This window comes from Nesoenas mayeri, assembly GCF_963082525.1.
Source record: "Nesoenas mayeri genome assembly, chromosome: 2".
NCBI lineage: Eukaryota > Metazoa > Chordata > Aves > Columbiformes > Columbidae > Nesoenas > Nesoenas mayeri.
The window spans coordinates 42,883,128-43,027,306 of NC_137543.1; the positions used below are offsets into that span (position 1 = coordinate 42,883,128).

Consider the following 144,179-nt stretch of genomic DNA (forward strand, 5'->3'; position numbering starts at 1 on the left):
TAGACCAACTCAGGAAGCAAGGACTTTGCTGAGATACTTAAAAAGAAGCAAAATGACATATTTTAACAGCATGGAATGGGCATGGGTTTAGTCTTCATGTGAGGATTGATATTTTAAAGAAAGAAAAAACAAGCACTTTTTATAGAAACAGCAAAATCACTGACAAATTGTTGTTAGGAAGCTTTAAATCCCAGCTGGTTCAAGGGTGCTGTTTGATTTCTTTGTTCTCCCCAAGTGACTAAACTGGAATGAACAAAACAAAACTTCCAGAAGCAAAATGAAAAATTTTTATTTTCTTGATGATCACTAAAAGAGATGTTATGTAAAATACCTTCAAAAGTTTTTGAAGATAATTATGTGTCTGGTGTTTGTGGGAGTGCTTTGTGCATTCAGTTGTTTTGAGGCTGATCCATCAGTGACTAACACAGAAAAGTGGAGGTGGGACGCTGTGCTGAGCGGTTTTCAGCAACATCAGAGCTAACAAAAGGAGAAGGAAACAACAACAACAAATCTTATCTCTGGGTGTTTTTGAGGGAAAAAAACCAAACTTTGTTCAAACCAAGTAATGTGATTTCTGCATTATTTGTTTCCTTCTCTTTTCTGTAGACTGCTTTCCTTAGAGTCATTTGGGTCATTGTTAACAGCAACTTTAGAGATGCTTTGAGATATGCAGGTTTACATCAGACTTTAAAAAGTGCATATGTGCATTTGCACATATGCATTTAGAGTTACAATAGGAGGGACTGAAGAGAAAGACACCAAAGATGCATAAGTCAATAAATCTTTAGATGTGTTAGGCAGTGTTATGCACAGCTCATATAATGACTCATTTTTAAATGAAAAGGAATGCTATAATGTCTCAGATCTATAAAGATATATTTAAGTGGTGGCATTGACTTTCTCATTGACGGGGAACACACACAGTGTTGTGTCTGAACATCTCCAGTAAATTAACATCCATATTGCTTAAAGTTGGCATCTGAGTGAAGCAGATAAGTAATAAATGTCCCTTACAGGCTTTATAAGGTTTGGAACTAAAACTGTATTCTGTCTTAAGGGGATTGTTGAAGCATTTTCAGTATTTTCATGGGAATGTCACGACTGTAACACCAGTTCAGTAATATGATTACAGACCCAGTGAGGCCATTCTTTGTGGCCGATAGTAAGACACTGACTATTGTGCACAGAAGCATATACTCCTTGGACTTCTTTGGTGACTTTCTCTTCAGTCCCTCCTATTGTAACTCTAAATATTTTTTCAGCATCTCCTATCCTATTCTGACATTTGTTAGGCTTTCTGCTTTGCTGCTATTTGTGACAGTGATGTCCAGCATGCAGGACATTTGTTTACTCTTCGAGAATTACTATTTCTGCTGTGAAATATAAATCTGCTGCTTTCAGTTCCATGCACCTGCTACTGACTCTCACCTTGGCTTCTTAGGCTTACCTATAATAGCTTTCCTTGTGTGTTTAAAGGCTCTGTGTATGTGGTACTATAACTACTCCAAATACAAAGATTTAATATTTTCAGTTGCTAATCTATACTGCCTTTGACAAATAACTTGATGTACGTGCTTAATTTTCTCTGTCTAAAATGCTTTAGTTTATAAGGTCTTTGCAAGAAAGAATCAAGATTCAGTCCTGAAACACTGCAAGCGCTTACGTGCATTGGATCTGTGCCAACATCAAATAATGAGCTTGCATAAAAGGCTTGGGCTCAGGCTAGGAAAAAGATAATGGACAAGGATCATTAAACAAGCCAGTAGTCACACAAAGGTAATTATCACAATAGTTTTGTTTTGCATTTCCATGGCTATATAAAGATAACTCTAGTACAATTTCAATTACACTGGAAAATAATTTCATTTTGAAGCTATATTTTAATTTCATTTCAATTTGTGAAAATTCAGAAGCATTTCCATTCAGTTTCCTTTTAAGCTGACTTGCCATTTCCCGTTTCTTGATGTTAACTCTCTCCTCCTACTCGCGGTGCTATCCCTACACTTGTTCATAGATCTAGAAGTACTTTATCAGATGGATTAAAACAGATGGGCTGGCTTTCTCTTCTTTTTTTTTTTCTCTTAGTCTCTAAAAAAGGGTAAATTTCTTGCACCTAGTGAATTGCCCATACTTTTGTATGGGAAAAAATAAAAATCTTTCATAATGCAATTTTTTATCCAATTAGTAATTTATGCCTGAAAATTTATGAACATTCAGAAGAAAGTTCATAGAATTAAATTGAAAAATCCTTAATTCAGTACAAGTTGGAGATTCCTCCACTGAACCGTAGAAAATAATTCAAATGAAAACAGTTTTTTTTTCAGAAACCCTTTATTTAAACTTCTAGCTTAAAGTATTGTCAGCACATTTCAGAAATTAAAATGAATACTTTCTCTTTACTATTTATTACTCTTAACAATATTGTTAAAAAGGTTGTTTGTACAAAACCACGTGAAACCTAACACTTTTGTTGCCATTAAATTCAGATTTGCGCCTATGTAAAGCTTCCTAGGAGGTCATTTCACTCTGTAGAGACAATAACAAATAACATCAATAACTTCTTCATCAAGCACTTTTCACACATTAGTGAAAAGCTAACCACACAGGTACAAGTTTTAAATAGCAGACCGTTTCATGGGAAGCACCATCTTCTAAACAGAAATTTGACTGATCATCTTCTCCAGCCAGCCCAGCCACCCCATGTGTTTTGTCCAGGGAAGATGTGGGCAGAGCTGTGGGGAGGCTGTTCACTGGGACAGGTTGCCTCTGACACCTGCTCTGTGTGAAAATACAGCTCAGGTTCTTGTGGAGCCTGAAAGAGCCACTACCTGAGGTAAGGTCTGCTTAAGAAAACCATTAAGTGAGCAAAATGAGGTTTTAGTAAAGAGGGTAAAGGTAAATGAAAATTGGTTTTGGACCAGCATGTTTGCAACAAGCAGCCAAGTATTGCAAACAAAAATGTAGAATGGGTGTTTGTAGCCAGAGAAACATTCCCTTGCACCCCGTAAGAAGTGATAACAGACAAAGCCTTTTGGGAAGGGTCCTGGCTACAAAAAAATGAACAAAACTAGTAACTACCTTAATTTTTGTGTTCTTTTTCCTTTTGGAGAAACTCACAAGGCCTCAGCTTTGCCTTAATGATGGGATTTGGTGGGATGACACTATGAATGAGACTAAGTTATAAATGAACCCTCTCATTAAATCTGTACCTACCCATCAAAAATGGAATAATGACTTTTGTTCATCCTTCCAGTTGCCAATGGTGTATTTAAGGTCCATTCTAAAATGTGCAGTTTTTTGATACAGGCAACAGGCACAATCTGTGACTGTTCTCTGAGGTTTCCAAGTGTGGGAGGGGTATTGAATGATGCATGAACACTTTCATGAATTCAGTTTTCACTGAGCTTTGTAAAATATGCCCATGTAAAACCTGTCCAAAACTCATAGCAGATCTTCTAATAAAACATGATACCATCAACATGTGCAATAATAAGATTTTGTAAGTAATAATGATTAAGAAGGCAAAAATGTTATGGGTTTTTTGTGTGTGTGTGTTTGTTGCTGTTGTTGTTTTTTGTGGGTTTTTTTGTTTGTTTGTTTTGTTTTTGTTTTGTTTTGGTTTTTTTTTTAGTTCATGTACACTTCCATGGTAAAAGCTTTTTTCCTTTCTGAATTTTATTCACGTCGAGTTGTGTGTCATCTTTCTAAATTCAAAATTAACCATCTTCTTTATTTTTTACTGACCATATTAGAAGCCAGTTTTCAGCCTCCAGATCCAGCAGATGTCAACATTTGAGCACTGGAGTAATCAGTTAACAAGTGGTTATTAATATTGTCACAAACACACGCAGGGAAATGAAATATAAATAATTTCTTAAAAATGAAAAATATATTTAAGAGGGAGATGTAAAGGTTCAACACACCTGTTGAATGTTAATGTTAATAAAATGTTAATAAAATTGCTAATCTGCTACTTGCTCAGAAAATGAAAATCAGAGCTGATTGTAGCAATTTTTATCCCCACAATTTTCAGTGACAGAAAAAAAATTACAGGGAAACAATGTCTACAACAATCCACATTTGGTTTAGTACATATAATTTATGTATCTGCCCACACCCCATTAAGCAGTATTGTATGAGGCGCCTCTGATTTCCTTGTTCCAACACACAGACATCCACCATTTAAGTTAATGGTTTTTATTGTGTTTTACAGAGATATTCCAGCTAAATTAGCTAAACCAGTAGGAACATTTTAATCAGAGCTTGCAGTGGATAGTCCCTTGCCAGTTTCAGGGGATTATGGCTTGCTGCATGCAGAGGGTGTCTTTGTTTAAACACATTTATGCATTGATGTATGGTCACCTCATGCCATGAACACAGACAGACTGGCTAAACTGTATTATTTGATCACAGCTCCAACAAACTTAAATTAATGTCAACATTACCTTTCTTGCTTTTGTGCAGTCTACAGAAGGAAATCACAACCAGAGTTTTTGGAAAACTATGCAGATTATCATCTTTTGGAGAATTATGGAGTGAGCATAGGTAAAACAAAGTTTGAAATCATGGCAACTTCTTGACTTCTTGCCTTGCTGTATTTTCTTCAGCAGAGAAGTGTAGCTTAGTTCTCAATGACTTTGACTTGTATATTATGAAACATTTGATGTTTATTTCATGGTAATGTTTAGGAATGTTACCTCAATAAAACATCTCATTTTAATGTTCACTTGTTCAGTAGGAGTGTTCTTGTGAGACTTATTATATTTTCCAATATCACTTCTCATTAAATATGAAGTAGAAAAGATACAACGGCATTTCTTAGTGTAAATAAAAATGACTGAAGTGAGCTTAGGTTGAAGTCCTAAGTCATTGACCAAATAGCACTTTATATCTAACAGTATGTGAGTCTGGTTTGGTCCTCTGGAAATGTTAGAGTTACTATTTGCTATGTATTCTTAGTCTTCAAAAACAGCACAGTCAATTGGAAACATGCATTAACTGTATTAAATGGGTCTAATTTTACACTAACAACAGAGAGAAAACATTTTTTTTACTTTCATGCATAATAGCTAAGATTCCATATCAAGAAGACAGAGACGGGCTCTTCATAGTGGAGCAGTGTGAGCATCAGAGACCAGGGGCACCATTTGAAACAGGAGAGGTTCTGACTGGATGTAGGGAAATCCTTTTTCCCCATGTTGACACTGTCAGTCACTTACGTGGATCTGGTAATGCACATCCTGTTCAGCTCCACCATGCTAAATAACAGCTCATACTCTTGGCTTTAGATATGTTTATAGACATATAATCAGGACAAATAAAAATTGCTGCAGTCCTTTGAAGAGTCTCAGATCTTCCTCAAGAGCACTTTGAAAATATTTCCTATTGCATCTCTTATTTTTTTTTAAATCTTGAACAGTGTTTGGATTATTTGTCCTTAAAAACCTTTTTCATCATTAATTATTTTTCTTGTGTTTTAAAGGACTTTTAATGACTTCCAGTAATTAAAACATGTCATTTTTTTCAGGTAAAATGAAACCTTTTATTCTGTACTGCACATTTTCATTAAAATGAATTGTGATAGAGTTGAAAAATAATTGACCAGACGAAAATAAAACACTAGCATAGAAGTGCCTTTATTTTGAACTCTTGTCTGAAAAAAATCAGTTCAGGCTGTTGATCATTACTGAGAAAAGGATTACTCCATTATTTTTAGTTACACCTTCTTAGTAAGAAAGCATTTCTGTTGGGTGAGATTAGGTGCTCTGGGCAAATAGGCAGTAAACTGCAGTCTGCCCAAGGATTATGAATAATGTCTTGCTCTTTCCCTGACCTGTCCCTTGATTTCTACATAAACTGAAAGCATCGAGGGCCAGAACCCAACTGTTTGTTCCTTGTGTGGGTTTGGGTGCCCAGCCCAGACTTGATCCATGATAGAGACTACTTGTCACTATAGGCAGCAAATAATCCTTAAAAAAGAAAAAAGAGCTCCTTTGGCAAATGGATCTGATGCCACGTACACAGAAGTCTTTCCTGACCTTGTAGCAGACCTGTATGCTGCAGGGCTAATAACAGCAAATTTTGCTGTATAGCTGGAGTGGAACAGGGCACACAGTCTTTAGTTTCAAAAGTTTAGGACTCTTCAGTCTGAAGCCCCAAGCTGCCCGCAATAGCTGATTCTTCTCTTCGTCAACACTGTCAAAGAGAAGTTGTCAAGGGCTGTCATCCAGCACACACTTAAAATTGCCCTTACTGGGTCTGGCTGGGATGAAGTTAATTTTTTTCATAGCAGCCCATGGTGGATTTGTGGCTAGAACACTGTTGAAAACACTCTCATATTTCAGCTGTTGCTGAGCAGTGCTTGCATGGCATTAAGGCGCTCTCTCCCGTTTTGCCCCTACAACGAGCAGGCTGCGGGTGAGCAAATATCTGGGAAGTGACACAGTCAGGACAGCTGACCCCAGCTGGTCAAAGCATAGCATACATCAAGATACTCATCAATAAAAACTGGGAAGAGGAAAAAGGGGGTGGGGATTTGGGACCATTGCTCAGATACTAGCTGGGCCTCTGTCTTCTTGAGGGAGTGACTGCCTTTGAATCCCTCCCTTCTCTTCCCTTCCCTTCCCTTCCCTTCCCTTCCCTTCCCTTCCCTTCCCTTCCCTTCCCTTCCCTTCCCTTCCCTTCCCTTCCCTTCCCTTCCCTTCCCTTCCCTTCCCTTCCCTTCCCTGTCTTCATCTCAACGCAGGAGTTCTCTCACTTTTTCTCTTCCTACTCTCTCCCCTAGGGAGAGGGGAGTGAGCAAGCAGGTGTGGGGGAGCATGGCTGCTGTTTGGGGTCAACCTATGACAATGTCCTTCTACATATTTTTTTAATAGTAAGGAGACATTGCCAAACTCCAGAATAGGTACCTTAAGTAGGGTTTTAAATGAAAAAGGAGTTAGTGTTTAAATGTCGAATAAAATTTCTGAGACAAGTTAAGGAATTTTGAATGTATGACTTCTGAGCTCTTATTAACTAACCAGATAAGAAAACAAGTATTACTGATCATGACAGAGTTAGGTTAAAATTGAATTAATTTTTAAGAAACAGATTCTGAAAGAAAATTACTTACAGCTAGTTACCATCATCTACTTTACAATGACTATATGGTTTTCTTTGACTTTGCCTTCTCTAACATAATGAATAGTTTCACATATGCTTTCTTTATTTCTATAATGCAAAAGAGAAGAAAATATTTTGTCCTACAAAACAAAACAAGACGTACTTCACACCTGATGCCCATGATGCCTGGGGACGGCATGAAGTAACTATCAATAAATAATATATGCTATCACAGTGTGATTTTTGAGGCATCTGTCCTAGGTATCATGAGGTGTTCCCTGTGAGATACACACTTTTATCTGAATTTGGTCTTTGGTACTGCTATAGGACTTGCACTCAGGTTTGTAGTACAAAAGGGAAACTGAAAACTGGATATTCTGTGGGCTAATGCGTGGTGGGAAATGTGTGAATAACATTTCTAGTCCTTTCCCTTACCATTGTACTCTTCTGTAAGAGGAACTGAGCCTTAACTTGATGCTTACCAGAAATGTTACTTAACAGAACTTATGCAAAACAAAATATTTAGTGCAGGTGTCTGCCATCTGGTACCACACAATTTCTATGAACATAGATAGCTATGAGGAAAACTAATGTATGTTGATTAATTTTTCATTTTCTAACATCGATCTCCAAACACCAGTTTTGGCACCTCAGATAAATAATAACAGTTGTTAGCCTGTCTGGGAGCACATTTGGCTTTGACAGGACTGTTGGATGCCAAAGTAGAGAATATGTTTTGTCCACAGCGCTATCTGGCTCTCTGCTTTGCTCTTTGCCAGATGCTAAAAGGGAAAATGCTGAAAATGTTGAATGATTTTTGGATCCAGTAAAATACGATGCTTCTTTTTTCTAGAATTTATAAACTAAGTAGTTTAAGAACAAAAAACACCTTAGTGATGCTTTAGGTAACTAAAACAGATGGAAGAGACTACATGCAAATGTTTCATTTATACATTTTGAAAGGCATTTAAAAACCACTAATATGTTGCACTATACTGGTCTTCTGAAAAGAAGAGAGTGAATTTCACTTTTCCACCATAGGATCTGCTAATTTATTCTCTTAATAGTCTCTTCTCTTCCTTCCTTGTTAATAGAAATGAAGTTTGATTTGAAAAATTTTCATGTGAAAAGTATCTCAATGGAATTTCTCTAAAGAAATGACATATATATTGCATTGTAGTGACTCAGATCTGCTCTAAATTTTACATTTTATCAATATTAATCAATATGTCCAGGTCAAATGCTCCTGTGTTTCATGAGATTTGTTGTTCATTCACACTTGTGGTTTCTCGAGAAATCAATATATCTCAGCTTGCTAAGTATCGAACACAGCTCTTTGGTGTACCACGGCCTTTCCCTCTGGTTGAGCTAGGGGAGGATTCGATGTGGAATTAAATTAATTAATTTTGGCATTTTCTGTGGAATGGGTTTTTCCTTTTTTTCAGTCACCTGCAAACCCAGTCACTGTCTTCTCTGCCTTTCTCCCTGGTCACATTCTGAGAGGGTAAATAGCTTTATCAGGTTGCATAGGTGGATTTCAAGTGGTGAAAAATACTAGTGGAGAAAATTAGCAGATTGGAAACACTGGAACTAGATTCCCAAGTATAAGAAGTGGAGCTGTGCATCCAGGAACTATCATGCCTAGCATGTTCCAGATGCCAAATTGTGCTCTGATCTCCACAAACAGTTACCAGCACGTTTCTTTCAATGAAAGAGTGAGCTGCTTCCAGCTCAGATCCTTGCTCCTGTCCTACTGTCTTATTTGTAAATTGTGATCAACTGCAAGGGAAAACTCATGGCTGAAAATTAAACCAGTAGTGAAAAAAAAGAGGCTCATTTTAACTCATTCCTGTCCCTTGTCTGTCACACAGCTTCACAAACAACTGTAGTGCTGCAAATGAAGAAATGACACTGGAGCAGTTGCTAATGTAGCTGTTCAAAAAAATGTAAGTATAAATGCCTGATTTTCTTTTGTAATAATGAGCTGAGTACAAGTGCTTGTGAGTCTGCTTTCCCTTTCTGAAATAATCCTTATGAGAGCTATGAACTATCAATTAATTTTAATGAAACACCAACTCTGAAATCTAAAGATGTTAAAGTTCATACTACGTATTGCTTCATCACTTATCACCCTAGCAGAAGCAGCCAGTTACTGTGATCCTCTCACAATTCTGCATTTCCACTCCAAACATTTGGAAATCAAATGCTCATAAAAAGCACAACAAAATTACCAAAACGTTATCAGGTCCCCATTCCCTCACTCTACTTTTTCCCATACTTCCTGTATGTAGCTTTTTGAACAACTGAAAATACAAAAATATAGTTATATAGCATATTTGGTGAAATGCATGTCAATGTTGGTTCATGATGGCTTCTCTCCCAAGCAAAGGTTATAGTTGAGTCCCATCTTAACTTCCTAGAAATAAGCACTAAACATATAAGTAATTTTTAATACCACGGTTTTATCTTGCTTTAAACCATAGTTTTCCTTTGTTTTAGTTTCCTCAGCTTTTCTGCAAGTTCTGTTTTTCCTGCTTTTTGATACGACTATTGAATTGTCTTGAAGACTGCATATTTCAAAATAGCAGCAAGCTCCTGGCACCAAGTAAAAGATGGGTAAAGAAGCTGAGATGGTTTCTTTCTGATGACACTAACATGCAGCTCTGAGGTCCTCTCAAGCCTGCGTAAAGCACTCACCAGACATATTCATCAGACGCTAAGAAAACATGTGAATGCCCTACTAATATCATGTAATATATCTTATTGTTATAAAGACGTATTTCTTCTTAAAATGTAAAACCTGTTACTCAAATAAATCCTTTATTACTTCCATTGTGAAAATTATAGTAGTTCCAATTGGAAATGGATAAGGTTCTCTTTTCAATAGTCTTTTCTAACTCAAAAAAGTCATTTAGCTGACTTTCCGCTGTAAAATTTAAATTCAGGTAAATGGTCCGTTTTATAACTTTTAAATCAAATGTATGCAGGAGTAGTACCAGAGATTTTTAATTGGTTTTGATTGAGCAATTAGTTTTGAGGGAAAGAGGTCTGGATCGCTTACACAAAAGTACGTAACCATAAATCTCCTCAGTGAGGATGTGCAGAAGTACCACATATGTGGTTTACACTCTAGCCATACTGCATTCAATAGCTCTCCTCTGCTTCTTCCACACTTGTCCCTCCTGCTGTCTGTGCTCCTTTCTTCAAGGTGTATGTTACTACAGTACATTCCCCTTATTTCTCAAAAATTCTCTCTCATTCAAAGCGGGGGGGGGGGGGATGTGTTTGTTTGCTTGTTTGTTGTTCTTGGTTGGTTGGTTGGTTGGTTTTGGTGGTTTTTGTTGTTTAAATAACAGGTTTGAAAATGCCTTTTCTGTGCACTTCTTTAATGCTGGAATTTGAAGGAATATAATTACATTTTCAGTTTGTTTAGTAATAATATCTTTAAATATATCCATTTAATAGGTTGGAACAAGAAGCTATCCAAATTATTTTAACTATTAATTAAAAAAACAGAGGAAGATTTTTTTAAAAAAATAATTTTCCCATTTTCTTTTTTTTTTCACTGTATCCAATCTATTTCCAAAAACTATATACATGGGAAGACAAATATATTTTTAGACAACTATTTCTCAGCTGTTTCTTATTTTGACATTTCTAAACCAATTTGAGCACGACTTTCAATATTAAGAAGTTATTTTTCCACTGACCTTTAACAGTGGCAGGGTGAGTATCTGGAAAGGAGGAAAAACATGTTTCTAAATGCATTTTCTACTCACAGATGAAAGATGAAAATAGTCAGTGGCCACAGTCACATTTCAACTTTTTCATTTCTTATGATGAGGCTGCTTTTGAACTCACAGGGTAGCTTTAGGTGCTTCTATGTAGGCAGCAATTTGGGAAGAGTTAGTTATGGGCTTTAAGGGGTCTATTTGCCTGATACTACCTTTATATGAGGGATTTCATTGGTTAGTTGCTTTAGCACCAAAACTAATGCTGTTCCTTCCTGATAATTTTAGGTGTTTCAGTGATTCAATTTTTTTTTTTCCATTTTTACACATTTTTCCTCATAGCTTACCAAGTCACGACTTTGATTCTAATCAGTGAATGTGCTCATTTCTCATACATGCACGTTACGTTTTTTGGTTTTCCATTACCATGTTCTCATCTCCTGCAGGAAAACAGCTTTTTCTTGCTGGCACTTTTCCAAGGTGCTGCTATTTGAAAGGCAGGTTACTCAGGTTAACAACCACTCGTTGTTGCTATACCAACCCAGCTGATGGTGTGGCATCATTGCTGAGCAGCTGGTTTGGTACAAGAAGAGGTTTTACAAGCTAAAACACAAGCAGCTGGCTCAGTTCAAATAGAAGTTTTCCAAGACAATCCATGGCTCCTGAAATTTGCATTAACACATTTGCTGAACTAGGAAGCAAGCAGTTAGAAATATGTTCAGCTGTAATTCTAAACCCATAGGTTTTCATTTTAATGGCACACTTTCTATCCTCATGAAATATAAGCTGTATTTGTGAAATCTATCTAACAGAATTCTATAAGTAAGCTCCCTACTTTCATTGACTTTCATGACCTGTCAAGACATCAAGATTAAAATTAGAGTATTTTAAACATAATTTGGAGAAAAGTCTGATTTGGTCTTGCAAAATTCTCTGTTGTTCCATCATCCAGAAAAATATTTGATAAAATGTCAGTACAAGAATGAGATAATATTTCTGAACCTCAATTAGAGCTTATTTGCTTAAACAAATACAATTTTTTATATTAGCTTATTTCTTAATGAAATATTGGGCTTTATTACTGGTATGTCATAAAGGATGTGCCGCTTTCAATAAAAGTCTTATTCTTTGATGCAATTCATGTCATATGTGCTTAGACATTTTTGTACTTAGGAGGTTTATTTTAGACCATTCAGAGTACTAGGTCTATAAACCCTTGTCATCACAGACACAAACATAACAACTACAGCTTTGCTCTGAGAACAGTGGAGGGCTGGAGATCAAGTCTCTTTCTTAATTTGTCTGTTTGCTACCAAGAAGAGTTATGGAGTTCACATAGTACTGAAAGAATATTGAATTTCAGATGGCAAATACTACAGAAGCAGCAAAGCAGCCATAAGATAACAGCCCATTTTGATATGCATCAGAAAGCAGATTATGAGGAAGCAGAAATATTAATATTATGCGAGCCTTCAAAAAGGGCAAGGTGGAGTGTGTAGGCAGGTCAGCCTAACCTCTTCTTCTAGGACCATTTTTGAGTAAATCTGTCTGGAAGTCCTTCCCTGGCATATGCCAGATGAGCAGATGGCCAGAAGCAGCCAGCAGAGCTTTATGAAGGCATATGGCCAACCTTCTTCCCCTCCATGAGGAACTAACTGGCTCCAGGAACAATGGGAAAACCAATTATTTTTACCTTGACTTTAGTCAGGTCTTCAATGCTATCTGCCACAGCATCCTTATAGACAAACTAGAAGGAGAGGGCTTGGACAGGTGTACGTTGAGGCCAGTAGAAAACTGACAGGACTTGCAGGCTCAAAGTGGAGTCTGCAGTTTGCAGCCTGATGGCGGCTAATGCCAAGCTCTGTTCTCAATAATCAATACTGGAGCAGATGGTGTTTAACATCTCCATTTCTGACCTGGATGATGGGATACATACAGTGCACCCTCAGCATGCTGGCAGGCAAGCACTGAACTGGAGGGAGTCATCACTCTATTGGCAGAAAGCGCTGAGATTCAGAGGGGCCTTGACATGCATGAGGAACAGGTTTCCTGGGAGAAATCTCAGGAAATTTAGCAAAGAGAAAGGGGAAGTCCAGCACCTGGGACAAAATAATATCATGCAAGAGTAAAGGCTGGGCCCTGACTGACAGGATCAGCCATACACAAAACAGCCTTAGATGCTGGTTAGATGAGTTGGCAGTGTGCTCCTGCAGTGACAATATGATTGCACGAACAAGAGTATATAAAGAAGTGATTACTCCTTTCAAGGCAGTATTTGTGAAGGTAAGTCTGACCTACTATGACCTCTTTTGTGTTCCCTTCCTCCCCAGTACAAAAGACAGATTGAGAAACTGGAGGAACTTCAGCAGAAAGATGGTTAGGGTGCTGTAGCATAACATAAAAGAGAAGGCTAAAGAAGGTGGCTTATTTCAGCCTGGAGACTAAACGTGAGGAAGCATAACTAGCCTTCAGCTACCTAAGCACAGGCTATAGCAGACGCTCACTGCAGCTTCTCTGTGAATTGTATAGGATGACAGGCAACAGCCATCAGCTTCATCAGGGGAAATTCTAACAGCTATAAGGAAAAACTAAATCAAAATGAGAGTGGTTAAGCACTAGAACATGTTGCCCTAAGATGTTGAGAAATCTCCATCCTTGCAGATATCCAAAAGTTGACTGGACACGGCTCTGGGCAACCGTATCTAACATTGAAGCTGGCCCTGCAAGTTAGTTTGGGGAGGTGGGTGTGGACTGGATGCCAAAAGTCTCTTCTAACTTAAATTATTATTGATTCTAAGCTCAAACCAAGCGGAGGGGATCTCTATTCTTTCCCAGGAAAATAATAAATAGGTATATTTAGTCACTCTGATAAGGTCAATGAAAGCAGTAAATGCCTTCTTATACCTACTGAAAATGGATTAAACATTGTCTTCAGCTAATCCAGCATCAGAGCTACCACAATCCAACTACTCTTTGCCACTTATTGTCCCTTGACACATTTTGGCAGTGGTGATTTATTAAATAAATGTTCCAATTGCAGGGCTGAAATTTGTTGTATTTAGTAATACTTTCCTGAAAATCTATATCATTCCTTTAGGCATGCCCTATTGGTGATAGGTGTACTATGCTTACAATTAGTCTGTAGAGTTGAAGGGTTTTGTGCATCCCCTACATCTTTAAAACTATGACACAGGCACTATTGTAATGTGTTATACTATGATCTCTGAGGTCTTTTCCAACCCAGTCGATTCTGTGATTCTGTGATCATTTATGGATATAGGTGCTCATGAGATGTAATCTTGATCTTACTGAAACAAGTGGTTAATCCCGACTTATTGTACCACACAGCACCACTAAAGTAGCACACAGACCAGTAGGTTTCAAGCTCGTCATCAGAAATTTAATGTGAAACAGATCATAAGAGAAAACTGAATTAAGTGATTTTAGACTTTCCTACTTATCAAGAGTATTCAGTTGAGTCATTGTGTTAGTTCAGTATTCTCATACATATGGAATGCATTATAGTTTTCTTTCCCCAGATATGCTAAAGACAACAATTTAACTGCCATGACTTCCTCTGTGGGAAAAGGAAAATACTGTAAAAATTTTGGAACTCATCAATTCCCTTGCTTTAACAGTCTCGAGAATGGGAGTAGGTAATGGGACCTCAGATAGCTCCAGTGTGTCCTCCTCAGAACCAGGTAAAATCACTACTGGAAGATTATACTAGAAATGGCTATTCTCTATTTTGAGATTATCAGTGTTCAAGGACCACAAAAATCTGTTTTGGTTTAATCATTTTTTATCTACATACTTATAAGGCCCAGGATATACAACACAGCCAGACTCTGTGCTACAGAAGGCACTGAAGTGATGGCCTTGGGCCAGTAATTATGAGAATGGTGGTCTGAAAAGAACGCTGAATTATTTCTACCATGAAAAATAAATAACGTCATGGTTATTAATCCACACATAGAAAATAAGCATGGATGGTCTTACAGTGACTGGATTTATCTCAAGATCAAGATGTTTGTTTTAGATAGTTTTTGGTCATTTAATGCATTTGTTTAGACTGAATGTCAAATTAGAACAAATTGTTAACTGTGACTCATGAAATGTCTGGAGTGTTTCCAGGTAATAGTTTATCATTTCAGTTTAAAACAAGTGGTACAACTTAAAGACACATAGCACATAACCCACTGCTAGAAATACTTGCAGCAATACAGAGAAAAATGTCTTCTGAATCTATCACTGTGTTCTTCTGTAATTACAGCGAAATGTTGAGTATTCTCTTTCCCATGAAACATTTTCACCTGTTAACCTCAGACTGTTCTTTCCTTCCATGGCCATCAGAATTACCTTCAACAAAATACCACAGTATCATCACACTCATAATAAAAAAATCTTTCCTCTCTCAATACAAAATGCTAATTCCATGGTAGGATTTTATTTGCTGAGGCCTGCATTTTTTCTTATGGGAAAAAAATCCATCTTGATATCCAAAATATAAGGTGGGTATGTATATATAATCATTGCTTATGAAATATACTGTATTTATCTGATATGTGTTTAAATCAATTGAATTTTTTAGACCTCTGAAAGACTGCTAACATTTTCTTTAGCAACTGGTTCATAGACAATACCGGTTATTTGATTTAGACCGTACATTCAAGGTTTAGATTATGCTGATTAAATCCAGCATTCATATCTTCATATGTTGTGTTACATCTATATTATTCGCATTATACTTTATCTACTATACAGATAAAACTCATTTTTAAGAATATGAGATAAGAGGCAGGCATTTCCTGGAATATTTTATTCAATAAAGGCTTATTTGAAAGGGCATGTCTTTAATGTATGGTTAGGAATAACTGATGCTGAATAAATTAGACAAATAAAGCTTCTGTGGGCATGCGCATGAGTCTCTCACTAGTTACAAACAGCCACACAAAGTTTGTATTCAACCCTGTGTAACTACACACTGTAATTTTAATTTCAAAGTAAAAATTTACTCCGGCATAAAAAAAACTGTCAATAGCTGCTAATCTTGTATTTCTTAATACTGTAACACATACAAAGAGTTTGTAGAAAGGAAAACATTTACATTTCTGACCATCTTGACACTAAAAATGTGTGTCCATGAGGCTCGTGCTCTCTTTATAGAAGAGTAGTTCAAGCAAGTTCTTGGCAGATTTGTCACCTTAGAATTGACTTCAAGTCTAGTGGTCTGAAGCTTGAAATATATGCGAAATTATAGTCTTGTTTCACACGCTTGCAGTAGTACTGCTTGGTCCAGATCCTGTATTAATTCTGACATACAAGCACACCAGCCTTTGACAGCAACAGGGGCAAAGACTGGTAAAATGAGAGAAACAAACCAGCAAGGTGTTTCTGCTCTATCTAAATGTTTACAATGCTATCATTGCAGAGTTAGCAAAGTTCAGGTTATAGCTTACATTGTATTAATTAGCAAGAAAAAACAACAGTTTAGGACAATTTCTTCAAAGTAGTTCTCAGTTTCAGTTCTCGTCTGTTACAATCGTGGCACATCACGAAGGTCTAATAGAAAAATATATGCAGCTAATACAAATAATATGAATAGTTAAAAACAAAACCAAGTATTTTGACTTTGCACAAAATTTGCTTTTTGAGATTCTATTTGGGTTAGAAACTTTCAGTTCCCTTTTCATGGAAATGGTGGAAGGAGAAGAGTCTGGAGAGAAACATCCACAATGATTTCTAACACTCAGAATGAATGATCAAATGATGCTTTCCCCAATCATTTATTCAATAGTAATGGCTGCACCATTTTTATAAATCAGTCTCTGAAAATCTCTCTGAAAATGCATGTTTGCAAAAAAAAAAAATGCCACCAGAGACATTGTCGCTGTATCACACATTAGAGGTCAGAAAGCTCTTGCTATTTAACCACAAAGCTGTAGAAATGAAAGGATGTATCTCTGTGGAATAACAGGTTTTCTGTTCTGTCATCAGAAGACTATTAATGCTTTAAAAGGTGTGGATAAAGCCCCGTTTTGAGCTTAGCATTATTTTATACATTATCTACAAAACATTTCATGTTCTGTATCTAATATGCTCCTACACCTACACAACCATTATGTCAGGAATGTCTTCATTTGAATCTTTAACAAATGACAACACAAACTAGCTGGATTATATTTTTTTTTCTCTGATAATTTTTCCTGGTCCAAAGCACAACTTTTGAACAGTTTTAGGTTTTTCTCTTTAAGTATATAAAACTGATGATGAAAAGCAATGTTTCGAGCAAAAGGCAATTAATCTGAAGCAAAAATCTCTGACACAAGTTATTCTCTACCCAGCCAGTGATTCTGGCTGTACGTAGCCCTGGAACAGAAGCTTTCAGCCTCAGCTACCCTTGCTGCCATGGGAGCAGGCTTAGATACTTCACTGTTACACATACCAGGAACAGGTTCATTCTACAGGCTGAGACCTTTCTCTAAATTGAGTCTTACACTGAAAAATGTTGTTTTATTCTAGAGTTCTAGGAAGGCAATTGGGGAAAGAGAATTGACAAGCAGCTTCATGAAAAGATTTGTTTACTATGGATACACAATAGCAAGAACTTTCTAAAGCAGTGTGGGGCAAGTGCACTTATTATTACTGTCCATATGTTTGGACTGATTTTTTCTCAGACTACCTACATGCTGCTTGCAGGTGCTGAGGTCCAGCTGCCAGTGTCACAGGGATGAACCTTCTCTTAAACAAGTGCCAGTCCTCTGAGTAAACTGTGTTGCCTTTTACAGCTTGGTGCAAGGTTATCTCTGAATACTACCAGACCTTTGTCACAGCCTGGGAGGGCTGCTCATAGACTTGCAAAATAGTGCATGGCTCCAGAAGGGTATCTCTGTGTTCCTTTAGTTTCTCTTCCTTTTCAGAGAGAGGAATATAGGAAAACACTGGTTTGGTTTAACAGATTTAATTTGGCCTTAAAGTTTCTTTGACAGAAAATAATCAGCACTGCCTTCAGTTTTCCTTCTAGCTGCCTTTATAAATCAGCATTTTTATCACTTGACTATTAGCCATATCTGAGTGTGAAAGTAATGAAGCAATTCACCCATCATTTTGGGATCATTTGCTGTGCTACAGCAGGAATTTCTTGTCAGACACTAAGAGTTCTTTGTAACTCATACTGCTCTTTAGCAGTCAGCATACTACTCCACTGTCCTGAAACAAATTAAATTACATGATACGTTAAAAAGGGTATATTCTCATTAACAGTTCCTTGATTCAGGCTCAGTGAAGAAATCTAAGGTAATTCTGCTGTTTGGCATTGGCTCTAGACCATGTTCTATAAAAATCTCAGTATTGTTGGAGTATATCTTGTGTGTAAATCTGTCACCTTTTCATGAGACAGGAAACAGTATTTCTAGTTTCCCCTTTACAGGCTAAATCCATCATCTGCCTCTCAGACAAAGTGTTCTGATATGGTACCTGGAAAAGCCTTTGTGACCAAACCTCTGGAGTATGTTCTCTTTTTCAGTGTCAACTGTATGTTTGTAATAAAGATGGTTAACTAAGACTGTGCTTTCTAAAGCATATCTCCAGTCACCAGAAGGTGCCATGATTTTTAAATTAAAGTTCTGGTAGGCCATCTCATCCTTTTAAAATGCAGTGTCCTATGACCCATTCCTATAGACATGTATAAATTTTTAATTTTTATTGCGAACAGCATATGTCTTTTATATCTGTCCTATTACTCTTTTTGTTTTCCTTTGAAAAACAAACATGTTGCTAGCTTGTTGGCTCTGCCATATTTTTAAATACCATGTGTCTCTATTTTGCTCCTTCCAGAGATGCTCATAAAAAAGTATACTTTTACTCATCTATTATTGCACTGGATTTACGGTTGATAGCAGGAATAGCAATAGCTTAAGGCAAGAATAATTCAGATGAATGCTTTCTCAGACTTCAGAGCTTTGCTGCATGTGAATTCACAGATAAAGTACCTGCTTTAAGACAGTTTTCGAAGTCCTTAATGATGAGACTGTCAGAGGCATGAAATTTTGTTTTCTTTACTTCCATTAACAATGGAACATCTCTTTTAGACCTGAAGATCTATAGATAATTCAAAAGCAGATCTTTTACCAGAGTATACTTTACGTTTATGTGATGCCATTAGGTCTGGCTGTGAGCTGGATGCAGGAAAAAATAAATTAGAAATTACTAGGTAGTACCTTACCAGGAACTGATGTAGACCTTCAGCATTTAAGATGCCAGATACTGGATCATTTCACAGAGATGGATGTCTAGTCATGAGTCAAAGCACAGACTCACTTTACTCAGAAACTGTGATTTTTCAGAAATACCCATAAGCAAAAATCTCTGGTCTTATGAAGATATTATGGTAATGAGGAATAAAAATAATGTTTATTTAATACAGGTACTTTTTTTTTTCTGTTACCAATCATCTCTTCTCTCAAGTCTAATATGAAATGAAAGTGGAGTATGGGTCCTGTTCTTCTAGTGCAGTGATCCCACTGTCACCCTGTTGTGCAAATTTGGCTTTTAGCTGTGTCAGAAAACCAGAAATCAAACTTTAAATTAACCACCACATAACTTTCTGAGAAAAGAAAGAACATTGGGGCAGTAACATTCTAAATACTAAAACCGAAAGAAAATTAAGCTGAACTAACAAATTCGATAATACTGCCTTGTACATACAAAACATGTAATTCCAGAAATAACATTAGTGGTGTAGCAATGATCATAACATGTAACAGTAACTGCATCTTTTTTTCTAATTATGTTCTACTTCAATATCCTGCTCACAGTTACTATCTTCCACTGTCATCTAGTGTTCAAAAAACTTTCTGCAAATGTTTGGTGATTACACAGAAGAATAAAATACTACTTTTTCCCAAGTTCATTTAAAAAGTTTCAATCAGAAAGTAATTCCTAAAGTCTGGATATTAAGGTTTTCTTCTGTCTGTGTAGTTATTCAGAATTGCAAAAGTCTGTGCAGCTGAACATGTAGGCCCAGCAAGGAAATACAAAATGTACGAGGAAGTACAGAGCCTTAAAAAACACCACCATTACAGAAGATGGTGGAAGGATCAGGGACTGTGGGTCTCAGTTGTGTCAGGGCTTTATGAGAATTGTGGACTAGAAGAAAGCACAGTCCAAATATCTTGGTACAACTGCAGGGAAGAAATAAATAAATGTATCTAGTGAAGAAGAACATTAGGACATTGCAAAAAAAGAACCCAAATAAACAAAACCAACTAAAACTCTAAATTGCCAAACCAAGTACGTGCATTAAATATATTTCATGCTTTCTCATAAATTTCCCCTCTTTCCTACCTAAAGTAATAAGAAAGCAAACACGACATGTTTGAGTCGTGCTCTCTAGGGCACTTGCAAGGTATTTTAGTGAGCACAGTGTTTCAGCTTGCATAGTGAAGAGCAGAGCCATTTCCATAGTTACTATGTTTAAGCTTTACTCTTCATAAACATCCATGTTTATAATTGTGAGTAGTAATAATTGCACTGTGTGACCCGCAGGCTGCGGGAGGTTCTCCTCCCCCTCTACTCTGCCCTGGTGAGGCCACATCTGGAGCACTGCGTCCAGTTATGGGCTCCCCAGTTCAAGAAGGACAAGGAATTACTGGAGGGAGTCCAGTGGTGGACTACAAAGATGATGAGGGGTCTGGAGCATCTTTCTTATGATGAGAGACTGACAGAGCTGGGTCTGTTCAGCCTGGAGAAGAGAAGGCTGAGAGGGCATCTCACCAATGTTTATAAATATGTCAAGGGTGGGTCTCAAGAGGATGGGACCAGACTCTTTTCAGTTGTGCGCAACGATAGGATGAGGGGCAGAGGGCACAGACTGAAGCACAGAAAGTTCCATCTGAATATGAGGAGAAACTTCTTTACTTCAAGGGTGACAGGAGCACTGGAACAGGCTGCCCAGAGAGGTTGTAGAGTCTCTTTCTCTGGAGACATTCAAACCCCACCTGTGCAATCTCCTCTAGGTGAACCTGCTTCAGCAGGTGGGTTGGACTAGGTGATCTCCAGAAGTCCCTTCCAGCCTCGACCATTCTGTGTGATTCTGTGTGAGCCATGGTGCCAGACTTTCAAAATTACAAGCTTAACAAAGGGCATTAATATCTGTTCTAGAAAACATACATTATCTGTTTACTCAGTAAATGTTATTCCAAGAGTAGAAGGCAATATTCCAAGGGTAGAAGCTAAATTACTCCAAATGACATAAGGGCAATTTATTAACATAAAACACATTAATAAGAGTGTGATTTTTAAAAAAAAATAAATAAAATAAAAGTTCCCTTTGCAAAAAAAAACTAACAAAACCCAATACTGTTTATGTAGGTTAATACGTAATTCAAATATAGAAACAATCTTAATTCCACCTTCTTATGACCTATGAAAGATACAAAGATTTTTAAAGAAACTTTCAATCTTTACAGCTTAGATTCATGCCACCTTAGACCAACAAAAATAAGGTCAAAACATCACAATTATTCTTTGAATAATAATAATTAAAGAACAGGTAAATTTGCATGGAATTAAAGCTTTAAAAAGAACAGATCTACTTGTCCTTACAACTTGGCAGCAATATTCTTACAAGTTCAACTCAAGGAATCTTGGTGTCCATACAATTTACAAGTAAAAAAATAATAAGACCTCACAATAACTTATTTTTAAAATATTTATTTGGCAGTTAGTCCAAATAAAATTGCTGTTCTTGATTAAGGTAGATATTGAACTTAAATGTGCAAAGGGAAGAAAGATTTCAACCTTTGCAACAGGACTTCTAATTTTTAAGCTTTCTTCCTGTATTTGCTACATACATAAATAACCAACCACATTTATGCATTTTTAGTGAGCAAAAGAAAAAATATAATGTGATTTTCTTTCAGTTGGCACCTTATGGTAGTAAATGGTGAGGTCTTGATTACAGAATTCTGGTTAGTGTTAGAATGAAACAAATAGAAGTTGCTTTTTAAGTGCCAGTACATCGACAGAGAGATCCATATGGCAAATGCAAACACATTTGGAAATCAATTAAATGTGTGCATTATTTATTATCCTGTCTACTACCCCACATAGTAACTAAAAAAATTTCAGTAGCTCAAGGCTCTGAAGGTATTTAAACTCATTTTCTGTAAAGTAAATAATCTGTTCTGTAAATTTGAACTAATTTCCTTGCATTAAAGTGTGCAACTTCGGAACTCAGTAGCAAATATCATACTAGAGCTGACTGTGCCACCTAAAATGTTGTTCTAAGAAAATAAAAATTTTGTTCCAACAATATTTTTTTGTTATGGTTATCTCTGATTTTTGAATACAGCAATTTTCAATTGGAATATAAACTTGGAACGCATTAAGTAGTTCCAACAACTTTATTCCTTCGTGAAATGAAGTATATGTATCTAGTAAAATACCTAAGTATCAATACTTGAACATTTGATATCATACTACATTGAACCTCTAAATTTCTACTTGCTCTTCGCTAGAGCATTAGAAATATTCAAGGATATGTCTTTCTGCATATAGTAAAAGACGTTCAGACAAATTTGCAATCAATTATTAGACAATAAAAGACACTGAACAAAGATAAACTTCCTGAAAACCCTCCTAACCTCACCAAGCATTCTACATACTATATTCTAAATAAAAATTCAGTAGAAATTACTTATATTTGCCTTTAATGAAAAATGGCAAAAGGCAAATTAATCCTTGCTAAATAAGATGATGGGAAAATAATTAAGAACCAAATAGAGAGTAAGAAATATCTCGTGTAGGACTGACATGCAGGTTTCCAGGCCACTGTGTTGTTTTTAACGTATACATTCACTTGTCTGTTCCGGGATTGTTGTCCTACTCTATTTCCTAATTTTTTTTTTCTAGAAAAATAATCCCAAATGAAGTGTGAAAACTTATGAAACCATATATAAAGAGTGGATCTGGATCCTGGATATGCTCCACACAGTCTATAATTAAAGAAGAAAAAAAAATACTCCTATCAGCAAACTCTTCGAACTCCAACACTTTCTTTCAGATTCAAAATATAAAGACTAGCAATGACCTCTAGTGTTGCGGTTTAAATACTGCAATATAATGCTGTGATCAGTAAACCACAGCATCCATGAAACAGCCAGGTAATGTTAGACTGTAGCATTCAACTATGTGGTGTAGCACAAAAGAAGCTCTTCTACTGAAGAGAAAACGCCTTGTCGAACTGAAGCTATCAGCAGCAGAAATACTCTTACATTTTTCCCTAGAAGCTAGTAAAAACTAGTGGAATACTGTTTGGATTGATAGTGTCCGTTTCCGATGATGAGGGGGAAACTTTCTGTACTTTTCTTTGTATTTGGTTCTAGAACAAGGATTATGTATCAGATGAGATGCCACTCCAGCTGGCTCATATGCCCAGGACACATATGACAGAGGGAGCAGGAGAAAGTGAATTAAATCCCCACAAAAAGAGCAAATGAGAGGCTGTCATCTTTCATACATATATTAACTCCTTAGGACTATTTGTAGAGAAAAGACAGAGCAGTGTTGCTTTCTAAGATGGCCTTTATGCAAGGATAAGGCTATTACTGTCCCCTACACATGCAAATGTCCCTGTTGCATATTGGCTTTATCAGCCATGACTATGAATAGAACAGGCCTAGATGCACAGATGTGGTTCAAAAAAGACAGTACTAGGACCTAAATCAATTGTCCATTTCAGCTTGATAGGAAATATTTCTCTTTGGTAACACCATAGAATTCTTGGCCTAACTCTTACAGCTCAGACCTTGCAATTATTTGAGAAGTGGGATTAATTTATTTCTACTAAGTATTAAAAAAAAGTCTACAGCTTCAGCGAAATATGAAAAATTGTCTTTAGGGACAAATTTCCACAGCATGATGGTTAAAAATATCACATGAAATAAGCTGTGAAACCCTTGTGTGGCTTACCTGACAATTCAGGAGTATTTGACAAACAGTCGAACTGAAATCACAAAATTATCTTCCTATTTTATTTCCAGGGCTTGCTTTGGCAATCCAGTACTGAAGAGTGTAACATTTCTGTGCCTAATTCCACTTTTGGATCTGGTTTGCTCTCACTTGCTCCTTACCTTTTTTTTTTTCCTAATATTTATTATATTAATATTTTTTTTCCTAATATATATTATTCCACTCCACTTTGAGGACCTGAAATTCCATACAGAGTGTTAGCATTGTGTGTCAATTCTAGGATTAGCTGTCTGCAGGAAAATCACAAAATACCCTGATTCATGCTAGAATGTACTTCGCAAAATATTAAGCAGCACAGTAACCTTAGGGGTGTGTGGAAAACAAAGGCTTTTTGAGACAGTAGTCTGGAGTATTTCTGAATTAGAGAAAATTGCAGGAAATGCTTTAATTTCTATATATCTCTGGAGAGCATAATGCAAATCAAGCCTAAGCAGGTTCAGATTTTAAGAAGCATTTGTGACAGATACGGGGTTTCTCCTCTTCTGCATCCTAAGGAAACTCCAAAGTTGAATTAGTGCTTAGAGAAATATTAAACAATATTCTTTATGACAGTTTCTCCAGCTCTGTCTTTCAGAAATAACTTCTTATAACTAAGTTGGAAAAAACAATTCCTCTTGCAGATAAATCTAGACTAACCAATTCTTCAACTGGGATTTGAGACTATTTAGTGACAACCAATCATTTTTGTCTCACATTCAGAACAGGTATATTTTGTTCACATTAGGGAACATATGCAAATTTGGCAATTTCCTTTGCCTGATTTTCCAGAGGTAAAGATAATGAGCAAATTCGACCTGCAAAGACAAGTATAAAATGGGGATGAAAACTGAGTATTCTTTCAAATGATTTAATAAACAGTCAAAAAGCCCCAACTGTGCAATCTAGAGAGAGCTACTTTTAAGAGCCTATCCAGATTCACTAGTTATATAAAAGACATAGCTGGAAATTAAGCAACAGCAGCAACAAAACTAATCACTATTACAGAACTGTCATGGTTTAAATCCAGCCAGCAGCTCAGCCCCACACAGCTGCTCGCTCATCACCGCCGACTAGTGGGATCAGGGAGAGAATAAGAGGGGTAAAAATGAGAAAACTCATTGGTTGAGATAAAGACAGTTTAATAGGTAAAGCGAAAACCATGCACACAAGCAAAGCAAAACAAAGGATTCATTCACTATTTCCCATGGGCAGGCGGGTGTTCAGCTGCGGCGATTAGAAACGATGCACACCAGGATGCAGACAGAGATTCACGCACAGACAGAGATCTTGTTCAGGAAGGAGCGCAGAGCCAGGCAGAGCAGAGAGCTGAGCCAGGATGAGGCCTTCTTTATTAGTCAGTGACAATTTATAGGATTTACAGGTACAGACCTGGACTAACATGTTACATAAGATGTTTCTCCAATAATTGTTATTAAAAACACACCACACTGATGTTATCTTTGTTTCAGTTACGTTCCCACTCATTCACAGACCAGGCCCAAGGACATTCACACATCATACGTATGGGGGCGGTTTTCCGACCCAAGATATCATTCTCACTGGCCTGGGCTATCACTTCTTACACTCATAAAAACCATACTTCTGTATAATCTGTCCAAGGCCCTTTAGCTGGAACTGTTGTTCCCACATTCAGCCATCTTCAGGAAAGCTGAGCTCCATCATGCATAACGGTTACTTGGAAAAGCAAACACCATCACTCTGAAAGTCTCTCCCTTCATTCTTCTTCTCCCACCTTTATACGTTGAGCATGATGTCATATGGTATGGAATATCCCTTTGGTCAGTTGCGATCAGCTGTCCCAGCTGTGTCCCCTCCCAGCTTCTTGTGCACCCCCAGACCACTCGCTGGCGGGGTGGGGTGAGATGCAGAAAAGGCCTTGACTCTGTGAAGGCACTGCGGAGCAATAACAAAAACATTTTCTGTATTATTGATTGTGTTTCCAGCACAAATCCAAAACATAATCTACTCTGAAGAAAATTAACTCTAATCCAGCCAAAACCAGCACAATAACACACTAGAGGAAAAGAGAAACAGATAGGAGCAATATGAACTGGAAGATATGAAACACTGAAAAGCTGAAGTCCATAGCCAGTCTAGGCAAGGGTCAGTTGCTCTTTTGTTCCCAAAGTCTTAGAACTAACACTGGGCCTATAACAAGGTGTTGAAAATTTTAATGACATGAAAATTAGCTACTGTTAACTAAGAAAGTTACCAGACACACCGATAATTTAAGTCCAGGTACCTTGGGGTTGTAAACCGTGGTCCATTAAAGTTATTATCAATACAAATCTTAAAATCAGGGAAACTTAAGAAGAGTGAAAGAGTACTAATGTTAGGGTAATGTTCAAAAAGGACAAATAGATGAAACTGCTTAATCTATAATTTGATGTGATGCCTATATCACACTTTTTCTTTACAAAGCTAACAGTTCAATTCTGTCAATACAGCTAAAAGGCTTAACACAGTTAATGTTGCTCAGAAAGGTTCTGTGAAAATGGATCCAAACCGGTAAATTTTAATTGACTGGGATTACATATTTGAAGAAACAAAACACATAGTGCTTACTGAAGTCAGTTCCTTCACTGTTAAAGCAGGGACAATATAAAACTGTATACAGAAACCTGATTTTGTACGTACAGTGTAAAAAAAATATAAAAAAGCAATACCCCAAATGAGTCTTCAAGGAAAGAATTCTCTTCCCATTTGGGGGTGGGAAGAGGAGGGGTGGGAAAGGAAGTATTACAGTTTTGATATATTTTTCTTTCTTTCCTGTGCCAAAATAATTATGCAGGTATTGATCTCTATTATCTCTAACTTGCTTATTTCAGTCAAAGAGAGTAATTTGTAATTAGCAGATATTTTTATGTCTTAGTTTCCATTTTGGTGTCCTTCATACATTGGAGTATAAATACAATGAATACAATCATTTTAGAAATGTGTTTTAGAAAGACATTTGTTTAAGAGCTTTAGATATTCTTAACTTCAAAATAGCCTGCCATAATCTCCGCCTCTCTAAACAATTCCCTGCCTATACTGATTTGAACAATCTATATATGCTTTTAAAATGTGTAGGGAACATAAATGATATGATTAAACCAGCAGTCATCTGAGTTGCTGTATGGGAAAGCTCAAGTGCAGAGCAAATTCCAAAGTTTTAAAGCCCTGAAAGAGGATTCTTCGAACACCCACGCCTGATCTCACCAATGAATATAAAATAGTTCCTAAGAATAGGTAATGAATGCAAGTGCATTCAGAATAGGCAGATTTATTTTTTTTTAACGATTTAAAACTTAGTTTAAATTAGAATACTCCTGCAGTATCTTTTAAAATAATGTAACTAGGTACTTAGGAAGGTTTGATAGGTGTAGTCTCTTCTGGAGATGCAAAGAATCAACAGTTTACTCAGTTCATAATTTCAGTTTGTTCTGTTAAATGAAGTCAATGACTAATTCTTTGAATTGAAGCTCCAGGAGCTCAAAAAAAATGATGGTTTTGTTTCTATTCCATTCAGAAATAAAAATGAAACAAAAAAGGCTGAATGCTATAAGTTACTAGAACAAAGGACAAAAAGTTAATTCAATGTGTTAATAGATGATATTTTCATTTAACAATTCATCTTCATGTAAGCACAAAGTGGGTTTTATATATTTGCTTTAAGGTTCTTGGTAGTTTATTTAAGCAATAAAATATAATAAATGAAAAGTTTCTGCATCTTAAATTTTCAGTTTGTGTTGATGTAGAGACTGGGGAGGAGAGGGAAATTATTTACATGGTTATTTAAAAAGGCAGTTAACAAAATGCAAAAAACCTCCAAATGTCTAAATTAGCAGCTTAGATTAAATATGATCATGCTTTTCTAGCCTTTAAAAATAGATTGCACATTAAAATCTAAATATAGGAGTGGATGTAGCCTAGAAGCATCTGAGTCTGTCTCACTGGAGTGCTTGATGAGGTACATGTCCAGGCTGGCTGCTGTGATGTTGGCTGGCTTGTGGCCTGGGGTTTCAGCTGTAGATGCCCCAAATCCCTGTTCCTGGCACAATACTGCCATTTGTATCTGACTTTCTGTACTGGCCCAGGGGTTATAATGAGAGACAAAGTTCACTGCTGGGGCTAAGGGAGGAGCTGAAGCCTCATAGGTATTCCTACACCCCTTGGTTTATAAATTCTGTCTTTGTGGTTACTGAACCAGAAGAGTGACCGATGTAAATCATGAACGGATCAGAGTATGTTATTTGTGAACAGAAAGACCATTAGATACTTAGAATGTTATTTTGCAAATGGGGACAGTATATCCTGTGCTACAACTGTAAAAAGAAAAATAAATCAGGTTGCTAGCAACATATGCCAAATTAATTCCTGGTATAACTTCTTCAACTGAAATATCTGCTTCTGTAATTAATTTTATTACTTGCAGGAATTAGACTTAACATTTAAAACTATGAAAGTATATGTGAACATGACTTCAGTGCTTTAATATTAAAAAGCAAAGCTGCTACACAGTAAAAAATGGGAACTTCATATATTCAGTAACGCTAGTACAATAGTACCTTTCTGTAAGTTCAGTATTACTGGTGTTCCATGTGGTCTTCAGTGTGTTTTGTTTGGCCTCATTGCATTCGGTATCATCTGTGTGTTGTGGAGAGGTGGTGGTGTGAGAAAGGTCAGCTGCTACATTACGCAAATGGGGTCTCTTTAATCAAAATGTGCTACAGGGGATTTTTGTAAGATTATTTAGGCTGCATGTTTTCTCTTGAGAGCCTCTGTTCTTAACTACTTCTGAGGGTATGTCCACTCTATTTTATTTGAGATTTAAATATCCTTTATATATTTCTGCTCGGGACGCAGAACTGATGTCATGACCTAGATGTTAAATTGAAGGTAACCATCCCCTTCCTTGCAAGGAGCTTGTGCAATAAGCAAGAAAAATCACTTATGAATTCAAAACCTGTGTAGTCAGAAGTACTGAAACATATTGGGAAGCCACACAATGTTCAAATCACTGGTTAGGAATGATCCATAAAGGCTCAGAGGGAGTGGTGTGCTTTCAAAAATGGCATCAGCTGCGCCTGAGTCATTGACCATTCAAAAACAAATTACTGAGAGCTTAGGTACCAGAGCTTAGGCTACATCAAAGGATAATCAAAGTTCTTGAAGTATCTCTCCCTAACGTGCAGGACATCTTGTGTTGTTGGAGAACGGTGTTTACTTTGTACGTTCCAGTTCAGAGCTGTAATACATACTTTGTGCTTTAAAAAATGTCAGTTTTTTAAAGTGATTAAATTCTTCAGTTGTAGGAAAACCTAAACTGAAAATGAACACTTGTTCAAGATCACAAGATACCACAAAGCCTCAATGGAGAAGGAAGGAACTTGGGTTTAAAACATCAGCAGGGAAGTGAGTGCAGCTGTTTCCAATATTACAAAAAAAAAAAAAAAGAAAAAAAAAAGAAAAAAAAAGAAAACAAAATGAAGTTGATGAAGACAGCAACTGTAGGGAAAGCAGAAGTACACAGGGAGAATTTATGGCAAGTAGAGCTAAAGAAAATAGGAAGATGTGGTTTTTCAAGTACATTTGGCACTAAATAAATACTGACAGTATTGGTCAGTACTGGCATAGCAGATTACAATCATATAGAAAGATTGATATGCTACTTTTCTGCTTGGTACTGAATCTTTCTGACCTGGTGTTACCAGCTTAAGAGGGCTGCTTGATGGAGAAGTAGTAGAGATTAACTATAGGAATAAACTCTTAAGAGCAGAACTCAAGAGGCTTAGTTTATTTGGTGCCTTGGAAAAAACTATGAGGTCTTAAGGAACCACATATGAACAGACTTCTCCAGAGAGAAACACATAACAACTGGCTGACAGTGAAACTGCTCAGTTGCTGTGATAGCGTGATGGTAATTAGCCACTGTAATTCTTGAAAATTTAGATTCATGTTGAATTTTTTTTTTTTTTTGTAAAACACATTGTAAATCAAACAGGAATTTTCACAGTCTTGTCTCATTTGTTTTTGGAAGAAAGCAGAGTGCTCAGACTAATTCCCACCTCCTAGTTTTCTTTTGGAATTGAATGAACTCAATAATTTGTTTTGGTTTTTGCTAAAACACTATCTCAAAAAAGCCTTCTTGACTTCAAGAAATCCACCATACCCACAGTCTACATTTGCTAATCAATCATGCTTCCTATTTTTTATAATTTTGTTTTACAATTGGAATTTTAATTATAAATTACATTTACAGTATGCAGTTAAATATACAAAATCTATTGATAGGTGCATATTTAAATTAAAAGAAGCAGAGTCATTGCAGTAAACTAAAAGTGGTCATGAATGCAACAGCTAAGGCAGAATGGACTACCATATTCAGGTGCTAGGTTGTATATAATTTGACAACAATTTGGGGAATGAATACTCCTAACGGATAAATAAATTTTGAGATTGGCTATAAGAAAGAGATAGTAATCTGCAATTGAAATAGGCTTACCTATTTATTTCTTATTGGGTTCTACATGTACAGTGTCTTAATTTTGCATATGAATCTACTTCCGGCAATGGTAACAGCCCTGGAAGTGCTAACAGGCTCTGTGACCTTTTCTGCCCCTCCAAAGAGGCCTGGCTGTCCCTTCTTAAGGCCAGGTCCGACATGGCACAGCCATGGGACCTGCTGGCAGCGCGCTGTGCAGTGGCTGTGTCCCCTTTGCTCAGGAGCTGCATCCAAACCTCAGCCCTTGGCCCTTTTTTGAGCTATGTTGCAGCTTTGACTCCACTGATCCTGCTGCACTGTGCTGGCTCTACCCTAGACCTGCCCTGTCACCATGGACTTGTCTGGCAGTCACTGAACTGGTGGCTGGACTGGGTTTTTGTCACCAGACTTCACTCTGAGACTGTGGGAGTGTGCCCCTTTTCCAAGACAATGGCCCCTGCAGCCTGTTCCTTTTGCTCCTTGACTACAGCTGCATAAACACGTAGTTTAAAAGAGACACATTCTTTGGTACACCAAATTTAGCACCCAAAATTAAAACCACATAGTGAAAAACTACTTAAACCTTGTCTGTTTTACAGAATGTGAACAAAATACACAGGTGAATCCTGAACAGTATGTGGAAAGAATAAGAACCTATATTTGGTACAGCACTTTGAAAATGTGAACAATTAACAGTAAATCTGATTTAATGCTTCTTTTTCATACATCCTGCAGCAAAAAAAAATCTTCATAAAATACTGCTTTTTCAGAATGGAAGTGCTAAATACAATGCTAAACTTTTGTTTTTGTTCAGATAGCTTCATGAAAAAAAACACCCTATAATTAGTTGCTTGGCATGAAGTGGCTCTGGAACACTTTGAGAGGAAGTAACATAATGAAACGTTACCAGAACAAGCCAGACCAACCTGCTCTGCTGGCAGCATTTTGCTTACTGCCCAGATCCTGCTTCAGTCCTGCCTGAGCTGCCTCTCAAATCAACAGTTTTCCCACACATGCTGTAAAAAAATCCTGGAGTCTCATTTCATGCAATTGCTGAGAGCTTGACTGGCAGATGTGCTTTGCCAGAAAACTACAAACCCTGTTGGCACTGCAGCTTCAGTGTTTGAATAGTTGCTGCTGCTTCTCTTGCTGATCTGTCAGCTCCTCAAACTGTAAGAGGTCACTCTCAGTAGTATCTCCTCAAGACAAGTTTAATGAGGCTCACTGGTCCTTCAGGATTACTAAACCTCAAAGATACTTTTTAACCTCTGCCTTACCTCTCTGTTTATAGCATGTACAGCACTTATTTTGTGAAGTTCTAGCTGGATGTCATTCCCTTCGCACTAAAGATTAGCCCTTCATCATCTTCAAAGAATTTGTGAAGGAGAAGACCATTTAGGAGATGCAAAAAGCAGAAGCAGAGATCTGTAGAAGTAAAACAACACTTAATTTTGACATAATCAGTGTTCTATGACACAAAGCTGCCTTGAATTGCTTTGTATTGTATTTCCTATTACATTACATCTGCTCATCATAGTACCCATGTCTTCTCAGCTCCATTCACTGTTGTAGTCTGAAGTGCCAAAGATGATGTCTTTCAAAATGTGGGCAGTTAGGACATGTTTCCCAACAAGGTGCAAAATTGGAGAGCTCTTGTCTATCAGGTGACACAAGGTGGGAACTGGGGGTAGTGAAGATGCAGTTGTATTTTCCAATAAATCATGTCTGTACATGCTGGGACTGTTCAACATTGTATTTAACATGACAGACAAGCAGAAAGCTCTTCAACCTGGCAGCAACAGCTACTAAGAGTATACTGTGCAAATCAGAAGCCTGATCCAGCTTGTGAGAAATAGCAGAGTTATAATCTGGTGAAAAATACAATTAGATGAAGGGCCATGTGTATGAAATTTTAGACAGGCTGAAGAGGAAACTTTAGGTGAAGGAAAGAAAATGCTTTATATAATGAGCCTAGCTATTTTACTAAATGCATGTGTCCTGTGGGCTAAAAAAGAGACGCTTGCGCTCTCTTTTGCACTCCTCTCTGATGTGATTGCTTCATATTCTGGTCAGAAGATCATGCTTTGAATTTCTCCTATTCTCTGACCTGCCACTTACAGCATATGTTATGGAAGAAGAGGTCATAGTGAGGCACCAGACAAGGTATGACCCAGCTGCCTGCCATCCTCACGGGATCTTTACTGGAAGATATCTGTAACTGCAACGTTGTGATCCCTATCTGTGGTTCTGAATGAAACATACTGCTTCCTCACACCCCTCCCCCATCAGCTCTTCCCTGTTTATGTGGTTATGTCCTCATCCCAAAGTTCCGCAGACAAAGCCTCTGAAGAAACCTATAATAAGAGAAAAATCTGAAAGAGACATGTGTGAGGCTCACTTTCGTTTTCTCGGGACAGGACGCAGAGGCCGGTTCTTACCCCACGGCTTACACTCTGCTTTGTGTCCCAACTTGTGAGCACTCACAGGATCCGCCCTTCACCACACAGGGAGGGAGCGAGAGGAGCCCGATCCGGATGGTGAGTACACCCGGCGCCTCCCTCCCCACCGGAGAAGGGATAAATTTAACGTTTGTTACACGCGGAGACGCGCTGCTGCCCGCCCCGTTACCCGTGTGGGGGTGAGGCCTGGTCAGCTTGCGGCCCCGAGCGGGGGCAGCCTCCGAGTGGGCATCCCGTAGGGCCGTTAACGGCCGCCGCTCGCGAACACCCCTCGCGCCGCGCTTCAACGGTCCCCGGGGTCTCCCGGGGTGAGCGCGAGGCCGCGACTTCGACCTCCCCCGGACACACGCATTACCGCCGCTTCCGCCCCGCGGTTCCTCCTCCGGGCCGCCCTCTCCCGGCATGCATTCGCGCCGGAAGCGACTGACGACAATAACAAACATCGGCGGCGGCTGCGCCAGGACTCCCCGGCCCTGCGCTCCCGGGCCCGCCCGCCGGCCCCGCACTGCCGCTCCTGGCCCACCGCCTCTCCGCGCCCGGGCGCGGTGACCGCTGAAGCGGTGCGCGCCCCTGAGAAGCCGCCGGGCCCGGCCGCGCGGGAAGGGGGGTGGCGCGTCGCTGCCGCCGCAGGATGCGCGGCGCTGCCGCGAGAGCCTCAGGTGAGTGCCGCCGGGTAAGGCGCGGGCTCCTCCCGCCACCCCGCGCCTCGTTTCGGTCCCTCCCAGCGGGAGGGAGGGCGGAGACCCCCGGCGGCGGGGCTCCGTTACTGAGAGAGTGGCCTTGGCCAGGAGTGGCGGTCCTAGCTCTGGCCGCAGAGCTGCACCTGTGAGGCGGGCGACAAAGAGCTGGGAGGCGGGGGCGGGAGGGGCCGGGGAGGACGGGGATCCCGTTGCTGGCTCCGGTCCCGGGCTGGCGGGGTGACCCTAGCGCAGCCGGCGAGAGGGGGCGGGGGCCGGCGGCTCCCGGCTGGCTGGGGGTGGCGGCGGGCGGGCCGGGGTGCGCCCTCCCTGCCCGGGCTCCACTGCCAGGGCGAGAGATTCGCGGTGAAGTTACTCCAAGGAATGACTCAGCCTGGCTGCGCCTCCGTGCCCGTGGTCGGGCGAGCGCCTTGTGTTTACAAACGTGTCCTGCCTTTCCCTCGGCTGTTTACTTATTTCTGCTCCCGAGGAAGCTTATGTCATGTGAGGAATTTTCCCGTCGGTTTCTCGTTGTTGTTTTCGTGTACGCTTTCAGGCTATTCTGTTGATCCGTGCTGGCGTTTCCTTCTCGGTGCCCCCCAAAGTTCTGGCTGACAGTGATCCATATTTCTAATGCTAGTATGAATGGTGGAAAAATTAACTGATCTTTTTAACACTCGTGTTTATAACTGAACTTCTAGAGATGAAAAAATCATGTCTGAGACTGCGATACTTGGAACAGCCCTAAAAATATTAGTTTAGTCCTCTTATAGCCATATGTTTTGTTTTGTTTTGTTTTTTTAATTGTGTCACTTGATTATTGTCTGAAGCAATTAAATGGTATGTTTTGTCCCTGAGCTTTTTCCCATGTTTTGCATCTAAAGCTTTCACCTTTATTTCTTTATTGGGAGAGAATGAGGAGTTCAAGTTGTTTTTTTTTCTGCCACTCACGTAACTTTGTGTTGGAAGTAGCTATTGGCTTTATGGAAGAACTTACAATTATGGAGTTGTTTGGTTGACTGCAGGATAAAATGTACTTCAGCGCTGCTGGAGAAATAATGAGGATGGAAAAGCATACTTCTTACAGTTTAAGTTCATACAGCTGGGAAGTACTGTGAGGAATGCTAGACACTATAAATACTTCATAACAATAAAGAAAACTCGTGCGCTATCATGGCATTTAATTTGTGAACTTTAAAAATGTTTAATATCTAGTACTTTGAGAAGTTTTTAGAAGATGAGGAAAGGGCTCCACTGTTATCTAGTGTTTTAATATAAAGTTTAGTGACAAGAAGCAAATATTATCAAGTAAGAAATTAGACGTTTAAACATCATTAAATTTTGTTTAAATGAAAGTGTGCAGAGGATATATTTGTACTTATTCTAAATGCTGTTTGTAACCCGGAATGGCTGTATTTTATTGTGTTGAGAGTAGTGAAGAAAACTTGCTGAAGAATGTGAGGTAAGGGACTTCAACTGTGATACTTACAGAGCTGGAAATACAAATGGAAACTTTTGAGATAATGGATTAGTATAAGATAGACGTAATTGTGCTTTGGAAGGATATTATTGTTGTCCACTTTGTACAAAGTAGTTGTACATATTTTAGATTAAAAAAAGTGCAAAAACCTATCTTATGCTGTATTGTGTTGATCTAGTCTTGTGCTCAACACAGATTTTGGTTAGGAGTCTCTGAGGTCATATTTGAGGGGCTGGCTCTCTCCCCATGTCATGTTACCATATTTATAATTAGAAGTGTGTGCAGCAGACTTGCACTCTGACTGGAGAAGAGGGCAAGGGGTATTTTGAGGGCTTCTGTAGTGTCTGTTTAAAACATTTTTGATCCTTGCATGTTGTCTGAACACAGCTAAGGTTAGTCTTGCAAAAATTAAGGTGAAAACTATTATACATTTCTTTGAATTTCAGTTAATCAGATTAAGCAGGGGGTGAGTGTATGTAGTGGGATAGGAGTAGCACATGACGATTTGTTTCTTTTGATAAGAGAGGGGCAGTTACAGCAGGATTGTTTGAAATAATTTTTTTATAGGTTATCCTGAGGAGTGAGTTGTTATCAATGTATTCTTAAGTCTTTATTTGGCTTTAAGCTAGCAGTTAGCTTCTGTGGAAGACTGGCTCAGAGTGGTGTGAAGCTCTCAAGACTTTCATTGCACAGGTTGGGTTCGTTCGCATATTGTGTAAAGTAAAGTAAGTCAAAATGAAAGACTAGCGTGCGTACCTGGCTGTCACTTGAGCTGCTTCAGAGTCACTTGGGAAGTGTCCAAGCAGTCATGTGCCTTCTTCTGCATATACATTTTGCTCAAGAAAGTTATGCCCCTGATTTTTGGTCCACAGCTCAGTGACATATGAGGAGTTTAGGAAGAATGGTAGAAAATAATTTTTTAATACCTTTCTGCTTTCAAGTACCCTATTAATAGTTAGCATTCTGATGCAAAGTTGATAATCAGTATTATTGGGTAGCAAACACTTGATTACAACATGCCAACTTACATAATAATATTGCATTATAGTGTAGTATCTAATTAAATGCACTGATACCAAGCAGGCAAAAAAAGTAGAATTAAAATGTAAATTACTAATATAATAGCTAGAATTACAATCTCTCTGTTTTGCAGCAGATTTGTCAGTAATGATTTCAGTGTACAAGTGGAAAGATCCTCACATGAGCTCTTTGTCGTAAAAGCCTACAGCATGATTAATGATGATAGAGAAATTGCAAACAATTATTTTTGTGAGGTAATTAGGATTCTGTGGTTACTGTGGGAGTCACTTGTCTATGAGTTAATTCATATTGCAGATCTACTTTTAATTTAGTTTTGATTTCAGTTGAAAGAGAAGTTGGAAGACATCATGGTCGTGTATCAGCCATTTCTGTTCCCATTTGTAAGCAGGGTTGGAAGTGGATATGCTTTGGTGATGTGTTTTCTAACAGGATTTGAGCATAATTATGTTGTTAATAACACATACGTAATATCTAAATCTAAATTCTTGTCACTTGTTGATAGAAATTTTGAAAGAAATTTATTAATACATAGTGTTCATTCAGGGACTTGGATGGAGGTGGCTACTGTTGGCTGGTCAGGAGAAGCACCTGGAGTGTCAGGGTAATTCTTCCTTGTCTTCTGCCCATCTCCAGGTGTGTATTTTGCTTTCATTGTTGAGGTTTGCAGTCCAGGGTTCCAGTAGGGTTCTTAACAGAAACTACCAGCTCAAGCCACAGCTAGCGTAGCTTTTTACGTGCATTCGAGATGTTGACAGTTTGTTTTGGGAACAGAATTTTGCAGCTGGGCCTGCTGTCTTTATCACATCAAGGTGAAATGATTACAGTGTGCTATATATAATTCTCTAGCAGTTTGTGCATCTAAAAAACTAGCTGTTGTCGAATGTAGTAGCCTACTTTCTATGTGAAATGACTTAAGTATTATATGAATTCCTCTCTGACCTCTATTGATTATGTGTTGATTGAAATTAAAGTGTAAAACTGCTTTGTTAATTGGTTGAGTTCTGAATGTCTGTGTCTGTCTGGTTGGGTAATGCCACAGGTCCAATAAGCAGACTGATATTTGAATATTTGAAAGTAGCTCTGCTTAAGGAATGTTCTAATGGGTCTCTGACTTCAGAATGTGCTTTTATGTTCTTGTTATGAAAGAGCTCATTTTTTCTTACCTCCTAAGACTTATGTTTGAAACAGTATTTTTGCTTTCTCAGGACAACAGGCAAGTTTTGGTGGTGGGCAGTGTTCAATAGTTCAAGTACCTGTTGTTTTTATCTGGAGGTATTAGGTGAAACTAATGCCTGTATGATAGAAGCACAATACATCAATCTTCATTATTATTCTTGAAGGTGTGTTTGAAAGGCCAGTATGCTGGTTTCAGTTTGAACAGATTGAAAGCAATGTATATTTTAGAGGTAGAAAGCAGCATTGAAGAACTAATTAAAGGAAAAGTTTTACTTTTACCATGGATTCAAAAATCAAACCACTCTTAACAGAATTCATATTATAGCTTTGCTAAGAATGGCATTTTGCTGAGATCTGATTTCTGTTAACATTTCAGGTAGTTGCTCCTAAATGCCCAAATTAGTGCTCAAGTTTTCTTTTGTTAAATGACTTATCTGCCACTTTTTTGTATGATTGAATAAGTTCATGCTGCATTCTGTAAAATATGCTCTTTTGTCTATTGTATACGTTGTAGATATGGCTGCAGTGATTTTTAATTTTTTTTTTTTTTTTCCTCTTTATCATTTGAATGGTGATGTTTTCCTGATACTGCAAGGACTCTAAGTGTCAGTGGTTTATCTCAAATTTTATTTTGGATTTATTGATGTCAGATAGCTGTGCTGATATGTCAAAATTGTGGATATTTGATCCTTATTTAGTATAATTGTGGCTAGGGTAGACAATTCATACTGACAAAATGATGCTTTTATTTATACAGTTTTCCTTCCATCCTCCAGAGTGTGTGTGTTTTCATTAAATACAGATGAAGCAGAGATTCTTATATAAGAATATATTGTGTAACTGGACTATCAGCTCTCTTCTAATGTATTATGCTTATGCTATAGTGCAAGTATTCTGCTAGTAAACTCAAGATGATTTCTCTATTGTAATTAAAAATATTCTTTACAAATACTTGTGTTGTCTACAGATTGAAAGACTTGATTCAAACCCAGTGAATGCTGCTTTAAACAAAAACAAAAAAAAAAGACTCAAAATTCTCAATTCTGCCTGAACAAAAAGAGGGGGTGTAATGTGTGAGCTTTCCTTTACTTATGTTGTGTATGAAAGACTTGGATATAAAATACTTATACATTTAAAAGTGAAGATGTAATATAAGAACAGTTTCACATGCATGTTATGGCTGCAAACAGTACAACCAGCGTTCAATAAGGTAGGAATTCAGTTGTGGTATCTCTATCTTGACCTTTGTATGTGGGTTTTTGTTGGTTGGTGGTGTGTGGTTTTTTTTGTTGTTGTTGTTTTGTGTGTTTGTGTGAGGTTGTGTAGTTATTAAGTTGGCAATATTTCATAAAGGAATTTATTAGTGCACTTTGTTAGGTGTTTTAAACTACCAAAGATTTGTCCCAGAGAGGTAAAAAAGGATAACTGAAAGTTACTAAACACCTTCTTGAGATAAGGTAAAATTTAATAGTCTTCAAACCCATCCTGCAGCTTTTCTGGTGTCTTAATATGTTGCTGTTATCTTCTTTCAGATTGATGCCTATAGAGATCTGAAGGTGGTTTGTAACTATGTAACATCCAAATAGAGTAGTGAGCTGATTCACCAAAAATCTGGACATTATTTTTGAATATGTATTCATAGGGAGGGTGGGGATGATGTTGATTCTGCCTGTCATTGATGGTCCTTTACTTGTCTGTTTTAGGTACCACTGGAAAAAAAAAAATTAGGAGGTTCATGGGTGACATGTGAATTATAAGGAACTTAAAAATGGAAAATTAGAGAAATTCCACTTTTGGTTCATGAAAGTTTAAATGTTAGATTTATAAACAACCATATGAATAAAATAAATTTGAAACCATTTTGGAAGTTGCTAATCATTTGTAGAGTTTACCGAGATGGTGGTGAATTTCCTTATTCCTGGAAAACTTTAATGTTATTCTGAAATATGATTGCTTATGAATAGAAATTAAGGAAGAACGTGTGGCTTTTATGTAGGCAATCAGACTAAATCGCAAGGATCTTCTCTTAACATTTCCTTACTGTCAATCTTTTATTTTCTATCTATAGTGTTTTCATTTCTGTGAAAAAAATGCCATTTAATCAGTCTAATTTTCTGTGCTTTCATCCTTTAAAGTAGATCTGGCCAAGTTACCTTGTACTATCCACATAAAAGCAAAAAAAAATCTCCAGACTTGTAGTATTATGATGGTGTATCTGGAGAAGGGAGGGCAGGAGAAGTGGCCTCATAGTCTATAGTCTGAGAAACTCTGTCCTCAATTACATCCATAGTAATTGCCCATTTTTGAGTTATTTTAGCCTATGCTTTAAGAGGATACTGGCATTTTTTTTTTAATAGGTTACTGTTTATAAGAAGTTATCTATTAATAACTGATGATGGCATGGGCAGTTAGGAATGTGAATGGTGCATTCTGGAAATCCTCACTTCTTGGATGATGGTGCTGACATTTGGTATCCCCTGTATTCCCCTTTCAAGCCTGAGTTGTCATGTAACGGTTTGTGGGGCTGTGTAGGGAACTGGATCACAGAACTAACTCGAGCTAGCAGTAACCTGTAACAGCAGATAAATCCAGTTTACTCCATAGAAGTATGGAAAGTTGCACCATTGAAAGTTGGTACAGGGAAAGGAGCAGAAGAACTCGCTGAGGAAAGGGATTCATAAGTCTGGTGCTTTTATTATAACCAGTGGTTGTGTGGTTGTGGTCTTGGTTAACCAGATAGTGAAAGAAACATTGGTGCCGATTTGTCTGAAATTGATGTAAAAAATAAAGGAATTTTTGTTGGCCATTTCTTGCAGAATTGTTTGCAAAAGCTGCAAGATTTTACATGCTAATTATTTTTAAAGAGTACAGGGAGAACCTTTCCACCAGTATGTAGTCAGTCAGTAACATGAATAAAAGTATGTGAAGCTCTGCATACCCAAGAGCATCATTCTTTGCAAAGCAGATGCATTAATCTCTATAACTGGAGGGAGACTTGTCTACAAATGCATTTGAGATGGCAAAATTATATGTTTAAAAAAAAAAGAGCTGACAAAACCTTCAGTTAACTTCGTCAAAGACCAAGTCACAGACAGCTGTGGAAAGACTGTTTCTGTTAATTACAAACAAAAAAATAGAGAGAAAGGGTACTGTGGGCTGTTTCCTTGCAATAAGAATATCAGAAAAGCTCAGTTTCTTGTACCTGTGACCTGAGGCACAGAGATGTCACTCTCATATGTAAGAGATGCGGGGTTTTGAAAAATGTGGTAGAGTGTGTTTTTGGTTCTCTTTGTTTGTTTACTGTTAGACAAGAAAAACTTTATCTGATCCATTATATGGATTGTGTTTTGACAGCTCCTCAAATTGGTGAAAAGAGCAGTGTAAATAGATGCTAACCCTCAGATCTGAAGTTTTGTAATTATATACATAAGGAATAATGACACAATGCCTAATAATGTGCTTGTTGCCTCATGAACATGTTTGAAACTCTTGCTTTCCTAGAATTCACAGTATAAGTTGTGTCTGAACTTGTAAAAAACTGCATCGTTTTGGGCCACACCAATTTCAAAGCTATTCTTCAATGCACAATGTTTTCTTACCTGCCCAGGTGCAGTTGCTTTTGATCTCTTGCTCCTCCACTGTTGATGTTGTTGAGGATCTGTGAAGGTGCTGCTGCACCTACTTTGCTGAATGAGGAGCTTCCATGTAATTCAGAGTCACAGGAACAATAATATAACTCTTAAGTTAGTATTGTGTAAAATTATTCATCTTAGAGAGGGAGAAAAGACAATCTCTCTTGTACTGTGAATTACTGTATACTGAGTTACTGAGTTTTGAAATTAGAAAGTAGGGGGCTTAGGCCTGTTTCCTGGTTGCTCTGCAGAACTGCATCTTTGTTCTTGTGTTGACTGGAAGAGACTTGCTTTACTGACCAGCAGCTGAATTTGAGAGCTGCTAACAACATGGTGACTGGTGGAGATGCTGTAATTAAGTAACCGCCTCTGTGCCTGGTGCACATCTCAACAGAGTATAAATAGAGCTCCAGATGGCACCTTGCAGATGTCAGGGATTGACAGACTTTCTTTAAGACTACAGAGTGGCTTGGGCATGAGGTTTATAGGCTTTGATATAAGGTGGTAATGGGAGATGGATCTCCACCTGAAATAACATGTATCTCGGTGATCAGATGTGGTCTTCTGGTTTAATATATTCTGGAGGAGTGGGGGATGAAGTTATTCTCTGCAAATGGGTCAGGAGGAGCCCTGCTATTTATTCATCACATAGTGTAGTTCAAGTGCCTTTTAAGGCATGTTTCCTTTCAACACTTGATTGTTCAGATGAGGGTATGCATTTACATTGTGTTTTAGAAATGAAGCCATTTCCGTTCTTGTGAAAACATTAGTAAAGAATATGTGCCTTCATAGTGAGGTCATTCTGTCTGCTCTTCTGGTGCTGGTAGTAGTCTTCTGTAAAATTAAGCTATTTCTGGTTGCAGTATTAAGGAAAGCTTCTTGAAGTCTGCTTTTAGAGATGGTCTTACAACTAGCATGAAGGTGTTTGTTTCCTTAACTTCAGCTTCAGTCTATTCCTTTTCCTTTGGTACTGAGAAATATGTGCTATAAAATTCTTTCTTTATGAGGGGAGGTGTTCAGGTTAGAGCAAGACAGTGTTTTTTGAGAAGGGCACCTGAAAAAGCAAGGGCAATAGGAGTAGAAGACAGGTTTGTAGACGAAAGTGAATTGCATTGTTAGGAACATTTTGTGCTAGTCTCATACCTTTGTCTGTTACAGAATTGCCAAAGTCAAAGTGAAATGGGAAATCCTGCTCTAAAATGAGAGGAAAGAAAGGGGAAATCACACGAGTTGCAGCATCTCAAAGGCAAACCTTAAGATTTGTTATATGGAGATGAAGCACAGCTTAATAAAATATTGATGTGCCCCAAAGTTGGCTCTCCATCTCTAGAGGTAGTAAAGGTATATTCTCATTGAGGGGAGATATTCTCCAGATAAGATATTTAGTGAATGAGGAATAGCACTAGAGTCTTTTAAGGATGTGATGGACTTTTCAGCCTTTGCCTCGGATGAATTGACCTTTTGATAGGCAGTAGTTCTGCAGTGATCTCTCCTGCGAGAAGCCTGACCTTTGTCATCAGGGGTGATGCTTAGGACTCATATTGGAGGCACTGTCTATTACTTGCACAGTAGCCTCAGCTGCTCTGCAGGAGAACCTTCCTTTATGGGCAGCACATGGATGATGTTCATACAGAGCTATGTGAGTGTCTAATAATTAGCAATGTGGAATTGCAGCTTTCTGAGTGAACAGTGAGAGTCTTGCCTTGCTTAAGTAGTTAAGCTATAGTCTACTTTCAGAGCTAAGTCCTTACCAGCCAGGAGGTAAACATGGTGGGTAGAATAGTTTCGTCCTCTTAGTCCTCTGTGACCTGGGAGATGAAGCATTGGTAAGTACAATACTTACTGTACGGATGAGAAGCAGTACTTCCCCAGGCACAAAAAGCAAGGTACCTTATACTGCTGGTGTGTTGTTCTTGTAGAATGTGGAAATTTAAACACTGGGCTTTGAAGAAAAGCCATGAGTTGGACATAACTCAGTTTAAATTCCAGGGGGATAAAGGAAAAATATATTAATTACTTGGTTTGCTTAAATTTGATTTGTAATCCAGTTTATAAAGCAAGCATGGGAAATGAGATATCACAAACATGTACACAAACTTAAATACCAGAATATTGCAGAGGAAACTTAACTTTAAAGTGGGGTTGATGATGCCCCTTTATATTAAACCAGCATAAATAAATGTTGATTTCTGTCTTTGTCTTACCTTGAATGCCATATTTCAGTGTTTGAGTTTGTGAAGTTGGAAAGAATTGTACCGTGAAGCAATGGAACAGTCAGAATTGGCTAACAGTGTGAGTTCTGCACTTAATGGCAGAAAAGGATGGTTAATATAGCCATAGGATTATTTGTGGAGTGCTGTGAAACTCATGACTCCTTGTACTATAGTTATAGAAGGATCTGTAAACAGACATCCATTTCCTTTTACGGATGTAACAGTGAGCATGTTCTGAACTAAGATACATTTCAAAACTTCTAAACAGCGTTCATTGAAAACATTGATCAACACGTACTTCGAAAGTACTCGATTGTGGAGGAGCTTATATTTTATAGGAAAATCTTGCAATACTTTCATGAAGTGAAGCAGATGCAGTACTTGCATTGAAATGTAAACACAATGTAGACTAGTGAAATAAATGTTATAACCAGCATAACATATTGATGGCTGGTTTTGGTGTTTTGCTAGCTAATGTAACAAAATGCACATCTTCTGAATTGGCTCTGGAAGCTTTTTCAACTTTGTGCTGTTTTTTTGTAATCTGATTATTTTTCTTATATTCTTGTGTACCATCTTCTGTCTGATCTGACAACTGCTACAGAAATTTCCTTTTCAAATTTTCAGTTATTTTTTTAAAACGTTGTTACTGATAATTAATAGCTATTCATCATACAAGCTTCCATCTCGTAATTGGAAGTATCTAGTTTACACGGTAGCATGGATTTAATGCTGCAAGTCACACAGTTCAAACAAGTAATCGGGGTAGATTAGTCATTTTGTTACAGTTTGTTTGATTGCGTAGTTAGCAACTCTGTCTCTGGTAGTTGTCAAATTTTGTATTTGTCCAGCCTCTATAAAATGAGTTAATCTCTGCAATGTGACACTAAAAAGCTTGGAACTTGTAACACTCTGTAACAGTGTAATGCTAAAAAAAAAGCCTAAAATTTTTTTAATGGCCTGTTGAGGTAATAAGAAGAATAAAATGTATGTGTTTAAGGATATATTCTATTGATGCTTGATGGTGCCTTTCACTCCAAGCTTATGTTAAAAAACTTGTCTTACTACTGAATCATAATATTCTTGAATACTGGGAACACACTTAAAGACTAATTTGTGATAAGTAGCTGACTTTCCTTGTGATAGTCTGCTGTAACCTCACTTTTGAAAGAGAAGAGACTTAGGCAACTGTGACTGCTTTTCATGCATCTCCCCCTTTAACTAGTCTTGGACTTTGTAGGCCAAACTCAGCCAGATCTTGTCTGGAGAGGCAAGACTAGAGAGAGCTCTCAAAATTCAGTTTCTTTCAGGGTTGTGTGAACAGGCAGCTGGGGAGAGGCAATCAGCACAGCTTCTGCTGAAGGGAGGGGGTGCAGCCTACCTTTACTGGGCACCAGTGAACCTGTTGGAGAGCTTGGTGCTCAAGGCATTTATTCTCTGAAACGTTCCTTCAGACACTGCCTCTGTTCCTGGAAGTGCTAACTCAGATTTGTGGCAGCCTCAGGAGTGGGTGAATTCTACTTCTGTTTTGTTTGTGTAGGGGTTTTTTTTTGGTTTGTTTGGTTGGTTTTTTTGGTGGTTATTGTTTGTTTGTTTTTGCTGTTTGAGGTTTTTTTTATTATTATTATAGAGTAACTTAATACATTTTTTTTCCTACCTGTGTGAGTGTACTTCTGTCCCTCAGGATTGTTTGTTTAAATGTTGGGTGGAAGAAAGGAAGAAACAATGCTTTTTTTATGACTACTTAATGGTTGCAATGGAATTAGAAGAATAGAGATTATAGTGTTGTGATCCTACTTTGTCACAGAAGTGTTTCAGTAGTTTCTTGTTATTCATATTAATGTGTATTACTCTGATCTGAAGTGAGTATTCATAACATTATTTTGCTCAAGTAGAACTACTGATAGCTAAATTGGAAGAGGACACTTCAGATACTCATTTTCTAATGGTAGTACTTAGACACATTGCTTTTTTTCCCTTTTATTGCTCCTTTGCTTTTGACAAGGTTGTGTGTGTGCATTTTGCATAGGAAGAAAAGAGGGAGTGGACAGGAGGGAGGAAGATAATAGCTCAAACAACAGCCTAACAAAGTGCTATCTGTTCCATGCATGTAAAATACATATAATAGTTGTGTAATTTTTTCCTTTTTTGTAAGATTTTCAAGTTTGGGATTAAGTAGTTTTTATTTACTGTTAGTAGCATCAGTTGTATAAAATGATTTACGCCCTCTAATGTTTTTCAGGCTTCAGCAAACCTATTTTTAGTAATGGATTATCACCCTTTATAGTGCCTGATCATCTCAGAAACCTTGCTAGGACATTAACGTGGTAGAAGTAATGTTTGTTTGTAGTTTGGAGTTTGATTGTGCACTTGTCTGAGCACCCTGAGCCCAGCTGCTCATCACCACCCTCCTTGCTAAGGGCTCCTTCTCCTTCAGCACTGCTGGTTAACCAGCAACAGTTCAAAATGAACTAAGGCAGCCTAAAAAGACCACCCTTGTGGATCTGGCTCATTTTGATTGTTGTAGCTTCCATTGTAGTTTAAATGGCAGTTCTGCAAGAGAAGGCCAGTGACAAGCAGCTGGGAATGCTAACATCTTCAGTTTATTTAAAAACAAAAATAATTTAAATAAATTGCGACAAACATTGTGAAAGTAGATGAATGGATTAACACAAAAGGTTACCTTGTTTCAGGCAAGGAAGGTGATGCTGATTTCTGATAGAATCTGCTGGATACAGCTGAAGGATGAAGCTGTTCGTTCAACAGCAGTATCATGTGTACATTTTTACACTGGATTTTCTTAGATTGCATTTTGTTATGACTTTCTGTATTTCTCTTAGCGTCACCATATCAGCATTTTGCACCAGGTCTGAAAAATTCTTTCATATAATGGAAATTAACACAGTTATTTTTAGTGAGCTAACTTTGCCTCCTTGTAAATACTGAAAAATATCATAAAGGGGTTTTTTTTTAACTTGACTTATGAGCAAGAATATTCAGGTGTGTAGCAGTTTTGAGCAGATTTGTAACCAGAGAGCATTGTTAATGAAATCAAACAAACAAAACACAAAAACCATAAACAAATACTACAACAACAACAAACTCCCACATAATTATTCTTTCTGGCATTGACATACACTGATTTCTGAGTTAGATGCACTGATGACCATAAAATCTTGACGTTTTAATAAAACCTGTAATTGCATTCTGTATCTTTTCTTTGCAGATCTTCTCTGGCTTTGAACAGCCATGCTACTTTGTTGCCAAAAATCAAGTAAAGCGAATGTGTGCATTAATTCTCCTTTTGCATTTGAAGAAGGTGGTAACTTTGTATAGTGCCTGAAGGTAATTCTTTCTTTGCTTCAAGTTAAAAAGTTTGAGACTGCTGATGCCTGTGTGGCAGATGCTGTCATAAGCATTTTGAGCTCAGTAATGTTTTTTTTCTTTCTGTGTTTTAAATAGTTTTAGTGTTAAGGTGTGGAAAGGAAAATGTTTTATTAAAATTTTACTTTATGTACATGAGGTTTCTGGACAGATTATCTCTTAAATATCACTTGATATTACAGAAAGTAGCATTTATGTGAAAACTAGATACTGTGTGAGCCTTTTACTTTGCTTAGGTGGAGGAGAGGTTTTTTTGGTGGGTGCTCACCTTAAGCATTGTATTATTTAACACATTTGTTTCTTATTCTACCTGGACCATGGTCCCAAATCTACCCTTTGTGAAAAGAAGTCTCTCTACATGTGAGACTGATTATTGTGAAACCTAGGCCAAAGAATTTAATAATAAATTATTGCTAGCTTGTTCTTGATGTTCAGCAGTGTTTGTCTAATAACTTTGTTTATAGAGTGTATTATTCTTTTTCCAATATAAATTGGAACTGGTGCCACTGAGTGCAGTAGAGTTCAAGTGTAAGAACAGCTACACTCAGTTTAGATCAAATTATTTAACTGGGGCTTTTTTGTTTGATGTGATTCTGTTTCTGAAGCCTTGTTGTGAACATGCATGTTCTGACTAGCTTATATACTATAAGCTTATGTACTATAATACTTGAAAAGTGTGTGGAAAGCTACTCTCTTGAAAGAAAGTTCTTTTGACTTTCTGGACTTATTCTGGTGAAACCTCTCCCCCTTCCTCATTTTAATGGTGTTTTTGTTATTTTTCTCTTCAGTTTTTCTGTTTGTAGGCAAGGAGATAAACGCAAATTTCATGTAGTTTTACAATAATATAATTGGCTGTGTAGACCTTGTGTGTATATCCTGTTCACATTTCAGGGAAAGTGGGACTACTTCCTGTGAAGTAACTTAATCCAAAGAGTTGTTTTTATAATGATATAAGAATATTGCTGAGTAGCTAAAACTTTTACAGCTTAACTTTTCTTAACTCCTTCTACATTTAAAAAAAAAAAATCAGGTCATGAGTGACTGCAGTGCTAGTTGTACTTCTGCAACAGCTTTGTTATTGTGGGGGAAATTATGAATAAACTTCCGAGCTCCTGTTGGGGAGAAGAGAAAAAGTCTCAGAACTTTTGATTTTTTGATTTATTTTTTTTTTTCCTGTTTCATTCATTGGAAAAATGTGCTTATAGTTGTTCACACAGATACTTGTAGGGCACAGGACTGAAAAAACATGCAATATGTTGAACTGCACTGCTCTTCTCAGTCACTCAATATTCACTATTAGTGATGAACAAAGTAGCTACAGATTTGGCTAGTGCTGAAAGTAGGAAAATATGTACATTTTGTATGTGTTCATAATGAATTAAAAGTTAAAAATTATCTTAGCTGTTTATTTTTATATTTTGCTAATACTTCCATATGTCCGAGTGAAAAAAATATAGACAGGGATAGTAGTGAGCCGATAGACTTTGTAGCAGTAAACTTAGCACATAGAACATGCTGCTGTTTGTTAAATTTAGAAAATATGTCTGGAAATAACTGTACCTGGGGCTTTAAAAATGCATTTCATAATTGAGAAAAGTCAGGTGTCCTCTGCAACTGAAAGTTGTCTCTTCCTCTCCCCCTGCCCTCCCCTCAAATTTTCCTCAGTGTATGTTTTCATGTGTTCTCCTAACCATCTGCCAATGCAGAGGCTTACCATGCCCATGTTTCTGGTCAGAGGAGCATCTATATGTTTAGTAACGGGTAAAGAACTGTGGAATATGAAAGCTGATGTGTTCACTGCTATATATCTACAAGTATTTTTTCAAAAGCATGTAAGTGTCTTTTTTGTAACTTGTATGTGAAACTAACATCTGAAATTTTTTTCAGTTTCTAAATGATTTTATCAGTGGAAGTTATAAACTTCAGAGACCTAAAGAAATCATCATGAAGCTATACGTATTTCTGGTCAACACTGGAACTACCCTTACCTTTGACACAGAACTTGCTGTACAAAAGTAAGAAAGTAAATTAATTGCCTATTGTTTGTTTTTAAAATAAATTTTTAAGAGTGTATGCATACTTTTTGCATGCTGAGTTCTGGAGAGCTGATACTTAGTTTTGTTTTGGTCAGTCCCTATAGTTATCTTCTAGGTTTTCATGTATTTGAGTTAATTTTGGGGGTTTTTTTTGATTAGTGTTTTCAATGCCTTGAAAAGGTACCTGTGTTTATTTGAAGTCCCATGAACGGATGGAGAGATTATTTACTTTCTGGGGCAGTGAGACAGGATGACCTGCTCTTAGCCAAGTCTGGTGTTTTGTTTGGTGCTTTTTGGAAAAACTGTCAGAATGACTTCTGATCTTATGTGACCTTTTATTGAATGACATTGCTGTTTAGAATTCCTATATAAACAGCTTTTTTACTGACTAGTATAACAGAAGAAATTCTGCGGACTGTTCTTTTACCTCTCAGTATATACTCATCCTGAAGAAAATGTTCAGTCTCTAATATTTTTGGATGCTGAAGAACTGGCATATAGATAGGGTTTTCTCTCATGTCCAGGATGATTCTGTCCTGTGTTGTAAGGCTCCAAAACATTTTACAGCATTTTATATGTAGCACATGAACTTCTGAACTCTGTACTGCCTGAGGTGTGAGCAGTTACAGAATCACAGTCAAGTCCCGACAGCTTTGCTGCTTGTATTTTTTTTCACTGCCCATTAAAAGCATCTTGCAAATGTAAAGATGCTTTCAGAGAGGTCTAGATATACTGGATGTATTGGATCCTTTTCCCTTGTTCTCATATAGGATTCTGATCTAATAAGTAAATCATTTATCATGATAGCCCGTATACCCTGGAACTTGCAAGAGCCAAGCTTACCTGCTGTATTTATATTCTGTCAGTGATGAATGAGTTGTGATTGTGCTTGAAACACTTCTGCCATGGATTTCATGCCCAAATCCATTATTTCCTTTTCTCTTGAATTCCTGTTTGTAATTTTCATGACTCAATAAGTGAATCTGGATTTTGAAACTTCTTTGGGGTGGAAGAGCCCTAGGACTATCTACATTGAGTGGTTTTGCATGCTCTTCTGCAAAGCCATTGATGCTCTGGGTGTTTTTGTACATGAAATAGCATTTCATCTCAGCCATTCTCAATCTACTGGGTCATTTGCAAATGTGTCACCACCCCTGTATGCTTTCAGTTACGTGAAGACATTCTGTTGCTAAATCATGGTGTGTGAGGCACCTAATAGTCTGGTATGGGTTGACTCTTTGTTCAGTTGAATAGTTCTTTGAGAAGACTCTTCAAGACTCTTCAATTGAAGAGTTTAACTACTTATTCGTGTATCTGTGTATGTAGACTTGCTCTATCTAGCAAGGCTAACTTTCTTGGGTTCTTTGCCTATGTCCATGTCTAATGCATGGACAGGCCAAGCTATTTTCCCAGAGACCATGGAGGTGATAGATGAGCACTTACTGTGACACAGCTAGTGAGTACAAGCTTGTGCTTGTGAGGTATTTGTAGTGAATTCACAATGTCATATTGAATCATGGTTATTTTAGATAACTGATCTTTATTTTTTAAATAACTAGTCTATATGTAGGCTATGCTTCCTACCATTTGTATCAAAACCATTGATACCTATATTAATTATTCACTTGATACTCTGAAGCTTTTTAATACCTTTGTACAGGTACTGCCTTAGTATGTTATAGTTTAGGTCAGTTACTGTATCATATTAGTAAATTCTTGCTTAGCTTGCTTTTTGCCTGTGTCTTCAAAATGAACCATAGAACTGTCTAAAATAGTCAATAATGTGACCTTGTCATCACCTAGAATTAAAGGTTAAGAGTGGTGAACAAAACCAGGGATGGTTTATTGATGTACTGTTTCTGCATTAGAAGTGTCTGTAATGTTTATATGAATTTATTGCATATACATGGATTGTTTAATTTCCTGTTATTGTTAAGTGCTATACTGCGCTTCACAGTTATGTTATGCATAAGAAAGTGTTAATATCCTTGCTGTTGTCTTCTAGGGTTTCAGTAAACCACCTGTTTGTTCATCAAGTATATATTCAAAGCGCATAATGTGACTTTTAAAGTTATTATCCTAAATGCATGATGTGACTTGATACAGAATTTCAGCATCCTATCAGATCTTCTTGGAAGAAGATTGCTGATAACTTAAAAGTAATGCAGAGGCTGTCATCTTTTAGCTGGTAGCTTAGTAGGTGGATATTCAGAGTGCAACACATCACAGCACTTACAAAACTTAAAAATATGTATTTATGCGGAATAAAAAGTAATATTTCTTTTAAAATATTCTACTTTGATATGGACAAGTCACCTGTCTGTATTACAGGAATATGTAAAATTAGACACACAAATATGCTGATAGTGTCATCTTCTCTTCCCATTTTTTTCCAGTGTGGCTGATCTGAAACATGCAATTCAAACAAAGTATAAGATTGCCATTCAGCACCAAGTACTGGTTGTCAATGGAGGAGAGTGTATGGCACCAGACAGAAGAGTGTGTAGTTACAGTGCTGGAACAGTAAGTGCATACTGCATTTTTCTTCTTAGCTGTCATGTTTAGGGGAAGAAAAACATGGTTTACTAAGGGATTTTAAAGTATTGTACCATTTGCTGAGTTTCTTAGCTTAGAAAAAATGCTGTTTATGTATTCAGCTTATAGATGTAGTTCTTAATGTGTTCTTAAGACATGTTACCCACGTGATGGAATAATTGGTGATTGAAGAATAAGTTGCCATAATGTTTGGCGTCATTTTCTTTTTGAATGTAGGACACCAACCCAATTTTTTTATTCAACAAAGAAATGATCTTGTGTGAACGTCCACCAGCTATCCCCAAAACCACGTTTTCAGCAGAGAATGAGATGGAATTGAAAGTAGAAGAATCTCTCATGATGCCTGCAGTGTTTCATACGGTAGCATCACGGACACAGCTTGCTGTGGTAAGTAAATTCTTACTGCACTGGTACACCAAAGGAAAATAACCTTTTAAATGTCACAGGGGAGGCTTGTTACAAATTATGAAATAGTTTGTTCAAAAGACAGTAAGAGTAGCATATTAGTGGTGCTGTATTTTTCAGAGCCTTTGTCTTGAAATTTTAAGGTAGGTATTGTAATCCGTTCGTTTCTTCAGCATGTTCAAAGCTTTTTTCAAAAGCATATTGTAATAGAGCTTTATGGATGCTTGCGTTTACAGCATTTGCAAGATAAAAGCAGTCTGTTTGCTTTGGACCCATGCCTTAATGCTCTGCCTTATTTTCAGTGTCTTCAGTCTGCATCAACCTGTAAACAGAAGAGTTTGTTACTTTGAAAATGTTAATCCCAGTAGAAAATTAGCAGTAGAATTTTTAAAAGCACCTTGCCAAGATTGTGTTTCATCTTATATGTCTAAACAACTGTTGAGGAATTAATAAAACTAAGCTTCCTTTTCCTAAAATTCAGGTCTTTTATTATTGAGTGCTGGCTTTTACTTACATAGAAAACGAACTTGTCAGATTACCAATTTGATTGCTTTTGTATTATTTTGATAGGAGAAACTAGTTTTCTGCAAAATGGTCAGTAAGATATCAAGTGTGCATTGCAGCAGGAGTGGCTGCATGTTCAAGAGAGTGACACAATGCCTTCAGTAGCTGGATTACTTTTCTTAATGTTAGGAAATACTGTCCTAATTTGCCTTTTCAAATTTTGTATTATAAATGCATTAAATATTTTTCATGTCTCTAAAGATTATTTAAATATCCAACAGCTAGGAGTGAGGAAATGGTTATGTATAGCACTTAAAACAAAATGAATAGTAATATATGTTTTAGCCTGTTGTCTTGGTAATAAGGTTTCTTGGTTTCAATGACAACTTGAATGTAGACCAAAAGTATATTTAGCACTTTAAGGGGATGCTTTTTTGTATAGCTGAATTCAGGCAAAAGTGCCAAGTCTTGCATATAATACAGGGTTGGATTTGTTTTTTCTCCTTGGCTTCCTGACCTGTCAGGACTGGGAAAGTTAGCCTAAATAATCTGACCTTGACATACTGTCTGATTTAAGGCCAGGATTGAGTCCAGCAGACTGTCTTCCTCTGTCTGCCACCTGTTGACAGTTCTGCTGACTTAGTAACAAGGACCTTGAGTAATTAGGGATCTGTGAATCATATGACCATCATACCGAGAAGAGTGGATATCAATGTGAATTCAGCTAGGAGTGGGAGGTTTTCATTTGTGCTCCTTGAAGACTGTGAGGATTCTGGCTTAGGCAGCTTGAAACTCAAAGTGCTTTAAAACCTTTTTTTTTTTTTTTTTTCTTGTGGAGTGTTAGGATTATCTTATAAAAGTCAGCAATACTGATATATGTTAAATGTTTAATGTTAATCTGGTATGAAAGTGAGGCTGTAGTAATTACTATGGTCTTTGTGCTGTATTTAGGGTAACAGAAATGAAAGGTGGTAGTACCCAGTCCCACATTTCGTATTGTTGATATTTTATCTCCTTTCTTCATCCTGTCTCTAATTTTGTGGTCTTGAAGATTCTTAATTTGGTTTGAAGATTCTTAATTTTGATTTTGGTCTGGTAAAGTTAGTATACTCTGATAGAACAGATGTAAGTCCTCTGGAGTAAACTTTTTATATTCCGGGAGTTTTATGAAAAATACTCCTACTTAGACTTGAAAAGAATTGTTAATGCTACCATCTCTTTCTCCTTGATTCTGAAGGATTTGTTAACATGCAGAGCAAACAAGTTTATTGCAATGTTTTTGCTTTTTAATTAATTATTTAGAACTTCACTAGCTCATTCTGGTTGGCAAGCCTTCTGTAAGGGAAGCCCATATTTCAGAAATAGTCTTCGAAGTCTGTGCGTAGAGTACAGCTTTTATTGGCCAACTGGAGCTATAATATTTAGCTAGGGACTGAAAAGTTTATCTAGACACAGAGATCCTGAACTGTTTTGCAAGAAGAAAATCTTTCAATACTTGATGGCACCTGTTAATGTTATTATGGGTTGGAGGGTGGAATTTGGTATTTAAAGGTCTTTAAATGTGGATCTAAGTAGAATAGAGTTTTTGTTTTTAGCCTGCAGATTTATCTTGAAAAAGATTATTCTCTGTTCCCCCGCTCTTCCTGTTCTTCCTTGCTTGTAAAAGGGCTACAATTATATAACTTAGAAAAAAAAAAAAAACACTTAAGTGAAAAACTTAGACATTTATTTAAAGGTTAAATAGGTAGTATTATTCTTAAATCTGGAACACCTCTATACCCACAGTTAATTTTACCCAAGACTGAGGTCTTTCAAAACCATCGGCTCTGTTAGGCATGTTAGTGATGCATTGGGTTCTTCTTTGGGAGGTCAGGGGAATGACAAAACCATCATGTATGGTGGAAGATGAGCAAATAGACTATCATGATTTTACATATACCAAGGTGTGGAAACTGTGTAAAGGAGTTAAGTATTAGTGTTGTACTAAAGCAGTTTTTTGTGATACCTGCTTGAAGCATATTGAGCAGTAATTCAGAAGAAACTGAGGGATGGCTGGGAATGTGGTTAGAACATTAATCTTCCTCAAGTTCCATCATGAGACTCTTGGCTGGAAGAGGGAGTATGGGATAATCCTTCTCAAAATTGATGAGGATCTGGGGGGACCTATAAAAGCTATGAACCTCTGTAGCTGTGAGATTGATGCATCCAAAGGCACACTGAGAGTACCTGGGAGAATAATGGAAGACTTCCTGCAAAATGGGCACTAGAAATCTACCTTATAATGAACCAAGATTTGTCTTTTTATTGATTTTAGTGAGATAGTAACCTGCTTTACCAGAAAAGCAGAGTGGTGGTACTTGATGGAGTGTTTTTGCCTATTGCAATTACTTGGCATAACTACATTTCATTAATTCATATTTACTACTAATATGTGATTAAAATGTTTTATGTTAGGAAAATGAAAGTTACAATCTACATCATTGTTCATGATAGAAAGTCTTACCTATTCTTGTCAGCAATAAGAAACAGTGATGTATAACTGTGTAGAAGTGGGGGAGAATATTTTGTAGCTACCAGCTTATATTTAATTTGACATCTGTTCTACCAAGAGGATATACAGTATGATTTTTAAATCAGACTTGGTATGAAATTGTAAACAGCATAGGAAGTAGTAAAAATTGCTTAGGAAATGGCTGCTAACCTGTCCAAGAGCTCTTTGTCATCTCTTGTACCTCATGCCCTAAGTCTGCTTTAGTAGTAAGCAAGCTCGTGGTGTTGAAGATTATGAATATTTCAGGGTGTGAAGACTTTTATTTCTATCTTATTTCTAACTCATTTTAAGCATGCCTGAAAACTGTTTAATTTAATCAAGTCTTTCAGCATCTGTGTCATGAACTGTATATTGCTTGGCAACTGTGCTGTAGAACTATATGAAAGGTGTTGTTCATTTGTTTGTTTTACCTTACCTTATTTTAAATCTTATTTGTACTGTGGGGAAAGGTGCAGAGAGAATTCTGGTTCACTTTTTTCTGACCCATACTTTGTATACACTGGTATATTGCTTTTTTTTTTTTTTCTTACAGTAACAAGTAGTTCTAGTTTCCTCTTTAACAAGTATTTTTATTAATCCATGCCTTTCCATCATTTTTTGCCTGTCTAAAGCTGACAGTTATCTATTTAAATTATACTTTTGCTTTCTGCGTTTTTTTGGTCATAATTTTCAGATATCTGTAGTTACTATTCAGATATGAATAAAAGTAATCTTTCAGTTCACAGTGGAGGCCTTGGCATCCTTATGGGCTTGTGTCCATATATGTATAGGGTATAGGTATATGTAAAAGCAGCCATAATTTTTTTTCCCAATTGAAACTATTTTTCTTAACTTACATGTAGCCTTGTTTAGATTTAATACCTACTAACCAAAAATCATTCCTGTGGGAAACTTACTACCTCTTGTTTGGCTTTCCACTGTACTGTACTGTGATTATCATATCAAGATCTCATTTTATTCTTTCTTTTTGCTTTCATGATATAACATCTATACAGATTTTAAGTTCCTGTTGATTCACCAAGATCTCATTAGGTAGAATTCACAGTGTAAAGATTCAGTAGCTTTAAAGAAGTTATGTCTGTTACATAAACTTTTTCCTTTACCAATTAAACGTGGCATGATATCTTTGTTTTACAAACTTCTTTCAATCAGATCTTTTCTGGTCAGTGTCTGCGGTATCTACTGTCTGGCTTTTAAATGTCAGTTAAAGCAACCTTCTAAGCCTATCTTCATTTTATGTCTCAGTGTCTCAGTTTCCCTTTGACTAAAAACTTCCCTTTGAGATGTCTGTACCTAAAGGGCTGTAGCGTGCCTTTTTACAAAGAGCCTGATTTCCCACCTCTCTTCCAGTTCAGCAGTTTTGGCCTTGAGCTGCAGTATGTGGACAATGAGGTGCACAATGTGTTTGTAAAAAGTTACGTACACACCAGCTTAGGAGGAGATAAGTTGTTCTCTACACAGTGCGTTGCACGATAAACTATGTTGTGTGAATCTTATCTAACCTTGAGGTCTTTTAACACTGTTGCTTAAAATGATTTCTGGTAGCTTAGCCTTTAGGAAAGGACTTTTTTTTCAGTTAGTGATCCAGCTGAAATTCCTGTGTTGTTTGTCCTAGAAGAAGGATATTGAAACTTGGCCATTTTGTTAGTGGATATATTTTATGTTTCAGGTGATGCTGTTGCTGTCATCATCAAACTGTCAATTCTGGTCAGTTTTTCTTTGAGAAATAGAAATGAGGATGAGAAACTATGTGGTCATTTCACTTGGTTGCCTAAAACTGTGGCTGTAGTCATCATACCTAGATCATTCTTGGTTTATTTCCAATCACTTCATAATACTTAAGCCAAGAAATACAGTCATTCTTCCTGAAAGCTGCTTGTATACTATTTAGAGAAATGCTCTTTCAGTTCTACTAGAAAGCTGTTTTGAAACCGTTTGGGAAAGAGTTACTTTAAAATTTTAATGTTCTTTTAGGTGTTGTAATGTCTGTAACAATTGTGTAGCTAAATTAATTTAGCTAAAAAGAATGAATAGCATTATTAGTCTAATAGACACAGTTCTGGCTCCTTCACAAAAGTCCAGACTTGTTTGTAACTGAGATTAATGATCAATCTCATATCTTTTAAAGTAGTGCAGCTGGATGGGTGTTAGGGTATAGGGTAAAAATGGAGTAGGTTTCAGTTTACTCTACAGCATACTGACAGATCTACCCTAAGGCATACTAAAAGATACAGCATTTGTTTTGGTTGGCCTTTGTAACCAGAACTGTTAGTTCAAGCCTTTAGAAAATTCACCAGGAGAAGATGATTTGTGTGGCTTGGAATCAAGCTAGTAGAAGTTACCACTTACCTTGCACCATGGTTTGCTTCCCTGGCTGTGGTGGTTTATGTCAGCTTCTCAGTATTTTCTTCTGTGGTGAACTCTGTCACTTGACTTCTCTAAGCTCACTTTTAATGTTGGAGTGAAGAGCCAGTGAAAACAGTACTGAAGAAAGTCATAAAGTTATGACTTGCAGAATAACTTGTTCTGAGTATGTAGTAAGTTGTGTACTGTGTGGAGAAATGTCTGAAGGATGCGGTCACCAAAAATGATGAATATTAAAGGAGAATGGAATAATGAGCTGTCTAATGAAAGGAGAGAAATTGCCGTGAAATATCCAAGTCTCTCTCACAGTGAAGTTAAGTGTTCCAATTACAGATTTTAAAAGATAAAATCTTGAAGTTGATTTATCTAGTTAGCTTTATTGATGTTTTAGTTGGAGCTATATACATTATAGATAATGGTCTTGGTTACTAATTTTGGTAAGCAAGATAACAGTAACCTTTTGTGGAAGTGCTAATCTGCTGTTATAGTGTATGGGCATGTGTAATTTCACTTTCAAGGATCTTTTTTTTTGGTTTGAGGTTGATTTTTAGGGTGACTGAAACCTATAAGGAGTCCTTTCTACAGGATTTCAGACACATGGCAATAGAGGACTTTGACTTGTTTCCTTTTACTACAGGGTTGTAGAGAATGGAAAGAACCCTGCATTTCCTGAGAACTTTTTGTTCTTTAGAGGTAAGTCCAAAGACCACTTAAGACAAACAGATCTTCCCATATTTTCTTAATTCACATGAGCAGAATTATGACAGTAGGATGCAAAGACAGTATCTTGAAATCAATGGCAGTTAATTTCTGTTTTAGATAAAACATACTTTGTTCCTTCTACTGATTTTGATTGAAACATCCTAAACAGAAGTAATTGTAATCAGATAAATCACCTAAATTATTATGATTGAAGGAAATAATTCAAATAAATGTTCTGTTAAAGCGCCCAGCCAAAGATAAAAATCTTTCTGTTGGGCCTGTGAATTTCTTGACAAATTAGGAAGTGAAGATGCCTTTATTTACAGCAAGTTGAGATTAGCCTGGATTTATTCTAGTTTTGTACTGGTAGTGGTGCTTCTTGAGGTCCACATTCCAGTGTTGTGGTAAAGCTGTCACTGTTGTAGGTATGTGGTTATAGCCAAGATGGACATAGCTTTACAAGCTATGTAACTGAAGTTAAATTTTTGCTCTGGGCGTCTGCCAGCTATCCTTGAGAGGACCTGTGAAAAATCAATGACAAAAGCAAGCCTGTTGTTAGGCAGGCTTCATTTTCTATGCTGGAGCTGGCAACTTTACTGAGAAGTGTTAAAAATGTTGTATTGCAGACCTTTATTTAGATGCCTCACATAATTCAGTTTTTACACTGTATTCATTTAGCAGAGAGCTGCTGAATTCTTTTCTGCATACAGACATACTGTTTGTCACAGAGGTGCACAAAACTAACCCAAGCGACAGATAAACTCAGACTTTATTTCGTGGTAACACCAAATCAAAACCACAGAAACCAGTGAGCAACAGGAACAATTGCAAAACCAGTCAGCACTCCAATAACATTTAGCACTCTCCGTGCAAGTCCAATGTGCCAGTCGGGGTTTTATTACTAATCTTGTTACTAGTCCTGCTGTGGCCAGTAGGACTAGGGAAGTGATTGTCCCCCTGTACTTGGTGCTGATGAGGCTGCATCTCAAATACTGTATTCAGTTTTGGGCCCCTCACTACAGGAAAGACTTTGAGGTGCTGGAGAGAGTTCAGAGAAAGGCAACAAAGCTGGTGAGGGGTCTGGAGCACAAGTCTGATGAGGAGCAGCTGAGGCAACTGGGGCTGTTCAGCCTGGAGAAAAGGAGGCTGAGAGGAGACTGTATCACTTTCTACAACTACCTGAAAGGAGGCTGTAGCATGGAGGGTGTTGGTCTCTTCTCTTGAGTAGCTAGTGATAAATGGAGAGGAAATGGTCTCAAGTTGCACCAGGGGAGGTTAAGATTAGATATTAGAAAACATTTCATCACAGTATGACAGTATGTTTGGGATTGGAAGGGACCTCAGAAGATCATCTAGTCCAATCCCCCTGCCAGAGGAGGAATGCCTAGATGAGGTCACACAGGAACATGTCCAGGTGGGTCTTGAATGTCTCCAGGGAAGGAGACTCCACAACCCCCCGGGCAGCATGTTCCAGTGCTCTGTCACCCTCACTGAGAAGAAATTTCTTCTCAAATTTAAGTGGAACCTCTTGTGTTCCAGCTTGATCCCATTACCCTTTGTCCTATCATTGTTTGCCACCTAGAAGGGCCTGGCTCCATCCTCATGGCACTCAGCTTTTATATACTTATAGACATTAATAAGGTCCCCCCCTTAGCTTCCTCTTCTCCAAGCTAAAGAGACCCAGCTCCCTCAGCCTTTCTTCATAAGGGAGGTGCTCCACTCCCTTAATCATCTTTGTTGCCCTGTGCTGGACTCTCTCCAGCAGTTCCCAGTCCCTTCATGGAAAGGTCTGTGAAGCATTTGAACAGGCTGCCTGGGGAAGTGGTGGAGTCATCTTCCATGGAGGTGTTAGAAAAACGTATAGATGAGGCTCTTGGGGACACAGTTTAGTGCTAAATTTAGGTTGTGGTTGGGCTTGATCTTAAGGTTCTCTTCCAACCAAAATGATTGTATGACTCTACTACATGGTGACTCACAAGAATGATGATCCAAAGCACGTGCACACACTCACAAAGGGAAAACTCTCTCAAGGACAGTCAGAAGATATAATTGCTTGCCCGAAGGGGCAAGAACTCACTCAAGGTTATATCCAGAAGTACTGGTCGCTCACCAAGGGCGAGTTTGAGGGCTATCAATCTCAGGAGGTTTCCTCAGATGGTGTCCCAGTCTGAGGGTAGAGATTTCAATCACAGTTCCTCTGCTTTCAGACCACTCAAAGAGGCTCTTTGGCAGGAGAACTATTTATAAACTGTTTGGATCTGAGCTGTGATAATATTTGGACATGGACCAGAAGCTTTTCTGGGCTGAGGTGCCCATTGACTGGGGACCCTGTCTGTTGAGTGGGGGGTCTTGCCTCCCTCGCTTTCCTGCTGGAGGGCTATGTGTGACTGTGGGCGCCATACCCTGGTGGGTGTGTGGAGGTCAGCACCCAGCCAAGGTGTGTATGTGACAGTTGCCATGCTGGGGTAAAAAAGGCACAAAAATAAAAGAACCAGTGGCTGCCATACTAGTTGCCCTGGTCTTTATCAGGACAGCTGGATCTGCCACATGAGTTATGTGAAATAGATCAGTCTTGATCCTTCTGTAGTGGCCTTAGGAAGTCTCCCCAGAATTGTTGTCTACGGACATGGTAGGAAGAACAAGCCAAATCACTTGAAGATGTGTTTCAGTAGTGAGGGAGTGATAAGATACAGCTGTATAGCTTTTAATTTCTGAACTACTTTTTAGCTACACAGATACTCCAAAGGAAGCAAAAAGCTTCACTACAGCATTTTCTTGCTGCACACCTTCCCCTTTTGAAAGCAGGGTTGTAGAACTGACTGAAACAGTGTTTTCTTTTTGACCCCACCTCTTCCATACAGCATTAAAAATAAAATAATGGTTTATCAGAGTGTTCTTGTTTGTAGTGAATGAGGCACGGACTAAGGTGCAAAGAGAGACATTGATTACAAATTCAGGCTTGCATTTATACTTGCTATGATGCTTGATCAAGCATTTGCTGATTTCCTAAGTTATTCATTACATAAGCAATATATCTTGTATTCCCACCAAAATTGCTGCATTTTTTGGTCTATCACAAGTTACCCCCCTGTCCTTGATGTATCAATCAGTATACAGGCCTTGCTTCTTGTATTTTTCCACCAATGCTTGTTTTCACACTGACTCTTGTAGTCTCTCAGAGGCCTGATGTCAGAACACTGCCACATCTCCTTCCTCTTTTTTTTAATAATTGCATAGCCATAGCAGCATGTAATTGCATAGCCATTACACGATTACAGCTTTTTTTCAATCATTCGTTGTACACGGGATAAGACACGTGGTATGAAATCAGAATAAGTAACAAAACTCAACATACAAACATTCTAAGCACTGGGTTAAAGAAACGCCATGTTTCACAATTTTCTATGGCACCCATAACTGTTACAGAATCATTACTTAATTTTCCCTGCATAGTGTTTAACACAGAATAATGAGCTCCCGTGTCAACTAAGAATTCTATTTCCCTGTTCAGGATCTGTATTAGTATATTTGAGCTGTCTCTTTAAGATGGTTTAAAAACTCAGTAGGAGATTCCTTATGATCCTGTTTAATCTCAAAAAGTTTTGGCATATTTATGACTTTAGGCATAGCATGTCTAATCCCATATAAAATCACTGTCGATAACGATTCAGGCTGTCCCTCGATATAAGGATATTAGGATCTCACTCTGGATCTGCCAAGGGACAGTTTTGATCTAATGTTCCCTGTATATTGCCTGCCAATACCTGTTCTTCGACAAACCTTTTACCAGTTTTCACAAACATCTCCCTCTCGATACTATCAAACAACATCTTTAACATCAGGTCAATTTCTTTCCAGTCTGGATTTTGAGTCTTTATCTTGAATCCCTTTTTCCTGCCACTAGACTAAAACCTCTGCTCTCTGACATATCCACTCTACCTTCTTGGCTATACTTTCTCTGTACCTTCTTTCATTCTCTGTATTTTCTCTGCTACACATTCTGAATCTGATTTGGCCAACATTTGTGGTATTGCACCACAGGGAGTGATTGACATGTATGTCTGTAGGGGACACATCAAACCCTAAACTATTTAGATACTGATGTGTTGTGAAATTTAGATAAAAGCAAATAGGTGCCCATAAGGTGGAACTCCTGTGCTTCAAGGAGCAATGCAGGAGAGTCATTGAACTTGTACAATTTATCACAATACCATGTAGCTTTTTCCCTGGCAGCCTGTTTCGAAGTATCCCAAAACCACCACCATGGCTGCATAACTCCTGGCTTGGTGCAATTTCTTCCAACAGTTCCATTATATAAGGTACTTAAACATCTTTCTGTTACTGACACTCCTGTTAAGCATGTACGAAAAGGATCTGTTGGTGTGGACAAAGAAACACAGAGCATAGTTGCACGGGTTAAGTTAGCTAAGGTAAGCCATACATTTTCTTACTGAATCAGTCCTCTGTTGACAGGCCACCTGAAGACTCCAATGAGGAGGCAACATAAGGTCCTACACATTTTGACACAATCCATTTCACTTGAGAACCTGCAGAGATACAAGCATAGCCCATCCCCAGGTTATTAGATCAACATGTCCTGACCATTCCTTAGACACAGAATCTTTTACCATCCTTAGAGGCCGTTGCTGTTCTGGTATGCTGGTGCTATGTTGCCATTCGTAGCTACTACACCCAGTATCACTACAGTTCAAAAAATTCCGAACGTAAGAACCTTGACATAAATGCTCCTGGGATGAGAAGCCAGGCTCTCCCCTCTTCTGTTTAGTTAGCATAGCTTCAAAGTCTCTATGCGCTCATTCTACTATAGCTTGCCCTGTTGGTGAGGTATTCCCGTAATATGGTAAATGCCCCATTCATTTAAAAAGAAGTGAGCTTTGCTGGAGCAGTAAGCTGAACCACTGTCTGTTTTTATGCATTGTGGAACTCCTAAAACAGCGAAACATGTTAACCAGTGTTTACAGACATCATGTGCTCCTTCAGCAGTGTGTGCGGTAGCAACGAGAAATCTGGAATGAGTGTCTACAGAAACATGTATCTATTTGAGTTCACCAAATTCCAAATAATGCATTACATCAGTTTGCCATATTTCATTAGCAGTAATACCTCGTGGATTAACATCCTCTTTGGATGGCATAGGTGTGAACTGTTGACAATCAGGGCAGGACATAAGAATGCTCCTGGCCTGATCCATTGTAATTTGAAATTGTTGTTTTAACAACCTTGCATCCTGGTGAAAGAATTCATGTGATAATTTAACTTGCTCAAAGGCTTTAGGCACAGTAAGTGGCAGAGCTAGTGCATCAGCTCTCCTATTGCCTTCTGCAAGAGGTCCTGAAAGGGCAGTGTGAGAACAGTTGTGCATTGCATAAAAATCATGACATCTATGATTTATTAGAAACCATGACATTCTCAATTCAGTCATGAAGAAGTTTATCCACTTCCTTGAGAAAAGAAGCTTCTAAGTGGTTAAGTATGCCTGCTGCATAATATGAATCAGTTACAACATTCAAAGGTTCACTACAGAACACCTCAAAAGCCATCCTAACAGCTGTTAGTTCAACAACTTGTATTGACACTTAATCTCTTTTTTTCTACCTTGTGTTCCCAGCACCAGGTTTCTGAGTTTAGCCGCGTAATTACAACTTTGTGAGTCACCGGAGGCATCAGTAAAAACAGTCTTGCTGTTTACTGGTCATTTCTGACAGCAGCATTTGCTGTATAATGGTAAATTACCAATTTCAGCCCAAAGTCTATGTTGAGGGTAAGGAACTAATATGTTCCCTCTGTCTATTGGCAATTCAATCTGGAAATTCTCATCTTCGGTTAATAAATGTATGTAAATTCTCTTTTGTTGTAGGAATAAATATACATTCTGGGTCTGTCCTGTCCATAGCATATAAACGTTCTCTGCCTTTATCAGTTTTGCATACATTTCATTAATTGTCTAAGCTGTTTTCATTGGTATGTGAGCGAGAAAAAGCCATTCCAACACTCTTACAGAATCACTTAATGATTTGTCGCATTGAAACAGTACTGCAAATGGTTGGAATTTACTAGCTATGAGTGCCAGCCAAACAGCATCACCATCCCTGTTTTTGTTCCATAGCATCATATACTCTCTGTTTTGCTCAACTCAGATACGCACTCTTGGTATTGTTTCTCCAGATTTTTTCAGATTTCTGAGAATATAAGAATTAATATTGATTGCTGTGCCGACCAACCACCCTATTAAAGCTGTTATCAAACGTGGATCTTTCAACCAGCTTGAAGAGTACTTTGCATAGTTGCTTAAACTTTGACCTTGCAAGTATCCATTGTAAAGACAGAACAGAAGTGCTAGCACAAGAGTGAAAAACGGTGTTGGTCTTCCTTGCCGGCTCAGAAGGGGAAATCCGAGTGCTCTGTGCGCGTTATGCGCAGAGCAGCCCAGCAGGGGACGGCCGGGCCAGGTGGCGGCGACCCGCTCCAGAGCAGGCGGCGAGCCCGAGCGGGACGGGGCGGTGGACAGGTTCCGCAACGCCCAGGCGAGGCGGGCGGGCAGCAGCCGAAACGCCGTGAGGAGCACCGGCCGTCGGGAGGGGATGGAGCGGAGCAGCCGGGCGGAGGCGGCGCCCAGCAGCCGACACTCCTCCGGTCCCGCCTCCCCCTCCTTTTTCCCTGGGAAGGGTTAATTGGCTCCCCTTTCGTATTAACCCTTGAACGACATTCACTCGCCTAGTGCCTGCCTTTTCCTCATTTTGGATAGTCTCTAGGAGGTACAGCCTTTGAAGTCTGGTATACATATTTTGTGCAGTCTTTCTTTACACGACCCAGGGCTCCACAACAAAAACATCTTGATTTCAGTTTTGTTCCCGATACTTGTAACCGTCCTGCTAAGGCAGTAGCTAGAGAACTGGTATAATGTTCAGTTGACCATATGTTTTGACATGCTCTCACCATGTCTGCTATAGTACACCTGTCTCTATTTCCCATATCCTGTAACACACACAGAGACAATCAGCATTAGTATTTTCAAAAGCCAATTGTTTTATTAACAACTCATGAGCTGAGTCATTATCAATTTGTTGCTCCAAAGCAGTTTGCAAGTAGTCTAAAAACTGCACATAAGGTTCTTGTGATCCTTGCAAGATTTTTGAAAAGGCCATATTGGCATCTCTCCCACCCTCCAGTAACTTCTGAACTACTTTCATTGCTAGTTTTACTACAACACCATATATGTCTCTTGGATGTGCAACTTGATTCTCTGGCAAAGTGTGGGCACCTTCCCCAGCTAAATGACTGCAATCAGTTCCTCTTTGCTGATATGCATTATCAACAGTCTCTATAGTACAGTTATTCCAAAAATCAGATAGCCTTGCAGTATATTGAGTAGTGGTTAAAATCGTTTTCAATGGAGAAAGCCAGTCATACAGAGTAAGTATGTAGGAGAAGCTTAACACTTCCAAAAAATTTATAACAAATGACAAAGTAACCCCATTTTCTTTGGCTAATGTCCGTAATTCCTTTACAACATCATAAGATACCTGTTGAAAGCCTGGAGTTTGCCATTTGCGATAGATCACAGGGCATGCCGTAACCACTTTCCAGTCTTCTGCTTTCAAAGCCTCTTCTCTCAATTTATGCCACATGGTTAAATTAGTGTGCATTTTTGGTTGCAAGGTATCATCTGGGGGAAATAAATCAAGCTCTCGCTCCAGGTCCATCAGGCCAGGATCAAGGAGCTTGTCGGCTGACTCCCACAAAACCGTCTTTCGTAAAAAGCATTTGCAGTAGCATACCAGTGGGGGCTTTGTTATCAGCCAGCCCTTTCTCTGCTACTGCATCCATGGGTAGTGCATTTTTGCCCGATACAGTTACATGATCCCCCTCCTTCCCTGGCAAGGGAGGAACAGAAGGTTCACAGGTAGTTGTGACCTGCAGAACTACTTCCGAGTTGCTTTTAAAGTAGTCATCATTTTTCCTCCAAGTAGATAGATCTTCACAAGCAGCATTATCTCCAGTCTCTACCTGTTCAAATAGTTCTTGTCCAACTGTGTGCCGTGCCTCCAGCTGAAATGTACCAGTTGTAGGAAAGTCTGGCACATGATTAGCAATCCATACTAATAAAGTCACTGATAGGACTCATGGTATGTCCTGATTTTACTTTCTTGATAAATGTTGAAGGACATCTAGGCTTTGTCTTTGTTCAAGGGATAACTTCCCACCCACGGTTCCCAATCACTCACCTTCTCTCGATGATGGATGCTACTTTCTTGGTTCCCGGTTCCGTTTCCCTGGCTCTGTTTCCTGGTCCTGGTTCGATTGGGCTTCGCTACCGGAACGACTGCTTCCTTTACAGCCGCATTGAAAGTCACTATTCCATTTGTAGCAAATGAGGCAAGGACTCGCTTTAAAGGTGCAAAGAGAGACATTTATTACAAATTCAGGCTTGCATTTATACTTGCTATGATGCTTGATCAAGCATTTGCTGATTTGCTAAGTTAGTCATTACATAAGCAACATATCTTGTGTTCCCACCAAAATTGCTGCATTTTTTGGTCTATCACAAGTTACTCCCCTGTCCTTGATGTATCAGTTAGTATACAGTCCTTGCTTTTTGTATTTTTCCACCAATGCTTGTTCTCACACTGTTGACTCTTGTAGTTTCTCACAAGCTCGACGTCAGAATACTGCCACGCTTGTTCCCTGTGTTATCTGCTTAGTATATTCTAAGACTAAAACAGTTCTGATAAGTGGACAAATAGTTACTCTATGTGGTTTGTTAGAATGGTATACTTGGTCTCCCCCTAAATTCAGAGTAATATTCCTTATTGTTTGAAAGTAATGAGCTTATTTCATGACATTTCCTAGGGAACCAGCATCAAAATCAGTAGTGGGTTCCTGCAGATACAGATTGTTTTCGGGTTTGCCCATGCAGACAGAATCCTACTGCTTGCTCCCCCACACTCAGAGATAATTTCTTTGGCACTTGGAATAAAGATGTAAAAATAACTTTGGGAGGATTTGTTGTAGTATCGTGTGTATGTGCCCTGAAACAGTCATGTCTCTAGTTGTACAATTTGACTTGTAGTTTGTTAGCTTGCAGGTGACTTTGAAAACATGTTATTTGAAAGAAACTTAGCTCTGGTTTCAGGCTAATGAATTTAGAGCTCAATGTTAGTTCAGTTTGAGCTCTAAATAGTTCAGAAAAAAAAACTTTTGTCTCGTTGTATTTGATTGCTTTCACAAGGGGATATTTTTTTCATGTCTCCCACATTTACAACAAGGAGCTTCAGCTCATCTGGCAATGAATACCTGGTTGAATGCTTAAGTGGTATTAGAATATTTTTATATCACGGTTTCTTTGGGCATGTCTTTGTTCTATGACAGATCCTGACACTTATTAGATTGCCCTTCTGTTACATGGTTTCTGAAAAATAAAGACATATGAATTTGCCACTCTAGGAGATACTTCTGTTTGCTCTCCCTTTTCTAGGAGTCAGACTGCTGGGACACAAGCTTCTAGTTTGGTTAAATTTGGGTAAATCGCTACGGGTTAGACTCCTATATACAGTGTGTCAGTGTTGGTCATCAGTAGCGTAACAAGCAAGATCAATTGTAATGATTTTTTTTTTCCTCACTAAATTTGGTAATTTGTGACTTCTGTTTTGTGTTTGAAAGTGTTTTGCTCAGGAAACAACCTTGTTAAAACTAAAATATTAAACCGACAAAACTTAGATTCTCAAGGGAGTATCCAGAATTATGTATTAGAAGCTCTATAGGACATCACAAATTTACAACTTCTTACTTCCATTGTGAACAGAGTACATAGATCTAGCTAAAAAAGCAAATGCTGACCACTAGTTAAGCGCATGACTCAGGGTGGAAAGTCTTGTCCTATGAAGCCTAGTGTATACATTTCTGTATTACACATTTGAGCTGTGCCATGCAAAGTGAGTTTGTCCGAAGGAAAACAGAACTAACAAAAGTCTCAAGCCAGGCCTTTTAAAGAAACTTTTTTGTTTGAAGTCCTGTCTTTATTTTCCCCAGTAAACTGTGATACTCACTTGAAGGAACTACATTCAAAGTCTTCATGATCAATTTTGGTTTTGAAGATGGCTTATAGTGTTTTAGTCTTTGAACTAATGTGTGGTTCTGCGTATGCCCTCACTTTTGGAATTGTTCCCAGTAATTTGGAAGAAGGTTGAATTTGAGAATAGTGTTAGTGAGTTGAAAGTAAAATACTTGTGTACATTCCCAGGACATGTATTAGAACACAATGAGGACATACCTTTTCAGCTTCATGTTTTTGGTGTCTTTTTTTAGTATACCTTAGAGTAAAACAGCCTGTTATTTTAGTTCTCAATATGATAATTGAGGAAACAGTAATTCTGCCTTTTTATGTGCTGTGGAATTTGCCTTGAAGTAACTTGTATACAAAGTTGTTCAAGTTGTCAATATCACATTAGTCAGCATGTGTGAACTAAAATTGTATGGTTGGACTAGAAATAGTCTGAAGAAAATGACTTGCAGGTTTTGGAACTATCTGGATACTGTCCCAGTTGTCTTACTGGTTGATTTTGACTTTAAGAAGTGAGAGCTCATGCATCAAATGACTCTTTTTTTTCAAACTTGAAATCCTTATTCTCATGTGCATAGAAAGTGACTAAAGCTCAGAAAACAACAAGATAAATAGTGTATTTACTACAGAGTGATAGAAACTTGTAATAGCTTTTGGTTTCCTTTGAGTTTCATGTGCAAGTATGCTTGTATATTCATTTTTCATCTGCCCATAGCTTAGATACCAGTGATTTGAAGGGCAGTGGAATTTTGTCATGCTGCTTGAGACAAAGCTTGGACCTTTAAAAAGAGGGGGGGTGTTTGTAACTTTCAGGTTTCGTCAGTGTTAATTGTGAAAAGTTCAGATAAAATGTTCTGCGCTTTTGTGGAAGATAAATATTGTTGGGCTCAAAGTTCTTCTTTATGTATGCATATGTGCTGCTGTATGTTCAGCAGCAAATAAGTTCTGAAATATACTAATGTGCTGGGTTTTTAACACTGCTTACTCGCTGTATTTGTTTAACTTTTCTCCATGCGTGGTTTTCTCACACATACTAGAGCAGAGGAAGGTTATGTGTTCAGTCCTAGTTCAACAGTATGCTCTACCTGCAAAAAGTACTACAATTTTGTTTCTTGGAGAGTAGATAGATATTAAAACCCAGCATTCGCATATGGTCAGGAGAATATTTTCCATGTAGTATGTTATTGATGTAGTATTGAGCTGAAGGATTTATTGTATGACTTCTGTTTTACTTCCTCATTTTGGTATTTGATTAGTAGGCACTTTGAGGGGGGGACAGTCTCTTTTTTCTTAAATTGGTAAACTTAAAATAGTTACTTTTCTACTAGTAGTTAAAACTTTGGAATTTAATAGGCATTGCTGTTAGTACGCTTTTAGTAAGATATGGTACTTGCCATGTGTAGGTCTCTGTTTTAACTCTGCCAAGTTGTGTTGTAATTCTCACCTATGGCAGTAAAATGCCTCTGTCATCCAGTTGTTTAACAGAAAATATTCCACACTGGTTTGCATATACCATGTCTCAGGGCATGTTTTAGAGCTTTGTGGACACTCTGCACTACTGCTCATCATGCTGCATCTGGTTTATTAATCAGTGGAAGACTTCAACTAATTATATGCACTGCTGTTTTCTTCATGCATTTCTTCTTGCATCTGATGCACCTGCGCTTCTGCTGCCAGTTCTTGCAATTCATTGTCTTGTTCTGAGCTTCTGCTTGGCTCACCAATTGTTTTCTCCTTAATGGACCTTGTTTGCCAGCTCCTTCTGTTGGATTAGTAGAAGCATTATTATTCATGTATGTGTGTACTGAATATTTTATATTAACAGCATTTAATTAATTTTATAAGGTTTATTTGGAGCTGCAACTTTCACCTGCCTGTTTTGAAGATACTTCTCAGAAAAACATCTACACACTTTTTTGTCATCTATTTTTTTTTTTTTAATTTAAAAATAAAGGAAGCTTTGTTATTTTTGGTTGAAGTTTTAAAGTGTACCATTTTTAAATGTCTGTATTAAACACATTTTGTATTAATATTTTCTAAATGTCTCACTTTACTGTGGTAATTATATAAAACATTAATAATCTGAAGTGATTTGCAATTTTTGTTGGATTTTTTCTTTCTTTTTTTTTTTTAGGAAATGTATGAGGTTGCCAAGAAACTTTGCTCCTTTTGTGAAGGTCTCGTACATGATGAACATCTTCAGCATCAAGGCTGGGCTGCCATAATGGCCAACTTGGAAGATTGCACCTACTCTTACCAAAAGCTGCTTTTCAAGTTTGAAAATGTATATTCAAGCTATTTGCAGTCCATAGATGAAATCAAGTTGAAACTTACACAGTAGGTTTGCCATTAACCTTCAGCCTGAGTCTCCAAAGTGACTATATTTTCAACTTATTTTTTTAGTGTTATATGTCTGGTCTTCTAATTAAGTGCGTTCATTCTTTTCTATACTAATAATTTTTTTAACTGACATTTTTTCCTTGTGTTCATCAGCAGACAGAAACCTGTATTTAATTATGTGGAAGATACGCTCATTAACGAACAGCTGTTTAAGAGCTGGAGTCCTTCCAAATGTGCACTAGAAATAGCTAGATAATAAATTTAGACAGTCAACATTTTTAAATACATATCTGTACTTCTGAACTAATTGCTTTTTAATATACTTGAGTGGATATTAATGATGATCTGTGTTGTAAGTATGAAGTCATAACACAAACTTTGGATACATATGTATGCCTTTGAGCGGGTGGGCATGAGCGTGTATGTATATGTGTGTGTGTACTTGTACCCTGCAAACTCTGGATGTTACTTCGAGGAAAATCTTTGACATCTTTCTGAACATGATAGTATTATGATATTTCTATGAGTGATTGCCTAATAGAATATAAGTGGATGTCAAATACATAAAGAAATAACGCATAAATATGTTTTACCTTAAAAAAAAAAAAAGTTTCACTTAATAGCTTTTATCAAATCTATAGAAACTGTTTGAACTCTGCTAATAAGCATTGGTATCCACACAGGTTGGAAACATAGAAGTCCCAGTTGTGTGTTCAAAAAAATTAAAAGAGGGGCATATCTCAGTTTATTCAACTGTTCTTTTTTCATTGCATTATAAACATACACTTACTCGGAAGTTTGGAAGAGTTCATATTTAGTAGTGGAAGAAAGCAAAAATGGTAACTTCTTTAGCTGTCCTTGCCTGATGTTGATACTGAACACAGTATTTTGAAAGGGTCATTACCAAATTAATTTTGAAATACGCTTCAATTCTAAAATAAATAGTACTTTATATTATGGGTGGTTTGTTTCTAAGTTTTTATATCACATAGGCTTCTAGATAATGCTGATTTTTTTCTTTTCACCCTTTTTGAAAAAGCTTGGGTTCTGCTGTTTCTGTCATGGCGAAGATACCACTGCTGGAGTGCCTAACGAGACATAGTTACAGAGAGTGCTTAGGAAGACTGGATTCTTCAGCTGAGCATGGAGGGGCAGAAAGCGAAGAAACTGAGGATGGGAAATCTGCTGAATTGGTGCTTTCTTCTGGTTTATCTAAAATGAACAGTAAATCAATGTTAGCCTCATTTTGCAAGTCAGTTGAACATTCAGCTTTGGAAGGCACGGATTCTGAAAATGTAAAAGATGATAAGGAGTCTGGTCAAATTGCTACTGTCCAGGACAATGAAACATCAGTAGAACTGAAAGATGATGATCAGCCTTCCTTCAATGTGTCTTTGTTGGACTGGATAAATGTTCAAGATAGACCTAATGATGTTGAATCGCTGGTCAGAAAATGTTTTGATTCTATGAGCAGGGTAAGTTAACAATTTTTTGAAAATCAAATTATATTGCATTGAATGTTGCTGGTTGTTTTGTTTGTTTTTTTTTCCGGATGCTGGTGCTTTTGCAATGGCTCAACTTTTTGTAGCTTGTTGTTTCTCACATAACTTTCTGAATGCAGGAGCTGAGGGGGTGGTGGGAGTGTGGGAAGTATTTTAAGAGTTCTTGAGTGTTCATAGAAATTAGGCATATAATGAAAGTAAAGATTTTCCTGGACCAAAGTTAATGTTCTTTGCTCAGAAAATACAGAAGCCTTTGTTAAAATACAGGACAAATTCATGTAGTTAATTGTGAAAAATTTACATACTTTATGTATGTCCATTCCTTATTAACTGATGCAGTTGTGCTCAAAAGAGCCCAACACGTCATTTCATATTTCTTCTGATAGTAGAATAAAACATTGCTCACTTTCTTTAATTTCCATATGATTATTTTAAGCAGTGAGCTTTATAACCTTTTAAAAAACTTTTGCCTAGAGATTTCCTTCTTTTGTTGCTTTCACTGTAGCTTGTATTTCTTGCATTGTTTAGCCTTGTTTGCTTATGTATAATTTTATACTATTAGAATTCAACATACCTTGAACAAAGGAAACAATTTCTCTTGTCTTTGACACTTTATTGCTTCCTTAACTGAGACAGTCTTCCTGTCCCATCTTATGTCTAAACACCATCTGTTGTAGGTAACTTTATCATGTGATCATTGATTTTCCAATTGTGTGTAAAGTAGTTGGAGCATTTGGCTTAATGTTAAGCACTGCTTAAGATTTTGAGCTAAATTGTAGTAGTTCAGGAAAGGCTAAGAGAGAGACTAGACTTTAAAAAAGTTTTTTTTAGCAAAAACAATATTCAGTTTTCTGTGTGAAAGACTTGTAATTGCTGAAGCCTGAAACAGTCCTCTCTCCTGTTTGTTCAGCAATGCTATAAGGTGCTTTCTCCTACTTTAAAATAACAGCAACAAAAACCAGTAGTTTGGTTGTAAGAGAATAAATTCACTTTGTACGTAATATTAACAGGCCACAAATATAATGTCTCTTTAAAGTCAATATTTTAAAAGACAGAAATTAAACAGTTCCTTCCAAATAATTTTTAGGGATACTAAAGATACAAAAATTGAAGGGTAACCACTTCAGTTAAAAACTCAGTGTATATTTTTTGGTCAGCCTGTAGTCTTATCTGATATATATATCACATGTTTTAGAGAGGCAATCTTGTAGGGCTTTTCTGTCCTTGGCTTACCTAAGGCTAGTCAGAAATCCTTTGTTTCAACTATCATAATTGTATTGTAAGTTGAGCTGATTTGTGTAGGGAAAAAAATGTGATTGCTCCTGCAAAAGTGAAGGTGTTTTTTTCTTGGCATAAGCAGAATTGGCAGGTAAAGGAAAACACTTTAGTCAGACTATTGTGGCCACTACCAGAATAACTATGATTGATCAATCTTGACCTGTTTTAGTTTACAAAATGCCCAAAGCTTTGAAATAATGTGACAGTTGCTGTTTTCTTTAGGAAAACATTACATTGTTTTGATAGCAGCACAGAAAAATAATTAAATGTTTGTTTACCATTGAATTAGAATTAGTTTCAAAACAGAATTGGCCTGTGGCTGAAAATACTAAATCAATATCTTGCAACGTAATTGTTTTTTTAATATTTACCTGAGATGACACTTTAACATAACAAACTAGAATTAAATGACACTAGTTTGTTGTGGGTTTTTTTTGTTGTTGTTGTTTGGGTTTTTTTTTTTGATGATTTTTCCTGCATTTTCCCGATGCTCTTTTCTTCTTTGAAATATGAACTATACAAATGGTTTGTGATTGTATTTCTTATTTGGATCTTTGAATTCAGGTAATATTTTCATGAAAGTGTAAAGCATTGTAGTATGAGCTTTATAACTTTGATACTGGTAGTATTGGCAGAACTGATGTGTTGCACAGAGTGCTGCTAGGTGTCTGGTTCTTCGAGTCTCTAGGTGTTTCTACAAAATGACACTTCTAATTGCAGAAACCTAGGCTGCAGCAAAAGCAGGGAGTAAGTAGGAGCTAACCAGATGTTTCTGTTAAGTGCTGTCATAGCTACTTAGGTAAAAGTCTCTTCTAGCCTTTAAAGACTCGGATAGCAATATTCTCTGTCAGTGAAAGTAGAGCTGAGTGCTACAATTGTAATTAGCTTAAAGATGGGATAAAAAGAATGGATGGAGGAAATACATTACAGGGTGGAAGTAGAGGATTATGCTCTTTTTTTGGTAATAAGAGATACATAATTGGTTTATGAAGATAAAAAAACAAAAAAACAAAAAACAGAACAGTCAAGAAACTGTTTGGGATGCTGCAGTGGAGTAATCCTGAATAGGATGGCAATGAAGATGATCCTGTAAAAACCCATCTGGTTTAATTCCAGAGGCTATTTTTATTATGGTTCTTGAAGATGGACAACTCACTTGGGAAAGACCAAGATTCAGAGGACCATTCGTAACATACTAAAAATTGACCTTTGCAATTTTCAGAAAACTTTGATGTATTTTGTCACACTAATAATAACATTATTTATTCTGAGAGTTCTGGGCTACCAGTTTTTAGTACTTACTTTTTTGTTTGTTTATTTTTTGTTTGTTTATTCTAGCTTTTTGTTTCAAGAGAAAGACCTGTTCTTCATAGTTGCTCCTTAATTTGTAATGTCTTTCCTCTTCAGATTCCTCTCTCTGTATCCCAAAAGGGTGTTTCCAGAATGGAAAAGTGTTGCGTATGAAAGCTTTTATACAGTTAAATAGCAGATTGAGGGGAAAATAGTACTTTTATTTGTGCTAATATTGATCAGTGTAAGTGGCTTCTTTTCTGAGGGTTAATTTGTACGCTCTGTGATGTGACATTAACCATGCATATTCATAAAAGAGACCTGTGTTGTGACCTCTAGTGTGACCTCACGGGATAATATCCTTTCCACTTGATTCTCATATAATAGATGGCATACAATAACAATTTTGAATAAATTTGCTTATGTTCTGCTAACATGTATTGACTCCAAAGTTATTTTCCTAACTAATCCAGGTTTAGACTAAACTGTCCTATATAAACTATTGCAATTACCTATGCTGATTTTAGAATTAAGGAAATAAAGACTGATTTATGTCACTGCTCTTATAGTGAAACTTGCAAGAGTCGCTGTTAATATCTGTGGATTTTGGTAGCCTCTTTGTGTTTAAAACACTTTTTTTCTGGATAATGGCCTGTGAAGTGTGATGAAATAATTTTTAAAATGTGTTTTTATCAAGAAAAACCTTAGCAAAAAGTATTACAAATGTATTATTTTTCCATAGCATGTTTTCCAGCTACTTAGAGCTGAGCTGCTTGAGTAAGGAATCAATTAAAACATTCATTTAGTGGAAAAAGGCTAATGAGTCTCGCAGCTTTTTCATACCACCCTCCCTGCTTCACCTTCCACTGAGTCACGTTCATTGCTTATTTTAATTGTAGCTCTATGAACTCTGTTCCACTGTACACTGTGACCATTAGCTTTAAACTGCTGCTTCCAACTCGACCCTGCCTTGTGCTCTCAACTAATGTCCTTTCCTCTTGTGAAGATCCCAATTTGTATGATGGTCTGGTTGGAATACTTCTAAGAAATTCATGCTGTTGTATTAAATCCATTAACTCAGAATTCTGAAAAAGGTGACAGATGTAGGCACACATTAGATTAAAAAAAAAAAAGGTTATAAAAACTCATGTAGTTAGCTCATGTCACTTTTCAGTGTGGCAACTGCTAATAAATTTTTTTGTTTTTTGATTTTTTTTTTATTTTTAGCTTGATCCAAGGATTATCCAACCTTTTCTGGCAGAATGTCGTCAAACTATTGCCAAACTAGATAATCAGAACATGAAGGCCATTAAAGGCCTTGAGGATAGGCTCTATGCATTGGACCAGATGATAGCAAGCTGCAGCAGACTGGTGAATGAACAAAAAGAACTTGCTCAGGTAATACCCATTTGTGTGTGTGCAACACTGGAAGATGGTAGACTTTTGATACATGTATGCTGTTAAAGATTAAAGCAAAGGTGCTATATTCACAGTAAATTGGTATTTCAATTTTGGTAGTTATACATCTTGTGGTCATGCTTTTAGCTCATAACTCCCACTACCACATTAATTTAAATACCTTTTTTTAAAACACCAAACTAGTTGAAAATGCAACAGTGGGTGGTAGACAGCACCAGAACTTAAGTATAGGGCTTATATTTATGTCACTTCACCTATACAGGAGAATAAATCAGTCTACAAAATAAAAATGTCTTACTTAAAATATCCTAAATTTAAAGCACTAGGAATGTGCAGAGGTGTAGTTCACTGCAACTTTGTCAACTGCATATTAAGCCATATTTTTTATAACTGAAGTATTTCTGTCAACATTCTCTTGGTAATAATTTAGAAAAATATATTTAATTCTAGTTCAGCCAATCAGAATTCTCATAAAAGCACCAGCGTAAAATTGCTAACTTCTGATATGATTCAGTATATGGTGGTGTTTCTGGTGTAGAATACATCTAGTTTATTTTTATTTTAGAAATCAGGTTTCTTCTGCAAGAGTGAGAATTGCTTAGAATATGATAAAATTTAAAAACTTTGAATATACCTCTTAAGGTGTTTCTTGTTGTGTAAAGATGTATCTTGTTAAATCTAGTGAATGGTTTACAAACAAGTTGTTCTTTATTAGTGTAAAATTTTGCAAATTAATGTAGAAACTGCTAATCAAAATAGGATCCAATGAAGATGTCTAACAGCTATAAACTTTGTGAAGTATTTTTAAAGCTTATTTGAAAATGGATGTTTTAAATGAGTATTCTTAGCTTAAGGAAAACACCTGGCTTAAATATTATCTTAGTATCTGCTTGTACACATTTCTGTCAAATCTGTCTGAATTCAACCTGGTTTATAGCTACATTTAAGGGCACACAACTTTTTGCCAATGGTAGACTGTCAGAGAGCCTGTAGTTTGCAGTTGCTCCTGTGCTGGAGACCAGGATGCCGTGAATTGATTCATCTTCGATAGTTCATCCAGTCTTTCATTAAATGGAAGACAGACATAGAAAAAAACCTCACTCATGGAAAGGGAAAATGATGCATGAAATTGGCATCATGCTGAGGTGGCGTGTCCTGAACGCTCTTTCGCACCCACTAATTTGTTGGTTTGTTCTTAATATGTTGTCTTCTTCTGACCTTCAACTAGTTAGTTTCAGAGTCAAATAAGTGCAGCCAGATGATTCATGAGCTTCTCCACTGTCTTTTTTCTTGGTAATGTTAATTAGCTCCCGTGCCAGTCCATGCAGTGAGCTTTTTGTGTTCTGAGGGGGCGTGTTGCTTTGTTTTCTGAGTTATGGCCCAGCTGCATTATATACTTCAGGAGTTAGAAAAAGTCTAAGGACCTTCAGGTTTGAGCTATGGAGAGTTTTTCTGTTATCCTTATAGTCCAGAAATAGAAAAAAAGCTAGAAAGTCAGAAATTCAGTTGAAGGTAGGGAAAAATAGATAAGCAGGTTAAATTTAATTTTCAATAGAAATACTGAGTCCTTGGTAACTGATCACTCAACCATATAGGGAAGAGGGAACGTGCTTAATGGTTGATCACCAAGCACGCAGTGATGAGAGTAGTGTGCCTGCATTGGACAGTGTTGTTCGAAGTTATTTGATTAAAGGCTCTTTGAAGTGTAAAATATATAGCTCCTATATTTTAAAAAAACATGTCAGTGCCATAGTAAAGCTTCTTTATTAAATACAGTTTCTGTGAAGTGCTTCAGTTAAATTTATACCTAAGATTGTCCTTTTATGCTTTGTTTGCAACTGAAAATATATTAAAATCTGTATGTAGTCATTATTTGATGTTCAGATTTTCACTTTTACATCAAAGCGAAGAAAGGCAAGGCATGAGTTTCTTATTTCTGCTTGCATAGTGGTATATCATTATTAGGAGTAAATGAACATTGCTTCCCTATCTTGGGGTGGTTAGAACCTCTTTTTGAGGAGGAGAGAACTGAGCTGGCTGTCACATAAGACCCAGGCTTCCTGTTGCGTCCTCTGGCTGATACATAAAGGTGGGTGCTACCAGTACTTCTGGCAGTGTTCTTTGGAAGTGGAGCCTCTCTTCAGATAATTTCAATGAGAAGTCTAGAAGTAAGTTTCTGCTGAAGTTTGGCCTTACATAGATGTTTATATATTGTATGCCAGTGCTAAATACAGGGGGATTTAGCATGATGGAAGAGCTGCTCTTGCAATCCCATACCTGGTTGCCCAATGCTGTGAGTAGTGGTTTTAGCTATGTTTTCCCTCTTTACTTGAAGGAAGAGTCCACCTCAAGGTTACCAATCCCACTTTTGAGTGAGATGTCTAAAAGAAAGTTGGAAAGATACTTTGCCACCTTGTTTAAACGCTGCTGTAAATTTTGAGTTTATACCTTTGAAGAATTTGCCGAGAGCTGTAACTTTCAAACAATTGATTATTTAGACCGTGGATTTCTCCACAACATAGAGAGATTTCCCTCTTTCCTTCCCCCCCCCCCCCACTTTTTTCTTTTGGTCAGTTTAATGTACTTTTTCTTCACTGGCCTTTTCCTAGTATACCAAGATTCTTCTTTCTGAGTTGTGCACTAGGGTAATTTTATTTGACATTGTATTTCAAAGATAGGTCCACAGATAGGAAATGTCAACAGGTACTCAAATTTATGGAATAGCCTTTCAGAACTCAGAGTAAAGCTGGGAGGGGTTTTCTAGCTCACTGCATGCAGTTTTGTGTAACTTCAGGCTCCATGCCATGTGATTAATTTAAAAAGCTTACTGAGCTCATATTTAAAAGCAATTATTCCTTGACCTCTCTATTCCTGTTGAAAAGTTGTATACAATCTGATCATCCTAATGTTTATAAACATGTGCTCATCTCAGATCTTAAAGTATTCTTGGCTAGTTCAGCTCTATATTCTGTCATGCCTATACTGCCTTTGATTTTGGTGCTTGGTAATTCCCTAACGATTACCACTGCATGTTTCTTCAATGTCTTTGTATTCCTTCACTAAACAACTTTGATGAGGCTGTCTTCTTTATCATCTCAGTAACAGTTCTTTCTGCCTTTTCTAGTTTCCATTTATTTGGGTTGGATAATACAGTTAAAAAGTTTACAGCCTTCTTTTGCTTCACAGAGGGTGCTCACTCATTCGGTACATAAGTTGCTTAGTTTTCAGTAAACGATTGACTGTTCGGTATTCTCTACCATCTTCAGTGTGCATCTTCTTCCTTTTCATTACACTTAATATATTTTTTCATACTTAGTTTGATTTCTGTGCTGTTCTCACTAGGATATAAATATTTGCAAATGTGTTTTGTAGCATCTTACAAGAAGCTTGCTTTACATTCAGTATCAAATCAGCAATGACAGTGGTTTCATTTTTCAGCAGTTTTGTATAACTCTCTATGTTTACTGTTCTCATCAACCTCAGCTTCAGAAAGAAACACTTAAAACTATTGTCTGATTTTTTTGAATTCTTTATTAAGAAAACAAAGGTTTAAATAAGTTTGTAGAACTGCAATCAGCCATCTAAGGCAGTCCGTCTTCCCTGTTTTGCCCCCACACTTCTAGGGGTTGCCTGTTACCATCCACAACAGATAATTCTTTGCTGTGCCCAACTCCTATGGGCAAATAAGATGTCTGGCTGCGATCTTTGCTCTCGAGGAGAATTAGTCTCATATATGAATTTCTTTATGCAAAAACTATACTGTTTAGCCCACAGTAGCCTTAAGAGCATGTGCTCTTAAGTTGATGTTAAGTCTTGCATATGCCAGAAGTTAACACGCTGGTTGGTTGCAGAAATTAGAATGATGGTTGATCTGCTCCACCATAGGAGCTACTTTTCTGCTGCATTAACTTCTGTGATCTTTCGCTGATGTTGGTTAGTTGTGTCAAGTTCTTATAAGGTTGTGTTGATAACTGTTTATAAGAGAAATATCAAATGAGATATATTTGGACCAGATTGTACAATGAAAAGAAAGCACCTCCTCTGTGTAGCTTTGTGTTGTACTCCTGAATGGTTACAGTAAATTTATTAAAATGCTTGCCTTCTTACAGAGCGGATGGATCATTTCCATGCTTTTTGATTGTCACGAAGCTTGCATAACAAGCGTGTCTCTTTTCCTCTAGGGATTTTTGGCTAATCAGAAGAGAGCTGAGAACTTGAAAGATCCTTCTGTGCTGCCTGATTTGTGTTTGAGTCATGCAAATCAGCTGATGATTATGTTAACTAATCACAGAAAACTGTTAGATATTAAACAGAAATGTACCACTGCCAAACAGGAGCTTGCAAATAATCTGCAAGTCAGACTGAAGTAAGTTACAACTTTTCAACTTTATATTGCTTCCACTTGCCTCAAGACTGTTTAAAGAATGTATGTCGTAAGAAAATCCACAAAGATTTTCTTAATGGGAGAGAAAATAAAAGTTAGATCAATTCAGTTTGTATGTGAAGTTATTTGTAAGTGAGAAACAAAATATTACTTTAAGATAAACTTTTATTAGAGTTTAAATGGTCTTCATATCAATAAAACAATATAAAAGAACCTATAATCCCCTCTCCTCTCATCAGCATCAGAAGCTGTCAGTATCTTATTTAAAATTTGACAGGCATTTATATTGATGTTTTCAGAGGGTTATAAACATAGGTGAAACACTCTTTGGTAGTTTGTGATGGCATCAAAGCAGAAAAATATGGCAGTAGTTCAATTGGCTTGTAGTTCATGAAAAATAATTACATCCAGTCACAGCCAGTAAAAATGGCAATTTTCCTGTAAGCATCATTACTGTATAACGTGGAAAGCAGTAAGTAGTCTTTATTGCTCACTGGGAAATAAAATTTTTCATATTACTGCACTTAATTATAAAGCTTTAGATAACTTGTCATGTCAGATACATAGGAAAAATTCAAGTTTAACAATTTCTAGAAGAAAAAACTTTCTTTATACTAGCAGCAAATAATTAGGCAATGTTGTGACCCTGTTAGGCTTGCACACTGGATAGCCACCAGTTTGTTTTTTTTTTCTTGAAGAGACTGTAGTTTGTATAGACAAGGCAAACACAAGCTGTAGGAAGAAGTAAAACAGAATCAATAGAGCACTAGCAACAAAGATTCTGTTGTGTTTGTAAAATAAATTACTGCTAGGTAAATCGAAATGTAAATAAATTGTTTGTCTTTACTTATGCGTCTGCTTTTAACCCAATGAAAATATGACTTTTTTTGCACCATTTTTCACTCTAACACGTATTTAGGGATAGTACATAGAATCTAGGTTGCCATAAATACCACTTTCATTTCCTATGTGCTAAAGTAGTTGTGTAGAGGACACTTAATTCATGAGTTATTAGAAGAAAAGACTTGCATCTCAAACAAAAAAAACCCACTGTATTTTGGGTCAAACCAAAGATTCTTCTAGCTTGTCTTCAGTAGTAGTTAGTATCAAATTACCATAGTGACATAATGGGAATCTAGTAATGAGAAAAGAACATAAACTTAATTAGATGTAAATATTCTTAGAGGAGAGTATTATGGTCTGATCTAGAAGCAACTCTTCTGTGTTTAATTGCTGACAGAGTATTTTTTCCATGTCCAACTTCTTTTTTAATCCACAAACTCCTGTTCTTTGTAAGTTCTGCCATTATGTTATGTGGAAAATGTAGCTCTTTGTGTTTTGACTGGCCATGTGTTGGCTTCACATAGTGCCCTCTTTTTAGTTCTTACTATTGATTACTATGAGAAAGTCCACAATGCATTTCTTGTATTTCTCTGTTAGTATATGTTCCCAGTTGCTTAATGTTGACTTGTTTGCGTTTGTTGTTTCACCTTCTGTCAATAAAAAATTTCGTTTTCTTTGTTACTTGCAGTATATACCTCCACCTTATGCCTTAATGTTTCCCCTCAAGCACACCAGTTGATCACCTTTTCAGTAGTTATCCTGTGATTTACTTATGTTGGTGGTTGTGTTTGAAATTAATGTATTGATTGTATCAATAAGATAATTTAAGATGTGGTTACAAAGTGTAAAAATTTGTGTATTACATGGGCTGTTATTTGTATGGCATGAGTAGCCGATGTGAACTTCTCAACAGTTTGTTCATCTTATTTCTCTGACAGTATCCCTACCCTTAATGTTTCCTGCTAATGCTTTTCTATAAGTATTTTAAAGATTTATAAACAAAAAGTACTGTTGAGAAGGTTACATTATCTTTCTTCCTAAAGTTATGTATGCTAAGAGCATTATTTGGGAAAAACAATACCTTAACTCAAATAATGGTAAGTGTTCATTTTTTAAGCACTGATGTGGATATCTTACTGTGAGAACTTAATAGGGAGCTACAAGGCGATTACAGAATTCAAAATTGCTTGATGCTTCCAGATAGCCTGTTGTTTTCCCATGTAAAATAATGTTGTTGTTCAGCTCATCCAGACATGTTGCTAATCTTAGTGAAATAGAAATGCAGAAAAGATGACTAAGTTGTTATCTTCTAAAGTGTAACCTACTTTTGTAGGTGGTGTTGTTTTGTAATGCTTCATGCTGACCAAGATGGAGAGAAACTACAAGCGCTGCTTCGTCTTGTAACAGAGCTCCTAGAAAGGGTCAAGGTTGTAGAGGCTCTCAGTACTGTTCCTCAAATGTACTGTCTAGCTGTTGTAGAGGTGGTGAGGAGAAAAATGTTCATAAAACACTACAGGGAGGTAAGTAAGTAAGTAAGATTTCAAAACCAAACCTTTGTGTCAGTGTATAAATTAACAGCTAACTACATATTTTCCCTTCCACAGTGGGCAGGTGCTTTAATAAAAGATGGGAAGCACCTGTATGAAGCTGAAAAGGCAAAAAGGGAATCTTTTGGTAAACTGTTCAGTAAGTACTTCTGTGAAATCAGAATTGTGGTTAAGTATGACTTCTTTGTAGTTTAAGTACTTTTATTATGTTGTAGTTCTAATAACTGTCCTTTTTTTAAATAAGAAATGCATGCAGTGTGCCAAATGTTCCTATTATGAACAAGTATTTTTCTATTAATCAAATTAGTGAACTGTTTCATATAGATTATCCAAAACACTGTGAAAGTTCTGATTAGTTTGATGCCTGTAAAATGTAAGATTTCTAATTATTGCATTTGAATGCAGTTTCTGTTTGAACATGCCCTGCGAGCTTTACTGTTCTTTTAAATAACACTTGTAAAGCCATTCCTAAATATTTGCATATTGCTGCAACTTCCTCTGTATTACTGCAGGAGGAAAAGAGAAAACAAAACAAAGCACCACCACCACCAAAAAACCCCAAAACAAACCATGAAGACTTGTGTCTAAATACCTCAAAGTTTTTAGTTTTTTTCTAAAAAAAACAAAAACAAACAAACAAACAAAAAAAAGAAACAAAACAAAACAAAAAAAAAAACCAAACACAAAAAACCCCAACGTTGCTGGTAAAATAAATCTGATTTTTTTTTTCATCTGCAAAGTCTGCAACTTTTATGTTCTGAATGAACTGCTAAAATAAGAAAATTGAGGAAAAGGTTATCAACATTTTGGAAAGGCTACAGTTAAAATTTGAAAAAGGAGTTGAGGCTTTTGCAGGGGTGACCATTAGGCGAAAAGAGGCTTCAGTGAAGTGAGAAGTTCTAATTTAATGGTGTGTGTTGTGTGGAGTTCTATGGTCGCTTGCAGTTTTTATGTGGTCAAGAAATGTCATATTTAGTAATGCTTTTAATTTTAGATCAGCTGTTAAACTGTAGTAGCTTAGTTGTTTTCTCTTGCAGCATTGTTTGTATGTTGCATTTCCTTCTTTTAAATAACCATTTTTTCTTTGCCCAGGGAAATCTTTTCTAAGGAATCGTTTGTTTAGAGGACTTGACTCCTGGCCTCCATCCTTTTGTGTATGTACTCAATTTATTTGGGAGGTTTTATTTCATTTTTATAAACAGTACTTTGTTAAATTAAAAACCTAAGCTTAATTCATGCAAGCTGTATGCCTGTCATATTACTCTGAAACAGATGAAGAAGCTGGGAGGCAGTGTTCCTTGATATTTCAAGTTACTATTATTATAATAATACTGGTTCGTAACTTGCAGTGTGGTGGGAAAGGAAATGTCACCTCGATATTCCTTTTTAACAAGGAGTCTGTAGTATCTAACAAAAAATTGCTATTAATGATCAGAAGAAAGAAGCCAGGAGGGATAATCTGACCATCTAATCCTCTCTTTTGAGTAGCAGAGTCATAAAATTCATTGTATGGTAAAAGCAAGTAAAAGGTTTTGTGTTTTTCTATAAACACTGCATGAGTGGAAAAGTATTTTTGTCTCTTGGTCTGATAACATGAAGGGGTGAAAAAGTTAGTTGTAGTCAAGCATTGCCTGTGAACTTTGATTTCGTACAGATTGCTTAATTCAGGTAAGATAACACCCCCTGATTCTAGCATTGCCATCTCTCTTGGCCTCATTTAACCTTTTCATCTTCTCCCCTGCAGCTTTTTTTGTCAAAGGATACTTGGAAAATAAGAATGCTACTCATTTCAGTGTGTTGAATACTGAACTGAACTAATACTTGACTGTATTAAATAAAGCTTTAGTGCTATCACTCATCCCTTAATTATTGAAACATATTCTTAATGTTTATGAAGCTTGGTAGTAGGGAGGAAGTTGAACTAGAGGATCGTTGTAGGTCCCTTCCAACTGAAATACTCTATTCTACTGCTGCACAAGGAACTATGGATAGAGTTAGTTACTATGAATATAAATTATTTTTCTTAGGACAGAGGGGCAAGGCATGGTTCCTTTAAAAAAACCCGAAATCTTCTGAGAGATCAATTTAACAGCAACTTTTCCATGTAATTAAACTCTTTTTAATCCTTCCTGAGTTAGCTTGATATTATTTACCTTAACGACAATGTGTAAATTAATTTCTTCTTAATACAGACAAGAAAACCTCGCAGATTTGACAGTGAGCTTCCAGATATCTCTTTAAGTGATTTGCAGTTCTTGCAGTCTTTTTGTCCTTCAGAAGTACAGCCACTACTCAGGTAAACCACCTTTTAAAAGTTTTGTATGTTATGAAAATAGCTTCACCCTGGACTCAACCCCTTCAGTCCCACCCACAGTTCATTTTTTCTAAGGAGCAGACAAGGATATTTTTTTGAACTGATATCATTCTTAAGGAATGGTCTTCACTGACTTAATGCTTCACATACTCGAATGCTTTGAGCACTTATATTCTATACTGAGATGTAAAGGATGTTGGATGTTCCTCTGAGCTGCCTCATAGCTAAAAGACGAAAAAATAAATATTGTTGTCAGTTTTAAACTGAAATAAACTCATAACTTTTTATCTTTTGTCAGATCAGAATTAAATTGTGGGTTTTTTTAATTTGCTCTTTGTTAAGTGGTATTCTGAAGGAAATAGAATAAATTTCTTCAGCCCAGCATGAGATCATAGACATCTCCTGTATTCAGTTATTGCTTTTTCTCTGACAGACCAATTCTACTAAAAAGTGTATTCTCTGAAGTGCATCTGCTGTCTATGGAAATCCATCATTTTGAGCAGAAGCTCTATTTCCATGTTTCTTATCTCCCAACAGTGAGGCAGACATGCAAATAAAGATAGGAAAGCTACTACTTTATCTCACAGGCAACTTGGCAGGATTAGTTTCTTATCTAAAACTTGGAGATGTCTTTCTGCAAAAGCTGACTATTAGAGTGAGATTTCAAACTCCTGTGTCTTAAACCTGTAGCAGATAGGGGAATAGCAGCCAAGATAATGGGCAAGACATAGGCAGTAGAAAGTTCTATGTAAAGTTCTGTCCAGGAGAAGATCTGTCCATCAGTATGACCACAATCAGATGATGCATGTATCCATCATCCTTCTCCTAGAAGAGATCTGCAGTTGGGGATTTACTGAAGTTCCATTTTTTTAGCCCCAAGACCATAGTCCCACAAAGCATGATAAGTTAAATCCAAAAGGAGGATGCTCTGCTGTCATCTGTCAGATTCACCAAGAGTGTCAGCCTAGATATTGGTTTACAGTGTAGGAGCTGAATTCACTGTGTTTTTCACCTATATTTTGTACTGGCATTCTTTTTGATTGACAATTTGTGACCATCCTTATGGTATTGCTGCTGGAATTAACAAAAAGAATAGTGAGCTTAGTCTGCTTGACATGATCCAGCTGATGTACCCTTTTAATTTCTTATTATGCCTTTAGGCTTGCTCCTCTGTGATTCTGCAGAAAAAAGGTGCCAACTATAGTATCACATTGTTGATGTCTGCCTGATTTTTGGGTGTGTGAGAATTTTACAGTCTTCCTGGGAATTTTGGACTGAGTTCAGGAAGAATTTTGCCTTACTATTGTTAGAATCACTAACAAAACTGGTTTATTTCCTCTGAATTGTAGTGACATAGCTTTCCACTTGATGGCAATAGAGGTGGGATTATGTCACATTCCTCCTGGTTTCTGAGCTCAGGATTACATTTGTTGGAAATATTTGTGATAGTGGTGGATTTGCAACTTGAGTGTGCAAAGCTGTCACACAACTTGGTAGACACTGAGTTTCAGAAGAAACTTCAGAGCAGTACTTCCTTTGGTATTTTCATTTAACATCTGAAGAGCAAGCAATAGGCAAATTGAGACCCAGCGCAAAGTCCTTTTCTGTCAACACTGAACCCCTGAGCTGTATAATTAAAATGATGCTTTATTTACTTACAGTGCTTCAGTCTTCTGATATATGTTTTAGCAATTATTGAAATCTTAATTCTGCAAAAATACACTAGGTACCACTTGCCCTATATAATGAATACAAAATGTAAAATATTTTATTTTATTGTACTGTTAGTGTAAATGAACTCCTGCTTCATGGTTTCAGTGAAGCTATTTCTGAACAAATTAGAAATTCTGGATATATGGACTCTCAAGAAAAAAAAAATCTATGTTTCTTTTCAGAGCTGTAGAAAACTTGCAAGTGAAACCTTATCTTGCAATACTTGCAAAAGTGATCATGGCACATTAATCAATATTTTAATTTAAGTTACCTATCATTACAATAAAATAGTAGAGAATTAATAGCTACTTCAAAGGAAGAGCTGGATTGGAGAGTATCCAACTGGAGGGAAGACTAGAGTCATTTGCAAACATAAGTGCTTCAATTACTGATCTAATCACTGTCAATTCTCTTATGTTACTGTGATTGGAACTCTAGGTACTACTGGTAAATATTTGCCTCAGAAGGGGAAAGACTGACTTATTACTTCCCCTTCATTGTGTTTATCATTATCTACTCCTTAAAAGCTCTCAAGTTCTTAATTTAAAACAGAAATATCAGGTGGTCTTTGAGGATTTTCCATGTAAATGGATGAAATGCAGAAAGTACAAACTTTATACAGAGGGAAGCTTAGTCTTGTTGGGATATACACATAATGATGTAACATATTTGAGTATCTAATTAACAATATGAAAAAAAAATAATCCTGTGCTGTTTTTAAGGGTCCCCATACTTTGTGACTTTGAACCTCTTCACCAGCATGTACGTGCTCTACATAACCTGGTAAAGGCAGCACAGAGTTTGGATGAAATGTCGCAAACCATTACAGACCTGCTGAATGAACAAAAGGTATTTTTGTTTTTCTTTACTAAGAAAACAGAATATTCTATTCAAAACAGTAGAATATTTTCATAATTGTTTTACCAACCACTTCAGAAAAGAAACTCTGTTTTTCCAGATGTAAAGATTAGTTGGTCTCATAACTGCATAATATTAGTTTCCTTTCGGATCCCATTCTAGTAAATACTCTGAGAATTTTGAGCTCTCAATGAGTAAAGTGAGTTGTATCTAGAGAAGAGTCAAAAGATATTGAATGTCTTCCAAACATTTAATAAATGCTTGTATTCCACATAAATTGTAGAAGTAGAATACTTCTGTTAATATTTCTGTTTTGTGCCATATTCTCAGGCTTCTGCGTGCAGAATGTGTGTATTTTGCTTCTTTTAATTTTGTATGTATTTAATGAAGTTGTTGTTACTTTTCTAGATGCTTGCATTGCTTCTCAACTCCTTTTGGCATAGGCAGTTAAGAATAATTTAGGGCCTTGGTTAGTTGTACCCATTAGCCTGAATATTGATCTGTCACCTTCTCCTTTGTTGCAGTCCAGCTTTTTGGGGAAGGAGAAAACAACGTGCAGTTTTTTCGTTTGAGTATAGAAGGAACAGATGGCAAAAAGATCCATTCCTAGTTTTGCTCTGCCTGTCAAGCAGATTCTTTCTCCTAGAAACTGTTTCTGCTGATGACTTTTGATTGCTTCTGTGCATTCAGCCTCTAACTTTTGTAATACGCCAATTGGGGTCCTTTTAGCTTCTGACTGTAGCCTGTCCCAGTGAAACTCTGAGTGAATTCAACAATACTTAAAATTTTATGTGAAGTTGACTGATTCAAATTGGATTTCTTGAGCAGTTTTTGCTTTAGAAAAAAGGTATAATTTTTGTGGGACTCCATATTATCATCTATAGTGTATTTGTATGCACTTTGCCGACTAGAAGTATCTTCTATAACTGCCAAGGTTATGGACATGCTTAATTGTGAATTATCAAATTCCTGCTTAATCCAGGTGACGTGAAGTCCTCTTTTTATTCCTCTGTGACTTGAAGAAGAGATTTACTGGAAGTCTTTCATTTATGTAAAATATGAGATCTTGGCTTTTATTTATTCTGTAATATAAATGCCACACCTTTTTCATGTAATTTCTTAGCTCTTTTCTCTCGTTATGAAGATTGTTTTTTTACAAATGAGTGTTAGGGCCTGACCACTATATTAGCCAACGGAATGGCTAGAAGTGGTGTCAATGTTGTGAAATTTGGCAGTTTTCTGAACATGCTCTTTTAATAGATCATGCTCTGAAATACAGAAGTCCACCCCTAACTTGGAGCATCCTTAAATTTATCTCATAGGAAACCAGGATAATGACAGGTGTTTTAATGAACTAATTTTTCACTAAGGCTTGCAATGTCAAAAAAGAATATAAAATAAATCAGAAGAGTAAGTTTTAACTCAAAATATGCATAATAGTAGAAAAATAAACAGGAAGGATGCCTTAATTGTTTGGTTGAGACTTTTTGGTTCAGACTTGGTTATCTGAGAAATTTTTATCAGTATCTGTCTGCACAAAAAAGGCGTTTGCGAAATCAGGAAAATCTGTTCTTCCCACCCTTCTCTTTCATTGGGCTTTGACCAGTGTGGATTCTTGGCTGACTCCAAAATGTCAAGTGCTTAGACAAATTTGGATAATTGTCTCTTTCCTTAGAGTAAATTGCATTGCACAGTCAGAGCTGGGCCATTTATGATGTCATCTTGAAAATGCCCGTCTCTGTGTGTAATTTCGGTGATTCATTTGAACTCTTTTTTGGAATTGAAGCAAATAGATCTGTCGGAGAGATTTTTCCTTTTCAACAAGAGTGCTCTTGTTATTACTTGGTCTTTATGTTGCTTTGTTCTGCAGATGGTCTAGAAGTGCTTGTTAGATTATACTACTTTTGCCCATGCTTGGGGTTTTTTTTGCATAGAATTACTGAAATAATATGAAAACATTTTCTTATCCTTAGTATTGCTGGGAACTTACAGTATATAATTAAAAGTATGAATAAACATTAAATATTAGTCCTGAAGATGCCTACAGCTTCATGCACCTACACATTCTGTTGATGAACTGTAAGATACTGTCCCAGTTTGGGGCAGAGTTCATGATGACTTTGCAGGCATTAAGCATTGCCTATATAGTAGAATGTTGTTGTCATGGGGATACACCAGAAGTCAGTTTAGGTGGACAACAAGCTCCAAACAGACTTTACGCTAGCCAGAAAAGTATAGCAAATAAACCAACTGAAAATGGGGTTTATCCAAATTATTTAGCACTCCAACAACATAGAACACAGGTTCGGATACCAGTTGAGGAAATCACTGCTGCACAACCACATAAGAATAATGAGGATCCACAATGTGCATGCGTTCACTCACAGAAAGCAAACCTAGAGGCCTCTTTTCCACAAGGGTACCCAGTAGAGAAGAATCCCTTACCAGGGGTGAGCATGGGCTCACTCAAGGTTATATCCAGAAAGGAAAAACACTTCCCAAATGAGGAGGTGAGGCGCTCTCAGTCCCGGGAAGTCTCCTTAGACGACGTCCAAATGTAAGGGGAGGGCTCCAGTTCACAGTCCTGCTGCTCTAAGACCACTCCAAGGGTCTCCTTGGCAGAGGCCCCATTTTATAAGACTGTGCAGATCTGGCTGCGGTCATTACAACATGGTCTGGAAGCTTTTCAGCTTCTCTGGGCACCTCCTTTGTTGAGGACCCTGTCAAATGACTGAGAGTCCACCCCTCCCTCCTGTCCCCCCAGCCAGGGGACGGTGAAGTCACCCTACCCAGGGGTGGGGGAGGATGTGACTGTCAGCACCTTGACACCACCTGAGGTCATGGTATGTGCAGCTGCCACAGTTGCTCTTGTCTTCTCCCAAAGAGACACGTTCAACCCCAACCTCCCTTTCCACACAAGTCGCAGCAGGAGCCTGGTGAAGTTGGACTGGGGTAGTTTCCCTAGCTTGTTGGTATGCCGCAGTTTAGCTCTGTCTGGACCAGGAGTTCATCCTACTGCACCAGTCACAGCATTTGTTTTTAGTAGCATTTGTTTTTAAGCTGTAACTCTTAGTATTTTAGCTTTCAAGTTCATAGAACATTAATGATGACATGCTTCTCTGATATGTTTTCTTTTTTTTTTTAGTATTGCATCAAAGTAGTTAAAGACCATTGTTTATTTTTGCTTAACTTGTCACTACTTTGAAATCTGTTTTCATGTTTAAAGTTTTCTGCTTATTCTGTGTAATTTAGTGGTCTCACACCAAAGATATTGCTGTGTCCTTGCATTTCTATAATACTAAGTTTAAGTAGATCAGTGATTTGGTTAAAAACGTCCAGGAGAAAGTTAAGCTGCCCATAGGAGTCAGGTAAGATGATTAAGGTGTCTTTTCCACAGTTAGTAGGTAATTAACATATGCAATCCTTTGGTATTAAATTTCTCCTGTAAGAGAAGCTTGCTTTTCAAATGGGATTATTAATTTACCATTTGTTCTAGCTGAGTTTGAAATTCAAACATTATTTATAATCCTTTCAAGAATTGCCCCATTCTCTGCCTATATTTATCATAGTAACAAAACTAGAACATGTAATCCAGCAACACCTGAGAACTTAAAAATTAACTCTGCATCTGTCTCTGCTTTCTATTTTTTTCTTGTTTGCTCTACACTCCTTTTCCTTTGTGGTCACAGGAACTACGGTGTAGGGCATATGCACACATTGCTGCCTTTAGATTGTAAATAGACTAGATGGCACACACCAGCTTCTCAGGGAAACAGGCAACAGTAAACAAATTATTCCATATAGTTTCAGCTGCTCAAAATGTGAAGTTTAACTCTTCGTTAGCCAGTAATCTGGTGCTCTAACTACAGACCCAACTCACAGCAGCCACTGCAGAGGCATGGAATTTGTTACAGCCCCAGGTCATAAGGAAACCAAGCTCAGTAGAGTATTGCTCCACATAGTGACAGGTGGTGTGGTTTTGATTGTTTTGTTTGGGTTTTTTTCTTCTATACTTTATATCCTTAGTTTTTAGCTTCTAGAATGATTCTACTGGTGTGTCAAAAGTAGATACTATGCTTTGCATGTGGCTTCCTGTAGGGCCTTCTGATGTGTGAAGTCCTTGAAATGTTTGTTGTTGGGGTTTTTTTTGTTGTTTTGGTTTTGGTTCTTTGGTTTTTTATTTTGTTTTGGTTTTTTTGCCTGTGCTTACTGACATCTGTGATGCTGACTTTATTATTGCTAAAGTTCTGTTGTCAATGCTAACTGTTGTCACTTAAAGCATATGGTTTGAGTCCAGGCATGTATCAGCATATACAGTATCCTTCAACATTTATTTTTCTATATTTTATTAGACAAATAGCAAGCTGAAATTAAACCCAGGCGAAATGCTTAAACCTGAACCAAGAGTACCTTTAAACAAAGATTATTTCCCTTTAAGATTTTTTGTCTCATGTCCTGTGTCCATTTTTGATAAGGACAATATTTTGTATATAATGAACATACATTTTTTTACTGTAGGTTTTCATCATTGGATTTCAAAATCATTACTTGACTTTCATATAGATGCAAAGGCTGATGGGCATGTGGTGTAAATGAAGCTCTGCTAAATAAAACGTCAGAGCTAGAGAAAGATTCTCCCTATATCTCAGGTCAGAGTTCAGTTAGTCACACTGCCTCTCCGTTAGGAGAGCATTTACATGGTACATAGAAGAACAGGATCCTTTTTTGGGTTGCAGCCATTTGTAAAAGATTAAAAAAAATCGACTATTTATACATCAGTAGGCCAATATCTGTCACTTCTGTCTAGTTTTTTTGGAGTTCTCTCGCTTACCATTTATTGCACAGCTCCACTAACTGGTGCCAGTCAAGTTGCTGAGTTCAGTGGAAGTCCTTCAGTAGAAACTAATGTACTGAAGAACACCAGGCACACAATTTAAATGCACAGAGACAGTGTGGATGGTTTGGAAAAGAGGCACAAGCAGGATCACTGGAGACAGTGTTGGCTTTTTGGAGAAGAGTGCCATTCTGAAAGATCTCCAGCACTTTGAGACTGATCATCTTACAGGAATCTTTTACTATAAATATTCCCATGAGTCTTTAGGCACAGTTTTTTTTCAAGATGATCACATTCCTCAGATGAATAAGATCAGACAAGTCCTTCAAGGATGAAGGATGGAAAAGCATGGTAATGTTTGAGCTACGATGTCACAGACAATGCATCTGAGATCTTTCAGAACACTGATCGATGCAAAAAACTCAGCATCTCTTCTAGTTTGTGATCCTGATGATCCTGTTCATGCCTTTTCATCCTACATGTCACAGATACTCTTAAGGATTTTAAATGTGTGTGTTTCACTGTCATACTTGAGAGTTATTCAGGAATGCATCCTTGGTGGATACTGAGGCTGTACATTGCTTTTTGGCTTCTGCTGTGGTGTGTTCTGCACTTGTTGAAGCTGAAGGTTTATATTTTTGTTTTAAGAATCTTCAGATGAAATTATTGTTCACATTAGGGCATTTATATTCTGTGTTGTATTTAATAGTTAAGATACTGCAGGTTGACCATTTGTTCCTAGTGACAGATGTGAAGATAGTAAAAGAAGAGGACTTCAATACACCTTCACTTACTCTGTCAAAGCTTGCAAACAGTAAATTTATTATGTTAAATGTATTAAATAAATAGCAAAGGTAAGAAAATCTGTAACTGAAGTGTAATTTTGTAGATACATCATAATGTAAATTAAACTAAGGTTTAGTCACATAAAAAAAGCTTGAAAGTTGCAGGTCAGTTTCCACAGTCTCTGAGTCCTTACTGAGGTTGATTATTTTTTTAGAGCACTTCATATGGTGCTTTACTGAATTTCTGATGCATAGAAATAAGCGCATGTAGCTTGGCCTGAATTCACTTCAGGTATATATTCCATGACAGTAGTAATAGTGTAGTAATTCGTATACTAGTGAACAAGAACTGATGATAATGAGATTTAATTATGTTATCACAATTAATTGGAAAATGGATTTGAAGGTAAGTTTTTAGCCTTTAAGAATCAAAAGCACTGGAATTGGTCAGGAATACTTGGGAGCAGTTCTGTGAAGGCGGAGAAGCTTTATTTAATCTTTATATTGGTTTTCAAGCTGCTGTTCATGCTGTTACTCATGAACGATTATGGATGATTATTCTAACCATTAGCTTTTCAGCTAAATATTGAAGGATCTGGTGCTACAGAATTAGATTTGGTGGTAACCAGGGTCTAGAGGCAAAATGGAAGAAAATGAGAGCAGCATAGACACAAAAAGAAATCCATTCAGACTGCGATGTCATGCATTTTGAAAAGTAAGAATGTTACTTTTAATTAGAATATGGCCTTCATTATACTGTACTACTTCTACACTCTCCCAAGTAGAACAATTCTCGTGCATGTTTTTGGTCTGTTACTAGACAATGGTTTTGTTGTCATAAAGTTTTTTGTAAACCTTCTTAGTTGGGTATGTTGATAGTGACTGGAGTACACTCATTTTTAATAGCAGAATTTGCAGCAATAAAATAAAAATATTTTTGTAACAAAATTATTAGGAAAACTGAAATCACTAAGCTGTTAGGAAACACAGCCTGTTTCTGACTGGTTACTCCAGTTTTTTGTATCATACAAACTTGAATTTAAGCTCTTTCAAATACAATTATGTGATCTATGTAGGACTTTTGAATAAACAAACATTTGGTGCTTTTCTGAAACATACTTGAAAATATCTCTGAATTTCTGCAATTTTTTATGCAAATTTTAGTCATATGTATTTTGGACTGTTATGGATAATAAGGTTGGGTTTTTAAGTTCTTACTTTGCCTGGTAATTTTTAATTAATTTAAAATGTTAGCACTTTTGCCTATCACTTTTTTAAGTGTTTGTTTCATATTTTATAACCTGTAGGCCTCCAATAGTCAAGCATCACCACAATCTGCTACCACACCAAGGATGGAAAGTACAACAGTAACCACAATTGCTACCTCTTCAAGAACTCCTCCATCACTCAGTCTTCAGGGTCCCCTGTGTCCTCCTGTATGTCCCCCAGCTCCGTTAGAAGAATTGTCTCCAGACAGCATTGATGCTCATACATTTGATTTTGAAACTATTGCCCATCCAAACTTGGAGCAAGCTCTTAAGCAAGGATCGTTAGACTTGGACTCACTAGCAGAAAGTCCAGAATCTGACTTTATGTCAGCGGTAAATGAATTCGTAATAGAAGAAAATCCAGCATCTCCTAATGTAATAAGTGATCCACAAAGTCCAGAAATGATGGTGGAATCTCTTTATTCTTCAGTTATCAATGCAATAGACAGTAGACGTATGCAAGATACAAATACTTGTGTAAAGAACGTCTCAGTAGAAAATGCATCTCTCAGTGTTTGCATGGAGAAATGTAGGGTTATTGCCCAAGACTCAAAGGTACATTTAAGAGGTATAAAGGAAGATCTTTGCCACTTTAGAACACTTGTACAAAGAGAACAGTGTGACTTTTCTAATTCTTTAAAATGCACTTCGTTAGAAATAGTAAATACTATTGAGAAGGTAAAACTTACACTTGAAAAAACACTAAAAGATAAACATCAAAAAGAATTACAGTCTTTGAAAAGTGAATATGAAACTAAAATTAATAAATTATTGGAGGATGGTGAAGAAAATCAAAAGAAGATTAAAAAGTTAAAAAGTGACTTATTAGGCCTTGAGGAAGTTCTTCAGAATAAGAATGATGAATTTGCCATGGTGAAAAATGAGAAAGAAGCTGTAGTTTGCCTTCAGAATGAAAAAGACCAGAAGTTACTTGAATTGGAATGCCAAATGGAGACACAAAATTCTGAAATTAAGGAACTGAGACAGTCACGTGAGATAGTACTTGAAGACTTGAAAAAACTTCATGTTGAAAACAATGAAAAACTACAACTTCTGAGAGCAGAACTTGAGAGTTTAGAGCAAAGCCATTTGAAAGAACTGGAAAACAACCTCCAAGCCAGGCATTTACAAGAATTTGAGAAGGTGCTGGCTGAGCACAAGGACTGTTTAGATAAATTAAAAAAAGAGAACCAGCATAGACTTGAACAAATGCAGGAATCTCATACAGTAGTTGTGCAAGAAAAACAACAACAAGTAGAAGAGTTACAACTCAAGGTTTCAGATCTGTCTGATTTGAGGTGCAAATTAGAAGTTGAACTTGCCCTGAAAGAGGCAGAAACTGATGAAATGAAGCTTCTTTTGGAAGAAAACAGAAACCAGCTACAAGAGACCTTAAAATCTCAGATTGATAAAGAAACCGAAAGCTTGAAAAAAGAGATAGATAAATTAAACAATAAAATTCAAAATAACAGTGATGAATATCAAATGGGCTTATCAGAGCTACGACTTCTGATGAACATTGAGAAGGATCAGTGCATCTCTGAGCTAGTAGACAGATATGAAGAAGAAACAAATTTGCTTAGAACTGAACTAAATAAAGTAACACTTCTTCATCAAAAAACTTCTGAGACAGAAAAAAGACTTTCAGAGCAAATAACAGAACTACAAAGTAAATTAGAATTGGAAGCGAATGCCCTAGAAAAGGAAAAAGCAGAAAAATTGTCTCTCTGTGAGCAGCAAGAAAAATATGAAGCTATTATCCATAAGCTTAAGGAAGAAAAAGAACTGTTAGTATCTAACCAAGAACAAGACAGGCAGTTGCTCATTCAGAAGCTCAATTGTGAGAAAGAGGATGCAGTACAAACTGCTTATAAAGAGTTTGAATTACAGAGGGAAGCTACTGAAAAAGGGCTTTTGGAAAAAATACAACAACTTGAGATCCAAGTAAATCGGAGGTACTGTAAGAATTAAGTTGCTGTGTTTTCTTAGTATTTTAAAGTAATTAATATGGTATAATCATGATGGATTATGCAGTAAGTAGAATTTCTGTGTATTTGTAATAGCATTTATCTGGCTTGGTTTCTATGTTCGAGTTTCAAGTTACTTCCATCTTAATGGTAGTGATATTCCTGTGTCTGTAGTTAACCTGAAAGATTGTAAAATATCTTATACAATGTTATTTTCAGATAGCAGTGAAGTTATTTTTTCAGCCTTGTAACATAACATTGAAGGAGTGCTTCCATAGTAGCATATTGCTTGACATTCCAGTTTTGATGCTTTTAGTTTCTCCTTTCCCATCCCTTGCTCTGGTAATAGCACTGTGTGAGCATGCAGTGGCTAGCTTTTAGGCCGATAACTTTCTTTTATTGGCTAGCTGTACGCTCTTATCGGTGCTAATGGTGGTATGAAAAAGTGTGTGGGAATATGTATGACCAACTGGCCACTTGGACTTACATTGACTTAGCTGCCACAGTTATGTATTTTGAGATCTTCAGTTTGAGCTGTATAATGAAACACATGTGGGCAACATCATTATAAAGAACACCCTATCATCGTTGTTTTTCATTGTTAATTTCTGCAGTGCTTTTCCACTTTAAAAAGAAAAATCTATTTTCCCTTGCCATAAATGCCTAGAATTAGTCTTTCTGACTTCTCATATCTTACCTACTTATTCGTTCGTAATGCCTGTCAGCAGACTAGATTATGATGTTGTGGAATGGAAATACTAGCATTTTTCTATGTGGCTACTGCTTAGAAACAATATTCTCTTTTGAAATGCTAGAATTTGTCATTTATGTTCTAGTAGTGTTGAAGAAACTCAGCAGATAGATCTCGTTTGTACAATATCTAAATTGAGCATTTTTTTTCTAGGTATTATACCAAGTATATGAATTGGGAAAAAAGACCAATAAAATGGACAGAATGGGTTTAAAAACTAGAAGAGTACTGCAGAACATGAATACCTTTAACTTTCCAGTATCAAAGTAGTGTTATAAATGTTTAAAAAAGGAAGGAGAGAGGTTATGCAGAGTCTAACATGTGCACAATTCACTTACACAGTGCAAGGGAAATCCGAATATCTGCTTCATTTGAATTATTGACTTCAGTCCCATTACCTCCGAATTTTGTTATTTGAACATATCCATCATTAAATGATGTTGTATCAGTGTCTGTGTTTTGTATGTCAGCGAATGGAAGAAATACATCAAGATAATATTACATTTTTTGATTTAAGATTGAGATATAATGAAATTAAGATCTGCCCTTCTTAACTGAACAAAAGATTCTCTTAATGAAATATGGTGAAATTAGGAGAAAAAAGAAAAACTCTATTATTTTCATTTTATATGTATTAATGTACTGTGAAAGTGTTAAAAACTTGACTCAACAGGAAAAAGATGTAGCTATGTCATGCAACTTTTTAGAAATCCAACATCTACACTTAAATTTGAACAACTGAGCACAGCTGTGTATATTCTTATACAAACTGGATAAAACAGATTGTAATGTATTTCAAAGAAATATTATCTACTTCAGTCTATAGAAGCATTAGTAGTTTGTTCTGAGTTCTGCAGAGTAATTTAATATTCAGTGTGACGTTAAAATGTATATTGTCTCTTAAGGCTTTAATCTGCTGTTAGCCTTTTTCGCTAGGAATGAAGATGTGCTGTGGTGTATGTCCAGGGCAAATACCTTATGTGAATCTGTCTTAATACTTCAAAGTCATTGTCTAGCTGTTTGTTTTTTGAGTTTGTAAAAACTCAAACTGTGTCAGTAATTCAAATTGACTTGTTATCCTCACTCAATTGATAGAAATGATAGAAAACAACTTTTATTTGGTATGTGCCTATATACTTGTCAGGTAAATGTCCTTTTCTGCAAGACCAATGCTATGCTAGCCGTCTGGAAGACACAGCTGGGAAGATGAGTTCTTAAATTTGACTTGAGTGTTGCACTGGTATCAGGAATTTTGTTGGAACTTATATGAAAACTAACAAAAATATTTAGAAGTGAGAAAGAAATGTTTGTGACCCGTGCATTACCAAAATATGAAAAATAATATGTTTTGGTCACAATGTACCTGAAATTCAAGCCATCACAATTAGGAAAGGTAACAGAACGGCAAGGCCTGTGTAACTCTCCTACTTAATCATTCCATTGTATGTAATATGTACTAGCCAAGATTAACTGAAAAATACAATTTCTGTAATTACTTTTGTTGTTAAGCAGTTTGATAGTTAGTTAAAAGATTTCTAACATTTTAAATAATGTTGAAAATAGCATAGGAATCCTGACTGCTTTGAAAACTGAATTGCAGGTTTGCTATCTTCCAGCCTTGGTGTTTTCCAGCCACTTCTATCAGACCACTATCAGTAGTGAAGCTTCTCTGTAGAGCACATGCTCTGTCTTGCAGAAATATATTGAAATTTAATCCAGCACAAAAATGGTTTCTCAGTGGCACAAAAAAATATTTGCTTGAGTGTCTCATGACTTGCTTTGTTCTCTGCTTATTTTACATCTGGTTTCTGGAATGTCAAAAGTTGTTTTGCTATCCTGAGAACTTCCATTGGCTTTCAAAGCTCATTGATTTACAAATTCTTATGGGCTTTTTGAGTGCTTAGCTACTGCATGGTAGTTTGTACCTTCAGTATATGCCCATGTGGTAGAACAGTGGTAGTGTTGTGTCCTGTTTCGGATGGGACAGAGTTAATTTTCTCCCTGCTAGCTGGTATAGTGCTTGTTTTGGATTTAGTATGAGAAGAATGTTGATAATACGAGGATTTTTGGTTGTTGCCAAGCAATGTTTATACCAAGTCAAGGACTTTTCAGCAGGAGGTTGGAGATGCAAAAGGGGCTTGGAAGGGGGCACAGCCAGGACAGCTGATCCAAACTGGCCTGAGGGATATTCCATACCATATGATGTCATGGTCTATATATAAACTAGGGAAAAATCTCACCAGGGGATCACTGCTCAGGGATGGGCACCAAACAGCAGGTAGTGAAAAATCGTGCTGTGCATCAGTTATGCTTTGGGGTTTTTTTTTGTATTCTATTGTTACTTTTGTTGTTATTTTCTCTTTGTTTGCTGTCCTATTGAACTGTCTTTATTTCAACCCACGAGTTTTGCTCCCCCCCCACCCCAATTCTCCTCTGCATTTCACCAGGCAGGGGGAGGAGTGAGTGAGTGGCTGCGTGGTGCTTAGTTGCAAGCTGGGGTTAAACCAGAACAATGCTAAATACATCCTTTGTCATCTTTGAGCAGTACAGTGTTTACTTGCCAGTAAGGAACCCAGATCTCTGAAGAAATATGCTTTTGGTATCTTGAAAACACTAAAAATATAGATATTGTCACTATTGCCATAGTTGCCGAGACATTTGCAGATTAAGTGTGTAAACCTGATAGTCTGATAGAGTGATGAGGTTTATAAACTGGCACTGCGCTAGCACCCTTTGTGGAATAACAGTATCCTTTACTTGGCTGTCATTTGCAAACAGCCAGTAGTCCAGGCAGCCTGTCCGAGAGGCAGGTGATACCTGCTTTGGTTTAGTGCAGCTAACAGCTTTGGGTTTAGATAACCTGGAATAATAAGGGTGAATTTTTGTTACTTGTAAAGTAAGGTGCAGGCATAGCTCTTCTTCATGTTTCTCAGACAAACTTATCCTGTGCTTTAACTTGATAGGGGGAATTGATGCTGGAAACAGAGGTAGATATGTGCTGGATCATATGGTGAAGCAAAGACTCTGTAGAAGTAGCTGGAACTGGTCATTTCATGGATGCCCAAATTCCCATTCAGTATGTAGTGATCAGAATTTTAGGTTCCCTACCTCCTCTGCAATTCAGTTTTCTTTCATATTCTCCATGCTGAATCTTTCTGGTGTCTCTGAGGTTCTGTGGCTCTTGTTCTTAACAGAGAAGCTTTGCATTATGGAGCAAGAAGAGTTCTTGGAGCATTTTTAGCACTCTGAGTTGTGCTTTTGGATGTTACTATATTAGGACACAATGTTTTGCTTTCAGTGCAGCCTACCTAATGTCAGGAGATCTTACCTCCATGCTGCTCTTATGAGATAAAACCATTGGCACGTGTATGGAGATGAAGAGTTAGGTTTGAGAGATTTTTTTTTTTTATATTAAGTACAATTCTGTTGTAGAGGAATAATAGAAATTAAAATAATATAGTTTTTAAAAAATATTTCTCTGCAAAGTTGTTGATGCTTTTCTTTCTATTGTGATCATTGCTATTTCTCCAAATTCTGCAGTATTTCTGAAAAGAAAGTCTCATGACTTTTTGCTTATTTCGTGTATTTTGAGGCTCTGTGTATGCTGCAAATTTAAAGCCTAAACATTTTCTTTTAAGTCCTCCCACTGAATCATCTGCTGAATCAAGCTTGGTTGCTGAACTTCAAGAGAAACTTCAGGAAGAAAAAATGAAGTTCTTGGAGCAACTTGAAGAACAAGAGAAAAGAAAGAATGAAGAAATGCAGAACATCAGAACATCGCTCACTGCAGAACAGCAGGTAAAGCTGATTATTTTCTATTAAAATTACTTTTGTTCCCATGATGACAATTACATGTTCCTTTGCTGTTTTGAAGTTAAGGATTTTTTTTTTTCTGCATAACATTTATACTTTAAATTTGCACTGTTACGTGGAACAAGAATATGATGTATTAATGAAATCTGATAGTTAAGAAAAAAAAAATTAAAAAATCTCACCTTTAGTATGTGTGAATGGACAATCCACATTGATTTTTTTTTTTATTTTTTTATCTTTTGCTTATGTTGTTAAGCTAATGCTGTAAATTTTTATCAGTTAATCTATTGAACTCCAAAAAGGTAACAGTTAAGTATCATTTAAGTTAACCACACAAAATTTGTGAACAGCACAAGATTAGTTGTTTGGAATGCTAATTGGTTTGGAATGCTACTTAATGGCTTTTTGAACTTTATTAGCCTGGGCAGGTGCTGTTTGAGGTTCAAAGCAAGTGATGTATTTTACTGAATGAATTTAGCAACACTAGGTATTCCACACCTTGATACAAAATCATGTTGCACTGGATTAATAATTATATATGTATCCACACATTTTTTCCTTTCAAAACATCTTTAGCCTCTCAGATTTTTGTAAGTGAGTTTTCAGTTCTTAAATTAAATCTGTCTTAGTAGCAGCTATTATCTACAGCTTTGCATTTAAACACTAAGAAAGGATTTTCTGATTTAAGCACCTCTACTTACTTTAGCTGTAGAAGGATCAAATAAGGACAAAGAGACAGTGTAATGAATGAATACTATGAACCACTTGAGGGAGACAGCAGAAAGTTGCAGACAGTTATAAAGAAAGGAATCTTTTTAAATTTTTGGACTGCAGACATTAATATGAAGTGAGCCTTACGTAATATATCTAATTGGAATATTTTATACATAACATTGGCAACGTAAGATTTCTTTTTCCATCAAAATCTACTTTACAGGTCATTTTCCTCACTATCTAATAATGTTCTTCATTCATACAGCAGAGTGTGGAAGGGAAAGTTCTGAGCTGCTAACTGCAAATCCCAGTGAAAGATGGAACCCTCTGTTTAAAAAAATAAGTTCAATGGTTATTAAACGTCACCCTTGATGTCAATATTTTTTTTTTTTCAGTAAACTTGGAGGTGTTACTTATGCTTGTGGTACATGATAGTTTTGTTAATGCAGTGATTTACCCAAAGCTGCTGTGCGGAGCTATGTGGAATGTGTAGCCCACTAAATAGCTTGCACTTTAAGACTGAGAGTTGATAGGTGGCAGATCATGACTAATCTTAAAATTCACAAAAAAAAAAAAAAGGAAGGAGAAATTATAATTTAAAATATCCTTTTAATAGATGGTGGTTGGTAGTTTTTGTCTGTCTCTTTGGTACAACTGTAAGAGTGGAAGGGCTGAGGGCATAAAGGTTAGTAGAAGGATTCAAGAAGATGGGTCAAACTGATACAGAAGAATTATGTTAGCTTCTTATTCCTGTGTGACTTCAGCATTAATTGTTCACTGAGGTATTAATGCATAACTTGAAATCTTTTTTTAATGCAATTCTAGTGTATTAGTAATGATATTTTATGTTACATGTAACATACAGTGCATATTAAGTAACTATTTTAATCCAAAAAGTAACTGGTTTTAGTATAAAACACGCAACTGTGGTGCATTAACTGGAGTATAAAGCATTGTGTTTTAAAAAATAAAACAACTTACTAATTATTTTTTATTTAATGATGATTTCTTTATAATTGTGCTACGTGTTTATATTGGGTTTGAGAGAATAGGAGGAGTAAAAATGTAAAAAACCAAATTGTTACAGAGAAACCTCAAAATTAAATGTCCAGGTGAGTTATCTCGTCACTGAAGTAATATGTAAACAAGTTTGTTTACTTGTTTAATTATAACTTAAGTAACTCAAACATGTATCTTCTGTACTTTTTGTTCTTGTGGTATATATTATATTACATTTATACAGTACATTTCTTATCTCAGTAATACTTTTTTCTGTTTTCAGACCAACTTTAACACTGTTTTGGCAAGAGAAAAAATGAAAAAGGAAAACATAATTAATGATCTTAGTGACAAGTTAAAAATGCTAACACAACAACAAGAAAAGGATAAGGGTAAGCAAAGCTCTGAAAAAGTATTCAATTCTTCTATTAGGACAATTCCATTTGCTGCAGATTGGTTATAATCCTTAGTGCTGCTGTAATTAAAAGAATTTTTATTTACTTGTGTCATAGATTTGATTGAAACACTTTCTGAAGATCGAGCTCGCTTGCTTGAAGAGAAGAAAAAGCTTGAAGAAGAAGTTAATAAACTGAGAAGTAGTAATTTTTCTCCATCAACCTACTCAGCGGCAGCTTCAGAAGCTTGTGGAGCCTGCGCAGCTGATCTTCCCACTGACACTGACAGACTGGTGTCTGACATTGCAGCTGAAGGGAGAATGGACTCCACAATGGAAACCAGTATGATGGCTGTGCAGTAAGTATGGGGCATTGTGATAGAAATACAGAAGTATGCAACTTAAAGGTGAAACTGGGCCTTCCCAATTATAAGATGAAAAAAGAAGACCCAAGTATATGGAATGTTAGTCAAATGGGAGAAGAGCAACTTTAACAGTGGCCTAGAATGAGCTGGGTGGCTGCATGTTATTGGCCTATCTTCTGAAGAGTGACTGGGTGTCATTTAAAAACAAACAAACAAACATCTTTGATTGTTCATGTACATGTCCGCTGTAAGATAGAATAATGACATTCCTCGCTAAAGAGGAAGGGGCGATAGGATGCCTGGTAGACGTTTGGCTGAATCCTCAGGATTCAAAATGAGTAATGGGACTGAGGCTGATTAAGTGGCCTCGATAGGTCGCTGGTTTGTATTATTGGAGAGAAAGACAGGTATTTGGCATCCCTTTGTTTATATAATCTCTGAATCATCAGTACTGCCAGCTGTGAGGTACTGCTGACTTACTAGAAGGCGTGATGGGATTGGGGACGAACTGCAATGATTTAAACTCTTACTTGAGGAAAATAACCAGGACAAGCAACTTACATACTTCAAAATAAACTTCTCACTTAAGATTAGTTTGTTTGTGTTTACATCTGGTTGATAATCTGGATTTACAACAGATTCAAATAATAGGTTAATATCACAGGCATTTAGTTGTTTATCACCCTTTTTTATGGAGGTTTGATTAGGCAAGGGCTAGTTTGCAGGTAGTTTTCTGAAGCTGTGCTTGAAATACTCAGGTGATTATAGAGATCAGAGGAAACTGAGAGTCTTTTTGCAGTTATCAACTTTATTATATTCTCTATTTTGGGTGCCCTACAATAGCAGTGCACTTTGTTATTGGCATATAATGCCTTACGAGAAGTTAAGAGTCTACATGTGAAGCCAGTAAACTGTGATCTGGTCTTAGTACATGACTCCAAAGTCTTCTGAACTTAAACAATTCTGACTGGTACGAAGTTGTCCTGTTGGTTGTTGTCAGGAATCCAGCCTATTGCAGAAGTATTTTCTTTTATTTACTTTGCTGTTATCATGCTTAGAGCATTATGAGAATCCGTTCAGAACCGATTACTGGCAGAGAAAGAGCTAAACAGCCTTTTAACTGAAATGAAGTAATGATTAGCATGGCTTAACTATAATCTGTTAGTTCTACTTGGCATTTTGCTTGGATTTATGGCATGTTCTGTTAGACTAAATGAATGGACTATAATGTCCAAAAACTTGTCCATTTTCTTTTCCCAGCCAAATCAGCCTGAACTACAAAAGATACTTTCTTCCCTATTAATCTGCCTTTCAAAATATAATTTAATTGTATGTACTCAGTTTATCTCACAGATAAATGGTCACAATTAGCAAATTTACGTTAGTGTCTCTCTACCAGAGAGTGCCAGGGCCTTTAAACTACAAAGGATAGGAAAATATGATGTAGCAGAGCTGAACCACAATGTCAAGGGTTAACTGCCAAAGCATTTGGAGCTGTATCTTTCATCCTGATGCTTTGAAAATCATGCAAAATATGCAGGAATGGCCCCATGTAACCTCATAAACTAATCAGTGACTGAGAATTCGCTGGCTTGTTGCAGCAAAGAAGCTACTTGAGTGTAAAGGAAAAAAAAAAAAAAAGGAAAAAATCCCCAAAAACCTGCCAGAAATGTTGATGCTGATTCTAAAGGTATCTTTCTGTGCTATTCCCTCTGTGCTAGTAAATACACAGCACTCATCATTGAGTGAAGATTAGGGGGTGGAAAATACATTTTTTGACTATGGAAAAAAGAAATTAGTTTTTACCCTATCCATTTTCTTCTTTTTCTTTTAGTGAAAATGTCCATATGTCTGAAGAAAAACAGAGGATAATGCTGTTAGAAAGAGTGAGTAGATTGTTTGTGATGTTAAGAATTACAACTAAGTGCTTATATATATATATTTGTGAAGTTGTGCTGTGGTCAGTTATATATACTGATGCAATACATTATCTGCAAGGCATATAATTATCATTTCAGGATATGTTTTTTCATTGTACTCATTTCAGATCAGTATAATTTATTAAAGTAATTAAAAAATAAGTATTAATACATTATACTTGACCTAGCTTAAAGTTTGCTTATTCTGTTTATGTGGGCTTCAGTATGAATGAGTCAGGTGTAATGTTTCTTAGGAGTGACAGGTCATTGATCTGGGGGATTTCTATAGCAAAAAAAGTTTTGATTATTTTTTTGGAATTAAGGTGTCCAAAGCAGCTGAACAGGAGTTAAAATTGATTTACCCGGTTCTCTTGGAAATAGGTAATTTCTCCTCTTAAGCTGCTGCTACTTAAATAATTTTAATTCTGCCTGGGGTGCATTATCATCTTGACAGTATTGCCTCTATAAAAAATGAAATAGCACTTGTTATGAATATGCTTGAACTTCCAGTTTTCTGAAGTAACTGTCATCTGCCTACAGGCTACAATTGCAAGTTTATCCCTCACCCTCCCCTGATTCTCGCCGATATATACTTCAAATTTTCACTTCTGTTACAATCAAGCATAGCTTTCATTGTACACTGACTAATTGAACCTTTTTGATAAAATAAAAGTTGTTTTTATTGATAAAAGGCCAGGTTAACCCTTAACAGTTAGACTGGAATATTTCAGATTCTAGTGATTTTTAACTATGTGGTTGTGTCTAACTTCATTACAGTTGCATTTTTCTTGTCTTTTCGAAGTTAACTTAAAAAAAAAAAACAGTGTGTCTTTACCTTTCAACTTTCTAAGATCTCTTAGACAAATATCTGTGATCAGTTAGAGACCAGGAATGTTTTCTGTTAATGGATTGTGGCACTATATGATGCAAGTGTCTGGATGTTTTTGACTAGCAGCGCTTACATGCTTTATTCTGTCATCTGCTTACAAAGGATTTGTCACAAGTGGAAGGTATAAAATACTAACATATTACATCTCTTTTGCTGTACTGTCAGTGAAATGTTTTTCTAACTTAAGGACAAGGATGAGTATGGAGATAAGCACAGCTTAGCAGTTGTTTTTTTAGCACTGTGGTAATTGCCACACTTTTTACATGTCTTTGGAAAGATGTTTTGATATTGTTTTAAAACTGAAGGCTGTAGTAAATGGGTATATTCTATAAGTAGTTTGGCTGTGGCCATATCAAAACTTTTTCAAAATGTTTATACAGTGTGAAGTATTAACTAATCAAGTAAGTTTTTCTTTCAGACTTTGCAGTTGAAAGAAGAGGAAAATAAGAGATTAAATCAACGATTGGTAAGTATTTGTATAATGCATGTTTTAAGTCTCATGAAAAATAAGAAAAGCTTACAAATGTTATGTTTATTAAAATCTAAAAAATGTGATTTTTATTAACTTATTAAGCGTTAAGAAAAGTGACAAGTAACCTGATAACTTCAGGGGTAAGTCAACTTAGCAGTCTTCTAATGGAAGAGATTCACAGAAAGAGACTTCTTCCCAAAGAACAGAGACCATCCAGGCTTGGGGTGCAGGCACTTAATTCCAGTGGCACCGTGGCTCCGTTTTTCAACAACGGTAGTTTGAAGGTGGTTTACAAGAATGTAAATATTCCTGTACATTATATGTAACTAGGGGTGTTAGCAATAACCTAGAGATAGTTTTTGGAAAGCTGCACCTATCATATTTGAAAGCTGTGAGACTTTGTCGAGGGTTTAGATTGCAGGGTGACAATAAAACCTTGGCAGATGTATTGTTAACCTCCTCTCCCCTCCACTTCCCCCTTTTGCCCCTCCTTCTCTCCCCTTCCCACTCAGGACAGGCGATCGGGAGGGAAAGAAGGACAGAGAGAAGAGAGTTGAAAAAATTAACAATGTTTTACTAATGCTACTAATAAGAATAGAGAAAATAATACAAAATATACAAAACCAATCTTGAAAGTCTCAGCAACTGCAGAGCCGGCACTCGAAGTCCTGGATTGGACTCTACAGCCAACCGGAGCTGGATTCAGTCTCTCATTAGGCCTCAGTTCACAGGGACGGCTAGCAAGGTCCTCTCCTAATGTTGGCCATAAGCAGAAGGAAGAAGGAAAGGGAAAAAGGGAAAAGGAAAGGGACAAGATCCTCGTGATCTCCCACTTTTCTATGAAGTATTCACGTGAATGGAATGTTATACACAGTTGGTCAGTTTCTTGGTCACCGGTTTCTCGTTGCCCCTCTCGTGAGATGTCCATCCATGCTTATCAATAAGTTTGCATTCCTTTGCTAGGTTTACCAAAACATGTGTCTGGTTCTCCAGGAAAATGCAGCTAATATGAAGGCTTTAGCTGACAGGCAAATTCACTAAAAGAGAAACTTGTTTTTAACACAACCAGGACAGACTTTTGGCAAAACAAACAACCATTGTCTTAAACCCTCAAATAACAGTCAACTCTTATGGAAGGAAAAATAATATAATGACAGAGTTCCCTTGATTCCTGCACTGTGGATCCTTATTTACTTATTTATTTATTATTCCACAGTTTATCCTTGCTAGCAGGTCAACCTTTAGTCTTAAAAAAAAATTGCTGTGTATGCAAAACAGACACATCCTTTGGTAGTTTGTTGGTTGGACTGGCCATAGTTTTCACTTTCTTCACGTGACAGGTGATGTCTAGGAGTTTGGTAGGAACACATATCTGTGTACTTACAAGTTATATTTCATAATAAAAGTATTTGAAAAGCTTCTCCCATTTTTCTATCTGGGATAGGATTGAGATTTACTGTATAGTTTATTTAGGTATGAAATTACAATTTTTTTTCAAACACTTTCCCTTCCACATTAAAACTTGTACAAAATAACCCTGCTAGTGCAGGGCCTAAGAAAAGACTGTACAACATCTAAAAGCATATTTTATAAAAGGAATTTTTTATTCAGAGTGTAAATGGAGTGCACAAAAGGTATTTCAGTGTAGTTTTTACAAAAAAAACCTCAAAACACACTGGACAGTCTTCTAAACCTCTCTAGACTTCGTGAATTAAACTCTTGATCTCTTGTCATCTCAGAGTAAAATGAAAGTGAACATTTTTATGGTTATGATTAATACCAAACCATGTAGGAGAACTTAGTAACTCATTGGTGTCTAAAGCAGTTCAAAGTTGGTTTCTAAATGGGCATAGGGACATAATATCATTTCAATCTCTTCCTTATAAAATGGTCATTTCATAGATAGATAAAATAAACTATTTGTATTTATTATCTCTTCATCCTCCTTTCTCCCCTCCTGCTTCCAAATATGCTTCTAAAACAGAAGTATACATCAACACTTAAATACCAATATTCATTTATATCCAGGTACTTCAGATAAGGAACCCAGAAGGGGTTCTGCACAATAAAAGAAAAAATTCTTAGGTCACTGACTTCTGCAACGAAACTTGTGGGTTGCCTCCGCAAGCAATAAAAGATAAAAAGGGCTTCCTTTTACTATGAGGAATGCTATAGGATTTTTGTTGTTTTAGATAAGTTATTGAGAAATGTAACCTTTTCTTCTATTTAAAGTCTATTAGAACTCTAGTAATAAAATATAGTGTACTGAGTTTTCATGTAAATATTCATAATATTCTAATTTTTCCATTTTCCTTAGAAGCTATAAATTAACTACACAGAAATCAGGCTAGATGGCATTTTAATTTAACATTTATTTCAGTTTTAAAAAACAGAAAAACTTTGGTCTTCACATCTAAAGGGAACTCTCAGGCACTTGCATATAATTTCCCTATATCGTTCAGGAATTTGACAATTTTCTTGTTAGCTGCAACTTTTTCAAGCAAGAAAAGTACAGTTGAGAATAAGTAAAAGAAATCTAGTCTCTAATTACAAAAAATAATAATAAATAAATCTAAAATTGGGCTCCATAAAGAAAACTGCTGAAAATGTCATCAGAAGTTGAGAGGTTTTTTTTGTTGTACTGTATTCAATTTGAACTCATTCTTTGATGAAGGAAACCAGCTGTGAATAGTCTTCAAGCTCATGTTAAGATGGGCTGGTGCTGTTTCCAGGGAAGTGGGTGAGAAGGCTGAAAATAGGAAATATGCTGTAGGTAACAAGAACAGCTGAAGAATCATGCGCTGAACTTCAGATATGAGTAATCTAGATTTGAGTGGCATGTATAAATAGTCCAGGAAGTAGGAACCTATGGAAAAACTGCAAGACCTTTATTCAGAGTTTATACAGGGCAATTATGCATTCTCTAAGGAAGTCACCAAAGAGTAACAAAATGTATATATTTGCATTAGCTTTTCTGTTTGCCTGTATGCATGCTATGTATCCCTTTGTACATATAAAGTAGCATTACCCATTTTCATTTCTTACTCTCACAGTTACTGTAGAAAGTGTATGTACACTTCTGTTCATTTTTTGATCTACTTTATTCTGTTGGTTCATGTGCCAGCATTAGTTAATTTAAACAAATTCAAAGGCAGATATAGTGCATATAGGAGATAAGAATTATGTCCACATTCTTATGTAATTGAGCCTTTGTTTGGTCTTAGTAAATCTGACTCCAGTTTTATTCTACGGAGTGCTGCTCCATCTACTACAAAAAACTTCAGATTATGTGACTGTCCTTAGTAAAACTGAGAGACCAAATCAAGTTCAACATCCAGAGTTTAATGGCAATAAACATGTTTTACCCACAGCCTTTTTCAGAAAGCCAGTGGCTTCTTTGTTGGAGTGTGCAGCTGTGTTTTAGGTCTTCTGCCTGCTTAGAACAAATCTTCACTGCCACTGATCTGGAAATCACTTCTCAGTTTTAAATAATAAAAAGTCAGTTGTGTAAGAAATTTCACAGTCAAAGGTGTCTACTAACAAAAAAACAACAAAACAAAACCACAACCAACTAACCAAAGCTGCTACACAACAGGATGACAAAAAGGTATAATGTTTTCTGGAATTAATATAAGATCTGCAAGAATTTACACTGTTTGAAATCAGTAATGAGTAATTTATCTTAACCATATTGCTACCTGCAATGTACATTTCATCATAACTTGCCAGTACTGTATAGCTTTCCTCTTTTTTTATAGATGTCCCAGAGCATGTCATCAGTGTCCTCAAGACATTCTGAAAAAATAGCAATTAGAGAGTAAGTACATGTTAATTTTCATATAAACAGATGGATATGCCTTCAGTAATAAGTATGTAGTTAAGGAATGTCGCAATTCTTCTGTTCTTCCTCTGTGCTGAAAAGATACATAGGTCATCTCCATAGTTTAGCTGTCAGTTATTGACAGCCCAGTTGGGCATAAAGCAAATATTACAAACCCTTTTTTTAAAAGCAGTGCCTCTCTGGCTTCTGTATGTCAATGGCTTTTTTAATTCTGTGCCTTTCTTTACACAATTCATAAGGATAGTACCTTGTGGGACTTAAATATTTTGCTGTATTTTTCCATGTTCAATTTGACTTCAGCTTAAAACATTAAGAGTAGTTGTAAACATTGCTACAGTGATCATTGCCATAGATATTGGTGAATAAAAATAATATGAAATTGAAACCTTAATATTTTGTTAGGTATTTCTGTTCATATTTTGAAGCAAAACCGTCCTTTCGAAAACAATAGTTTCAGCTGATGTATGTAGAAAAACGTTTCAAAACCACACTTTTTAAAAATAGAAGTTTTTTGTTGACTTCAGAAAATGTAAAACGTATGTGAGTTGGCATAAGAAGTACAAACATCTGTGCTGCTGTTCAGTTAAATCTCAGCCCTTGCAGTACTCGGAAAAAAAAATGTTGTATAATTCATGTAGTTTTAAGCTTCTTTGCTTTTTTTTTTTTAGTTAAATTCCTTGTGTTTGTTTTTTTTTTCCTCCAGTTTTCAGGTTGGAGATTTGGTTCTCATAATCTTGGATGAAAGGCATGACAACTATGTATTGTTTACTGTTAGTCCAACCTTATATTTCTTACACTCAGAATCTCTTGCTGCACTGGATCTCAAACCAGGTGAGTGTGGTAAGTGTCAGATTACTTCCAATTATTTTCTCCTTCTACAAATAGCACTCCTAACTTTCTAACATTTAGTAAGCAGTTTTATAAATACATATGTGATAAATATGAGAAGTATGTAATATAGCTAGCTGTCAGCTTTGTAGCTTTTGCTATTTCTTTTGACACTAACTATTTTTCAAGCCACAATATTTTACATCAGAAATGTATATGGATGTTAATAGCTTGGAAAAATAAGGGAAAATAACTGGGTCTTCAAAGTAAGCTGTAAAAAAAAAAGGAAAAAAGAGAGATGCCAATTTTGTACACACCCTGTGTATGTTAACCTGTCTATGGGGAAAACATGTACATATCTAGTTAATAATTCTGTATCAATCCACCTGCAGTATTAAGTGTCAGGGATTTAGGCTATCATAGGTTGTCTTTGCCTACATTAAGAGCACGTTTAATGCTTTGACAACACTGAAATTGGTTGAGGAATTCGTGGTTTCTCTACTGTATTTTATCTTCAGGGTATGGAAGCTTTCAATCTGCAACTGCAAGGAAAAATAACCCTGCATCTTTCTCACCATTTTTGTTAGATCAATGAAGTCTTTCAGACAAGCAAATTCAAAAACACTGAAGTTTATTTGTAATTTAGATATTAGTTGTAGAGCGTTCAGGCCAGATATGAATACTTGGCACTGATTTGTAGGGAGTGTGCAGTAAAGCAGAATCTGCTCCATTATCAATAGCCAGATTAATCTTGAATGATTGAAATTTTAAGCTCTGGTTCTCAAGTGACTCATATTCTAGTCACTAGATACAACTTGTCTTAAATAGTCATGTTTAGAAAAGGATTGATTTTAGTATTATGCAGCTCATATGTGAGCTGTTCCATCTTTTTTGATATTCATGCTGTGATTAGTGATAGTAAAGTGCAAAGAAAATAAAATGGATATAACTTCTTGGAATACAAGACAAATAGATGTCTTCTTACTGTTACAGAAATGGACACAAACTGAAAGTGTACTTATGCCCACTATTGCTCTTTTCACCTGTCAGTTTATTATTGAGGTTTTTCACTTTTCTCCTTTCCGAGCAGTATTGGCTGCTCTCAAAGACTGAACCAAAACTAGCAGACTTGCAGGGCTTTGTAATTATCATTTACAAGTAACTAATTTCCATCACTAATACAGAAATATAACTGAATGTTTCAGTAAGGTCAATAATGGCCCTTCTATCCTTTGAAATACTTCAAAATTCAAAAATTGCAGTTTTGGTTTGCTTTTGTCTTCTCAAATGTTAACTTTGAAAACAAAATTTAAACTGAAAAATCAAAGTTTTTGCTTAAAAATGCCAGTGACCTATCTCAACATTGGAACTTACTTAATTTGTATTAATTTATTTAAAAAAGTTCTTTTGAAGAATTTCTGCTTTCAGTGAGATCCTTTTAGCAAATAATCTTTAACCATAATGAATGTAATATGTTGTCTCTTTAGCTTCAGGTGCATCTAGGAGACCTTGGGTGCTAGGAAAAGTAATGGAAAAGGAATATTGCCAGGCAAAAAAGGTAAGGAAATTGGAATGGAAAATCAGCTGATAAAATCAACTGAGAAGAAAATCACACCTAACGTTTGTAACAGTTTTCAAAAGTAGTCTCTACATAGTAAGAGAAATGAAAATTGTCTTAGATTCTTCAATTCCTGCTCTGTTTCTTTAGTCAGTGAACAGCAAGAGAAGGGGAACTAGAAAAAAGAATTAAGTGGAGCAGTGCCTTGGGTAGTTGTGTCCATACTGCCGTGAACCTTGCCAAACTCCAAAGGGTCTCATAAATACTGAGGGGTGTAGATTAGTATCTGCTTTAAAACATAAAAATCACAGGAATAATCCCACATTTCTAATGTAATTTGATGATTTTTTTTTTCTTTTGTAGGCACAAAACAGATTTAAAGTTCCCTTGGGTACAAAATTCTACAGAGTGAAAGCAGTACCTTGGAACAAGAAAGTATAACAATAAAATTTTAGTTTGTTCTGTCTCCATTCTTTTTTGACTTGTCCTTCAGTGCTCGTTCATCGCTCCAAATACCAGACCATCTTTTTATACTGAGGTCATGTGACAAGATACGTCATTGATGTACTGCTTTTACTTTTTAACAGGTCACATTTTAGAAACAAGAAGTTCATCAAAAACTCTGGCCCTAATTGTACCAATTTTTTACCCAGATAACTTTAGGAGTGTGGACCAAATGAGTTCATTTTCGCAAAGGGCAACCACATGAAACATGGTTTGTTGGCCATGTTAATTGCCTGTTGAATATACATTAGCTTGTATTTAGATGTTAAATGTTAGTTACCATTATTACCAGCATACGTCCTTTTGTGAAATCATTATCAAAGTACTTGCACTCTTTAACAGATTCTTTATATGTGTAAAATTCATCAACTATTTAAAGAGGAGTGTTCATTGCATGCAGATAATCATATAATTTTTCTTCAACATGAGTTTGCCTCAGTAGATGAATAAAAATAACTACTGCAACTTGTTTCATTACATGAAAATGCTCTTTAACGTTCAAGAAAAAACTTGTAATTTGATGGACTGATTGTGAAAATCAGTCACAGTTAGATCTGCAATCTTCAAAAGCACTTTCGATGGATTGATCACACAGATTCTGAAGGGAAGACACCTGTGCCGTTTGTTGAGCGTGAAGCACTTGTTCTTCCCAGCAAAACAGAAATCTTGTATTAATCTATTTAGAAAAATCATATTGATGAAATTGTATTTCATGGTTGAGTTTCAGGAAAAAACTCATTGTACATTAACCATACAAGAGTCATTTAAGTAACAAATTATTGTAATTGTAAAAGACATGTAGAATTTTAAAACAATAAAGATTTGAAACTGTATGTGTTCGAAGTATTTGTGTGCCTTTAAATACTATCTATAATATTTATTTTATGTTAGTCTGTTGCAGCTTCTCTCTGATTTCTCTGCAGTTTCATTACATAGAAATACCTAAGTTTTCTACAAGAGACATTAATATTCAACAGCATTCAGAAATTACAAGAATTACCTTGTAACGATAAAGAAGAATTTTAGTAGACAGATACTAATTTTGTCAGCAAGTTAAACTGATAAGTGACATTTTTCAAAATAGTTATACTATCTGCATCTTAAAAATGTAGTCTAATTTATTTTATTTTTTTAATAACAGTATGAAAAGATGTACTATAAATGTGTAGCCAACGGAAAGTGAAACTCAGGATTCAACTAGGAGCTGATGTCTAGGACTTAATCCGTAGAGTTATTCAACTGTGATTTATCTTCAGAAGGTGTGGAGTGGAGGAGTAAAAGAGATAAAGAAAAGATCACATGAAAATGTCAATGCTTCTGCCCATATGTTGCAAATAATATTCCTCCAGACTAACCAGTCCACTTGAATACTTAGAAACTTCTGTATATGCTTTATTTAAAATTTTGTTACATAACAATTTTAAGTTCAGATTTTTATGAAATGCATGGGCTTGTAATTGTATCACACCTTTGATGAAATAAATCTTAAAACAATTGATCTCTGGAAAACAGAATGTCATTTTGTCAAGTTGCATTTTTGCCTGATTGTTAGATTTGCTAGTTGATGTACTGACTTATTTTAAAATTACTTAGAAAAAAAATGTGCTCTCTTTGTTAAGTACTGCCAAGTGTCAAATATGTAAATAGCATAGATCTATAGAACAACTTTAAAGCAAAAAAAAATTGTGATGCAATATTTTTTTCTATCATTGACTTTTTGATATTCAGCTAGATGGGAATTCAGTTCTGTCTGTGATTTGGATGCTGTCTTGTCCATTAGTCAACTGAGTCACAAGTGCTTTAAGAATGTGCACGTGCAGCAGGATTCGTTCCTTCTAATATGCGGCGTGTTTAGAAACCGTAATACCTTTTACCCCAATGACAAAGTTTTGCCAGCCTCAGATAATCTTCCTACTGCTTTGAATATTATTTGTCCTTTGGGGACTAATTGTCTCTCAGAAGCCACTAGGCCTAGCTAAGAGTCACTGAGTCCTTCCATTTCTAGGAGGACAGTTACTCCTTGAGTAGCAGCAATGGATCTGCATAGCAACGTGCAACACAGCACTACAGCATAAGATCCCACTCTTCTATTTTTTAGTATCCTACTTCAAAGATAAGTAAAAGGTTGCCCGAAATTTCCTCCACAGAGAAAAGGATGTGGTTGTCAAGTTCTTCCAAGTTGGATAAAACTGCAGATTTGATGATGGCCCTAGAGGACTGTGCAGCTACAAGCTGCCCTTGTTTTGGGGCATCCAAAAATTAGTGTTTTTCTGATACTCTAATCTTGTTAACCACTAAGACCTGAGTGTCTTGCTAGTATGTGTGGATAAAGTACCATGCAGTTTGTTGCAGACTCTGGGATGGTCGTCTGGAGCGTAGAAGTAAGTACAGAACTCAAGTTCTGAGAAATAAAAAACAAAACAAAACCAAAGTCATGCATTCTTTCATCGTTGTAAAAAAACTGAGCTTTCTAGACTTAGTTCATTGTTGCCCAGATTAAAAAAAAAAAAAAATATATATATATATATATATATAAAGTTTATATGTGGACAGTAGCAGGGAAGATTTATGATACCATGAAAGTTGGCTTGATTTCTAGCTGAAGATAGACAAAGGCATGACTGACGTTTATATAACTCAGAAACACATGAGCAATATATGAAAGTGAACTTGAGAAGCACCTAAATAAGTTGATTAAAATAAAGTACTGTAATGCAAACTATAAGGAAAGAAAAAGTCTTTCCCTGCTGATATCTGCCACTTAAAAGAATGCCAGGATGTATCTGTTATTGTTACATGACATCATATTTTAAAAATATAAATAACATCAATGGCTTTAGTTTTTAGGAATATTTGTCATGTGTTTCATCTTATAATCTTTATGTATATTCAAAATGGAAATTCTGTCAAACAAACTCGTAACATATTCAGTAATGATTCTGAACAGTCATTGAAAAAAATGTAGTTTACATATTTTTTGCATGTCACAGCCTTACTAATTCTTGAAACTATGCTTGTTATGCACCACCTATGTGTTTCATCTTGCTTCATAATAAAACTTTGTATATAGCTTTATAATTTGGATGAGGAGCGTATTCAGTGGGAGGAAGCTGGAGGATAAATTTGATGATCTGAGTTTTCTCTAATTCTTTTGTGCAGCTCTGTGTTAGAAACTTGCTAATTACTAAAAAAGCCTCTTGTGCTACTGCTAATGTGTTTATTCTGAAAAGTCTGGCTTTAGACAAAGGCAATTATATTTTTAAAGCGCAAAAAGGAGCATGAATGGTAGAGAAAGCTGACTGAAAGCAAATGTCATCTTGAAGGCTTAAACCAAAAAGGATGTGATAATGTAAAAGGTGCTTTTTTTTTTTTTTTCTTTCATTGTTTTGGAAGGCTGTATTTAAATACTCTGAGAAACACGTGGCTTTTTGCACTGCTCTGCACTAGGTCTCAAGTCAGGAGCTTGTGCTGTTTATAATTCAGCTGTGGTTCACTTGAATCTTAAGATGGGCCTTGAGCAGGACCAGTTTACACTTAAGTATACGGTTTTCCCTAAATACAATTGTCTTTACATATGTTGCAAAGCAGGACTGGAAGTCTGCCTTCTGCTCTGCAGAATGATTCCATGCCTTTTTGCAGCGTCAGTTTTCTCCATGACCGAACATCGCATCCTTTCTTCTTTTGTGGACTTTGTGCTAGAAGCCAGATGGGCTTTAAATAGCTATTGCAAAAATTGAATAGTACTTCATAATACTTATTTCTATAAATTTTTCATTAATAAATAGTAATACAGTGTATTATTTCTTAGTGCCAAATTGATAATTTTGGAAACAGAGTATTCACCGTACAAAAACTGTTGCCTTTTCAAGCTACATTTACCTCTTAAACTTCAGTGAGCTCAGCACTACATTTTAAGTCAACAATGTCTTTAGATCACTTTACAAGCTGTGCTGCAGTCCCAAAGCAGTGATGATAAATGATAAAAGATAAAGTTACTTCCCCTAGCGCTCAGTGTATTAACACTCACTTGTATTAACAGCATCCACATAAAATACTGAGGAGCATGGGAAAGTCTGTCCCTAGACTCGAAATACTGGCTAAAAATGGGGTTTAATGCTGGCACACTCAAGCAGGGTCAGAACGGATGAGGTTGGAAAGAACGTCCCAAGATTGTCTTGTCCAACCCCCCTCTCAAGCTGAATTGCCTTGACTTTTTCAGTAAAGGTCTTGAGTTTACAATAAATTTATCAAATACTCAATGTAGTCATTTGTTTTGAAGCCTGAGTTGAAACTGATGGTATAATTTGAGTAATTTTAAAATTTTCCACTCAAAAATTCATTATCCTATATATATATATACCTATATTTAATTTTAAATGCAAGAAATACGATAGCTGCCTAATTATTATTTCTATGGCTACTCTAAGCAACTTGTTGTGGCTTAACCCCATCTGGCAACAAAGCACCATGCAGCTGCTCACCCACTGTGGGATGAAGGAGAGAATCAAAAGAGTAAAACTGAGAAAACTCATGGGTTTAATAGGTAAAGCAAAGACAGTTTAATAGGTAAAGCAAAAGCTGTGCACACAAGCAAAGAAAAACAAGGAATTTGTTCACCCCTTCACATGGGCAGGCAGGTGTTCAGCCATCTCCAGGAAAGCCAGGCTCCATCAGGTATAACGGTTACTTAGGAAGACAAACACCATCATCTGAAACTCCCCCCATTCCTCCTTATTCTCTGAAAGTATATGTTAATCATAATGTCATATGGTATGGAATATCCCTTTGGCCAGTTGTGGTCAGCTGTCCCAGCTGTGTCTCCTCCCAGCTTCTTGTGCACCTGGCATGATGTGAGAAGCTGAGAAGTCCTTGACTATTTAGCAGCAGGTAAACATCAGTGTGGTATCAACACTATTCTCATTCTGAATCCAAACGACAGCACTATACCAGGAAGAAAATTACATCAGCTGAAACCAGAACACATACACACCAAATTTTTGTTCTGTATAATAATTCTGTACTTGTAATAGAGTCCTTCGGGCCATTAATTTATTATTTTTGTGAAGATTAGCTGCAGAACTACCACCTATGGTTTCGTATAACCAAGCATTTCAGTTTTGTTGGAGTTTAACACAAGCTTACCACTTCTACAGACACTGTAGGAAAAATATCAAGAAAGAACAAATACAAGAGCTTAAAGATCCTTGATGTGTAAGGAGAAGCAGTCAGTCTTAAGTACCTTTGCATCTCTGAGCCTGTATTAATTTATACAATTGAAATGTCGGTGCGTAGTGTCTAATGTGATTGCAGTGGTAACCAGGAGGCTGCTGAGCTATGCCTCTCGCAGGGTGCTGGTCAGCATTAATTGACTGCAATGTCTCTCACGAATAGTGGTTGTATTTCTAACACAATGGCTGAAATAGTAGAAATAGCTTATGATGAATACTGAATTTAGCAAAGAAGTTCCTGATAAGAAAAAATAAAAAAAAAAAAATATTATTTTCTGAACTTTTCTGTGCTCCGGACACAGAAAAAAAGATACTTAGTTTCAGTTGAAACCAACTGCCTAAAATCAATTCTATGCTTTTAAAAAGGTTACAAGCTGCAAATAACCTTTCTTCGTATATACTAAGCCATCTTAAATTGGACTGAATAATTTTTCAGAGATTGTACCTTTAAAAGTATTTAATCAACAAAACAACTAAGCAGTAAAACTCCCTCCTTTATTTTTAGACCTTGTGATACTCATTGTATTTATAATCCTTATGTTTGTAGCTCTTGCGCATAAGTGTACTTTCATAAGCAAAAATAATTTACCAGAGCTGTGATGTATGCAGTTAAATATGTTTCTGTTTACCTTCTAACAGTGCACTGTAGAGTTTGCAGAAAATTTCCAAATTAGCGGTAAAGTGTAAGTACATGCACAGTGTTGTGCTTGATTTTTGGCTAGTCCAGAATACCGGATCTTTTGATGCGTGTATACTGTGAATGCATATGCTTCAAATTTTGCAATGGTTAAGTTTTTAAACACTGAAAAATTAGGAAATGTCAGCTTATGACTACTTGTCAAATTTTGCTTTCAGATGCATAAGGATGCGGTTTTCACCTAGCTAGTTAGATGCTCTTTTCCTGCTTTTCATGTCTCTTCCACATCTTTTCACACAGTTCTACACTAAAACCTTACTTTCCACATATGATTGCAATCTTGTCCTTTTTATGATGAAAATTTATGAGCAGAATGCTTGCTATGTGCCTCTTAGGTAAGTCATGAGAGACTCCAGATCATCTGCCTATTTTTGGTACTAAGATGACGAATCTTAGATACTTGGTCTGCCGTTTCAGAGGACAGCGGTTTATATTTTCAGTTCCTGTGCTCTCACAATTTGTGTTTTCTCCTTTATGTGAGAACTGCTGTTGCAAAGCAAAACAATGTGTGCAAAAGCACATACCACCAGAATTAAAAATTGCAGCCTTGCATCTATGCCTCATTTGACACTTCTGATACTTCTTGCAGGTACCTCTGGAAGCTGGAAGTCTGTGTGGGTCAGTTCTTACTCTGTAATTTAGCCTTCTGTATAATATAAGGCAGGCAACTCTATCTGTGTATCAAATCACATACTCCTTTTAGAATTTATCTTTGAGTAAGTCCTAATACACAATAAAAAAACCCCCTAATTTTTATAACGGTTGATTTAAAAATCTGTAATTTATTTTCTGCTGAGTTTTGTACATTTCAATTTCTATCTACAAGGTGCTTGCACATTTTTTGGCTTTATATTAGACTTCCATAATATGCATATTTGGCAAAAGGTAAAGAAAAATAAATCCCAGTGCTTCTCCATCTGGCAAATTACTTATTTCTTCCATAATCTACAAGTGTCATCTTGAACTTTCAGCCTTTCTGTCGATACAGTTCCTTAGCAATCATCTTGACAAATTTTGTTAAACTTATGACCCAATGCTGCATAGAAAATTTAGAATGAGCCATGATTTTAATATGGCGCATTTTGACTGTCTATGATAATCTTGGATTTTTTTTCCATCGTCTTAGTCCCACTTCACTCTTTCCACCTCTTCAGTGAATTTGGACAGAGGAACTCACTGTTGACAGTTCTAGTCCATTCTCTGTATCCCTGTATGGTTGAATGAAGCAAATACTTTTGTCTCATTGTGTAGATGAGTCATATTTTCCATTGCACATACGTAGTTTAACCTATCCGTTGTTGACAAAAAATAGCGCATGAGCTTTCATGCCCTCATGCTGGAGCAGGTTGGTAAGTTTTTAGTAGAAAGTTCTTTTTTGGAAAATTCTAATTCTTACAAACTTGAAATTTCCCATAGATATACAATCTAATGTTTAGGATACTTCCCATGAGTTGACCTGTCACTCTGTAATCTGGCATGAAAGGAGCGATCCGCTGTTAAGGGAAGACACCTTGCTGTCGAAATTCTAGGCCATTGATTAAATACCTTTCTCCAAGGGGTCCCACAGTTCATTTTTTTTTAACTTAATTGCAAGAATTAAGCATCAAAACTGCAACACTTCCTATGCAACCGAATGAGTGTTCAGTAGCCATCAATGGCATCAGTCTGTCTCCTACCTACAAAGCATTCTTATAACCAACTATTTTAATAGATAAATTAAGAAATGAGAAGGAAAAGAGGGTAAAATGAATTTATTTTCACTATCCATTAAACAAAGTGTTCATATTTTAACTTTTCTATGAACTTATTTTGTTAATGTTGCGTTCCTTTACCTGTCAGGAAATGACTTATTGGTTTTGTGTTTCTCAGAAAACTGAATTCAATATGTCTGTCTTGCATCTTTCGTTTTAAACAACAGGCAGTTTATTCTGCAGAAACATCTTGAGGTGTCACTGAATGTCATCCTAGCTTAGGTAATTCTACTGTAATTTCACTGGCAATCAAATTTTGAGGCAAAAATCAACATTTTGAAAAATGCTATTGTCTACATGGTAATTATTCAAATGATGGCGCCTCTCCTTGCTTCCTATAACAGATATAGAAGATGAAATTGTAAACCTATTCAGGTGTTTAATTCATAATTCATTGGGTTTTTTCCAACTTTAGAAAATTTTTTGTTCAAGCGTCCTCTATATGCATAAAGAGAACCAAAATTCTACTTATAAGTATTATTTTTATGTGAGGAAAAGTAATGTATAAACTATGTCTTGTACTTTTAACTATAAATAAAAAGGAAGTCTAACTATGAGGTTGTTCAAGCATTGCCTAATAGATGTTCTTGAAAACCAGTTTTAAAAGATGAGGTGGAAAAAATTGCGTATCTGCTCTCTTGTGCTATATGATTGCATTTCTATTTTGCTGAAGTTTACATACTGACTGTTGTGAGAAGAGTATTCTTAAGAGTTTATACTTACCATTTTCAAATTAATTGGAAACCTTTAAACCGAAATGAATTTTTACAGCCTAAGGAGCAGAGAAGCTTTGCTGAGAGCTCCTACCCACATGTTCTGAGTACAGGAACGCTGCTTAATGACCAGGGGGGAGACATTTATGCCAGTGCAAAAATGGAAAAGTGGGGAAGAAATAGCAATCCTTTTGTTTTCTACTTGTCATAGAATCTGTACCATGTTCCCTGAATATTCTTTACCTGCTCTTGATGTTTTAAGTTGCTCCATATTTGTTATATTTAAATTGTTTAATTGTTTCCCTGGGTTGGTGGGATTTATTTTTTTTTCCCCATTTGGGGTTTCTGCAGAAGCTGAATCGCTTTGCTACAGGCTGGATGCGATTTTCCTTTATGGCCATACCTTCTCATCATCATTAAATATGCTGTCAGCTTCCCTGCATGCATTGTTTATACTTGTGATCCTCTTGCTGAATTAACAGGTGGAAAATTAATGACAGCACTCCTTTGCTGTAGAGCAAGCCTATTGGCTTCGGGCTGGGGTGTAATGGAAAGCCCTAGCGTAATGGTCTCATCTCTTCGGCTGCTCCACACTAGTTTTGTAAGGTTTTCACTTTCTTTGCCAATGGCACTTCGTGCTCATTCCAGGGGAGCGATGTATCCACCATTTATGGCCAATTCTGCTCCCCGAATGGCTTCTCTGTGTTTTCACAGCAAGTTATCAGTCAGACATTGAAGTTGCCTGCTTCAGACCATAATTATTACCCCATCGCTCACACTAGCATTGTGGTGAATTAAATATTTGTTTTTAACATAATGCTCTTTCCCATATGATTCTTTAACATTCTGGCCTCCTTGCAAAATACTGGTTTGTAGGTTCAGGAGTTCTATTTGCGTATTATGAGCCCTCCACTCAGTGAAGGCAATGGAGCCAGTTTAATGGAGTGAAGGAGGGAGTGGGTGTTTGACTATATGCAGAGGAGCAGTAGACCATGCTGAGACCAGAGGTCTGGCTGTTGTTGACCTGTGACTATGCTCATGATGTGAGGTGTTTAGGATGGTGGTTTGCCTCATGCCTTTCCTTGCAATGAACCAGGCTGCTGCAACTGCATTGACCTCTGGATGTCGGTGTGAGGAAAAGGAGGAGAGTGGGGAGTCGAGGCCCTGTTCTCTTGCTGTAATTCCTGAGAATCGGTACCCAGACGGTCCAGACCATTTTAGCAATTTTAGCTCCATGGCCAGCAGAACAAAATGTAATTTCTGAAACTGTTCTTGAAGTTTAACCCTCCAGCTGAGTGCTAAGGAACCCTGCAGGTTCAGTGGTGAAGCAGTTCTGTGCATTGTTCTCAAAGAAACTAAGCCCAGGACACTTTGAAGCTTGCCCCCTTTTCTGCAAAGTGTGATGTTACAAGAGGCAGTGATTCAGAAGCACCCCCCTCAAAAAAAAAAAATCAGTCTATTGCTCTGCCAGCTCTGTCTCTTTGCAACCACAAATATTCAGAGTTCCAACCACTTGCGGTTTTGGCAATTATGAATCTTTTGTACAACTCCAGACAGTACAGCGTCCACATTTTATCTTCTTAAAATAGATGAATAGTTTCTACAGGATGTCTGTCACTGTTGCATAACCTTCTTTGATTTATTTCTGAGAGAATATTTTTGTTAAGTCTATGAACATAATTATTAGAAAAGTGACAGAGCAATAGTAACACTTCCATTTATGCATGCTTAGTTATTCCTTTTTAAACAAGCATATGATTGTTACATGAAAGTCAAAGTAGTTGATTTGGTAGTTATTTTCATTTTTTTCACGTCTAGAATGGATTTTAAATATGACGAAATTCCAGTGCAGGGGTGGTCTGTTACTAAATTTTTGAAGGCATAAAATGGATCTTGACAAGTTACTATTTCAAGGGTGTCTCAGGAATCCAGGAGACTTTTTATAACACAGCATTCATGGGTTACTTCAATGAAAAGGAAAAAAGCAAACTATCATTGTCATACATTTTTTGACATAAGTAATGCTTAAATCTATTTTTAAAGATATAGAATGATATGCTTTCTTATTTTAAAACAGGATTTTAAAAAATCAAAGTTCTCTTTTATTGAACTGCATCGAATTATGTATGCAGGGTAGTTAAGCAGTTTTTTTGTTGTTTGAAGATACTTTCCATTTGTGTTTATTTGTTGAGAGATAAAAGCAGATGATAAATATGGCAACAGCTACGATGGAATTACTTGCTTGCTTCCTTCTATGTTTCATCCTTTAGAAAATGATTGTAACTAAGGCAGTATGCCTGAGCTCTTAGTGCACTGCCTCTAACATTCATTTCTATGTAGGTTGTTAGCATGAAATCAGCAATACAGTGTTGTTGTGTGGGTAGCTATATGACTGCGTGATCCTTTGAATGTGCTTAGTGTGAAGCTGATAATTCCTTTCACATGTTTTTGTCTAACTTGAGAATATTCCTTTCATTAGATCAACTTCCTCTAGGCCTGCTTTTGAAAGTTGTGTGTTTTGAAGACAGACATCAAAAAAGAGTAATTTCCTGCAAGGCAGTAGTAGCCTGTGTTTCATCTCTTTACACTAAGTTCTAATTTTGATTTTTGATTGAAAGTGTCTTCTGTTGATAAAAAAGTCTATAGATAGATAGATAAGGGAAGCATGAGATTATACAGGCTACACTTCTGCTTTGGAAGAAGCAAATCCCAGAAATTTTTGAGAAATAACAGATTTTTAGTTCAAATAAAGAAGGGAGAAATACAGTATCTGCTCTATCTAATGTAATATATCTAATGTAACAATTAAAAAAAACCCAACAAACATCTAATCTCACTTAAAATACTTTTTCACATGTATATACCAAATGTGTCCTTAAAAATCATTCTGACCTCTGATACTTGTGGAAAATATAGGTATTGAAAAGAATGGGGAGGGGGGAGTTAAAAAAACTGATGCTAATTTATCTTGTCAAAACTAAAATAGTAATGTTAAAAATCCCTTGACATTTTGCTGACTAAGCAAATGTATGTTTATTATAATGAGCTTAAACATCTAGGTAATTATTTTGGGAATTAGCCCTTTAAAGTTGTCTTCCACTACAAGCAAAGTAGATGTAGTGCCTTAAAAATTAAAAGCATCCATTGAGCTGTGAACTTTAGCTAGCAAGTGTGTTCTCAGGATAATTTTCATGGTGAGAAAGTGTCTGAATTATGAATAAATATGAATTTATTTTAAGTAATTCAATAGACGTCCTTATAATTAAAAAGAAACCAGTTTTTCTTTAGACTGATCTCTTTCTATTGTGCTGACGAAAGGCTCTAGAATAACTGTATATTCAGATAGCATGAGCAGTTCTTCCATCTGCTAGATCTTATTTTCTAAGAATAAGAACAAAGAAATGGGATCAATTTCTTAATCTAATGCATGTGGCTTAGTTTCCAGACCATTTTCTCATTTTGCTGGTCTCTGCCCAGGGCACGATAGATGGGGCCCTGGAGGTATGTTGCATGCAAAAATGCTTGAGTGACCTGTGTCTGCTGGGCTATGGGAAGCAGAAAAGCAACTTCACTTCCTGAAGGTACTTATGTTTTATTCGTATTTTTGACTGACTTGCATAAATTGATCTCTAGAAGTCTTTAAGAGTTTGGTGGGTTTGTTGGGGTTTGTTTGTTTGTTGGTTTTGTGTGTGCTTTATTTGTTTTTTTGTTTTCTGGCCTGTGGAGCCAGAAGGTACTTTCACAAAAATCTACAAAACAGACTGACTGTTCTAAGCAGATACACCTCCAAGGACAAAGACTCTACATCTCTCAGTAGGGAACACATGGTCCAGTTCCTGCGTCTGTTGTGTGTATTTGGTGTTTGTCCAGTCTTCAGCTCTCTGACTAGAAATCCTAAAGCGGACTGTCATCTGAGGGATCTCTAGGGCAGATTTCCATTAACTGAGTGTGCTGTTGCCGGGGGAGAAAATGGCTGAAAATTCTCTCATTGTGTAGGATGTGTAGACATCATACTGAAGTATTTATTCAGAACTATTACAATTTTTTTTTTTTTAATTAGTCTCTATTACATTCAAAAGCCATAACCAAAACCAATGTGTTGAACAAGTTAAATACCGATAAAAAGTGGCTATTTGTGTCAGTGCACAAAGAGACGCAAAAGCGATTGACAAACCTCCCAGGAGATTATTCCATCCAAGTCCTGTTAGATGTGATGGCAAAATGGTTAGATGGTGGAAGAGGTGGAGTCAGACCTCCTCAAGCAGGGGCAGAAATATTGCTTTTTCCCCTTTGTTTTGGAGTTTAATGGCTTGACTGTTATAAACAGGACTTTTGGGCTGCATTTTTATATTAAGTTGTGGGGTTCTTGTGTGCACCACCTTCTCCTCCCCAGCAAAAACTGGTCAACCATTTGATTTATCTCCAGGCTTGTTTATGGCCAAAGTGTCCTTGAGGTATTTGATGTGTTGTCAGCTGCTAGTCTGTGGTGGTCTTTCTTCTCAAAGGAATGCTAGTTTTTTTCAGTAAATCGTAGTTTGTAAAAATAATATTGTTTCGATGATCTCAGGCACCAGAAGGAGCCAACTTCAGGTCTCTTTTACCCAGGCTTGTGATTTAAACTTCCACACAGGAGGAGGGTAGCACTTTCACAGTTCTTTTGTGAACAGTTGTTTGTTTTAGCTATTCTAAGTCCCAGAGAAATGGGAATAACTGGTGGATGCAAGTCACTGGGAGAGGTCCCAGGTTTGCCTAGGTGGGTGGCTGGGGTGTTGCCTGAAGAAAACCCAGTTCTCTGAGGCTTTTCATACTTTTCCTCCACTTTTCCTTTTGAATGCATGTGAACTTCCACAACACAAGTGGTCTTCTGTGAATTTATTGTATCCTATATCTATGTTGCTGGCTGTTCTTAGCATTATTCCTGTTGCCAGACACTTAGCTTGCAACAAAGTCATTTCGAGAACCTACATCCTACTGACAAATCTCTCTTCCACATCCCACACTGGTGTCTCATTTGCAATGAAGTGCTGTGATGAGTATGTCTCTGTTAACTGGCTGCTACTGTCTGAAAGCTGCAGAGACCAAAGGTCAGGCTGGTTTTTGGAGACTGGGACTGGGAAAGAGAACAACATAATGCTTAAAATCCTGTAAAAAGCAATTCATACAGCTTTTCAAGGCCTCAGCAAGAGAGAAAACCCAAGAGGGATCAAAGCCATTAAGGCAGTAACAGTTGAACATAAGGATCACAACATACACTTTTAGGATTCATGTAAACATAATGGTTTTAATATATCTTCAAAAGCCTTTGTTGCTCTTGGATCAGTAAACCAAAAACGTGATTTCCACATTTCAGACTCCTTCTAAAGAGTATTTAACAATCTCTTCAGTCTGGCCTTCTTGAAATGTGATGGGCATGATGTGTTTGGTTTGTTGTGGGTTGGGTTTGTTTGTTTATTTTCTTCCTCCAGTTGGTTTGAAGACATTTTTAGCTTTTTGATCTTTCTCCGATCTGGTTTTGTTAAATAAAAAGATTACCTAACCATTTCAATAGTGTATGTAATATCAAGATTCATTGGAACACAGATTATGTCCCTCTGACCAGCTGCTCCTAGAGGCAGAAGGCCCTTGATAGCTGATGAACAGCAAGGCTTCCCACAACTTGGGATTTGTGCCTAAGCAGGATATGATGCCAACGCTGGCAATGAGCCTGTAAGTGGGAGGTACTGTACTCTTTCTCTGCGAGCATCTCTACAGCTGCTGCAGCTGCCAGATGTGGAGAGATGTGCAAGCAGGTTACATCTCCTGTGACACTCATGCTGTGGGAGGTGAAAATCATCCAGCACAGCCTGAAGGGTTCCCAGGACTTATGAAAAATAATACACTTTTAAAAAAAAAAAAAAAAATTCTCTCAAATATTAATCCAGCCAGAGAATTTGTCACTGGGGTAGAAACAGCCATATTTAGCAAGGTATAAACTTCCCTTTTCCCTAAACATCCCAGGCGTTATGGAATTCGCAGCTCAAACAGCTGAGAGGAGAGGAGCACAGCTGAAGTATTTGAGGAACTGCATTGCATAGACAAATAGGGTCATAACTTATTGAAACATTTGCAAAACACATTCCAGTGAGACAAAGTTAAATGCATAGAGCATCTTCCCACATAAGAAAGGCATTGGGGAGCAGAATGGGTAATCATGGGAATCGTCTGCCCAGGAACATTCCTTAGATGGCTGAAGTTACTTTCTATAATTCTGAACTTGTTATCATTGTCTTGTAGGGCAAATTCAATTGGTATTACACTGTGATACTGAACCTTATGTAAGAATTTTTTCCTTCACACGTCGCACTGTATTTCTAAGCTGTACGTGATCGTAGGCTGCCTTGCAAGCATATGTTTGGGTCAAAAATAGAGTAGTGTGTAATATACTTCTGAAAATCTTGCATATGAATAGTACAGGTGGGAAAGATGAAGCCAGCTGTCCTCCAGTTCAATGGTAGTTTGAAAACTGGTCTGGCTATCCTAGAGAAATTATGTAATATTGGCAGTGGTCAGCAGGAGTAGAGCCAGGGATTTGAAGTTAATACACAGCTCCTAGGCTGCTTCTGTGTGCCCCATCCAACAGGCAATCGGTGCAGCTGCATGGTCATTACTCTTTCCCCTCCCTTCCCTGATACCTATTGCATGTATCAGAAATAGCATAGCCAGGAGGACTAGAGAAGTTGTCCTCCTGTATTTGGTACTGGTGAGGCCCCACCTAAAATCCTGTGTTCAGTTTTGAGCCCCTCACTACAGGAAAGACATTGAGGTGCTGGAATTGTGTCCAGAGAAGGGCAACAAAGCTGATGATGAGTCTGGAGCACAAGTCTGATGAGTAGTGGCTGAGGGAACTGGGGCTGTTCAGCCTGGAGAAAAGGAGTCTGAGGGGAGACCTCATTGCTGTCTACAACTACCTGAAAAGAGATTGTAGTGAGGTCAGTCTTTTCTCCCAAGTAGCAAGTCATCGAATGAGAGGAAGTGGCCTTAAATTGCAACAGGGGAGGTTTAGATAGGAAATTAGGAAAAATTTCTTCACAGAAAGGGTTGTCAGGCATTGGAACAGGCTGCCCAGGGAACTGGTTAAATCACCATCCCTAAAGGTGTTTAAAAGATGTATAGATGAGGTTCTTAGGGACATGGTTTAGGGGTGGACTTGATGGCCTTAAAGCTCTTTTCCAGCCTAAACAATTCTATGATTCTGTTTTGAGGGGCCAGAACACTGAATGGCATATTCTCTAAAGAAGAGACAAACTAGGTGGGAAGCTTTTCCTCTATTAATTCCAAGAAAAACTGTGCAGCTACAAGCAGTAAAGGTCCTTGCCCTGCACCTTTAACAGCAAATGTAATGTTAATAGTGATGCAGAAATGTGTCCTATCGATGAAGGTGAAAATGAAAAGTTCTCTCTGCAGTGTGTAAAAGGCTAAACAGAAAAGTTTCTGAGAGGTCTTTGGTGAGCTGGAAGCACAAATCTCTTCAGAAAATCGCAGACGCTGTTCTGAGGTCAATAAGCACATTAGAGAGGTTTTGTTTTATCTGTTTTGTGTCACAAAGTTGTTCTGAATATTAAACAGTAATCACCATCATATGCAGGATATATCTGTACTCTATGCTCTCCACTATTAAGCATTTAACAAGGTATAGAAAAGCAACTGACTTACTAACTGGAAAATTCAAGTGCCTCATCACTTGAAAGCTTCTTTGAATACTACTTGCACATGGTAATGAGTAAAATCTGCAGATAAATCAATGAATACTGTAAATTAAAGTGAATGATAAAGTGGATATCCTAGTTGTCATTGGCTACTTCCTTAATAAGACACGCAGATTTAGGATTAGTTATTCTTAAGTCAACATCCACTTCTGCAAGGCTGAATGCTGATAAACATCACATGTTGTTGTATTAAGTATAAAAAATGTATTGTTTTTCTGGCTCTAAGGCTAAACGCTATTAGCCCAAATGAGCTATCAAGGTGATATGATAAGGGCCCTATTGAATATTTATACAGAATGAAATTAAATGCGCATGTGCCTCTTATTCTACAAAGAACATAAGGGAAAATATGACTAATACATGAAAGCAAAGATTGGTTTACTTGTCAGTTCATGATCATGATATAGATGGAATTTCCTTCCATAAAAACAGCATGACAAAGAGTTCATGAATATTTTCATCAGTAGCTAATGTTTCCATTCCCGGAGGAAAGCTCTAAATGCACAAACAAGAAAGGCTGCTGTGTTTAAGATTGAAGGGAATGTCACCACAAAATGTAAACTGTCTGTAAGAAACTTTCAACTTCGATAGTTTTATTGCATTAGAGACAAGTGCATCACAGCTATGAAGTGCATCACAACACAGACATGACCCATAATTATAAAAAATCTTTGACTAATATAACATTATGTTATATTAGAAAACTGTGTTGTAGCAGTGCATCATTTTGGTCATTCTCCTGTACCTTTCTCAATGTTTCTCTCTCTTCTTCTAGAAAATGGGAGGGATTGGCAAACAAAATTGGAAGGAATACTACCCAAATATGTGTAATAAAAAAGCAGGTCTGCAGCAAATCTTCAGAAACTAGCACATAAGAGACAGTAGCACTAATAACAAATGAAGGAGAATGGTTAGGCTAAAGTTAGAATAATATTCTTAAAAGTGGATACTTAGCAAAATGAATTAGAGACATCACAGGTGGAGGAAATATTTTTCAAAAATTTATTGTAGAAAAAGACTTGTAACCTTCAAAATGTAATAATTAGAAAATCGGCAAGTTTCTATAAAGGGAAACAATCCACAGCCATCTAGAAATATTTTTATTTTCAGCTGAGTGCTGTGACACCTTTTCCACAGAAGGAGAACAGAAATTCAGGAAGTTCTTATTATAGCTGTTAAACAAACCTAAATAGGCAAACACTTAGTTTTTTCCAAGTGAATGCAAGTTCTAGTGGCAAAATAAAAGTTCTAAGAAAATGCGAGAAATTATGGGATTATAGACATTTACTTCTATGGAAGTCTTAAGAGCATTTTACTACATTTTTATTGTTTATACTATTTTAATGTCTCTACTTAAGAGACAGCTGGTCTATGTCTGTAGACCATGCAATAAAACCTTCTGTTTAACTTGCAGTGTGGTCCAAGAAGCAGCCAGGATGTATCTGGAGTGGGACAGTGGGTGATGTCTTTCAGTGCCTGAAAGAATCCTGGGGTAAGCAATGAGACTGGGTTCCATGCCTTCCTGATGCTCTGTGCTTAGGGTATATGAGGGGACAGACCTTGCACGGCATTCCATGGTATTGGGTACGCAGGCACAAGGCAGTGTGTTGCTGTATGGGCAGTCGTGCCCTTGATCCACACTGGCTCCATGTTGTGCCTTTTTGCCCAGGATTGCCAGACATCCAGTATCTTATGCTACTGAATATCAGGAAATGCTAGCTGGTGGTCATTACAAGAAAGACTATATCTCTCCAAGTAATACATTTCTCAGTATTTTGCTTTCAAGAACTGCTATACAAAGTACCATTGAGGGAATATTTGCATAAAGAGCAGCTTATTCTACTTTTCTGTAGAACTTGAGGTCAGTTCCACATAATATTGTGTGAATAGTCAAAGGCTACAGGATGAAAAAAGGCTCCAGTTCATTGGAGGAAAATCAAGAAAGAAGTAGGAGAAATGTGTTTTTTCTTGCAGAAGGAAGATATGTAAAAGAGAAGATACACACATAAAGCAGAAAATGGAGTCCAGTGGTATTCTGGGAACTTAACTGTCAACACAGAACTCTGATGTTATGAAAAGACACCACAAAGGCAGGGGCAATCTGTCTGTCCTTCCAACATGCTGTATAAGAGACCAAACTTTGGTTTGTTTAGGTGATAGCCAGGCAAAAATCTACAGAGAAGCTGCCATGGTGCCCAGGAAAGCAGCTGATTTTCAAAAACAATGCCCTGAAACCTCAGGAGTAAATAATGCTTTTTACAGGAAGACAGATAATTCTGGCAAAAGGCCTATTTGGCCAAGGAAGGAGCTTTTTATTACCTTTAATGCAAACGGGGACCACATAAAAAGGGGAAACAATGACAGGCTACAGAGGTGTAGTACAAAAGCAATACTTGGACTTGCAAATATGAAATTGGGAAGGCCAAAATCCAGCTGGAGCTAAGAGTAGTAAGGGGCATAAGAGAAGCATTTTACAAGTTTCCTTACAGAGAAGCTCAGAGAAAATGTGGGCTTTGGGAGACAACTGAGGAAGGGATGATGCAGAGAAGACTAAGTACTCAACTTTTTTTTTTTCTACCTTGCCCTGCCTTAGTCTTCACAGGAAAACCAACCCTATCATGTTTTGTGAAGAAGAGAGAGAGCCATTACTGAGAGCAACATGTGACAGTACGAAAGGCGGATGGGAAAGGTAAATGGAGGATCAGGGGAGCTTTAGGCTACCTCACTCTCATTCCTGGAAAGACCGTGAACAAAGTGCTTCACACAATGTGGCAAAGCATACCATCAAGCAGATTTGCAAATAACACTGCATTAGGATAGACCTTGAGAAAACTGAAATTTAGGTGTAAAAAAAAAGCTTCGAAAGTTTCAGTAGGGAGATATGCAAATCTCTGCTCCCCCGGAGGTAGAACTCCATGCATCAGCAGAGTCTGTGGCATGGCCAGCTGAATAGCTCTGATGAAAGGACCAGGTGTTGCAGCAGAAACCAGGCTAGTATGAGTCAAGAGGGGTCCCTCATTGTTAGTAAGGCACCATCCATGCTGGGCTACCTTTGGAGATGCATGGCCAGTAGGAAGGTTTTATTGTCTTTCCTTGGAACTGCTGAGGCTGCTGCAATGTGTCCTCTTTTGGATCCCCTGGTTTGAGATGAATGCAGGACTAAAAGAAGGTCTATCAGAGAGCTACCAAGATAGTCAAAGGTACCTGACTTGTGGGAAGGGGTTAAGGGTACTAAGGGACTATGGCAGGGAGGGGTTGTTAAAAGCAGTATAAAACTACTAAGCAGCATGCTTGGTGACAGCCTCTGATCACTTGAAGGGGTGTTACAAGCTCAGTAAAGCCAGGCTTTTTGGATAGTGAAAGGCGATAAAGTGAGGGACAAATCACAACTTGGGAAGTTCATAGTGGTCTTTCTTGTCTAAGGGGGCATTGCAGCACTGGAGTAGGTTGCCGAAAAGAGCTTGGATTCATGTTCTTGGAGGCTTTCAAGACTGTTGGACAAAGGCATGACCGACCTGCTCTACCACTGCAGATGGTCCTCCTGCTCAATCAGGGGGCTAGACTCTATGGCCTCCAGAAGTAGCTGCCAAGCAGCACTTAGAATTATAAAATTGTTTAGGTTGGAAGAGACCTTTAAGATCACCAAGTCCAACTGTTAATCCAGCACTACCAAGTCCATCACTAAACCATGTCCCTAAGCACCACATATCTTTTAAACACTTCCAGGGATGGTGACTCAACCACTTTCCTGGGCAGCCTTTTCTAACACCTGACAACCCTGTCAGTGAAGAATTTTTTCCTAGCATCCAATCTAAACCTCCCCTGGTGCAACTTGAGGCCATTTCTTCTCATCCTGTCACTTATTACTTGCAAGAAGAGACCAACACCCACCTTGCTACAGCCTCCTTTCAGGCAGTTGTAGAGAGCAATAAGGTCCTTTTTAGGTCCTTTAAGGTCCTCAGCCTCCTTTTCTCCAGGCTAAACAGCCCCAGTTCCCTCAGCTGCTCTCTATCAGAATTGTACTCTAGAATCTTCACCAGCTTTGTTACCCTTCTCTGGACACACTCCAGCACCTCAATATCTTTCTTGTAGCGAGGGGCCAAAACTGAACACAGTGTTTGGGGTGCAACCTCACCAGCGCCAAGTACAGGTGGACAATCATTTCCCTAGTCCTGTTGGCCACACTATTTCCAATACAAGCCAGGATGCTGTTGGCCTTTTTGGCCACCTGGGCACACTGCTGGTTCATGTTTGGCTGGTTGCTGACCGACACCCCCAGGTCCTTTTCTGCCAAGCAGCTTTCCAGCCACTCTTACCCAAGCCTGTAGCACTGCCTGGGGTTGTTTTGACCCAAGTGCAGGACTCGGCACTTGGCCTTGTTGAACCTTATGCAATTGGTCTCATCCTATCAATCCAGCCAGTCCAGAACCCTCTGTAGAGCCTTTCCACCCTTGAGCAGATCAACACTCCCACCCATCTTCGTGTCTGAAAACTTACTGAGGGTACACTTGATCCCCTGGTCCAAGTCGTTGGTAAAGATATTAAACAGGACCGGCCTCAATACTAAGCCTTTGGGAACACCACTTATGATCTTATGATCCTTTGAATTTGACAAGGATTTATACATTTTATACATATAGCTATATAGCAGGTATAGTTTTCACAGTTAAAACTAAAGGAAAATAAATAGATAAATTCCACCCCCCAAAACCCAGCCAAACAAAAAACCACATATACACAAAGCAACAACGAGAAACAGAAGAGCATAATCCTCCTGATTAAGAACATGTCAGCCACCATTAATAGACCAGTTAGAGGATTCTCATAGGATTAGAGATTCATTTTCTTCCTCAGACATGTTATGTGTCAGATGCATGTTTTTAAATTTGGGAGGGAAACTACTGGCCCTCACAGACCTCTGGCTTACTGACTGAGTAGCAATGTCTCTGTCAATTTCTAGCATGGTCATGTCACTTCAGCAGAACTTATAAATTCTTCAGTGGAGCCACATAACTTTCAAGCTATGTTGCAAACACATTTAGGACACACCTACGGTTTCAATAAAGACATGGGTTAAATTACAAGGGTATTAAAATCTCAAGAAAGGAAACATTTAATACATGAAAATAACAGTCATGAAGGGAAATAACGATCATGAACAGAATTATAATATTTTAAGTACATCTGGACAGGTTGCTAGATATCAGTTGAAATTTATGTTCTCCACCTCAATTTGGAGATATTTTGTTGCTAAATAGTGCAGTATGTTAGTGATCAACAAGGCCCAAAAACAGAACACAAAATAATTGAGCAGAATTGCGTTAATTAAATTAGTATACATTCATACATTATATATTAATATCTTCTTCAAAATAAAGTAATTGTAGTGGATATAATTACATACTATTAATGACCATTTGAGGAGTATAGCCTTAATTTTTTTACATATGAGAAAGATGCTGCCTTTTGCCCTTTTGAGCAGCAAGAATGATCTAGGTCCATTGCAGTTTGGTCTGCTTTGTAAACCCTGGACACAAGCACTGGAAATACACTTTGTTTACAGAATCTATATTGTTGAAGCATCTACTGAGAAAAAGCAGAAACTAGCTCTAAATGCTTTTTTCTGCACTTCCTAGCCTAAACATAGACTGTTGTTTTCACTGAGCAACAACATCTGTTAGGCTGGAAAAACAGATGTATGAAGTATACTAGCAGTCAGGAAATATCAAAAAGGTGAAGATGAGTCTTGAGCAGCTCCAGAGGCAGCAAAGAAATTGGAAGGGAAGAGAGATGCAATATGTGCTTGCAAATAGGGTGTGCAAAAGAGGAAAAGGATATCATGTGAATTGTTTAATTTGGAACAATAAAGAAAAGCTCCAGGAAGAAAAGGAAAATATTGTGAGAGCCTGTTTATACTTTTGTTTTCTTTACTCTTGTTCCTTATAAATAAGAGTTGATGAGGTAGGCATTTTGCAGGAATCGTTCATAGTTCTGGGTGTTAATTTTTACTGAATCGTATGAGTTTGCTATCAAGGGGATGTTGGATTAGTTGAACAATGATGAGGTATAATTCTTGGCTATGTTATAACAATTCATGAGATGAAAGTCTGGCTCCAGGAAATTAAAAAGGAGGTTTTTTATTTGATGTCAGGGCTTTGCCCTGGTTATTTATTTATTTATTTATTTATTTATTTATTTTTCCGCAGCTTGATCAGAGCAGAGAAAAAAGAAAAAGAAATAAGTACTGGCATGCTGGCTGTTTTGTAGTGACATTAGAACTGAGAACTCCCAGCCCTTGTAATCTTGTGATTATATTTTTTTTAAAAACCTTGAACCATGGAGTTTAATGCTTTATGTGTATGTGTAAACTTGGAAAAATAGCTTTACTAAATGTTCTGATTTCGGAAGATAAATAGATTGAAAGTTATTTTTTTTTTAAAGTTCTTATGTTTTTAAGCCTATGAAATGATGCTTTGGGATCTGACTTGTAGTACTGAAATGCTTGGAATAACCAGACTTGGATATCCCCAGGTTTCTCAAACCCTGATGTATTTCAAAACAAATTTCATAATGCTGCAAAAGTTGGCCATAGGTCTTTGCTCTTTCCATCCAAGTCCATCAAGAAAAAAGCAAAGCTGAGAAACAATATTTAAATAGAAAAGTATACTTCAGACAAAACATTTGAACTTCTAAAAAAATTTGCTTCATTCTGTGCTTTCCCTTCATGTTTTCTTCTCCATTTGCAGTGTTGAAAGTTACGGAAATTGGGAGATATTATGATAGTGTTTCTTCCTTGGCAAGAAGGATTAATTTCCTGACCCTTATGTGATTCACTGTGTCTTTGGGTGTCTTTGAGAGCACCTTAGTCTCAAGGTTGCAAGCTAAGACAAATGCAGGTAACAGTTGTTTCACTTCTGGACACCTTAAAGGATGTTAGCAGAAAAGCTAAAAGTAAAACTGAGCAGGCATATAGGAAATACCATCCTGGATTAGGTGCAAAACCCACCTAATCCTGTACCACGTCCCCAGAAATGATCAGTGTCACATTCTTCAGACAAAAATGGGATTGCGTGGCCCTTGCTCATCCACAGATTTTTGAAGGCTTATTCTGAGTTGTAATCATTTGAAATTGGCTTAAATCCTGAAGGCTGTGGTTTGATACCTCTTGCACTGAATCAGCTGTAATGAATTATGATACTGTGGGTGTTCCCATCATCCACAGAAATGACCACTCTCTTCTCAAACTTTGAAGACCTCTTGATCTTCACAGCTTTTTGTGGCAGTATGTTATTTTAATTGCACTTGGGGTGGAAACAGCTTTAGAAGTCTACTTTCTTCCTGTATTAACAAGGAAAGAGCACAGAAACTTCCTCTCTACATTCTCTGGAGCACTGATTTACTTCAATGACAGCTGTTTTGTATGCTCTTATCACAGCAGCAAGTTTTCATCTCCTTTTCAGCAAAGCTTTGGGTTACAGAAGAGGAAAGCAGACCTGGGAAATAGAAAACTGAAAACATTTGACATGTGGATGAGAGCATATTTTCTTGGGAAAGGCTGTTGGGTAAGAGACAGGGATTGGGTGCAACTGCAGCAAGATTCACCTGAAGCCAGTGTGATACCTGGAAAAACATGCTGCCTGTGGTGCTCCTCATGATGATATCAAGACAGCCTGTGTAGAGGTTAGGTGAGGTACCAGCTGGGATGGGCAGACCATCCTGTTGCACACACTCCTGTACCACACAGGGCTATGATACCCCTTTCTAACCACAGTTAAGCCTGTATTGCTTATTTTTGTATAATAGTTGCAGCTAAGTGACTAGTGATATGCCTGACAATGTTTCCAACTCTTTCAAAGGATCACACATGGGTAACTGGGATACCTGAAATTATTTTTTTAGTCTGGCAGACTGTTTTGAATCATTTCTTTACCCTTTCACAGTGGGAGAAAGCTATTCTCAGTGACCAATTCTCTGTGTCTGAAACATTAGCCATGCCTGTCAGATGAGGGTAATTTTGTTTTGCAACTGTGCTGGTTTAACTGAACAGCAACACTGATCACTTTGCAAACCATTGCTACAAGCCAGATGGGTGTCTCCTTAGTGCCCAGCTGTGTGATGCTGTCATGTACCTGTGAGGGGGAGCAGCCTGTCTCAAAGGCTGCTGTAGAGCTATATGCAGGGAACGAGATGGAGCCAGGCTCTTCTTGGTGGCAATGATAGGACAAGGGGTAATGGGATCAAGCTGGAACACAAGAGGTTCAACTTAAATTTGAGAAGAAACTTCTTCTCAGTGAGGGTGACGGAGCACTGGAACAGGCTGCCCAGGGAGGTTGTGGAATGTCCTTCCCTGGAGACATTCAAAACCCACCTGGACATGTTCCTATGTGACCTCATCTAGGCATTCTGCTCCAGCAGGGGGATTGGACTACATGATCTTCTGAGGTCCCTTCCAATCCCAAACATACTGTGATACTATTTTCTTTATACCAAACGTGGGACAACCAAGTGGAATTACTAGATAGCAAGTGTAAAGCAAAAGATAATATATTTTTTTGCACAAAGCATAATAAAATTGTACATGAAGGTACCAATGTAACTGCTGCCTCAGGAAGTTTTTAAACCTTCAGGTGCTGGAAACTGGGCTCAGATACTGTTCACACTTAAGCTCCTTCCCCTTTTTTTTGTCACTGTCTATCATGAGAACTAGTTGGGGCAGAGCACTTGACCTTTGTCTGGACCACATAGCCATTCCTGCTTTCATAGCTTGAGGAGGTGGAGGTTGGCAAGAGTTTAACCATTTGGCACACAACAGTTCAAGAACTATCATTGGTTACTCTGACTTTTCACAAGTGTTCCATCGGCTGAGTGCCTGCGGTCCTGTATAAAGTAAGTTAAAACAAACCAACAAACCAACCCTCTTCCCACCCAAACCACCCTACAAACCTGCAGTTGCAGCAGTACATTAAATACCTTTTCATTTGTGTTGCAGTGACTCTATGAATTGGGTACCTAAAGTATGTAATTTTTCTCAAGTATCCTATCAGATGCTATACTTCATCTGGAAACAATTCAGTACCAAGCATTTTAAAGAGGAAATATTTATCCCTTATGTATCCCTTTAAAAAAAGGAAAAATGCAGTGCAAGAAAAATGAGTGTATGTCTAGCAGGACCCATGGAAAGCCTACAGAAGGTCCTGTCACCACTCTCCCAAAGGGAGAGGGCAATTAGTACATTCAGTTGAGCAAAATTGTACTTGCATGAACATATCAGCTGTAACAATTTCTTTGAAATTGCATGCTGGGAGTCACAGTGGCTAACCAGTGGTGGCCTAGACCTTTCAGAGCTTTGTCTTCATCAATTAAGACCAACAGAAACGCAAGAGTATGGTCTATGAAACACTGTTCAACAAGTGAACAGCCACTTTCTTCTGGGAGGAATGCCACAAGCAAATCAGGGGTACTGTAAACAAAACTGTTTTTATGCATGTGACATCAATGCTAATACTCTGAAAAAAAAAAAAAAAAAGAAAGCTTTTATTTTATTTTAGCTGCTTATGTTATTTGATTCTCTCTGGAGCATTTAGCTGATATCTGTATGTATGTTGCTGACAAAACAAACTGAATTTATGTTGCTGGGCTCATCACAATGAGTCATTAAAATAATTAAAATGAGTCAATGAAATGAGTCATCAAGTGAGAGAGAGTAACACCTGCAAGCAGCTCCTGTCCCTATGTTGTGCAATTGAATTTTTGATGATGGACTTAAAACTTCTGGCTGTCACGTTGAAGTGTTTCTTAACAACTCACTCTACAATCTGCGTTGTAATATTTAGTATTGCTGAATGAGTCTTTGTAATTAAATTAACTCGTTAGTCACAGAAAATAGAATCTGTCACATGGAAAAGGAACATATTTGCTTGAAAAGAAGTGTTCTTTTCAAAAAAGTTTCATAAGCATATCCTTGGGCAGAAATTATAGTTATATGAGGGTTAGCCTTCAAAACTAGTATATATTATGGAGGTACATCCTGCTTTCCAGATTTGAGTTTATTCATACCTTCATTCTCGCACTGGAAAATTTTTCATTTATGTGAATTAAAATGGTTTGATTTTCAGGAGGAAGGAAATTTTATTTTATTATTATATATTTTATATATTTTGTAAGGATATTTCTATTATATAAATTAAACATTTGAGCTTTCTAAGGATGGGGATTACACATTATATGTATCCATATAATGCCCACCATACCTGTTTCTCCCCATACAGTTGGTGCTTTTATGGTTTAAAGAAAAACATACAAGCGGTATCCTTATTTATGTATTGGGTATTATATGCCAAATACTGAAGATCACAAAAGGTTTCAGAACTTCTAGTGATTGAAGATACTTCATCCATTTTGAGGAGAAATTTGGTGGGTGTATTATTGTTTGTTTTCTGACTGTAAGATGCAATAGTTAAAGCCTGAAATTTGCAAACTTGGGTACCTAAGTACTGACTTCAGTGGTTTTTCTCTGTTCAGATTTGTTGAATATTTTGCTTGATTTCTGGTACCTAAACATAACTTTTTTTGTCCATCTTTACAAAAACATCCATGAAAACTTTGGCCCTACATATTTGTATCAGGTTTTGGGGAGGTAAGACTAGAAGAGAAAATTTGTCTTGCTTTGATCACTCTTCTTTATGATTCTAGTAGTTTCCTTCCGGCTTTTCCCAGTTAGTACTCTGTGATATAAAAAAGCTTGTGAGAAAACACATTGCCAGTTCTTAGCTGATGAAGACAAGGTTCGGGATGTTTTTAAGAAAGTACCAATAATGATAGATCCATAATTCAATTGGAGATTAATAATTCAATATAAATCCACTGAAGCAGAATATTTCAAAATAAACTTATTCATCTTGTTAAAAATGTCATAACGTCATTGACATATAATCAATCTGTATTCCATTCTTGTTATCGCATATATTGTATATATTTTTCGCCTTTCATTTCTGGACTACCATATCAGGTTGACAACATGCTGAAGATGAAGATGCCAGTCATAGAAGGTACATGTATAGATAGTATCAAAGAGACAGGGGACGTCAATGGCTTAGCTACTTACAGCAAAGGTACTGTAAAACACAGTGGTTTTGCACACTTGACCCAGGACTGGGCTGAGTGTTCAGCTGCAGGTGGGAGATGTGGGTCTTAGGGGACCCCTAGAGAAGTGGCCCCTGCACCCGCTTCCCAGGCACATGCTCTAATTGCAAGGCAATACATGGGAAAGAAGCAGACATTTTGGAAGGAAAAGAGCTTACAAATGGTATTTTCAAAGACATAAAACCATGTTGGTGTGTGTTGAGCATGCTGCTATGCTCCTGTTTTGCAGCTGTTAAAGAGTAAGGCATCTAAGAGCAAGGTTCTGCTTCACAGCGCAACTTAGGAAGATGATGGTGCCCAGTTATTTCAGCTCTTTGTCTCAGAAAAATGATGAAGAAGCCTAGTGGACTGATATCTTCTTTTTAAAGAGTTTGAGTTGTTCCGTAAACAGTGTAAGATGATGGAGGAGGAAAGTCACACCTCTCTCCTGCCTGGCCAGTGCTTTTTCTTGAGTAGGCTGAAGAAGTTTACTAAGGAATTAAAGAGTTTTAGCCTGTCTTACAGGTTATCCAGTAGAAATTTATACCATACAATAAAATGCCTTTTGTAGCCTATTTCATATCTGTCAGCTCACAGAGAGGTACCAATGGGAACTACCTTTCCTTCTGTGATAAGCTTCTGTTTTAAAAGTCATGTACAATTCCCAGACAGAAAATCAGAGCAAAGGAACTGTAAAATTTATTACTGTGATCATATCACTTTTCTCTGTGGACTTCCGAGTATTTAGTAAGTAAAAGAGAGAAAATCCATCTTCTGTGGGTAGTTCATGATCTACACAGTGACAAGAATCTTTCATTTCACTTTGATTTGCATGAACAGGGAAATACCATTTCTATGGGAAAATCTCAGTCCATTTCCTCTTACAGTTATCTCATTTGGAGCTTTCTAGAAAGAGCACTGTGTTTTAGTCTGGTGAGATTTTTTTATTTGGTTGATTTTTAAGAATATAGTAGAATGGAGGTTTGATCACTAAGTAATGACTCTTTTTTTCAAATCTGTTTACTACCCAAGTGTATCGTTTGTAGATGGACATACGGTGAAAGAGTTGTGCTTGGGATTGGCATCTAATGCAGTTTGAGATTTGCATCTTGAGGTTGACATCTAATACTGAAGGAGATTTTGAGACACTGAATTTTCAGATTAATCCTTTCAGTGTGCTTTTTTATGAAGCTAGGGTCAGATTTGTTTAACTAAGGCAAAGTAACACTAACAAGAGCCCCAGATCTGTGAAAATGCCAATACATTTACAGCAAAATTCCTTTTTTTTTTTTTCCCTAACTTCTGATGTCAGAATATTTTGAGCAAATACATCCTCCAAAAAATAATGTTGCCAGCTAAATTCACTACCTTGCTTTATCTTTGCTTTCAAATTAAATAACACAAGATTAAAATCAAGAGTAGCTTTCTTCCTGTTCTTTTCTCAGTCTGAATGTTTCAAAAGTCTTATGGGAAATTCTCCAATGACTCTAATAGGCAATTTCAGTAATGCAGCGATGTTATAGATTCTTGGCTTTTCTGTAAGGAGGACTATGATTTAAGAGACAGATCTTTTTTAATTCTCCTTAGTCTTCTATTAAGGAGTTTCTGCCTTCCTGGAAAAATGCTTATTTCTATTATTGACTGATGTCATCTGTGAATCACAGTTTAAAACCTGGTTCAAAGGTTAGGTAATTCTTAGTGATATGATTTATTATTTCCAGACTATAACTTTTGCCTTTAAAATCTAAAATAATGATATATTTTAGAAGATAGTGCAGACTTTGTTGTTGTACCAGTCATAACCAGATCCAAGCCTGATGCAATGGTTAGGACAACTCTCTTGCAGGAACAAAAATCAAAAAACAGTAACAAGATAGAAAGCTTCTCCTGGGCTCTTAGTATGCCATTGGCCCTCCAAAAACCAGCAGTCACTCGTCTTCCCCAAGGGTGGGTGTCACTTGAGGGAAGTGATAGTCTGGGGAAGATTTGATAATAGTCTTCAGTTATGTTAAAGACAGACATGGAAGAATAAGCATTCTTACTAGATATAATGGGTTTAAGTTACAGTTAAGTGACAATAAACTATATGGGAAGAAAACTTTTTTGTAGCATTGAAGTAGTTTGCTTATAGAGATGGAAAGCTCTCCTGCCATTGTGAGCTCTTTGGAATAGATCAGACAAGGATCTGTAAGAAATGCCAATAGTGTGTTTTGGAGAAAGGTGACAGACTAGAAGTTACGTGGTAATCACTTTCAGCTCTACATTCCTGTGAGGAGAGTTTGAGAACTGCAAGCAGAAAAAGTAACATTGGTCTCCTCTAAAAGCAGACTGTGGAAGAGTATGCTTCCCACAGTGCCAGTGCTGAACCATCACCCCATACATAAGGCAAGTAGGAGAATAGTAATGTGACCTGTAATGGAAAGATGATGGGGAAGGCAGAGCCATTTCTCTGTTGTGCCTGCAAGGTGTAAGCTCACCCTGCTTTTATCTTCCTTAATGGAAGCGGAAGCATTTACTGGCTGCAGAGTACCTCCAGAGGAGACACTGACACAATTTTCTGGCACATGGTGTGATTCCTGCAGGCATCAGGCTCTGAGAGCTCTGCTATTGCTTTGAGCATTCAGCAGTTACCACTTGGCCTGAGCTTACAGGAATTGCACTTGCATAAAGTCTCTCAGCTGAGGATCTCAGGGTGCTGCTAAAGCAATTTACCCCATTTTGTGGATAAAGAAAATGGGTCACAGAATGGCTGAGGGGTAGGTCAAGATCACACAAAAGCAGTCAGGTACTCAGAGCTCCCTGTCAACCTCAGATAAAACACAGGAGTTTGCTCAGTGGTTCTTAGCTGAATTAAACATGCTGTCACCCCTGCTGCCAAATGGATGAGCACTGTATTCCCAGGAGACTCTCAAAGAAAAACTTTGAGACCTCTTCAAGTCTGAGCATTCCTCAGATGGGTCGATTAATTTCAGTCCTGATAAACTCAGAACACTAAAAAGAGCTCTAGTAACCTTCCAGAAAGGGATGTCCTGTCTGGAGTACAAGTAATAGTGCAGCATACAGTATACAGGATCTTGCATTTGCCATCTTCTTTTTCACCTTCAGACTAACAAACTCAGCACAACTCCAGGGAAAACAGATACTTAACAAAATCCACTGATGTGACCTCCTTATTCCATGTTCTGCATCTCAATCTGGTGGGTGACAAGCCAGAATAACACCAAAGCAAAACAGAAACACTGGAAAGAAACATGATAGTTGAAACATTTTCAGTTTCGTGTCACCGTGAATAAAATTGGGGACCAGTAAACCATTAACAACCAACAACCAAGGAAAAAGATGATGACAATCAGAGATGTGGCAACTGACAGACACAGTGGCCATTTCAAAGCATTGTAACAAAAAAAAAAGTAAAAATCACCAAACCATCAGCAAGTGAAAGAAAGTCTAATTATAACTACATAGCTAATATTTCAAGCTTATTGGGAAGGATTCTCTAAATCACACAAATATCTTTGAAGATAATTTTGTTTCGAGAATATATTTACTCTATGAGGATGTACAGTATCCAAAGATATAACCATGGAGTAAGAATGTCACAAAGAATATTCTGTTGCTAGAAACACAGTAGAAAATTTTTTATATGGTAATTGTTTTTCATCATCAACTAGATGTTGCTTCCCTTATTCACGTATCTGTGAGATATTAGAGTGGTGGCCACTGTCTTTAATGATAGAGCTAAAGCAGCTAAGTAGAACTTTCTTCACACATTCTTTAAAGGATTATTATAGCAGTAATTATTTTTCTTGTTGTAATATGAGGTTAATAGTAAATCAGCAGTTTCTGAAATGGTATTCAGTCACAGGGGGTGGAAAATGCCTATTGAGTTATAAGACTGAATTTTCTTTCTTATTACTTGTCTTACACAACATGTGTGGATGCTT

The 144,179-nt window shown here is 37.1% G+C and overlaps 2 protein-coding genes across 8 annotated transcripts; one reads left to right on the plus strand and one right to left on the minus strand.

Annotated features, from left to right (window-relative positions):
• Positions 1–25,170: 25,170 nt before the first annotated feature.
• LOC308053276 (uncharacterized protein) lies at positions 25,171–45,783 on the minus strand (the record flags this gene model as incomplete). Its single annotated transcript, XM_080364132.1, has 3 exons — positions 25,171–25,757; positions 33,145–33,698; positions 45,692–45,783. 3 exons carry the CDS (start codon positions 45,781–45,783, stop codon positions 25,654–25,656), a joined length of 750 nt encoding a protein of 249 aa, XP_080220258.1. The 3' UTR covers positions 25,171–25,653.
• Positions 32,850–112,942, plus strand: RB1CC1 (RB1 inducible coiled-coil 1). 7 transcript variants are annotated; one of them, XM_080338839.1, is made up of 26 exons: positions 32,850–33,448; positions 36,531–36,622; positions 38,131–38,373; positions 46,235–46,353; positions 48,280–48,407; positions 50,825–50,951; positions 51,201–51,371; positions 69,726–69,928; positions 70,971–71,406; positions 75,229–75,399; positions 79,602–79,786; positions 81,981–82,167; positions 82,252–82,333; positions 83,287–83,348; positions 84,387–84,490; positions 86,944–87,070; positions 94,006–95,921; positions 100,323–100,482; positions 102,494–102,602; positions 102,723–102,963; positions 104,804–104,855; positions 106,196–106,243; positions 110,008–110,066; positions 110,794–110,930; positions 112,406–112,476; positions 112,840–112,942. In XM_080338839.1, exons 5-26 carry the CDS (start codon positions 48,337–48,339, stop codon positions 112,915–112,917), a joined length of 4,797 nt encoding a protein of 1,598 aa, XP_080194965.1. In that variant the 5' UTR covers positions 32,850–33,448; positions 36,531–36,622; positions 38,131–38,373; positions 46,235–46,353; positions 48,280–48,336; the 3' UTR covers positions 112,918–112,942. The 7 variants fall into 7 exon arrangements, with proteins under 7 accessions (XP_080194965.1, XP_080194963.1, XP_080194967.1 ...); XM_080338840.1 differs by lacking the exon at positions 32,850–33,448 and adding an exon at positions 33,777–33,970; XM_080338837.1 differs by lacking the exons at positions 36,531–36,622; positions 38,131–38,373.
• The last annotated feature ends 31,237 nt before the right edge of the window (positions 112,943–144,179 follow it).

What these genes read in the sequence shown, in the direction of transcription:
- RB1CC1 (XM_080338839.1), top strand. Translation starts at nt 48,337, where the DNA reads ATGAAGCTATACGTATTTCTGGTCAACACTGGAACTACCCTTACCTTT. An exon ending in GTTTTGATTCTATGAGCAGG is followed by an intron (nt 71,407 to 75,228) that starts GTAAGTTAACAA and finishes TTTTATTTTTAG; the next exon opens with CTTGATCCAAGGATTATCCA. An exon ending in ATCTTTTGGTAAACTGTTCA is followed by an intron (nt 82,334 to 83,286) that starts GTAAGTACTTCT and finishes TTCTTTGCCCAG; the next exon opens with GGAAATCTTTTCTAAGGAAT.